Raw genomic sequence first — 116,514 nt, forward strand, 5'->3', positions numbered from 1 at the left:
TGGAAGTAGAAGCAAAAACTGCATTACAGAGGAAACTTTCCTATTCCTGATTATAATACCTGACAAAAGGCAGACTTTTCTATTAATCTTGGGTACCTTCCACCAGAGGGGCACTCATTCACTCGCCATACATGTGCAGGGCCCACATCTGCCAGCATCCCACAGAAACGGAATAGGTGGCTCTTGGGATCTATAACTTCAGCCTGAAGAAGCTGAGGTCATAATCACATCACTCCACTGATATGATGATAATCGTATCAATCCTTAATCGGCCTATTACAGGCATAAATTCAGAGTTTTACTGGAGAGAGCCTGTGTCCCAGAATTCCTGACTGTCAGGACCCAGGTGAGCTCTGCTGAATATCAAGTATCCCAAAATATTCTCGCTCTCTCATTGCAGCCTATTACAATCCAATTCATGCTTATTCAGAAATGCCCTGGATTTGTCAGTTATCTCTTTCCTCCTTTTCAGTTCTTAAAGTGATACTCAAAAGAGGGCATTCAGTTACACAAATTATATCTGAAGGATATTGGCCAAAGATTTATTGTTCAAAATGTATAATTGTAGGGATTTTTGTCATAATTAACAAAGAGGCTGAATAAGTGACAAGCCCATCAGAGCACCAAAAAAGCATCAATTTGGGTTACAAGACAGTCCATTACTGTAGTTGATCATGGTTTCTATTAAGTCTTAGAGCTACAAAGGTTGTGACTTTGCCATCTGCTACTTCATCAAATCATTTATAGGAAAGCTTCTGGCCTGGAGAAAAACTGTAATGCAGCTGCAGGATGCTTGCTTCTCTTCTTTTTAAATTAAGACTTTTCAAGAAAGTCTAGGATCCAATCCAAACTGCAGGGAAAAAGGTAAATGAATTTATGTAGTGTAGTACCCACAAACCCTGGCATTCATAATTGTAAAAGTTCAGCCCCGATTTATTTCAAATTTGCTGTATACTGGGCACTGTCCTAGCCACTGGGTATATCTAGATAAAGGAAATAGAGTGAGACCTGGCCCATTAGCCAATTGGGAAGTCTTTGCATTTGCCACATATCTGAGACTTAGCTGTCCCTCCAGACAGACACAGCAAACCTCCCTCCAGCTTGCCAACACTGGAAGCCACTACCCAACCTCTTATAGCTACAGAGACATTACGAGAGGAGGGTAAAGGCAGGGCCTTCGCCCCTCCATCTGCCCTGGCTCTCCTGGACCCCCCTTTTCTGAGTCCACAGCAGAACTGTCTCTAGTCCAAGACTGACTCTTAGAGCACAGTCAGATAGTAGAGAGTCAAGGGTCTGCTCCTAGACTATATATAGACTAGTGTCCCTAAACAGGCAACTCAAAGGTTTCTTTAAGTGACTTAAGTTTTACTAAGAGTCTTTGTAGCCCTAAGATTGAAGAGAAAACATAATCAACTACAGCTTCAATTGATCTATTTAAAAAAGAGAGTCAGCGTCATAGAGCAAACAGGGAATTACTTATCTGTAGTTGCAATTTTCTGACAACAGGCCCCCTTTTCTCAAGAGCTAAGGGTGGATCTGTGCCTTTGTTATCTGGGGCAAAATTGGCTATACCACCTCATGGTGGGGTTCAGGGAGAGGCAGGCAAAAAAGATCCCAGTTGGTGGAAATGGCCAAGGAACTTTGAACAGTGGCTTTCTATTCTATCCTGTGATCTCCTTCTTTATAAAAGCAATAGTGTGTGTGTGTGTGTGTGTGTATGTGTGTGTGTCTGTGTGTGTGTCTGTGTGTCTGTGTGTGTAGAGACAGACAGACAGGCAGAGGATCAAAGTTAAAGCAAGCTTTTAGAGAGTTCCTACTCTCACAAGCATCTCAGAGTCTAGTCAGAGAAATGCACAAGTAAACTGCAATAACTGCAAAGCAGCGTTACACTTCACAATGGAAGTGTCATGTTGGCACCAAGGAGGGAGTGGTAGTTGCTGTCAGGTGAAGGCAGAGAAGGCTTCATGGAAGAGGTGATGATAAATTGACTCTTGAAGGAGGGTAGGAATTTCCAGATACCTTAGGAGGTCAAGGCCAATCCTGCTTTGCTTAGGTGGGTGGTTCTCAAACTTCAGCATGTGTAGAGTCACCTGGAGAGTTTATTAAAGCACAGACTGCCAAGCCTAACCCCAGAGTTTCTGACTGAATAGGTCTGAAGTGGGCCCATGAATCTGTATCTCTAACAAGTTCACAACTGATGCTGATGCTGAGAACTGGAGGCAAAAGTGCAGGGTAAGGAGCAGATATGCTGGGAAACAGGCAGACACTGGATCATAAGGGACCCTGGGTTCCATGAAGAGACCATTTACAATCTGGACAGTAAGGACCCATTGACAGGTTTTAAGCCACAGAGTGCCATAATAGTGTTCTCAGAGGGCAACTCTGGTGGAAGTATAGAGGAAAAGGGTAGTTATAACACGGTTCCAGTCAGCCTCTCAGGAAATGATGAAGTTAGAACAAAAGTCCAGGGGAGTGATAGGAATGTCAAGGATGGATCTGAGGTTACTTATGTGAAAATGAGAACAAAAGCCTGGTCTCCTGAGCTATCCTCTCAAAAGGGGAAAATAAATCAACTGTCTCCTTTGCCTCTAGAAACTGTTATTTGTTCTCATCCCTTATTAAAATATGCATTATGTATCTTCTGGGAAAGGACACATAGATTTTAGTATCATTTCCTTAATGGCCATAGTTTGTTAATTCTCTTTTCCAAGAAAAAGGGAAATATCTTATTTAGTGAAGTCAGAGACAAAGCCCTGGGTTAAGGGTACCTGGTGGGGTTTGGAGGAAGTCTGTGTGTTCATAGTTTGGGCAGAAGCCAGCCCAAGAAGCCCAGAGTAGTGATGTAGAGAACACAAGAGGAGTTGCAGAAATAACAAAAGCTGGGGCACCTGAGGATTTCTAGGAAGTCTCAGAAATATTTGGTGGGTGACTGAATTTCCTGTAGAATATGCTACATGAGAGAAATATAAAATTATATTATTTTGCAATATTAAAAGATAACATTTACTGATGCTGACTGTCTTAGCCAGGGTTTCCCCAGAAGCAGAGCCTGAGACACAGGTTCACCTGCTGGTGGTGTATTTGGGAACGGGACCAGAGGAAGCAGGCGTATGGAAGAGGGGAGGGGCTTGGGAGCAGGGAAAGCCAATCCCAGGCTGTGGGACAGAACTGACCACCGCCTACTCACTAGATCCCACAGCACCGCCTGAGAAGCTTTATGAAACATTTCTCAGAACCATCCAACAGGGAAGAGAGGGGCCAGGGCTCCCCCAGTGGTCAAGGGCTGGCCTGCAGGACATTCAGTCTCACACTTCTGCACTGCATACACAAGAGTGCCCACTTCAGGTGTCAGAGAAGCCCTAGGCAGGAAGTGAGGAGCTATCAGTTTGCACCTGCACCAGGTGAGTGGGGCCTGGGTAGAAATGGTTACCGAGTGTCAGTATCAGAGGCAAGACCACGAGCATGTTTGGTCTGGGAAGTGTCCAGTACACTTGAGATGGGCCAGATCCTGGGCTAAGGGTTTTACATGCATTCTTTTATTTAAGCCACACAACAACCCTATAAGGCAGGCATTGCTATGCCCACATCACAGAACAAGGAATGAGGGTTAGAGGCCCAAGATGAGATAGCTGGGAAGTGGCAGGGTAAGAACTCAAATCTACTTCTTTCTGACTTGAGCCCATGCTTAACCACAATATTAGGCTGTACTCAACACATTAAACTAGATGGTAACTCAGGAAGTTAGTTCAGGAAGCCATATCAAAGACTTTAAAATACTTATCAATTTTATTTCTATTCTAGAAATCTAACTTAAAGAAATAATCAGAAATGTACACAAAGAATGATGCTTCTCCTAGTCTTATTTATAATGGAATAGATATAAAGATAGATAGGTAGACATGTATATGTATAAAGTTCATGCAATTATTTAAAATGATGACTATGAAAAATATAATAATACAGAGAAATACTTATGACATAAGGTTAAGAAAAAATCTAGCCTATAGAACATACAGTATGAGCTGAACAACATATAAAATACAAATACATAGGAAAAAAAGACTAAAAGGGAAAGTCAAAAATATTAAAGTGGTTGGCAAGGTAATATTAATTTAAAACTTTTTTCTTTATACCTCTCAATATTTTAAAAATTTTCCACAGAAACACATATTACTTTTATAATCAGTGACATTTTTATTTTATTTTAATAGGCAGCGGGTGAAGTGACTTTTACCCACCAGGGGTACCCTAGGTCACCTTCCAGCACCAGCTGGGTCAGGTGGTCTGTCCTTCCCTGCACCCCTCACAGCAGGTGTTGTCAGAGCTGTCACTGAGGAAGGGTCCTTTGTGGCTGAAAGAAGTCTTTGTGTCCTTCACAGAAAGTCTCCTTCAAACATTCTGCTTGGAACCTAGAGCTGCATCTCCACTCCTGGGCTCCACAGACACTTATGCACCCCAAGCTGGGCATCACCACAGCCTGGCCACTGCTCTCTGTGTCTGCAGCAGGGCTAGTGATCTCGCAATGCTTGTGTTTGAGAAGATCTTAACTGGGAGCAGACCTGCTGCAAGTCTGGCCTGTCAAGATGAGCTCTCTGTCCTGGGCAGGGCTAGAACTGTTTCACCTGTGTTCCCTGAAGTCCCAGGACTCTTCCTGGTGCCTGGAGAAGATTAGAATGTGGGAGGGAAAAGGGCATGGGATCTACACTTTCTCAACCTTTACTAATGCCTCTAGAGGTACAGTTGGCCCTCCATATCCGCAGGTTCTGCATCTCAGGATTCAACCAACCACGGGTCAAAAATATTTAAGGGGAAAAAACTCCAGAAAGCTCCAAAAACCAAAACTTGAATTTGTCACACACCAGCAATTATTTGCATAGCATGTACATTGTATCAATATTAGGTGTTATAAATAATCTAGAAATGATTTAAAGAATACAGAAGGATTACATAGGTTATATGCAAACTATTTACACATCATTTTACATAAGGGACTTGAGCATCCTCGGATTTTGGTATCTGAGGTGGGGCCTGGAACCAACCCCCTGCAGTTACCGAGGGATGACTATAGTTCTCCTTCCACACCCTTGTCAGCCCAATTTCCTTTATTCCCAATGGAGAGATTCTTCATCAATAGGATTTCCCGCTTCTCAGTCTGCCGATTAAGTCTCTCCATTTTTGGGGGACAGAGGTGCCCTCTGCTACTTCTCTCATAATTGCTGTGTGGCCATTTCCATCATCATTTTATCTGTGGAGTCTATTCTCTTTATGTTCCTCTTAGAAATAATTCCTGGAGACCCAAAACTAGAAGACTATCATACTAAGAATGGCCGTGGCCCAGGGCCTCACAGTAACGTTTCAAAAGGCCACATGGTTCCCTTTTGTCCTTTAATAAGCACTCTGAGCAATTTCAAGGAAACAGAGTTGCTTGGCAGGGTGAACAATGGAGGAGATGAACCTGAAAATTCTGCCTATAACCTGAAGCACATTTGCACTTCTATCTCACTCTACATTATCAGACACCAAAAGATACTTTGACAAGGGAGTAAAACCCTTGGAGTTTCCTTTTTGGAAAGGAAAGACGGTGAAACCATCTTTGGAAACCTCGAAACCAATAGTTCACTATTTTAGTGGCTGTATAGCACATTTTAAACAGCATTCCCGTCTGGAGAATTTCAGCCACTATGAGGTCCACCTTCCCAAAGGAACTGTGAGATCAAACTGCACAGCATCCTTTGCACTGACGTGATGGCAAATGTTTCTCAATTTCACCGCTTTGTATCACTTGCCAATTTCCATGGTAAAAATCCTCCTACTATGGCCTACTTCAAGTTGCCAATAGTTTAAAAACTGGCCTATAAAATCCCTGAAACTTAACCGTCACCTCTCAAAGCTAGCTTAAGCCAGCTTCAACCTCCCACTGGACAGGCATGTGACTCAGATTCCATAATCAGATACACCTGCATGAAACGTAAGCTTTGAAGAGAGAAGAGAGAAATATTAGGAAGCAGGCTCCATAAGGAATCTATCCTTTTGCAGTGTGGCAGAGGAAGCGTCCTGTTTTGGATTGTAGAAGACACAGTGGTTCTAGTGCCCCGTCCTAGCACCTGCAGTGTGGGTTGCTATGTCTGTCCCCACAGCAATGGCAGAAGGGTCATCTCTGGAGCAGACCTGAGGTGTGTTGGAGCACCGTTCCTGACTTCATGGCCTCCAAGCCCACCTGGAGTTTCTGCGAACTTCCTTATATTCTTTAATAAATCCCTTTTGTGTTTTGACTGAATAGAGTGCATTCTCTTATTGGCAAATAAGAGCACTCGTCGATTCTGTTTGAGGCAGAGATAGATAAATTGTAAGCAGAGTTAAATATTGCTTCTATTACATCTGTCTTTGGAGTTTAGGATTTTCCCCAGGGGGGTGAAAATGCAGGTTTCGTTCAATCCCACTGCTCCCCGTCCATAGGAGTCATGGACAGAAACAACCCCAAACTCCGATTACTCTGCAGCTCAAGATGTAGGAAGGGTGCAGCTTTACTGTGCAATGAAGCATCTAATGAGAGGCCCGAAAAGACCTGGGGGGCGTGAAGAGTAATTCCCTCCACCTCAGCAGTGCCAGGTCTCACTTTCACCAAAGAAACTGAAAAATTCCTCCAAAGAGCAACATAGGAACCATGCAGATTACCCATTAAGTACATTTTGATAACCTCTCGCAAATAATTAATTCCTCAAACTTTACCTTGGTTATTGTTCTAGCACTTTCTGGACCACCTGCCTCTAAGATACCTGAAACACTTGTTCCAAATTATTTATGCCTTGCCAGATCTCCTAAATTAGAATCTCTGGGGATAAAGACCAGGAATTTACATTTTTAACTTGTGCTTAAAATTTTTGAGTACCTAACTTTTTTTTGATTAACGTCATAGAAAAGGGCCTCTCCCTGAAAACATACAGTAAAAAGTTTAACAGAAAATTCCAGGTATATAACACAAAGTACATGTTTAGACATGCAGGCATACATTGTCATGAAGTGTTTAATAAAAAATTTAACTCACAGTTTTAGGCCCATAAAATTCTCCAAAATGCCTAGGGGAAGTTGAAGAGAAGGTGAGAGGAAGCCAGACCATTTTGCTGGAAGTCACCACCTTCCCCCGCTTTCTCTCCAAATCCAGAAACTTCCTGTGTCCCCAACAGGAAGTTCTCTAAAGAGTGTTCTGCCCGGGCAGTTTCCAAATGCTGCTGTTTCTTATCATGTCTGGAAGATATGGTGGAGTTTAAAATAGCTAAGCTTCCATGAACATTGGGGTACATGTGTCCTTTTGAATTATGGTTTTCTCAGGGTATATGCCCAGTATTGGGATTGCCGGGTCATATGGTAGTTCTATTTTTAGTTTTTTAAGGACACAGGTACCCCAATTGTTCATTGCAGCACTATTTACAATAGCCAGGACATGGAAACAACCTAAATGTCCAACGATAGATGAATGGATAAAAAAGATGTGGTACATATATACAATGGAATATTACTCAGCCATAAAAAGGAACGAAACTGGGTCATTTGCAGAGATGTGGATGGACCTAGAGTCTGTCATACAGAGTGAAGTAAACCAGAAAGAGAAAAACAAATATCGTACATTAACACATATATGTGGAATCTAAAAAAATGATACAGATGAACCTATTTGTAGGGCAGGAATAGAGACGTAGACATAGAGAATGGACATGTGGACACAGCGGGGAAGGGGAGGGTGGGACAAACTGGGAGGTCAGGTTTGACATAAATACACTACCATGTATAAAATAGCTAGCTAGTGGGAAACTGCTGTAGAGCACAGGGAGCTCAGCTCAGTGCTCTGTGACAACCTAGATGGGTGGGATGGGGGGGTGGGAGGTGAGGTCCAAGAGGGAGGGGATATAGCTATATACTTAGCTGATTCACTTCATTGTACAGCAGAAACTAACACAACATTGTAAAGCAATTATACTCCAACAAAAAAAGTAGTAAAAATAAAAAAATAAAATAGCTAAGCTTGAAAGAGGACTATTTACAAGATACCATGCTAAGCACTTTGAATGAATTATTTCATTTAACTCTTACAACTCTGTGATGCAGGCATAACCATTATTGTCATTTTATAGAAGAGGAAAGTAGATGTAAGCAAACTGTCCAAGTTCTCAGTGAGTTAGTGGCAGGGGTAGCACATGAATGGTGGGAGCCTGACTCCAGAGTCTATACTCTTCAGGACTGCACCACATTGATAGTACTTGACAATGGTCAGATCAAAGACAGAGGAGGGAAATGCGGGGTGCTGCAAGAAAGCTGCCTGCCATATGCATAAGGACCTATCCTCTCAGAGAATCTTGCAGAGAATCTTGGAGAGTTTTTACAGGGGCTGGGTTTCCTCATTAGCTAGTAAGGTCTAGTCTGTGATGCATGGATGGTAGTAGCAATGGGGACCCCATCCGCAGTCTGTGGCCTGAAGATTCACAAACCATATCTGTATAGTAAAGGGGCTACAGTTCTTATCACAGAGGATGGATTCTGTCATTGCCATCTGACCCTTTTGCATCTTCATTAAAAACCAGCAAAAAGAACACTTTCTGGGGTTTCTGCTGGAAAGAGTGGACCCAGGTTGCCTGCTGAAGCAGCCCCTGACTCAATTTCACCTCCTCCACTGCCTTGCTTTCTCAGGTTTCACAGGAACTGAAGCCCTTCCCTTGAGGCAGTACAGCATGCGTCTGGGCTCAAATCCTAACTCTACCACACAAGGTCCGAAACCTTAGGCAAGCTAGTTGACCTCTCTGAACCTCAGTTTTTCCATCTGTGAAAAGAAGATAAACATTCTTCACTCACAGGAATGATATGAGGATTAAATGAAAACAGTATTTAGCAAAGGTCCAGGCAAAGACTAAACACTCAATATATAGTAACTACTTAAATTGTTATAAAAGCCCACATCTCTTCCTAAATCATTTATGCATTCATTCCTTTATGCACAAGTCCCTTCAACAAACATTTCTGGTTCTGTGCTTTTGCTTTGTGTACACACATATCCAACAGGACACTGATAGTTGGAAGATGTAGGTGTGTATTATCAGGCCTGTGTTCACTTTCTCTGCAAAAGTGGTATCTGGAAGATGCAGCCCAGCTGCTGCAGTTTGCTTTTACAGAGACGTCTACTACAGAGCGAGGCCTAGGGATGCAGGGAATCAAGCTCTCTCTTCCTCCATGCTCTTTATCTTTTCTCTCAAAACAGCAAGAGCATGGTTTCTTTTCACACGGGAATCAATGGGATGCAGAAAGTTTCTCTTCCATTTACAGCTTCCCTCCCATCCCTCTGCCATCTGTGTATTGGCTGCCTGGCTCTCTGTGTCTCTCCGTATTGCGCTATCTTGAAACCGTCCATAACAAAGAGCAGTAAATCAAGTCCACATCCAAAAGCCACACTGAAGAGTAAAACAAACTCAGATAAAAGACCATGCCTATTCTGATGAGTGAGGACTGCCAGCCCCATCAGCTAAGGTAAGACTGACTGATGCCTTTCTAAAGAAATGTTATATGGATTTCATTTTCTGGCTTGCCCCCAGTGCCCCTCAGATTGGTGTTTTTCATGTATTTTTGATGTTTATTCATAGGAATAAATGGATTGTTTGATCTTTCTGGATTTCCCATTCAGTTACTAACCAAGAAAAGAAAAAAAATCAAATGCATAATTTCAAGCCCTCAAACCACTGGTTGCAACTGCAAAAAAATGATAAGAAACGAACAGACTCTGTTCTTTAACCAACTGTTATGTTTACCATTTATTATGTCTCATATACCTAGATACAAGTTCCCTGCCCTCAAATCTCATGGACGAGAGCAGGATTTCTCAAACTCAGCATTACTGACCTTCGGGGAAGGATAGTTCTTTGTCGTGGAGAGCTGTCCTGTGCATTGTAGGATTTGGAAATATCCATGGCCTTTACTCACTGGATGCCAGTGGCATCCCCCACCCCAGCTGTGCCAACCACAAGTATTTCCAAACATTGCCAAATGTCCCTTGGGGGACAAAATTTCCCCTGGTTGAGAACCACTGGACTAAACAGACATGTAAACAAATGCCAATAATGAAATGAAACACATACCAATAATGAAATGAGATGGTGATGGAAGGCAGAGACCTGTCAAGTGCTACAGAAGGAAAAACTCCACCAGGAAAAATGAGGAAAACAGAGAAGATGTGGAAAACAGAGGATCAAGCTAGCTTTAGAGCTTTTGTTGTCAGAAATAACTCCCTATTTTGAACTCAAATTAGCCTTCTTATACAACTACTATCCTTTGGTCTAGACCCTCTCATTTGATCCTTTGACGTTAATAAATGCAAAACCCAGTTGTCTATGCAAGTATTTCCCAGCTCATATGATATTGTGTAAATTCACTACTCTCCACTCTGTTCTTGAAGGAGAGAAGAATGGGGAAAAGATCATTGGTGGAGCCTCAGCCGCTGGGGGAAAACTTGAGGAAGCAAGTCTATCACTAAGCATAAGCATCCAAATTTACATTAAAGATGAAAGTCTGGAAAAGAACTTTACCTGTCTGATATATTTCTGTACTGTGAAATGAAACAAAAGTGAGCTGTAGCAATGGAGTTTTGGGAAATGTCATAAATTTAAGCTACCACATGCAATACTTATCCAGAAACTCTATGCACATGACCACAATGTTGGCTAGTGGTGTTCCCTTTGCTCTCCCTTCCACATTTTAACTGTTTGCTCCTCTCCAGGTTAAGAAAAGTTCCAGTTGAAATAGCAGATGCTCAGACACTCACTGCTGTAGGCCACTCATGCCAGGCACCCACCCAGGATCACTGTCACATGTGTGCAGAGTTGCGTGGGTACTCAGGAGCCCATTTAATCTCATTGACCTTTAATGCTGATAAATGTACAAAGTAAAAATGAAGGGACTGGAAAGAAGCACTTCCAGAATGGTGGAGTAAGAATTGAAACCGAGGACTTCCCTGGTCCAGTGGTTAAGGCTCCAGGCTTCCACTGCAGGGCGCATGGGTTCAATCCCTGGTCAGGGAAGTTCCACATGCTGTGCAGTGCAGCCAAAAAAAAAAAAAAAAAAAAATGAATTGAAACCGAGCAGGACATTGCAGGGCCTTCCTGGATACAAGCCTCTCCATGTCCCCTGCTTCTTGTTTGTAAAAAAAACTTTAGTCTCCTAGGCCCTCCTCGAGTTCCAAAGAGCAGACTAAAATAGTTAATGATTAGAGAGGTGAGAAAATGCAGAAACAAAGGAAAAGCAGTCAAGCAAGAAAAGTATTAATATTTTGAACAATAGTTCAGCAATAAAAGAGTCACAGGACTCCTAGTTCCTCCTCAAGGGATATAGACAACAATCTGATGCATACTTTTGAGTCATTTTGTAGAAACTAAAACCCAGTGGAGGATGTTTACTACTTGCTGGTCACAAACACATGGACCCCAGACTGGTGGGAGCCAGAGATTGATGATTAAAATTCCCAAAACGTCACCCTGTTACCTCACCACCAACCAATCAGAAGTGTTCATGAGCTGATCATGCACCCAAGGACCGACCCCTACTGTTGCCTTTAGAGCCCTTGCCTAAAATACATGAAGGAGTTTGAGTCTTTTGAACATTAGCTGTCCATTCTCCTTGCTTGGTGCCCTGCAAATAAATGCTGTATTTTCCTTCACCACACCCCCGTGTCAGTAGATTGGCTTTGCTGTGCACGTTGGGCGAGCAAACCTGAGTTTGGTTCGGTAAAGAACCTCTGAAACTCCATTCCTCCCTAAAAGCAACCAGAATACTGGCCAAAAAAAAAAAAAAAAAAAAAGTCAAAATTAACTTTTTCAGAACCCTATAAATTAACTGAAGGCATGCAATGATCCAAGGAGTATTTATTCAAGAAAAGTGGCTGAACCTCAGTAAAAAGGGCAAATTTTGTGATGTTTGGACTTGTCCCATTACCATCCAGTTTTGAATCAGAAAGTTTGCACCATTATTTGTTGAACAAATAGATGCAGTTTGCTCTGGTTGATTAAGCATCAACTGGTTTATAATATGCCTGAAAATATACATTAATGGCAAATCAACAATTTCACCATCCATAAACCCAGCTTTGGCAGCTAAGTTTTTTACCAGTAAGTGAACTGACACAGTAATTTTTCTCATGGCCTTCTGGAGTTCATGTAGATCCTAACAGATGACTTTAATGAGGAGAGAATCTGAGAGCTTAAGGTACACGGCACATACTGAGTTCTTTGTGAGTTGTTAATATGCTACCATTATCACTACCTTCACCATAAAACATGTCCATGAGCTTTTAACTGAGCCTCTGCCACTGAGCTTAGAATTATAAAATAGGAGTTGTAGAGGAAGCAACAAATAACCCTTAATTATAACTTCCACTCCTGCTGGGATGTAACTCCTCCATCAGAATGAAAAAAGAATAGTTAAATTGCCTAGAACTGTTAGTGAGTGTTTCAGGACTTTTCACACTTTTTTTCCTCCAATTCATTTTTGCCAAGAGTCTATGTCCTTTTCACATCACCTCTGACTACATTGGTTGCCATGGCTTCCTAGCTTTCACTGCTCCTAGAAATAAACAACCCATTAGATTTATGTCATTGTTAATTTGTCTCTTTGTATAAAACACATAGGTGATTTGTAGCTTGGAAATCAGCACTAGTTACCGCAAGTCTCCCTTAGCAAAAAGTTGGCACCAAAATGTTTTAACAGTATATCTAATAGCATGACTTCTATTTAGGAGACCTGTCTTCATGAAAAGGTAAGTATTATTTTTAATTAGTATGTCATATTTGTGTGCTTCTAGAGTTGCTAGAGACAGTTTATTTCATTTATCTTTTGTATATTTTCAGTATTATCTTGTGTCCAAGCCACTTTTTCTATAGAAAATGTGAAAATAAAAATTAGCCTAAATTGTTTCCAAAAAATCGCAAATTCCAAAGTGATAGACTCCAAATGAATGATATTTTTTAAAAACATATTTACTTGAAAATAATATTACAGCATCATGTGGGTGTTCTTTTTGGAGATTCTAAACTGGTCTTACTCACAAAACTTCTGACCCCTAATATGTAGGGGTTTTCCCCCACACCAACCAATTTTCTAACTCTCCAGAACCAACTGGGTGTCTACAATTCAGTTCTGACACTAACTATCCAGAGTCAGCACAGATCCCCCAGGTTAAGAGCTCAGTCCCACAAGACTAAGATGCCAGTCACAAGTCCTGGGCCTCCCATACTTTTGACTGACCACCTATAAATCCAGGTTCCCATGACCCCCTCCTCAGGTTTGATGATTTGCTAGAATGACTCACAAAACTCAGGAAAAGTTTACTTACTATCACTGATTTATTCTAAAAAAATACAACTGGGAAACAGCCAAATGAAGGAGATGCATGGGGCAAGGTATAGGGTGGGGAGCACAGAGCTTCCATGCCCTCTCCAGGTGTGCCACCCTCCAATCTCTGACCCAGAAGCTCTCCAATCTCTGTCTTTTAGGAGTTTTTATAGAGGGTTCATTAAGTAAGCATGATTAAATATTAGCCATTGATGATCAACTCAACCTCCAGCCCTTCTCAGAGGTCAAGGGATGAGGTTGAAAGTTCCAACCCTCTAATCATGAGCTAGTCTTTCTGGCAACCAGCCCCCATCCTGAAGCTACCTAGGTGCCCCCAGCCACTAGTAATTTCATTAGGGTACAAAAAGACATCTTATCACCTCAGAGATTACAAGCGTCTTAGAAGCTCTTGCGTCAGGAACTATGGACTAAGGCCAAACATTATAACAAAAGATGCTCCTATCATCTCTGTCATTCAGGAAATAAGTTTTAGGAGCTCTGTGTCAGGAACTGAGGACCTGAGAGACAATATCACAGAAGCACATCAATTCTTTCAAGCCACCAAGAGAACCAGTCTACAATCTGGTGGGTGTGACTCTCCCAAATGACCTCAGCCCCATCCAGTCCAAGACCCAAAGAGAACTCAGGCTGAAAGAATATAAATAGCTTCATACCCAGTAAAAAGAAAGGAAGCTGAGGAAAAGTTTATAATCTTCTAAGGGACCAGGTCCTATTTCCTACGGAAATTATCTTAGAAGCTCCTGAATCATATTCCCTTTCGATGTCATGGAGAACTGCTGCCTAAAATCTTGATGCTGGGACTTCCCATTCATTCACTCCACCCCACCCTCACCATCTCTAGCTCAGTTGAAACTTGGCATATAATACTTGCCAGTAACTTAGGGCAAAGGTCCTATCTTATTCACTCTTTTATTGTCAGCACATACTACAGAGCTCAGGGCATAGGAAGCTCTCAATTGTGTTGAAATATGTGGAACTAAAATATTTGTTGAATGAGCAATGTATGCACAGGCCTGCAATCATAACAAGTTGAATGTAGCTAAAGTGAGATATTTGAGGGAATCGGCCAACGTGCCCATCCTAGGCTAAGCCCAGTCAGTCTCACAGAAAGAAGGATAGCAAATCAGAGGAGAATGGCCAAGAACCAGAACCTTCAGGAAGGTCAGATACACCTAGGCCACTGGCCAATCCAGATAACGCCAAAGGGTCAATTGCCTTGCCTACTGGCTTTGAGACGTAGATTGGATTTCCAATGTGCCCTGAATCAGTTTATTCTTTTTTTTTTTTTTCATTTTATGATACGCTTTATCAGTTTATTCTTTGATTCAACATTCAACAAGCTCACTTACAAAACCTTTATCTGAGTGATACAAGGAAAATGAAGGCCTTCCAGAGCCTGCAGAGATCCTTTGGTGATGCACATAAGTAGCCATGACACCAACTCAAACAGGTATGGTCATAAGAAGGAGATAAATAAAGCTCCACCTGATAAGAGATCTGTTAATAATCACCTGATTATTACCCAAGAAGTTCCTTCTCACTTAAGACTTTTCTTTCTAAATAGATATACACCCAGCAGAAAGGGATTATGAAGTGGTGCTCAGACTCGCCCCTCTGCTTACAACACTGGTCTCTCCCCACCCCTTCTCTTTCTTAAGTCCTTTCATCTTCAGGTCTCAACCTAGAAGTCTGTTCCTCTAGAACAACTTCTTTGCTCCTTCTAAGGTCGCTGCCACATGCTTCACGACACATAGGACTTACATTATCAGAGCACTTACTACACTGTCTCCTAATTATTTGCTTAATTTTCTGTCCCTTTAATTAGATTAAATTCCATGAAGAAAGAACTACACTTGGCCAGGTCACCCTGTATCTCTGCTCAGGGTCTGGTGCACAGTAGGCCTGCAGCAAATATTTTATATGGATTTATCAATCAATCAACACAGAGCACATTTCACGAGCCTCAACAAAAATCAAAGTGGAATAACATTGAGTAGTCAAACTGCTCATCAATCTAACTGGACATGAAAAAAAATTAATGCAAATTTTCCCTACCAAATATGTAATTCAAGGCTAAAGGCTCCGGGACTTCCCTGGTGGTCCAGTGGGTAAGACTCCACACTCCCAATGCAGGGGGCCCGGATTTGATCCTTGGTCAGGGACCTAGATCCCGCATGCATGCCACAACTAAGAGTTCACGTGCCACAACTAAGAAGCCCGCATGCTGCAACTAAGAACTGGCGCAGCCTAAATAAGTAAATAAATAAATACTTTAAAAAAAAAAAAAAAGCTAAAGGCCCCGCCCTCATTATGGAAAGGAGTTCACTTGTACTAGCAATGAGTCATGGAGGAAATGGAAGCAGAGAGAGCATGTGAAACCCAAAATTATCCAACATTTGTTTATTCCTACCATTAGTTCCCTCACCACCACAATACCTTTTAATAGAACCGCTAATAAAGAAAGAGGAAAAACCATGCCCTAAATTTCCGCTCCTCCCGCTTCTGTCTTCTGGGAGCCTTGAGAGCTGGCAAGAGTCAGAAGAAGAATGAGGAATAAAGGGAGTGAATAATCCCTGCACTTCAACTTTCAGTTGTCATGCACTGTCAGTTCCTGACAAACGATCAGAATCATGCCCAAGGCTTGAACAACCTGGGGTGCCATTGTTCACGGTTCTGTATCCCCAGTCCTGGATCCCCTGCTCAGGAAGCTTCCCCATACAGCCTCTCCACCTAAGAACTAGGCTACCAGGGGAGGCTGGGTCCAACACCCATCAGCATCACTGAGTGTCATACACACCTGGACACCACTGAACCTGACCCTGAGCAGCCACATTACCAATGGGATGCAAAAAACAAGCCATGATGCACTTTCCAATGGAAATGCTCCCGTTTGATCTGTATCTGTACAGATTGCTTTTTCTACAAGGCTGTTACTGCATGTGATGCCTCTATTACATACACAGCCTCTGGAACCATGGACAAGGCTGATCCCTGTCCAAAATCAAAACGTGCCAAAGCAGATCAAACTATGAAGCAGTGCTTAAGTTGAGGTGGAGAGTAATTCACAGGCACAGACATCTAACTTAAACTCTTTCTTTGCTGTGGCAATTGGACTGTGGCAACCTAATTGGATGCCACGTCACGACTCTCCTCCCTGCTCCTCAAAGCCATTATCACCACCTAGAATCACCCAGATTCTACTATACCACACGATGCTATTCATTGGATTCTAGCAGAGAGGCAATGGAAACACCACAGGACATCTTCCATTTCCAAACAGAGCCCAGGGAAAGCATCGCTCCACTGAAGAATGCTTGCTTTCAGGCACTCCCAGCTATCCCCAAGTGGTTCATATGCACACCCAGTTGGAGAGTGGCACTTTCCATCTAGAGCAGCTGCTCCACTGAGCCACCCTCAGAAGGTTGCCTCAGCTAAAAGCCAATTTTTTTATGGCAATGCTCACAGATTAATAAAGCATGTGCAAAGAGACAGCCCTCCAAATAATTAGCCTTCTGATTGCAGATCTTGGGAAGTCATGCCTGATCCAAGCTTGCCTGCAAATCTGGCTCTTTATCCAGTACAGTTGTGAGCAAATAAGGTCTTCTGTTATAAATTTCAAGTGCTTTTCTTAAAGCACAGTTAAGAAACACAGTACAAAGTAGCTTCTCCCAGCTCTTACCAGAATGCAAACACACTTCTCCCTCTGACCCAGAAGGCACCAGGGGGGTAACCATAAAGCTCCCAATTAAAATGAATCCAGATTGGGGAGGGGTGAGAACAAGAGCTGATGTTAGAGCTTCTTGGATCCATATTTGAGGAGGTGTGAGAAAAAGGACTGATAACGGACCTTGTTGGGATTGATTCTTACAGCTGTTTAAAGAATAATGTGTTTCTTATTACAAAGTAATTAATGTTCACTGTAGAAATACCAACAAGCATGAGAAGAAAGATAAATTAGCAATAATCCACTTTCCAAAAGTAAGCACTGCTAAGATTTGAGTACAATTGCTCCCTTCCATGCTTGTGTGCGTATGTTTGTTGTGAGTATTATTTTGTAACTATTATTTTTACTTATAAAACTGCTATATAAATATTTTGTACAGTTTTTAAAGACCACATGTATGGGTACTAAAAATAGCTAACACTTATTGAGCCAGGAACCTTGCTGTATTATCTCTTGTTAAAAGGTAAACTGAGGCATAGTAAACATTTTAAGAGTTGAGCAAAAATCTATTCAAATCCAGCAATGCCAAACCTGAAAGAGGTTAGGAGCGCTCCACTGACAGGAGCTCTGGGAAAGACTTACATAGAGAAAGTGCAGAAGCAAATTAAGAAAATTGTTGATTGGCTATAGCTTAAAGCCTAGTTGGCTGTTTGTGATTGGTTGCCCTTAGCGTTTTGATTTTGTAACTTTGAGGCATTTACAGGCTTAGATTTTGGTTTGCTGACATAGGTGCAGGACGGTCTAACGGCCTCCTTGGTTAATTAATTTAGCATTCTCTTACTCTTCACAAGGACTCTCTGAGTTAGACACTGTCACATTTTACCCTTTTATAAATGAGAAAACAGAGATGTAGACATAAGCTGTGATGTCTCTTGTCTGCTCCTCCGCCTCCCCTTACACCGTCCTCATACCAAGAGCAAGAAGGCAGCTTCAGTCACCTCCTCATCTCTCTACACACCAGCTGGCCCAGCCCTGAGAGAACAGGTCACCAGGCAGGTCTTCCAGGACCACCTCTGCCAGGGCAGAGCAGGTGTGCCTGCCACACACACCTCGGGTTCCCAACGACCACACCAATGCTTTCCTGCCCTGTTTCTCCCCATGTTGGACCAGGACTCAGTTTTAATACTAATATGAAGGCACAGAGCACCATTTTCTGTGCAGCGTTCCCTCTGTACCATTTTGAAATCATAGTTCACAGCTTCTACTTCAGGCTTGCCAGGACCAGAAATCACATGCACCGTATTTTCTCTTGTTTGTACCACCTCTTATTAAACAAGGGGTTGAATCTTGTTCTCTCCTGCTTCTCATCTCTTGTTTTGAATTATTTTTCTTCCATTTCTCTTCTCTTTCACACTATTTCCATTACTGCTTATGTCTTTGCAAGACAAGATTTGTTCTCCTTTCTTCTCTTGTTCCCTTTGTTCACCGCACCTCTCCCTCACCTCACCCCGGTCTCCTCCACCAACTTATGAGCTCTCAGCTTCATTTTCTGGTAGAGAAGGTCCCCTTCCTATTGCCCTTGGTCTAGCATGCTCATTCAAGGCTGCTCCTGGCATATAAAGGAGCCAGTGGCACCAAAGTTGACAAATCCCCGTTCCATATAATAAAGAGATGGTAGGAAGTTATCCCATCCAGAAGAACCCACTAGCTGCTGTCACATACAAGCACACATTCCCGACTTGCCATTCGTCTGCACTCTTCCTCGGTGATCTCCAGCTCCCACTAGTTCCTCATACAACCAAAACCAACGTGATGTTGTACATGCTAAAGGGTCTTTCCTAGAGCCTCTCAGTCGGCATTTGGCTTTGCAATGGTTATAGCTCACAAATGCAAATACAGGTAATGAGTGCAGAAAGATTACAATGCACCCTCCAGCTAACATCTGGAGGCAGCTCTGCTTAGCTTTCTGACAAAGGCTGAGGTGTTCCGGAGACATTTCACTGCAATCCAACCTGCTACCTAGAAACCAGGCTGCCTAATTTCACTTGTCACCAATAACTCAGGTTTAGGAGTCAGAACATGGCTGGCAGTTTAGGGTGAGGTGGGAGAAGTGGGGCGTCTGAAATGCAATTCATTTTGCTTCCGGGCTGGCTCTCCAGCAAGACTGTAGGAAGCACTTGTTTTTCAGCTTAATTATATTCCTTTACCACCCCAGTGTCTCCAGCGCCTCCTGTCTCTTCTCTGTGCCCTGGTGCCCCCCAGTTTTCACATGCACTCACACACGCTCTCACACATACACACACACACAAAAATATACACCCAAGATTCCAAGGCTTTCAAAATGTACTCACTAATAGGAACCAAGCGTTGTCTATAACGGGTCTTTTTGTGCGTGTTTTTAATTTTTACCGTAATAGAAAATAGAGAAGAAAATTAAAGATATCACTATCAGGAGGACAAATCCCTACTTATCCGCTGAGACCTGACCACCAAACATCTCCCCAGAGGACTGCACAGCCTCTCTGGGACTAGTCCCCACAGGCTTGCTGCTGTAGCGTCCCAAGTTGTTGGCAGCATCATCTGAAAATAATAAACGACCCAAGACTGCATGCTGTGGATCTTCCTTCTAGAAGTATATTCAATCCTGACCTGTCCTCTAACGGCAACACTGGGGACCTATTTCACAAACATCAGTGTTGCACTGAAGAGTAAAGAGGCTCCTATTTGGCTACTGTAAGATCAAAATCATGGGGCTGCTTTCCCTCAACACAGCCTCTCACTTGAGGCTAAATAACAGTGGTGCATTTCTGCTTTGCACTGAGCTGGGAAAGAGTTTGCGTGATTTTCTCAAGGATGATGGAAACATGCAAAAATATGTCAGGATACAAATATCTTACTTAAGACTGAGTGCACAGGGCTTCCCTGGTGGCGCAGTGGTTAAGAATCCGCCAGCCAATGCAGAGGACACGGGTTCGAGCCCTGGTCCAGGAAGATCCTACATGCCGCAGAGCAACTAAGCCCGTGTGCCACAACTACTGAGACTGTGCTCTAGAGCCCATGAGCCACAACTACTGAGCCCGCGAGCCACAACTACTGAAGCCCGCATGCCTAGAGCCCGTGCTCTGCAACAAGAGAAGCCACCGCAATGAGAAGCCCGTGTACTGCAACAAAAAGTAGCCCTCGCTCACTGCAACTAGAGAAAGCCCGCACGCAGCCACGAAGACCCAACGCAGCCAAAAATAAATAAATTTTTAAAAAAAAGACTGAGTGCACAGGATTCAGACAAAGTCTGTGGAGACATTCAAAGAATCATTGATTTGGGACGATCTCAAGAAGGTAAGAGTGAGAGGCAAGGTTTTAACTAGCTGTTGCCAGCTATAACAATAAGTGAACTGTAAATTTTTCTGACTGGAGGTTTCCTAAAACAGCGGAGATAGAAATATTCCTGAAATCCTAATGCAGGGAAAGTCACTCAAATAAATACTTCTTAAGGTAATCGATGCATTAAAAGGAAGCATTTGTGGACTAAAAGCCACATAACACACAGAGGTTGCATCCTGACAGGAGAGTTGTTAAAAGAATCCATTTGTGGATTCCAATACTCAGGGTCAATAATTGCTCAGAAGAAGGTTAATGGAAACAAAACAGAATTCAGGGCACATTCTCCCAAACAGTATGCAGAAATATAAGCAAAAATATACCCTTAGCATATCCTCCAGCTATAGAATGCAAAATCATTGCAACATTCTGTTTAGTAGAATTTGCAATCAATACAATGGAGAACTGAGGGAGACTAGATGTAGGGGGACATTTGCGTGATTGGGCAGAGGGACTAAATGACCTCTGGTCACTTCCAACCTAAGGCTGCAATGATTCCATGTTTGAAGACAGAGGGTCTGGATGTGAATAAACCAAGTGGTGACTGGATGGAGCTGAAGGACTTTTCTCAAATTAGCTTCTAGCCCCAGAAGCTGCTCTGAAAATTTTATAAATATGTCACAGACTCACACAAATTACAGTAAATTGACCAAGAATGAAGCCATAAAACCTAAAGGCTGTGGTCTAATCTTCCTTCCTAGAAAAAAAGGGAAACCTGATCTGGGCAGCAGTATTTTAGAAAGGTTGGGACAGTGGGAGTCTGGCGTGGGTTTCAGGATCTAGAGTAGCAATGTCCTTGGAACATCACGAAAAGAGCAAGAGAAGGATCGAGTTAGAGCAGGTGTCAAGAGAGAGTCTAGAAACATGAATAGGACCCAGGAGCCTCGTACAAGAGGTTTGGAACTGGGATGAATGGGTGAATATGAGGCTGGAGGGAATCCTTCCGGACAGGGATGCCAAAGTTATCCCAGTTCAAACGACTTTTGAAAACTACACCACTGCGTTTAACAGGCCACACAGATAACCACACGAGTCAGCCACAGCAAGTACTGTGTGCCCTTTGGCTGGGGGTTGTGCATAGTCCAGGCTGGTAGTGGATAGCTTTTAGCGAGGCCTCACTCCCTCCAGACTCAGAGCTAAGTGTTCTGTGTGCAACATGTTATTTAGTCTTCATAGCAACCCTCCAGCCTTATCAAACCCCTCAGTTAGAGAAATAATATTTATGAAGGATTCGTGGATTCGAAATTGTATCCTTCAGTTAAACTAAATCAGAAAGCTACACAACAAGGAATGCTTGGGGGTATGTGGTGCTTACCCTCCCTCCTCCACCTCCAACTCCTTTAACTGAACAGCACTGTGGTGCTACCCACCAGCTGACACATGTGAAGAGTATCACTGTGCATAAGGTAAGAATAGTATCTATTACATTACGTAGTATCCTCTTCATGAATCCCCAAGTGACATAATTCCTGATCTTAATACATTATACCTAAGAATTATTATAGCTCTCCTAGCACTTGGCATGTTTTTATGTTATAGACACTAGAGTATGCAACTGATCCTGTTTTCCTACTAGCATTAGCTGCTAGGAAGCTCCAGGTCAGATTTGTGAATCAAGTCAAGACATGCTATTACCCTAACTACATTCCATTCTTTCTTGCTCCAGTTTAACATTTAGTTATGTTTTTTCTTTTTTAAAATTTATTTATTTATTTTATTTTTGGCTGCGTTGGGTCTTCGTTGCTGCGCGCGGGCTTTCTCTAGTTGCAGCGAGCAGGGGCTACTCTTCGTTGCGGTGCGCAGGCTTCTCACTGCAGTGGCTTCTCTTGTTGTGGAGCACGGGCTCTAGGCGCGCGGGCTTCAGTAGTTGAGCATGAGGGCTCGGTAGTTGTGGCTCGTGGGCTCTAACGCATAGGCTCAGTAGTTGTGGCGTACGGGCTTAGTTGCTCCGTGGCATGTGGGATCTTCCCGGACCAGGGCTCGAACCTGTGTCTCCTGCATTGGCAGGCGGATTCTTATCCACTGCACCACCAAGGAAGTCCTAGTTATGTTTTATCTTATTTATTTATTTATTTATTTATTTATTTATTTATTTACTTTTGGCTGTGTTGGGTCTTCGTTTCTGTGCGAGGGCTTTCTCTAGTTGCGGCAAGTGGGGGCCACTCTTCATCGCGGTGCGTGGGCCTCCCACTATCGCGGCCTTTCTTGTTACGAAGCACAGGCTCCAGACGCGCAGGCTCAGTAGCTGTGGCTCACCGGCCTAGTTGCTCCGCAGCATGTGGGATCTTCCCAGACCAGGGCTCGAACCCGTGTCCCATGCATTGGCAGGCAGATTCTCAACCACTGTGCCACCAGGGAAGCCCCATGTTTTATCTTTTTTATCCTATAAAATTGTGTACATTGCTAAAAATCCTTTACGTACGAGAGCATTTTGTACAAAATAAACATAGACATACACATATTCATATGTACAGATCTAAAAGTGCTATGGCCAAGTTGTAAAAACAGTGCAGGTACTAAGGGTTTCATGTAGCTATAATTGAAATTAGTGAAATTCCTGTCCCCTGTTAAAATTATTTATTATTAATATTATTGAAATTCCTGTCCCCTGTTAAAATTATTTATTATTAATATTTATAAGTAACCCACTTTTCCTGTTTCACATTTTTATTGAGGAAATCTATTTTCCACTTGCCAGAAACCTGGATTTCTTTAGTCTTCATGGAGAAACCAAGCATTCTGTTTTGTATGGAACAACTTCTCCATCTATTGGTACAATTTAATATTGCAAATAATACCTTGAAATCAGATGCTCCCTTGTTATGTTATGGAAAGTTTTCCCCCACTAAGAATCTCAAGAAGTTTCCACTGTCAGTAATTAAATACATCTCCCCTGCTTTAAGCTTTTTGCTTTTAGGTGCTAATAAACCTATAGAAATTAAATTCATGGCACTATCGTTGGGCTGAGAGGCTTCCTGGATCACAATCCCCACCTCCTAAAGGAAGTCAAGCCAAATTTTCCAAAATAAGATGAAGAAGTATTATGCATAGACTTAGTCTAAACCAACATAGGATGTGACAATTATTTTTATATTTTTATTTTTTTTTTTAATAAATTTATTTATTTCATTTATTTATTATTTTTGGCTGCGTTGGGTCTTTGTTGCTGCGTGCAGGATTTCCCTATTTGTGGCGAGCAGGGACTACTCTTCGTTGTGGTGCGCAGGCTTCTCATTGCAGTGGCTTCTCTTGTTGTGGAGCACGGGCTCTAGGTGCACGGGCTTCAGTAGTTGTGGCTCGCGGGCTTCAGTAGTTGTGGCTTGTGGGTTTAGTTGCTCTGTGCCATGTGGGATCTTCCCAGACCAGGGCTCGAACCCATGTTCCCTGCATTGGCAGGTGGATTCTTAACCACTGAGCCACGAGGGAAGTCCAACAATTATTTTTAAATCACGTTTAAAGGCTGAGTGAAATCTGGACATGACAACATTTCAATCCTCATTTGTTACACCTTATAAGTGACAAAACACATGGGCATCCAAAAGGGCCAATCAATTTTGTAAGCATGTATCATAAACTAATACTAAAAATTGAGACAGAACCAGTCTTACCATTCCTCACCCACCAACAGATCTCTACCTTTGAATAAGTCATTCCCTTCATCTGACAAAGCAATGCCACTTTCTCATAAACAAAAGTTTCCCTTAAAAATTTTTAAAGCATAAGATGTTTTCAAAATCCCTGTGATGTTGCAACATCTATATGACTATATATCTGCAGTGAATTTATTTATGTACAGCTATTATATTATTATTCTACAGATCTGAGTTTAAAATCCAACTCTTCCACTTATACAAAGTGTGCAGCCTTGAGTAAGTTATTTTACCTCTGGAACCTTCTTTCCTCATGTATACATGAAACTAATACTAATTACCTTGTAGGACTGTTTTGAAGATTAAATAAGATATCTTTTTAAATACCTAGCACTTAGTAAATACTCAATAAATGGTAGATTTTAGTAATAGTTGCAGTTGTTGTAGGAAGAAGAAAAGGCTTTGTTAGATTTTTCCCACAAGTCCCTTGACCTCTCAATCCTTCACAAATTGAATCTCTGACCTGAAGAAACAACTTAAGAGGACCTAAAATCAGGGAGGTTCATAAACAGCAAGAATTAAGAGCCTTAAGGAAAACTATGAAGTTTCAGACAGGAAGAAGCAAATGGGAACAGAAGAAAAAATAAGAATTAGAACAGAAATCAATGAAATTGAAAATAGGAAATCAATAGAGAAAATCAACAAAAAGCAAAGTTAGCTCTTTGAAAAAAAATCAGTAATATTGATAAGCCTCTAGCCAGGGTAACTAAGCAAAAAAGAGAGAAGACACAAATTGCTAATATTATAAGTGGAAGAGGGAACATTACTATAGATCTCACGGACATCAAAATGATAATAAAGGAATACTATGAACCTCTATGCCCACAAATATGATAACCTAGATGACATCAACCAATTCCTTGAATGACACAATATGCCAAAACTCACACAAAAAGAAGTGGAAAATCTGAATAGGCCTATAGCTATTAAGGAAAGTAAATCAGTAATTAATAACCTTCCAAAACAGAAAGCATAAAGCTCAGATGGGTTCACTGGTGAATTTTACTAAACATTTAAGGAAGAAATATTACCAGTTGTTCACAGTCTCTTTCAGAAGATAAAAGCAGAAGAAATACATCCTAACTCATTCTATGAAGCCAGCATTACCCTAATACCAAAACTAGACAAAGACATTCGAGAAAACCACAGATGAATATCTCTGATGAACATAGATGAAAAAATCCTTGAGAAAATATCAGCAAATCAAGCCTGACAATGTATTAAAAAAAATGTGGTAGGGACTTCCCTGGTGGTCCAGTGGGCAAGACTCCATGCTCCCAATGCAGGGGGCCCGGGTTTGATCCCTGATCGGGGAACTAGATCACGCATGCTGCAACTAAGAGTCCACATGCCTCAACTAAGAAGCCAGAAAGCCACAACTAAGACCCGGCATAGCCTTAATTAATTAATTAATTAATTAATTAATTAATTAATTTAAAAAATCTTTACTCACACTGCAACTAGAGAGCCCATGCACTGCAACTACTGAGCCTGCACGCCACAACTACAGAGAAGCCTGCGTGCTGCAACGGAAGATCCCACATGCTGCGATGAAGATCCTGCATGCTGCAACTAAGACCCGATGCAGCCAAATAAATAAATAAATATTTTTAAAATAAATAAATTTTTATAAATAAAAAATTTAAAAAAAAATTTTTTAATGTGGTACACCGCAACCAAAAGGGATTTATCCCAGGTATGCACAACTGGTTCAACATTTGAAAATCATTTCATATGATCCATCACATCAACAGGCTAAAGAAGAAAAATCACATGATCATATCAATAGATGGAGACAAAGCATTTCACAAAATCCAACACCGATTTATGATTAAAAAAAAAAAAACCTCTCAGCAAATGAGGAATAGAGGGGAACTTCCTCAATTTGATAAAGAACATCTACAGAAAAACCTACTGCTAACATCAAACTTAATAACAAAAAGCTTGAAGCCTTCCCCCTAAGATTAGGAACAGGTAAGAATGTCCCCTCTCACCACTGCTTTTAACATATTATTGGAATTTTTTTTTCATTGAAGTATAGCTGATTTACAATGTTGTGTTAGTTTCAGGTGTACCACAAACTGATTCAGATATATATTTTATATATATATATGTTCTTTTTCAAATTCTTTTCCCATATATAGGTTATTACAAAATACTGATTATAGTTCCCTGTGCTATATAGTAGGTCCTTGTTGTTTGTCTATTTTATATATAGTAGTGTGTATATGTTACTCCCAAATTCCTAACTGGAAGCTTTAAATAATTCAATAAGACAAGAGAAGTAAATAAAAGGTATACAGATTGGGAAGGAGGAAGTAAAACTTTGTTTACAGATGACAGGATGGTCTATGCGAAAATTCAAAAGAATCAACAAAAAAACTCCTGAAACTAATAAGCTATTATAGCAAGGTTGCAGGATACAAAAATAAAATATGAAAGTCAATCACTTTCCTACATACCAGCAATGAACAAGTGGAATGTGAAATTAAAAACACATTACCATTTATACTAACACCCCCCCCATGAAAATGAAATGTCTAGGTATAAATCTAACAAAATATGTACAATGATGAGAGAAATCAAAGAAGAACTGAATAAAATGGAGAGATATAAATGGAGAGATTCAATATTGTCAAGGTGTCAATTCTTCCCAACTTGATCTATAGAATCAACACAATCCCAATCAAAATCTCAGCAAGTTATTTTATGGATATCAACAAGCTGATTTTAAAGTTTATATAGAAAGGTAAAAGACTCAAAATAGCCAACTCAATATTAAAGGACAGACTACCTGAATGCCTGACTTCAAGACTTACTATGAAGCTACAGTAATCAAGACCGTGATATTAGTGAAAGAATAGTCAAATAGATCAATGGAACAGAATAGAGAGCCCAGAAATAGACCCATATAAATATAGTCAACTGATCTCTGACAAAGGAGCAAAGGCAATACAATGGAGCAAAGAGAGTCTTTTCAACAAATGGTGCTGAAACAGCTAGACAGCCACATGCAAAAAAAAAAAAAAAAATCGAAACACAGACTTTACACCCTTCAGAAAAATTAACTCAAAATGGATCACAGACCTAAATGCAAAATCAAAACTAGACAACTAGAAGATAATGTAGGAGAAAATCTAGATGACCTTAGGTATGGCAGTGACTTTTTAAAAAATTTTTTTTTATATTTATTTACTTATATTTTTTATTTTTGGCTGCGTTAGGTCTTCGTTGCTGCACGCGGGCTCTCTCTAGTTGTGGTGAGTGGGGGCTACTTTTCATTGCAGTGCACAGGCTTCTCATTGCAGTGGTTTCTCTTGTTGGGAGCGCAGGCTCTAGGCATGCGGGCTTCAGTAGTTGTGGCATGGGAGATCAGTAGTTGTGGCTCGCAGGCTCTAGAGTGCAGGCTCAGTAGTTGCGGCGCACAGGCTTAGTTGCTCTGCGGCATGTGGGATCTTCCCAGACCAGGGCTTGAACCCGTGTCCCCTGCATTGGCAGGTGGATTCTTAACCACTGCATCACCAGGGATGCCCTCCTCTAGAACTTTTATAGTTTTAGATTTTAGATTTAAGAATATGCTCTATTTTGAGTAATTCTTGAATATAATATGAGGTATGGGTTGAAACAGATTTTCTTACATATGGATATATAATTGTTCCTGCCTTTTATTCCATTGACTTACATTTGCACCTTTGTTGATAATCAATTTTCTTTGAAAAAGATACATATATATATGCATGTCTATTTCCAGACTCTGTATTCTCCTGCATTGATCTACATGTCTATTCTTTTGCCAATACTACACTATCTTAATTAAAATAGTTTTACAATAAATCTTGAAATCAGGTACAGTGAATGCTTCAGCTTGATTCTTCTTTTTCAAAATTGTTATGCATATTCTATTTCATTTGCCTTTCCATCATAGGAAATTTTAGAATTAGCTTATCAACTTCTACAAAAACAATCCTGCTGGATTTGATTGGTATTGCATTGAATCTACAGTTCAACTTGGAAAGAACTGATATCCCAACAATATTATGGCTTGAAATCCATGAACACTGTATGGCTCTCTATTTACTTAGCTCTTCTTTGATTTCATTCATCAGTGTTTTGTAGTTCCACATACAGATCCCTCACATATTTTTTGAGATTTATACCTAAGTACTGTATAATTTTCATACTATTATAAATAGTACTGGTCTTTAATTTTAATTTCCAACTGTTTATTGCTAATTTATAAAAACACAATTGAACTTTATATATTGACCTTGTACCCTAAAATCCTGCTAAACTTAATATTAGTTTTAGTAATCTTTTTGTAAATTATTTGGGATTTTCCTCATAGTCATTCATGTCAGCTACGAATAGAATACAGCTCTTTCTTTCCAGATTGTATACCTTTTATCCTTTTTCCTGGCTTATTTCACTGGCTTGTATCTGGAACAAAATCGAATAGAAGTGATAACAGTAGACATCCTTGCCTTGTTTCTGATCTTACAGAGAAAGCAGTCAGTCCTTTGCCATTAAGTATGACATTAGCTGTAAGTTTATCATAGATGCCCTTTATCAGGTTGAGGAAGTTCCCTTCTATTCCTAGTTTGCTGAAGTTTTTATTATGAATGGATGCTGAATTTTGTCAGATGATTTTTCTCCATCTATTGAGGTAGTTATAGTTTTTCTTAGTCTGTTGATACCGTGAATTACAGTGGTTAATTTTTGAATATTGTACCACTCCTGCTTTCCTGAGATAAATCTCTTTTTCATAATATACTATCCTATTTATTTAGTTGATAAACTTGATTGGTTAATATTTTGTTGAGGATTTGTCTGTTCTGGACATTTCATACAAATGTAATCATACAATATGTGGTCTTTTATGACTGACTTCTTTCATTTAGCATGATGTTTTCAACATTCATCCATGGTGTAGCATGTATCAATACTTCATTCCTTTTTATTGCCAAATAATATTCCATTATATGGATATACCACTTTTGTTTATACATTCTTTAGTTGACAGACGTTTGGGTTGTTTCTACTTTTGGCCATCATAAATAATGCTTCCATAAACATTCATGTATAAATTTTTATATGGACATATGTTTTCATATCTCTTGGGTTTATACCTAGAAGCAGAATTGCTGGGACATATGGTAAATATGTCTAAACTTTGAAAAATTTCCAAACTGTTTTCAAAGTGGCTGCACTGTTTTATATTCTCACCAGTAATGTATGAAGGTTCCAGTTTCTCCACATCCTCATCAATACTTGTTATTGTAATTTTCTAACTGTGTTTGGTTTTTAAATGTTTCTGCTTTAAATGCCATATATTTCTACCATATAGCCCATGTATTTCCAAGAGAATCTTTTATATTGTTTGTTTAATTATAACAAGGTCAATAAAGCCATAATCAGTGAGCGAAACAGTATAAAATCCAAATATAAATGTCTATAACCTGTGTTAAATAAATAAAATATTCTACTCAAAAATAGTTTTTTAAAATAGTCTCAAAGTTAAAGATCAGTGTGTCACTGGAGAACATCTTGCTGATAAACTAGCCAGATCCAAATTCATGATGACAAAAATATATTTATACATATATATATATAAAAAATTTGACTAGAACTTTATGCTCCAACCTAATCAATATTTATACTTCTTTTTCCCAAAGGGCTAAACCATTTTTTCCGGATGTACTGAGGTATAATTAACAAATAAAAATTGTATATATTTAAGGTATACAACGTGATAATTTGATATATGTATATACTGAGAAACTATTACCACAATCAAGCTAATGAGTACATCCAACACCTCACATTGTTGCCCTTCTTTTGTGTGTGGTGAAACACTTAAGATCTACTCAGTTAATCAATAAAACTATATGACATTAATGAAAGAAATTGAAGAAGACACAAATAAATGGAAAGATAGCCCATGTTTATGAACTGGAAGAATTAACATTGTTAAAATGTCCATACTACTAAAAGCAATCTAGAGATTCAATGCAATCCCTACCAAAATTCCAATGGCATTTTTCACAGAAATGGAAAAAGCAATCCTAAAATTCATATGGAACCACAAAAGACTCCAAATAGCCAAAGCAATCTTGAAAATAACAATGCTGAAGGTATCACACGTCCTGGTTTCAAACTATATTACAAAGCTATAGTAACCAAAACAGTGTGGTTCTGGCTAATATTACACTTTAAAAACATCAAGTTTTCAGCTTTTGCCCTCGTCTCCTTAATAGCATAAAATGACTGTCTCAGTGCTTTACACCTTCAAACCATCCTTGTCAACAATTATTTTTCTTCTCAAGATTCCTGCTACTGAAATATGTGTCCTCTGGTTTCAACTATAATTTTGATCAAAGCTAAATCAGGAATATTTTGATCTTATAATTTTATTTATAAATTAATATTCAAGAAATAGAAATTTTTAACAAGTACAAATTATCAATTTCTCTCATCAAATTAAAAAAAAAATTAATATCCAGCATTATGAAGGATCCCAAAAGACAGTTATTCTGCCTCAGAAGGTGGAAATTTAAACTAATACAAGTTTTCTGGAGGATAATTTATAAACATAATTTAAAAGTTTTAAGAATGTACAAACCTTTGACCCAGCAATTCTTCTAGGAATTTTTTTTCCTATTTTTTGGCCATGCTGTGCGGCATGCAGGATCTTAGTTCCCCAACCAGGAATCGAACCTGTGCCCCCTGAAGTAGAAAGCATGGTGTCTTAACCAGTGGACTGCCAGGGAAGACCCTCTTCTTCTAGGAATTTGTGCAAAGGAAATAATTAGAAATGTGGTCAGAATTTTATGCATAAAAATGTTCATCTTTATAATGGAAAAATAAGGAAATTTTTACATAGATAAAAATGTAGAATGGTCAATGGTTAAATATTGGGTTGGCCAAAAAGTTCGTTCGGGGTTTTCTGTAGCATCTTAATGGAAAAACACGAACTAACTTTTTGGCCAACCCAATGAAATACAGTCTATTTGTGTGATGCAATATTATGCAGCAATACAAAAATCATGGTTTCAATTAACTTTCAATGGCCTGAGAAAAGTTTTTGATGTTATGTTTTGACAAAAATGCAACATACAAAACTACCTGTTGTGTGTTCCCCACTACTGAGATAAGACAGAGACCAATAGAACTAAACATACTGCCAGTGATAAGTCATTCATGGTTGGTAGGATTATGGGCAGTTTTTAATGGAGAGTGTGTGTGTGTGTGTGTGTGTGTGTGTGTGTGTGTGCATGTGCACGTGGGTATATTTTCAAAGTTTTCTGAAGTGTACGTGTTTTACTTTTACAATGATAATGAAAGTGATGTACAGAACTGTTCTTAATTTCACCTCTATTTAAAACCAGTTTTTTATTTCACTGCACAGCCATAAATGTCTCCTTCATGAATACCTCATTTTGCTTTCTCCAAAAGTTGCAAAAACAGCTTAGATAATGACCAGTTTATTTGCAGTAATAATGTATTGGCTCCACTTAGGGAACAAGCTCACAGAACTTTTCCCTATGGCAAAACAAAAATGTCACACACAGAGGCATTACAATGTTTATGCTAACTCTGGCATTTTACATGCTTGAGCTCATTATTATTCTCATTAATTTTGTGATTATTAATAGCACTGCTATTTATATGATGACTTAACCTTTACAGATTTCAATCAAAGATTTCAAAACTTAATGGAGAATGTGTCTAGAATGTAAGAGGATGTATCTCTGAGTGATTTTCCCCAGCAGGAGGCATATTTTGATCCTCAGTATACTTAAAAGACTGTGATGCCTAGCTAGGGAGAAGTCAAGAAACAATTATTTTATCAGTAAAGGTATAAAAATTGTAGATGAGAAATTGGCCTTCATAAAAATATGTATGAATGTCAAAATATACATGAAATGAAAACAAACTACCGGGGTAGTTTCTAAATGGTCCCTTTTATGTAGATAATCTTAAAATAAGCAAGGAGTAAAAACGTTTTTTAACAAAAAGCCTTCATTTATAGCAAAAGCTGTTCTAGGCTTAAATCTGAGCAGGATAAACTAACATTTCCAAGGGATAAAAATACAGAAGAGGGCTTCCCTGGTGGCACAGTGGTTGAGAATCTGCCTGCCAATGCAGGCGACACGGGTTCGAGCCCTGGTCTGGGAGGATCCCACATGCCGCGGAGCAACTAGGCCCGTGAGCCGCAACTGCTGAGCCTGCGCGTCTGGAGCCTGTGCTCCGCAAAAAGAGAGGCCGCGATAGTGAGAGGCCCATGCACCGTGATGAAGAGTGGCCCCCGCTCGCCGCAACTAGAGAAAGCCCTCGCACAGAAACGAAGACCCAACACAGCCAAAAATAAAAATTAATTAATTAAAAAAAAATTTAAAAGCTTAAAAAAAAAATACAGAAGATTCCACTGTTTGCTTTTGCCAACAGATGGTTTAGGCCATCTTGCACAATCATTTTATCCTTGGTCACAGACTTGTCCATTAGTCTGTGTCAGCTGTGTTTCTGTAAGTTGTGTAGTGTTTTACAAGCATTGTTAAATCCATTATACATGATAAACATAAAAGCAGTAAGAACTATTATATCTTCCATCTTTTTCTCTACTTTAAAACAGTTTATATGGCAGATAATTACCTGTTGTTTAAAAGAACCATCTGACGGCAAAAATCTGCAAGTCTGACGAAATATTCTGTTGCTAAGGCTGTGGTGAAAAGGCACTGGTTAATTGAAATGCTTAACAGTTCTACCACACCTGTGGAGATTATGAAATTGCTGCCTCTCAGCTCCAAATCTAACCTTTCGTATTCTGCTTTTTGATCCTGGGGCCAGGACTCTCCAACCACCTTTCTGCTTGGTCAGGTGGCTCTAAGTTAGGATGTGTCAGTGGGAGCCTGAGAGGCTACAGGAGGACAAAGGGATTTGCCTCTTCCTGTCTGCTTCCTGGGAGCTTCCTGTTTGTTTGCTGTTCCCAGGAGCCGGCCCTGCAGTGCCTTCACTCTGCAGCAGCAGGTACCTTTGCAGAGCAGCAGCCAAATTCAGTTTTCAGTTTTCCCCATACTTGCAAACCCCTGTCTCCCACAGAGGCATCAGAATCAGCTGGCCCTCTCCTCCTGCAAGGTCTGGGTCCCAGGCCCATAAGGCTCCCCGTATCAGACTCAGAACCTCCCACCAGTCCAGCAGTACCATCTCCTCGGAGTTCTGAGTTGCAGCTCCATAGGACCTCTCCTCTAAGTTTCCTCAGCTGAGGGTTGGGAGCAGCTGCCTACAGTTGCTGCCTTTTGTTACCTTAAAGTTCTCTTTTTACCTTCAGCTATTAATAACATTATACCTAGTGAACAAGCCTTTATATTAAATTCTTTTGGTTCACATAACTGGTGTGGTCTCTGTTTCCAAATGTGACCTTGTCTTAGTCAGTTTGGGCTGCTATTACAAGTTACCATAGATTGAGTGGCTAAAACAGCAAATATTTATTTCTCATGGTTCTGAAAGCTAAAGTCCAAGATGAAGGTGCTGGCCTGGTCGGGTCCTGGTGAGAGTCCTCTTCTGGGTTGCAGAAGAAGTTACAACTGCTAACATTGTATGTTCACATGGCAGAAAGAGACCTAGCTAGCTCTCTAGACTCTTTCTAAGGGCACTAACCCCATTCATGAGGGCTGCACCCTCATGATCTAATCATTTCCCAAAGGGCCCACTTTCAAATACCATCACATTAGGGGAGTCAGGATGTCAACATATAAATTTTGGAAGGACACAAACATTCAGTCCATTGTAGAACCTAACTAATACAGAAAAGAATTTGGCAATATCTAGCAAAAATGACATGGATTTACCCTTTGACCCATCAATACCACTGCTAGTACTCTATGCAGAAAGATATATGGTTTTTCTTTGAAATGCTATTCATAATAGCAAAGATTGGAGACAAAAATGTCTACCAATGGTACATGCACATAATAGGATATTATAAAGTCATAAAAAGGAAAGGGAAAAGGCACTATATACAGCCATGGAGTGATCTCCATGATACGTGGTTAGGCAAAAAAAAAAAAAAAAAAGGCAAGAGGGAGAAAATGTGTGTAGGATGCTGCTGTTTGTCTAAGAAAGGAAAGAATAAGAACACAGTCACATATTTATTTTTATTAAATTAAGTTGAAGGATAAACCAAAAAAAAAAAACAAGATACCCATTGGAGGTAGGAAAGAATAGGGTGAAGAAGATTGGGACTGAAGCTAGACTTCTCTACATTTACCTTGTTTTACAGATTTGACTTTAAGAGGTTCTGGTGAACAATTCCACCATGTAGGTGTGTATGTGGAGTGGGGGTCCCCACACCAACAAGCAATTCTTCAACACCAGCTAGGTGTCCTACAAATCAACTGAACACTGATAGTACCTGGAGATGGCATCAGATCCCACAGGTTAAGGGCTCCATGCTATAAGACTGTCCCCCTGACACCCCCAACTTTAGACACCAATCACAAGCCCAGGTTATCACCTGTGCTTCTGACCAACCAACAGTAGATTGGAGGCTCCAATGACCTTCAAATTCAATTAACTTGCTAGAATGACTCACAGAACTCAGAGGAACATTTTACTTATGAGACCCATCAGTTTATTATAAAAGGATAAAACTCAGGAACAGCCAGATGGAATAGACACACAGGGCAAAGTATGGGGAAAGGGCATGGAGCTTCTATGCCCTCTCCAGGCACACCAGTCTTCCCAAATCTCCACAGGTTCACCAGTTTGGAACCCTCCAAACCCTGTCCTTTTGGGGTTTATGGAGGCTTCATTACATATACTGGGTTGATTAAATCATTGGCTATGACTGATTCAACCTCCAGCCCCTCTCCCCTCCCTAGAGGCCAGGGGGTTGGACTAAAAGTTGCAGCCCTAATCACAGGTTAGCTCCTCTGGCAAAGAGGTCCCATCCTTAGGTGCTTCCCAAAAGCCACTTCATTAACATAACAAAAGACACCTTTATGCTCTTATCACTCAGGAAATCCCAAGGGTTTTAGGAGCTCTGTGCCCGAATCAGGGACAAAGACCAAACATATATTTCTTACTACAAATCACAATATCATAACTGTGCAACCATAAATATCATTTAAATAATCATAAATAATATTAAATTTTTTAAAATGATGTATTATATAAACAAATAAAAACTCTATCCACTGAAAAGACAGTGTTTCTACAAAGACCAATCCAACAGCAATGAGGACCCCTAGCGCCCAGGTTATGACTCTAAATACCATTTCCCACTAAGAGGAACCAGGGTTCCTTTGAGAAATGGCAGATTCTAGGTCAGGAGCAGAAAATGTACAAAGCAAGTAAGGAAGCTCTTGTTATACCAGAAAGCAAGAACAGTATCAAGGGACTTCCCTGGTGGTGCAGTGGTTAAGAATCCACCTGCCAATGCAGGGGACACGGGTTCGATCCCTGGTCAGGGAAGATCCCACACACCGTGGAGCTACTGAGCTCACGTGCCACAACTACTGAAGCCCAAGCACTCTAGGGCCCACGTGCCGCAACTGCTGAGCCCATGTGCCACAACTACTGAAGCCCACATGCCTAGAGCCCGTGCTCCACAACAAGAGAAGCCACCGCAATGAGAAGCCTGCGCACCGCAACAAAGAGTAGGCTCCGCTCGCCGCAACTAGAGAATGCCTGTGCGTAGCAACAAAGACCCAACACAGCCAAAAATAAATTTAAAAAAAAATTTTTAATAATATGTTTAAAAAAAAAAAAGAACAGTATCAAGTATGACTGGGTTCTGTCAAAAGGACTCAGGAGTCAACTTGAAGAGATTCTATTAGAATATCTTCATTTGCAACCCCTAATGATTAATGAGTCTAAGCATTGATCATCAATGCCTACTCACATTCACAAAAAAAGAGAGACAGTCAGATACAGTAAGTCCTCTACATACGAACATTTTCTGTTCTGAGAGCAAGTTTGTAAGTCCAATTTGTTCCTAGGTCCAACAAAGTTAGCCTAGGTACCCAACTAACACAATCGGCTATATAGTGCTGTACTGTAATAGGTTTATAACACTTTTCACACAAATAATACATAAAAAACAAACACAAAAAATAGAGAAAACATTTTTAATCTTACAGTACAGTACTTTGAAAAGTATAGTGGTACAGTACAATAGCTGGCATACAGGAGCTGGCATCGCGTGAACAGGCAAGAAGAGTTACTGACTGGAGGAGGGAGAGGAGGTGGGAGAGGGTAAAGCTGAAGGATGGTCGGCAATAGGAGATGGAGGGCAAGCTGCAATTTCACTCACGCCTGACTTTGATGGAATGCATCTTTGAAATTTTGCAACTTGAAATTTCACAACTTGAAGGTTCGTATGTAGTGGATTTACTGTATTACATACCTCCTGATAAAAGTACACAATATCATCTTGAAGTATTGTGCAAAACATGGGAACCATAATCTAATCAAGCTTCAAGATACATGTATCTATTTGCAGGGGACAGAAGAACATATTAATGACATCATGGAGATGCAATTAGCAAAATCCAGGTGGTAGAACACAATTATTTCTTCAACAAATAAGCTACAAGAAAAAAAATAGAGTGTAAATCTGTAAATTAACAGAGAAAAGATATGGGCCTGATTTAAACAAACAAATTGTTTCAAAAACTTTATAAGACAGGGAAATTTGAACATGGGATATTTTGATTTTTGGAATTATTTTTAACTTTGTTATGTGATGATACTATAGTTACATTTTTAAAACAAAATATATAATACATGAAATTGCATAAAGACAGGTATTTACTTCAAAACTGTCAGGTTGGGCTTCCCTGGTGGCGCAGTGGTTAAGAATCTGCCTGCTAATGCAGGGGACACGGGTTCGAGCCCTGGTCCAGGAAGATCCCACATGTCGCCGTGCAATTAGGCCCATGCGTCACAACTACTGAGCCTGTGCTCTAGAGCCCGCAAGCCACAAGTACTGAGCCCACGCACCACAAGTACTGAAGCCCGTGTGCCTAGAGACCATGTATAGCAATGAGAGAAGCCACCGCAATGAGAAGCCCGCATACAGCAACAAAGAGTAGCCCCTCTCGCCGCTGCAACTAGAGAAAGCCTGTGCGGAGCAGCAAAGACCCAATGCAGCCAAAAATAAAAAATAAATTTAAAAAATAAAAATTTAAAAATTAAAAAGAAAAACTAAAACTGTCAGGTGTGAGGAAGAATTGAGTGAGGATATAGAAGAAACAAAATTGTCCAAGAATTTATAATTGTAGAGTCTGAGTCATGGGTATGTTGACCGAAAAAAAACATATGATGTAAAAGTAGTAAGTTTCAGTTTTATTTGGAGACCTAACTGAGGACAATAGCCCAGAAGACAGCCTCTCAGGTAGCTCTGAGGAGCTGCTCTGAAGAGGTAGGGGAGGAGTTAGTTTATATATGAATTTTTTGGCTGGAAAATACATGTAGTCAAGCATACATCTTGGCGAAAGGTTACTGCTAATTACAAAAAAGATATCTCAAGCTAATGACTTCAGTGTTTTTCTATGAATGGGAAGATGCAAGAATCTGGGGTCGTTGAAATTCTTCCTTAGATATGCATCTTAACTATCCAGTGGCCCTATACCCAAAACACAGAATGTCATTTTCCCATTTTTCTCCATCTTGAATTCCCCTCAGGTGTGCTGTTGGTGGGAGACTGCAGTGGGTTTCCATTTGACCATTTGTATCAGGGTGACACTCTGTTCTTTTTGCCTACAGGTACATGGGGGTTCATTATAAAGTTTTTTATGCTTTTTTTATACATTTATATTTTCCATAATAAAAAGTCCATTTAAAAGGCAAAATCATCTCACTTAAGAACATTTTTTTTTTTTTTAATTTTTACACTTCATTTATTTATTTATTTATTTTTGGCTGTGTTGAGTCTTAGTTTCTGTGCGTGGGCTTTCTCAGGTTGCGGCGAGTGGGGGCCACTCTTCATCGCAGTGCGTGGGCCTCTCACTGTCGCGGCCTCTCTTGTTGCGGAGCACAGGCTCCAAATGCACAGGCTCAGTACTTGTGGCTCACGGGCCCAGCCGCTCTGCGGCATGTGGGATCTTCCCAGACCAGGGCTCGAACCCGTGTCCCCTGCATTGGCAGGCAGATTCTCAACCACTGCGCCACCAGGGAAGCCCAAGAACATTTTTGAATGTATCTCTTTGATAACTTTTCCTATTACTTGAGTGATTATTGTACTAGCCAAGTTTTTCATTTCTTCTAGAGTCAACTTTTGGTAATACAATAATGTCAACTTCATGTGTATTTATGTAGATTTATTAAAATAACTAAAAAGCTTAAGCTGATACACTTACCACTATGTACAGCTTTGGTTACCTCCAAAATATTTCAAGTGTCAGGGAGAAGGAGAATTGTGATGCTTTTCTTATAATTATTATTAGTGGAGCAATATATCCTATGTTCACAAAATAGCTCTTGAGAAATTCAAAGAATACAGATACTTTAAAACAAAGCAAATTCCAGTCAATGATTTTAAAATAAAATATATTACAAATGAAATTATATGATTTTATAAACATGCTTCAAAATTATCAGGGATGGGAAGCAGATATACAAGTAAGAAGACTGGCTATGAGCTGAAAATTGTTGAACTGAGTCATGTCCATATGGGTGCTCATAATACTAATATCTCTACTTTTGTAAATGGCTGAGATTTTTCATTATTTTAAATCTTTTAAATAAAGCTGAAAAAGTGACGAAATTAAAAAGTTCCAAATTTCCAGCTTTGCAGCATTTGGCACAGCTGCAAGACAAGTTTAATAAACTGAATTTTTTTCCCTCAATGTAAAAACAAAATTACACAACTAAATTTGTGCCTGGTGATTTCAAGCAAACACCAGAGCATCCCTTCACCCTCCCAAAAAACACAGATACCTGTCAGGGTTTGGGATTTTACCCTACTTACAAGCTAATAAGAGCCTGTTACTATTTTATGAATATTGGCAGGAGACAGGAGATTCCTAAGTCAAAGAAAAATGTTATTACTCAAGGCACAGCGAGCAGCATGAGCGTCAAGTCCTTGCCTTGGGTCCCATGGGAGAGATGTGGAGGGTCCAGAAGGATGTAATACATACAATGGGTTCGTGCTGCAGAAGAGGAGCACTGAGCTTGGGAATTCACTGCTTTTATGGTGATAACAAAGTCTGCACTTTGAACCCACATGTAACCATGACCCAGACTCAACAATCATAAATTCTTAGACAATATTGTTTCATCTATACCCTCATTCAATTCTTCCCCCCACCTAGTAATTTTGAAGCAAATGCCTGACTTTATATAATTTCAGTGCTCAAAGCTGCTCTCTGTAATCACCACCCTAAGGAACGGCCTAGGTAAAGAGTAGTCAGGGGAGAGAGGAGAAGATGGCGGAAGAGTAAGACGCGGAGATCACCTTCCTCCCCACAGATACATCAGAAATACATCTACATGTGGAACTGCTCCTATAGAACACCCACTGAACGCTGGCAGAAGACCTCAGACCTCCCAAAAGGCAAGAAACTCCCCACGTACCTGGGTAGGGCAAAAGAAAAAAGAAACAACAGACAAAAGAATAGGGACGGCACCTGCACCAGTGGGAGGGAGCTGTGAAGGAGGAAAGGTTTCCACACACTAGGAAGCCCCTTCGCGGGCGGAGACTGCGTGTGGCGGAGGGGGGAAGCTTCGGAGCCACGGAGGAGAGCGCAGCCACAGGGGTGCGGAGGGCAAAGCGCAGAGATTCCCGCACGGAGGCTCGGCGCCGAGCAGCACTCACCAGCCCGAGAGGCTTGTCTGCTCAGCCGCCGGGGCGGGCGGGGGCTGGGAGCTGAGGCTCGGGCTTCGGCCGGATCGCAGGGAGAGGACTGGGGTTGGCGGAGTGAACACAGCCTGAAGGGGTTAGTGCGCCACAGCTAGCCGGGAGGGAGTCCAGGGGAAAAAGTCTGCAGCTGCCGAAGAGGCAAGAGACTTTTTCTTGCCTCTTTGTTTCCTGGTGCGCGAGGAGAGGGGATTCAGAGCGCTGCTTAAAGGAGCTCCAGAGATGGGCGCGAGCCACGGCTATCAGCGCGGACCCCAGAGACATGCATGAGACGCTAAGGCTGCTGCTGCCGCCACCAAGAAGCCTGTGTGCAAGCACAGGGCACTATCCACACCTCCCCTCCCGGGAGCCTGTGCAGCCCGCCACTGCCAGGGTCCCGTGATCCAGGGACAACTTCCCCGGGAGAACGCACGGCGGTCCTCAGGCTGGTGCAACGTCACGCCGGCCTCTGCTGCTGCAGGCTCGCCCCGCATCCGTACCCCTCCCTCCCCCCGGCCTGAGTGAGCCAGAGCCCCCGAAGCAGCTACTCCTTTAACCCCGTCCTGTCTGAGTGAAGAACAGACGCCCTCAGGCGACCTACACGCAGAGGCGGGGCCAAATCCAAAGCTGAACCCGGGGAGCTGTGCGAACAAAGAAGAGAAAGGGAAATTTCTCCCAGCAGCCTCAGAAGCAGCGGATTAAAGCTCCACAATCAACTTGAGGTACCTGCATCTGTGGAATACCTGAATAGACAACGAATCATCCCAAATTGAGGAGGTGGACTTTGGGAGCAAGATATATTATTTTTTCCCCTTTTCCTCTTTTTGTGAGTGTGTATGTGTATGCTTCTGTGTGAGATTTTGTCTGTATAGCTTTGCTTTCACCATTTGTCCTAAGGTTCTGTCCGTCCATTTTTTTTTGTTTTTTTTTTTACTTAAAAAATATTTTTTTCTTAATAATTATTTTTTATTTTAATAACTTTACTTTATTTTATCTTACTTTATTTTATTTTATTTTATCCTCTTTCTTTCTTTCTATTTTTTCTCCCTTTTATTCTGATCCGTGTGGATGAAAGGCTCTTGGTACTCCAGCCAGGCGTCAGGGCTGTGCCGCTGAGGTGGGAGAGCCAACTTCAGGACACTGGTCCACAAGAGACCTCCCAGCTCCACGTAATACCAAATGGTGAAAATCTCCCAGAGATCTCCATCTCAACACCAAGACCCAGCTTCACTCAACCACCAGCAAGCTACACTGCTGGACACCCTATGCCAAACAACTAGCGAGACAGGAACACAGCCCCATCCATTAGCAGAGAGGCTGCCTAAAATCATAATAAGGCCACAGACACCCCAAGACACACCACCAGACGTGGACGTGCCCACCAGAAAAACAACATCCAGCCTCATCCACCAGAACACAGGAACCAGTTCCCTCCACCAGGAAGCCTACACAACCCACTGAACCAACCTTAGCCACTGGTGACAGACACCAAAAACAATGGGAACTACAAACCTGCAGCCTGCGAAAAGGAGACCCAAACACAGTAAGATAAGCAAAATGAGAAGACAGAAAAAACACACAGCAGGTGAAGGAGCAAGGTAAAAACACACCAGACCTAACAAATGGAGAGGAAATAGGCAGTCTACATGAAAAAGAATTCAGAATAATGATAGTAAAGATGATCCAAAATCTTGGAAATAGAATAGACAAAATGCAAGAAACATTTAACAAGAACCTAGAAGAACTAAAGAGGAAACAAGCAATGATGAACAACACAATAAATTAAATTAAAAATACTCTAGAAGGGATCAATAGCAGAATAACTGAGGCAGAAGAACGGATAAGTGACCTGGAAGATAAAATAGTGGAAATAACTACTGCAGAGCAGAATAAAGAAAAAAGAATGAAAAGAACTGAGGACAGTCTCAGAGACCTCTGGGACAACATTAAACGCACCAACATTCGAATTATAGGGGTCCCAGAAGAAGAAGAGAAAAAGAAAGGGACTGAGAAAATATTTGAAGAGATTATAGTTGAAAACTTCCCTAATGTGGGAAAGGAAATAGTTAATCAAGTCCAGGAAGCACAGAGAGTCCCATACAGGATAAATCCAAGGAGAAACACGCCAAGACACATATTATTCAAACTATCAAAAATTAAATATAAAGAAAACATATTAAAAGCAGCAAGGGAAGAACAACAAATAACACACAAGGGAATCCCCATAAGGTTAACAGCTGACCTTTCAGCAGAAACTCTGCAAGCCAGAAGGGAGTGGCAGGACATATTTAAAGTGATGAAGGAGAAAAACCTACAACCAAGATTTCTCTACCCAGCAAGGATCTCATTCAGATTTGATGGAGAAATTAAAACCTGTACAGACAAGCTAAAGCTGAGAGAGTTCAGCACCACCAAACCAGCTTTACAACAAATGCTAAAGGAACTTCTCTAGGCAAGAAACACAAGAGAAGGAAAACACCTACAATAACAAACCCAAAACATTTAAGAAAATGGGAATAGGAACATACATATCAATAATTACCTTAAATGTAAATGGATTAAATGCTCCACCAAAAGACACAGACTGGCTGAATGGATACAAAAACAAGACCCATATATATGCTGTCTACAAGAGACCCACTTCAGACCTAGGGACACATACAGACTGAAAGTGAGGGGATGGAAAAAGATATTCCATGCAAATGGAAATCAAAAGAAAGCTGGAGTAGCAATTCTCATATCAGACAAAATAGACTTTAAAATAAAGACTATTACAAGAGACAAAGAAGAATACTACATAATGATCAAGGGATCAATCCAAGAAGAAGATATAACAATTGTAAATATTTATGCACCCAACATAGGAGCACCTCAATACATAAGGCAAACACTAACAGCCATAAAAGGGGAAATTGACAGTAACACAATCATAGTAGGGGACTTTAACACCCTACTTTCACCAATGGACAGATCATCCAAAATGAAAATAAATAAGGAAATACAAGCTTTAAATGATACATTAAACAAGATGGACTTAATTGATATTTATAGGATATTCCACCCAAAAACAACAGAATACACATTTTTCTCAAGTGCTCATGGAACATTCTCCAGGATAGATCATATCTTGGGTCACAAATCAAGCCTTGGTAAATTTAAGAAAATTGAAATCGTATCAAGTATCTTTTCCGACCACAATGCTATGAGACTAGATATCAATTACAGGAAAAGATCTGTAAAAAATACAAACACACGGAGACTACACAATACACTACTTAATAACGAAGTGATCACTGAAGAAATCAAAGGGGAAATCAAAAAATACCTAGAAACAAATGACAATGGAGACACGACGACCCAAAACCTATGGGATGCAGCAAAAGCAGTTCTAAGAGGGAAGTTTATAGCAATACAATCCTACCTTAAGAAACAGGAAACATCTCAAATAAAAAACCTAACTTTGCACCTAAAGCAATTGGAGAAAGAAGAACAAAAAAAACCCCAAAGCTAGCAGAAGGAAAGAAATCATAAAGATCAGATCAGAAATAAATGAAAAAGAAATGAAGGAAATGATAGCAAAGATCAATAAAACTAAAAGCTGGTTCTTTGAGAAGATAAACAAAATTAATAAACCATGAGCCAGACTCATCAAGAAATAAAGGGAGAAGACTCAAATCAATAGAATTAGAAATGAAAAAGGAGAAGTAACAACTGACACTGCAAAAATATAAACGATCATGAGAGATTACTACAAGCAACTCTATGCCAATAAAATGGACAACCTGGAAGAAATGGACAGATTCTTAGAAATGCACAACCTGCCGAGACTGAACCAGGAAGAAATAGAAAATATGAACAGACCAATCACAAGCACTGAAATTGAAACTGTGATTAAACATCTTCCAACAAAGAAAAGCCCAGGACCAGATGGCTTCACAGGCAAATTCTATCAAACATTTAGGGAAGAGCTAACACCTATCCTTCTCAAACTCTTCCAAAATATAGCAGAGGGAGGAACACTCCCCAACTCATTCTACGAGGCCACCATCACCCTGATACCAAAACCAGGCAAAGATGTCACAAAGAAGGAAAACTACAGGCCAATATCCCTGATGAACACAGATGCAAAAATCCTCAACAAAATACTAGCAAACAGAATCCAACAGCACATTAAAAGGATCATACACCATGATCAAGTGGGGTTTATTCCAGGAATGCAAGGATTCTTCAATATATGCAAATCAATCAACATGATACACCATATTAACAAATTGAAAGAGAAAAACCATATGATCATCTCAATAGATGCAGAGAAAGCTTTTGACAAAATTCAACACCCATTTATGATAAAAGCCCTCCAGAAAGTAGGCATAGAGGGAACTTTCCTCAACATAATAAATGTCATATATGACAAACACACAGCCAACATCGTCCTCAATGGTGAAAAACTAAAACCATTTCCACTAAGATCAGGAACAAGACAAGGTTGCCCACTCTCACCACTATTATTCAACATAGTTCTGGAAGTGTTAGCCACAGCAATCAGAGAAGAAAAAGAAATAAAAGGAATCCAAATCAGAAAAGAAGAATTAAAGCTGTCACTGTTTGCAGATGACATGATAGTATACATAGAGAATCCTAAAGATGCTACCAGAAAGCTACTAGAGCTAATCAATGAATTTGGTAAAGTAGCAGGATACAAAATTAATGCACAGAAATCTCTTGCATTCCTATACACTAATGATGAAAAATCTGAAAGTGAAATTAAGAAAACACTCCCATTTACCATTGCAACAAAAAGAATAAAATATCTAGGAATAAACCTACCTAAGGAGACAAAAGACCTGTATGCAGAAAATTATAAGACACTGATGAAAGAAATTAAAGATGATACATATAGATGGAGAGATATACCATGTTCTTGGATTGGAAGAATCAACATTGTGAAAATGACTCTACTACCCAAAGCAATCTACAGATTCAATGCATTCCCTATCAAACTACCACTGGCATTTTTCACTGAACTAGAACAAAAAATTTCACAATTTGTATGGAAACACAAAAGACCCCGAATAGCCAAGCAATCTTGAGAACGAAAAATGGAGCTGGAGGAATCAGGCTCCCAGACTTCAGACTATACTACAAAGCTACAGTAATCAAGACACTATGGTACTGGCACAAAAACAGAAATATAGATCAATGGAACAGGATAGAAAGCCCAGAGATAAACCCATGCACATATGGTCACCTTATCTTTGATAAAGGAGGCAAGCATATACAGTGGAGAAAAGACAGCCTCTTCAATAAGTGGTGCTGGGAAAACTGGACAGATACATGTAAAAGTATGAAATTAGAACACATCCTAACACCATACACAAAAATAAACTCAAAATGGATTAAAGACCTAAATGTAAAGCCAGACACTATCAAACTCTTAGCGGAAAACATACGCAGAACACTCTATGACATAAATCACAGCGAGATCCTTTTTGACCCAGCTCCTAGAGAAATGGAAATAAAAACAAAAATAAACAAATGGAACCTAATGAAACTTAAAATCTTTTGCACAGCAAAGGAAACCATAAACAAGACCAAAAGACAACCCTCAGAATGGGAGAAAATATTTGCAAATGAAGCATCTGACAAAGGATTAATCTCCAAAATTTACAAGCAGCTCATGCAGCTCAATAACAAAAATATAAACAACCCAATCCAAAAATGGGCAGAAGACCTAAATAGACATTTCTCCAAAGAAGATATACAGATTGCCAACAAACACGTGAAAGAATGCTCAACCATCTTAATCATTAGAGAAATGCAAATCAAAACTACAATGAGATATCATCTCACACCGGTCAGAATGGCCATCATCAAAAAATCTAGAAACAATAAATGCTGGAGAGGGTGTGGAGAAAAGAGAACACTCTTGCACTGTTGGTGGGAATGTAAATTGATACAGCCACTGTAGAGAACAGTATGGAGGTTCCTTAAAAAACTAAAAATAGAACTACCATACAACCCAGCAATCCCACTACTGGGCATATACCCTGAGAAAACCATAATTCAAAAAGAGTCACGTACCAAAATGTTCATTGCAGCTCTATTTACAATAGCCAGGACATGGAAGCAACCTAAGTGTCCATCATCGGATGAATGGATAAAGAAGATGTGGCACATATATACAATGGAATATTACTCAGCCATAAAAAGAAATGAAATGGAGGTATTTGTAGTGAGGTGGATGGAGTTAGAGTCTGTCATACAGAGTGAAGTAAGTCAGAAAGAGAAAAACAAATACAGTATGCTAACACATATATATGGAATCTAAGGAAAAAAAAAAAAGGCCATGAAGAACCTAGTGGTAAGACGGGAATAAAGACACAGACCTACTAGAGAATGGACTTGAGGATATGGGGAGGGGGAATGGTAAGTTGGGACGAAGTGAGAGAGTGGCATGGACATATATACACTACCAAATGTAAAATAGATAGCTAATGGGAAGCAACCGCATAGCACAGGGAGATCAGCTTGGTGCTTTGTGACCACCTAGAGAGGTGGGATAGGGAGGGTGAGAGAGAGGGAGACGCAAGAGGGAAGAGATATGGGAACATATGTATATGTATAACTGATTCACTTTGTTATAAAGCAGAAACTAACACACCTTTGTAAAGCAATTATACTCCAATAAAGATGTTTATAAAAAAAATGAAAGAGTCAAATTGCAAAAAAAAAAAAAAAAAGAGTAGTCAGGACCTTGCATACTTGGCATACCCAGCAAAAATGCGCAGGGCTGCTCAGGGCCCATGAAAGTTTGCCTTCCCCATCAATCTACCTGTTGTCCCTCCACGTCTTGGCTTCTGGCAAAATTCACAAACGTATGCCACTCTGTTGACCACTCTGATTAATTTAACCAACAGAGGCTAGAACTAAATCTGTTCAAATGGCTTCATACAGCATTTAATTAAGGTTACTATCAATAGGACTCCAAACAAGCAAGACAAAGTTAGCCTGCAGTATTGACCTCAAATATGCCTTTGGGGGTCCTGGAGTCAGACAACTGTCCCAGGAAGACCAGAGGATTTTATTTCAGACAGTCAGGATGTAGTCTAGTGTAAGGCCAGTCCATTATCCATTATAAGCCATGAAACAGAGTTTACACGGACCTGCTGATCTTTGGTGTCATTGCCAATAATTACAAAAGGCAACAGATAATCCAAAAAAAAAAAAAAAACCCAAAACAAAACAAACAAAAAAAACATCCATCCCCAATGGACAGATATTCTATGGCCCATTTCCAGCCATATGCAAACCCAAACAGGCACAGGTAATTCTGATCAGGTTTTTCATTAAACTTGATTTGGATCAGCCTTAACATTGGTTAAGTCAGATGGGCAGTGTCACTGAGTGGTTGTAGCTGGCATAACCTAAAACCTCTCAAGCATCCGAAAAGCATGTGAATTTATAACAGTCAGAATGAAACAAGGTTGTGCCAGCCCGTGTGTTTGTACCTGCTTAAAGGGGGTCCATGTTGAGAGCTGCTATTGATGGCATCAGGCACAGCAGAAGAATTAAGAATCAGCCATGTCCACAGAATGTCAGCTGCAGCTGCTATTTGACTCAAGTGGCAGTGGTGGATCTAGGGGACAAAGAGATTATTAATTGCCCCCACCCTTACACATTTTGGGTCTAAAGTGTTCCCATCAGAGGTGCCAGGGCTGTTTAATCTATGAGTCTATAGTATTCCAATTGGCAGACCAGATAGCAGACCAGGCAGCTAACTCACTGGCAATATCCCAAGAGTCAATTAAAAAATATCTTTCATCAAAAGGAGTATTGGCCAGAGTTATGAGAATGGCCTTGAGTTCTGCCCACTATGTGGACAAGCACACCAGTTTTCAAGATGGCATATACTGAGCAGCACTTGAACAGCTGAAGCAGCCCGGTGGACACTAACAGGCTCCAACTTAGCCAAACCATCAGTGAACAAGGGTTAGGATTTAAGGAGAACCTCTGTGAATCAAGGGCCCCACTGAACCAATGGATTTATTTCAGGTTGTATACGTAATGGAGAAGAAAGTTTCTCCAAAACAATAGCTGCCACTTTTTCGTATGAACTGAGATGCTGTTGGGGCCAGGTCACTGTGTCCTTAAATATACAATCTCCAGTTGACAAGTAAGTAGACTGGACCTTTTCCTTATGAGTTGTCAAGTCTGAATTGACCCACCCAAAAATGGGGACAGCAGGCTGCAGAGTCCTAAGCCCTCTATGCATGGATCAGGCGTTCAGCTTGGCAACACATCAATAGCCAACCCCCTTTTTAAAAGGGGTGTACTTAGTGCCTGCATCAGGCAGGTGGCGATGTTGTACTGGGAAATTGTCTCTCTGAGCTGCCACCATTTAAGTCTTTAAAGCTGTGATTTCCATTTCTTCTCAGATTTTATATTCTTTTGGGAGACCGCCGGGAAGAGGACAGAGATTACCTCTCTACATGCCACAGAGCAGATCCTGAATGAAAGAATCCCTTCTGGACTTCATGAGCATTTACAATACAAGCATGTACAACATAAATATCAAGTAGATGTTCAGCAGTGAAAGACTCATTACCAAATCATTTTCCGGAAAAAAATATTAAATAAGTCAGTAGGCGCAGCCTCAGAACCGTAAAATTACTGCTCCTGATTTCCAACACCTCCATCCCCAGGATGGGGAGTTTCTTTACCTGTGTGCACCTAAATCACAGGGCGGCAGCAGGGATCTCCATACTACCATAAAGGAGAAGCAGCCCTGCAAATTTGTGAATAAGAAATTCTAGACCATATGGGAACAGACCAAAGTTCCCTCCTAGAACATTTAAGCTCCTCTTCCTTTCTGCAAAGAATTAATAACTTATAATCTCACGGTATCCAACGATTTCATTTAAATAAAATTATATTTGCTTGCGCAGGGTTTCAAGCACAAGCTCTGGAATTAGACCAGGCTTTGTTCAAATCCCAGCATCACCATTTACAAGTTATGTGACCTGAAGCAAATTACATAATCATTCTGAATCTCAGTTTCCTCCATCTGTGAAATGGTAACATGCCACCAGATACAAAGTGTTCTTGTAAAGATTCAATGGGACATTTAATCACATTTGGTTTTTATTATTAGCTTTGTTGAGGGGAATGTGCTTAATTGTAAAGCCGATGGCCAGAGGACCCTGGTTCCCCGGGAAGGCAGCTCAGGAATTCAGGCATTTAGGCAGTAAGAAAGCACAAAAATTAAGACTATGAGAGGCATGGAAGGGGATAGCAGTTGGATATCTGTGGGGGGCCAAGATAAGCCTAAGAACTGCCTTTCCTTTTTATGAATGTAGCATTTTTTTAATAGAAGAACAGAAAACATTTATCTCAAATTTCCTCTGGTATGAGGAAGAAATACATTCAGTGATGAACTTAGGCATTCTTGAGTCATATCAAACAGGAATTTCAGAAGGGACCACTTTATACTTCATTCATTGCCATACAGATATCTCCCCTCTACTATGCTAGAGAACACTGAGTGTTTCTACTATGCTAGAGAACACTGAACACCAATGGAGAGCACAGAATAGAAGGCAGTAATTAGTCAGCAAACTTGTACCGAGCACCTTCTATGTGCCAGGCTCTGTGTTAGGGGTGATGAGCAAACTGACATTACCCCACCTTCATGGAGGGTACATTTCCGGCTTGCAGCTCCCTGGGGGCAATCAATCTGCGGAACATGCGAGAGAAGAATCATCTGTAGTATTTAGAGTGCTCAGACTCTGAGCACAGATCCTACTCCTGAACTAATTCTAGGAGGTCGGGGCACAGGAGGCTGTATTTTTAGTAAATTCTAACACCCAGTTTGGGAACCACCACTGGTGTTACTCAAAGGGGGGTCAGACCCTCACACTCAGTCTGTCTAAGAGTGCAGTATAGGAATGTGTTTTTTCAATGAACCTCAAGGTTTGAGAACTGCCATGCTAGACTGCCTTTCTCTCTCTCTCTCTCTTTTTTTTTTCCTTTTCGGCCACGCATGGCATGTGGGATCTTAGTTCCCCTGACCAGGGATCGAACCCATGCCCCCTGCAGTGGAAGAGCAGAGTCTTAAGCACTGGACCACCAGGGAAATCCCTAGACTGCCTTTCTCTTACACCACTTCCTTTCTATTAGATAGTATGTGTGAAAATGCATTACGAACAGCAAAGCATGATGCCAAGTTAGTGGGGTCCAGTTTATACAAGCAACTGAAGTCAATGTGGAGTATAATGAGGCATTCCTCAGAGCTTAACAGGTCTCTGACCAAAACCTAATGATTCTCTCCCTTTTTTTTTTTTTTAATTAATTAATTTTATTTATTTATTATATTTGGCTGCCTTGGGTCTTTGTTGCTGTGCGCGGGCTTTCTCTAGTTGCAGCGAGTAGGGGCTACTCTTCGTTGCAGTGCGCAGGCTTCTCATTGTGGTGGCTTCTTTTGTTGCGGAGCATGGGCTCTAGGCGTGCGGGCTTCAGTAGTTGTGGCACGTGGGCTCAGTAGTTGTGGCTCGCAGGCTCAGTAGTTGTGGCACATGGGCTTAGTTGCTCCACAGCATGTGGGATCTTCCCAGGCCAGGGCTTGAACCCGTGTCTCCTGGATTGGCAGGTGGATCCTTAACCACTGTGCCACCAGAGAAGTCCTCATGATTCTCTTTGTAAGGCTGATAGAACAGTGCTGTTACCTCACTGAAGGCCCTTCTGCCACTGGCCCCTGGAGCAGATCCATGGTACCTGAGCAGTTACACCACACCTGGATGGCTTCCTCTCAGAAGGCCCTTAAAGTCTACACATTCCTCTGGGCCACTTGCAGAATCTTTTGTATCATGACAGAAATATTTATTAGGCGAAACTTGTATGAGCATAGTGATATGGTTCTAACCCCCTTAAATGCTTTCTCAATACACCATGAAATCCAAACTCAGGATGTGGGATTCAGGATGAGGAAGAAACTGGATGGGTTGGAGGGGACAGGCAGATGGCTAGAGAAGACACTGAACTGCCACTTTAGATGTGAAGAATGGCAAGTGCCTTGGGAAAACCCAGGTGGTGATGCCCCACAAATGGCTGCTGACAAAGAGCATGGAGATCTGAAGAGGGTTAAGGTCAATGACAGAGGCACAGGGGACTTCAGATGGAAGTTTGCATAGAGAGAAAGTAAATAAAGGAGAATTCATCAGTGTATGGAGTCACATGTGAAGTGACAGGAGAAAGGGCAGTGAAAGAGCCTAAGAAAGAGGGACCAAATTAAGAAGAAGTGAATCATGAGAGCAGAAGTTTCTAAAGCCAAAAGGAGGTTAACATTTCAAGGAAAGACCTGTCACCAGTGTCAGATACCACAGAGCAGTCAGCAAGGGCAAGGACAGAAGAGAGGTCACTGGATTTGCAATCCGCATATCACTGGTGATGTTCCCCAGAGCAAAAGAGCAGAGTGATGTGGGAACTATTTCCTTCATGGTTTTGGCCAGAGTGTTTACTAATAAATCTCAATTCCTTTTATAGTTCTGATTTAATTATTTCCTGTCAAGGATGACCAGTTCTCATATTATATGTATGTTATCACTGAACACTAAGAAACTTTGCTTTTTGAAGGGCTGCCTCAGGAAGAACCAAAATGTAGCTGGATGTCTTTTCTCCCTACCCCTCAGCTTTCCCTACACTCTAATTTCCAAGGAGACCCCAGTATTATTTTTCGGGGTTTGTGGTAAGCCTCTGGTATATGGTGGCCACTCAAGGAAAGTTTGCTCAATGAATGTGAATGCAAGGACTTTACGAAGTGGGTGGGAAGAAGGTCTTCTCCCATACAGTAAATACGTAATATTTACTGTAGTAATATGAAATATAGTAAATATGTTCTCTTTCAAAATTAAATATAACCCTTTATATTTAAATATTAAATATAACCAGGGAATAGCTGTACCCTGCAGTGCAACATGATGAAGTGTGGGCTTAGGAGTCAGACAGAGCTGAGGACTGAATCCCAGCTATGGATGTCTGTAAGACGGGGTCACATTCCTCACTTCATGGGGCAACTGGAGGAACTGAACTAAATAACATATGTAAAGACCCCATCATCGAACCCTGCAAAGAGTGGGAGTGTGGTAACTAGTAGGGGTCAGTATCAGTATCAGCTATTAGTTAGTCATCTTATAAGCTGTTTATTCAGATAAGATAGAAAACGACAATAACTCTCTATATAAGTTGGGCAGGAAAACCTCACCTTTCATCTAGAAAGATCTAATCACCCACATTTACCTGAGCGGGCGCAACTCCAACCAACCTATGGAAAGTAGGTGCGGTGAAGAAGGCCCTCTCAGTGTCTGCTGAGCCATTTCTCTGACTTCTGACAGGTGAACAGCCTGCATTAGGAAGAGTTGTTACACGTCAAAAATAAGTAAGCTGATTAAACATTGAAACTTTGCACTCCTAGCCACGGAAACGTTGAAGTCCCGCCAGGTCACTCGGCACGCTTTGCAAGGCATTAAGGTGGGGATGGGGTGAGGGCAAAAGGGAGAGAGCGGAGGTGACCACACGTACCGGGGTGCCAGATGCGGAAGCCTCCACCTTGACGGCCAAATCATTTTAAAAAGCGGCATTTTCCCCTCGCCCCTTCGGCTCCCCTCCTAGAGAGCTGGACAGTCACACTCCACGCCCCAGAGTGAGCGAGTCCCAGGCCTGGGCCCGCAGGGGAGGAGCCGGGTCCCGAGCGGCTTCCTGCCGCTGGCGCCTAGCAACCCTGCCTCCCGCGGGGGGCGAGGTCTCCTCCGCCCGCAGACCCCGCCCCGCCCCGGCTCCGCCCCTCGGCCGGTGGCCCCGGGGCGACAAGGGGTGGAGCTCGGCGGCTGGAATCGCGCCGCACGGGATCGCGCCCCGCAGCCTGGTGCCCGGCAGCCGGTCGGAGCCTGCCGTGAAGTTCGCGGTGAGTGAGTACGTCGTGGCCCGACCGACGTCCGGCCCCGGGCGGGAGCGCCGGCCGCCCTGGCCCCGGCAGGGTGGGCGCGAGTCCGCGGCGCCCCGGGCACCTTCCCCGAGCCCGGACTGCCCGCACTGCAGCGCGCCGGGCGGCCCGGGGCAGGGATCCGGGGAAGGCCGAGGGGAGAATCGGGCACTAGTTCCTGGGGACTGACCCCTTCGCCCTGTCCCCAGCCTGTGCTGCGCCGAGGACAGGTCTCGGGGACTGGAAATGGCTCTCCTAGGCCTTCTTTGTCTGGGCTGTGCGGGCCGCCCAGAGTCCACGCTGAGACTGTTCCGGCCGACTGAACTGGGGAGTCCTAACCTCAGGGAGGGAGTGCGGGCCTCACCGGGGAGTCCTCGCCGAGCTGGGGGTGGCGGGATAGGGAAATCCTCAGAGGTTCTGACAGATCGGGGAAAACACACCAAGTGGTAAGGGGAAAACGGAGTGTGGGGGAAGAGACCCTCGGTGGAAGGGGTGGGGATAGAGCCCATCCTCATAGATTCAGAGATCCAGGAAGGAGCACGGGCTGCTTTTCCTAATTCAGCCAGCACACCAGAATGGCACATCTTCCTTCCTGCCACATACATAACCCTCCTTACAGCGGTGTGTGTGTGCGCTTGTGTGTGTGTTTGTCTTGCGGGGATGGGGGTAGGGAGTTGGGGACAGCCTCTAGGATAGCAGTTCTCAAACTTTTCTGAGGGGGGTGCTCAAAAACCCCTTTACACTCTTAAAAATTAGTATACTAAGGAGCTTTTATGTGGGTTATATATTTCAATATTTGCCAAATATAACTAAAACTGAGAATTTTTTACTATATTTAGTAATGCATTTAGACATAATAGTGGACCTATTATATGTTGACATAACATATCTTTATGAAAATAACCATACTTTTCAAAACAGAACGTTACTGAGAAGAGTGGCATTGTATTAATTATATTTTTGCAAATCTCTTTAATGTCAGGTTTAATAGACAGCAGCTAGATTTTATTTTGTTTTTCATTTGCTTTTTCATCAGCTAGATTCTTATATCTACTTCTGCATTCAGTCTGTTGCAGTATTACATGTCATATAGCCTCTGGAAAACTCCACTGTGTACTCGGGAAAATGTGAGAGTGAAAATGTCAAATAGCATCTTGGCATTGTTAACGAAAGTGGTTTTGACCTTGTGGATCCCTAGAGTCCCCTGCACCACACTTTGAGAGCCACCGGTGTAGGAAATGCTTCAGAGGCTTAAATCATTGGGCCTGCTTCTTGTCTGTGATCCTTCCTCTGAATGGGAACACACTCCACACCATGCATGGATGGTTAACCTCTGGTAGTTGCAACCTAGCTTGACCTCACTCTGGAAACCAAGAACTAGGTCCCCACATAAGGGATGATGAGCCCTGCTGGCCTCCTGAAAACTGGCAAGGCTCTCAGATGCCTTTGGTTATTTCTGTCCCTGCAGAGGTGACCTGTGCATGAGTCCAGACTGTAGCAGTGATGTGGCACACAGGACCCACATGTTCGGAGACGTGCCCATGGGGACCCCGTGCCAAGTGTGGAGGGGTTTGTGCGAGAGTTTGCAAGCGTTTGAGAAGTGATTTGCAAAAGAACAGGGAGGCGTGTTGTTGCCTTCCTGTCCTCCATGATCATTTCTGTTTGTGGTTGAGCAGCCTTGAGTTTATTGGAATATGACTGGTGAATAAGAGCACCCAGTCTTGGTGCTCTTTTACTTTCCACTTTCAGAGGGGTGTCCCTGTGAGTGGCCCTTCCTCAGCCTCTGCCAGAGCCCAGTGTCCTGCACGCTGCTGTGTGGTAGGTGGGATCACTCACTGGATTACTTCCGTGGCTCCTTGTTCTGTCAGCACAAATTCCAGATAGAAATTACATACATATTTAGCCTTATAAATGTTTGGAAGACAGACATACCAAACTATCAACAGTAGCCAGTTCTGGACAGTGGAGTCAGAAGGAAGGCAGGGAACTTATCTTTGTTACTCTTTGTGGTAACATATGTCGGCCTGCCTTGCAGCATTCATGTATTGCTTTTACAACCTGAAAACAAAACAAAAAACTAAAATCCCAACAACCTATACATTTTCAAGGACGATAGGATTATTTCTGTTAGAATGTTACCATCACTCCCTCTCTCCTGATAAAGCAAATTACTGCATCCCATTTCTAAACTAGTATATATGATACTCGTATATATGATACTAGTATATATTAACTCAAAATAATATTGAGAGAGAGAGCCCTCTCAGATCAAAGCATTTTACTGCACAATATTTGTTTGACGTAAGCCCCTGTCCAAGGTTAGAAGCACCAGATCAGACTGTTTTTTTTTTTTTGAATTTTTGAATTTTATTTTATTTTTTTATACAGCAGGTTCTTATTAGTCATCCATTTCATACACATTAGTGTATACATGTCAATCCCAATCGCCCAATTCATCACACCACCACCACCCCGCCACTTTTCCCCCTTGGTGTCCATACGTTTGTTCTCTACATCTGTGTCTCTATTTCTGCCCTGCAAACCGGTTCATCTGTACCATTTTTCTAGGTTCCACATATATGCGTTAATATACGATATTTGTTTTTATTTTTCTGACTTACTTCACTCTGTATGACAGTCTCTAGGTCCATCCACGCAGATCAGACTGTTTTTTAATGGACTATTGTGCAGCCCTTAAACTGATGTTGTAAAAACGCTGTTTCATGAAATGTCATGAAGTACAGTTTTAAAATTGAAAAACTTGTTACCCAAGACTGTTTCTCTGTGATCCTACCATGACGAGGAGAGAAAGCATGTGTGTGTATGTACAGATGTGCACACGCATGGACAGAGGCAAAGGATGTGCCAAATGCTGGGTGGTTTTTCTCTTGGTGGCGGGGTACAGTGGGTTTTTAATTCTCTTCACTTTGCTTATTAATATTTTCTAGCAAGTACTAAACAAGTATTAAAATTGACTTGACTGGACTTCCCTGGTGATGCAGTGGTTAAGAATCCACCTGCCAATGCAGGGGACACGGGTTCGAGCCCTGGTCTGGGAAGATCCCACATGCCGCAGAGCAACTAAGCCTGGAGTAACTAAGCCTGCGCACCACAACTACTGAGCCTGTGCTCTAGAGCCCGCGCGCCACAACTACTGAAGCCCTCGCACTTAGAGCCTGTGCTCCACAACAAGAGAAGCCACCATAATGAGAAGCCCGCGCACAGCAACGAAGACCCAACGCAGCCAAATATAAATAAATAAAATAAATAAATTTTTTAAAAAATTGACTTGACCAAAAATAACCCCTACAGTTATTTGTACATTGAGGGCAACATAGTTGGCTTCGTTTTTCTTAGACTGACTTAACCACCGACTCGGCCAGTAGCAGACCCCTGCTACTCCCTTCCTCCCAGTGGGAAATGGAGAAAGAAGTATGGAGCGAGAGGCATGGGGAACCGAAAACAGCCCTTAGTTATGTTGTGCAGTGTCTACTTCCGCCTGTGGAGTCAGCTCCAGCCTCAGCCCTGCCCGCTCCCTCCAACTGACCTAGAGCTTAGAATGTTCTTATCTGATCAGCCCCATCACCTGAGAAGCCATCAGCTGACCATCTCCACAGACTGAATGGCCTTCATTTCTTTTTTAGCCATTTTTAATGGAAAATTGCAGACATCCAAAGAAGTGGAGAGTGTAAACCCCCCGCTTCAACAATTATGAACATTAGCATTTGACCAATCTTGTTTCATCTGGACCTTTCCTCAAACTCACTTCTTTTTTTCCCTCTTCCAGGAGTTAGCATCTTCATTTTCAACTGTATAAACTAACAAAGTATCTTTGTTGTGTCTTTTAGTAACAAGCATGTACTAACTGCTGTAACAAAATCTTAAAACTCTTCTGTCCTAATGTCAGCACAACGGAACCCCGGGGCGGACTTTGAACACTTGCTGTGTGGTCCCCCTTCTCTGCTTCTGCATTTGCTCTCCTCTCTGCCTTCTGGGCTAAATCAGTCTTCCCTCTTTCCTTTTCCCAATTCTCCTCTGTTAAGCCTTTCTCAACTCCCTTAGTTATAGCTGTCACTTTCCTCTGACCTCTCTTATGACCCTTAGCATATTATAGTTCTTTGCGAGCTTATCTCAGTCTCCTTAGATCATAATCTTCATGTAAAACAAGATTTTCCTTATCTCCCTTTCTCCTATGCTACTTAAAAATGCTTAATGCAAAGAAGATGCTCAAGAAATAGATGCTAAATTAATTTAAATTGATTAAGTTCATTGGAGAAAAATTTTGATTACAAAAGAAATGCATTATGTTCAAAGAAAAAATTTCAGATATTGCCTAGGACCACGAACATTTTATCTCACCTGCAAGATTTTTAAAGATTTTAAAGTACTGCAACAAAAAGAATCTTCAATTTGAGCCAGTATAAAGAAGACATCTTTTTTTTTTTTCTTTTTTTGAGGAAAATGGTCTTTCTTTATGGTCTGTTGTCATTTTTTTCACATATATCTGGAGCGTTTAGGTCTTCTCTTATTCTAGAATGCTTTTTTTCCCTTGGTAGGGAAGAGTGACTCTGACAACATTTTAGAATATCTATTATGTTTTAAGATGTAGGTTTAAATCTTCAGTAGAAGAAATTGGCTGCATTTAGGGTCCGCACGCCCCATGAAGTAAGTTGCTATCAATCTCATGAATAACGGCAGCTCACAGGTATAGAGTTGCTCCCAGTGTACACCATCTCTTCATCTATTGCCTCCTTTAATTATCACAGTGGCCCTTGTGAGCTGGGCAGGGCAGTGCAGGGCAGCTCTTGTTGCCTTAAATCTGCAAAGAAGTAAACTGAGGCTTAGGCAGATAGAGTGAATCTTGTCTACGGCAGAAAGTGGCAGAGTCTGATTTTAAGCGTAGATTGGAAACCAAAGGGCTTTGGGATTGGATGTTGGGAACACGCAAAGACGGGAAACTCTCTCTCTCTAAGCACTACATATATTTGGGAGCCAGACCAGGTTCTTGAAGTAAGTATGTATATCCTACTGCGTAGAACTATCAAAGTGATATCACACTCTCTGAACCAATCACTTCCCAGATTCCTCAGGTTCTGCTTTAGTCTTTGTCGTGGAAGTTAATCCACTTTCTGATGAACTGGCAAGGCTGCTGTGCGTGTGTGCTGCTGGGGTTCTCTCTCATTCTCTTTTCATGACTTAAGGAGAACTCTGGGGAAGCCCATCTTTGAACAGTGTGAATTGCCTGAGCTGTTGCTCAGACTGACGTGTATGGAACGCTTAATTATTCCTTAACCTCGTCATCCTTTCATGGCCATTACTGTAAAATTACAAAGCAAATTATACACATTGTGGCCTAGTTCATGAAGAAGGCGTGTCGGTTGAAGAAAGTGTCCTCCTACAGGATTGCCAGGTTTGAATTTTTGGTTGAGAAGCGGAGAAGTGAACGAATCATTGTGGACAGTCGGTTACATGCAAGAGCTATGCAGACATGCGCAGGACAGTTCTATAATAGTGGTGGGATCAAGACCAGCCTCCAGACTGGTCTTAAGAATTGCTGTGTTTCATAAAAGTATTTGCTTAGATAAGGAATCAGTTACATTTTAAGGGTTGGTGAAGCCTGGTGATGGGTTTTTGACATCAACCCATACTTTAAAAGTTATCTGTCATACAAATTTTGCCAAAATCAAGGATATTTTAGGGAAAATTAGAGGTTGACTATCTAGTCCTCGCATATGTACCTTAGAGTTTGAAGATTGTTTTAAAGTGAGACTTAACTTTTTTAATCCATTTGGTTAATGTGGGTTTTTGGATGAGGAGTGGCTATAAAATGCTATGCCTATTTGGAAGCAGCAGGGTGTGAGGAAGTTGGCCCTGACATCAGGGGCCCTGGGTTTCACTCCCAATCTGGCCACTGACCACAGGGCATTGGCAAGTTACCCTCTCTGATCCTCAGTCTTCTCATCTGTATAATGGGATGGTAGTCCCTATCTCACAGTTGCTGAGGGACCATATTAGACAATGTGGATAAGGTACCTGGCCCTCCACGGGCACTCGGCACATGTCAGCAGGCTGCAGTGCCCATGGAGTGATATAGCGCTCATGGCAGAATGCCTGTCCAAACTTCTCTCAGCCCAGACCTCCTGAGCTCCTGGCACATATATGCTGCTGCTTGCTGTTCCTCTTCATCCCAGATTCCCCATGTCTAAAACCGACATCCCGGTTCCCATTGTGGTCATTGGCTCTGCCAGTTTGCCCAAATGAGGAACACAGGAGCTATCCCAGATCTCTCTTTCTTCCTCACCCACCCTCAGTCCATTCTCCTTTCTTAACTCTCCCTGGAATCTATTGCCCCTGCCCCCTTCTTCCGACTTGATGACTGTAGTAGCACCATAACCTGCCTCCCTGACACCAATCTAGCATCCTTCCCCCAAGTCAGCTCTTACCACTACCAGAATGATCTCTGAAAATCAAATCAGGTCTTGAAGATTCCAGCTTAGAATCTTTTAATGTGCCTCCTTGTCTTCAGGATAAATCCGAGCCTTTCCGCGAGGTCCCTCATGATGTGGGCTCCGCCCCTCCCTTTCCCTCTCCTCTTAGCCCTGCCTGTCGTGAACCCTGTCCTTCGTCCACACGGAACTGCTTTATGCCTCCCACAGGGTCACACTTCCGCACCTTTACATGTGCTGTTTTCTCTGCCTGGAATATTTTTTCCCTGACTCCCTCCCTCACTGTAGTTCTGGAAGGCTCGTGCATGGCGTGCCTGTCCCTGGAGGTCTTCCTGACCCCCTCCCATGCTGGATTAGGTGCTATCCCTAGATGCTTCTTTTTTTTTTTTTTTTTTTTTGGCTGCACCGTGCAACGTGCAGGCTCTTAGTTTCCCAACCAGGGATCAAACCCGTGCCCCCTGCAGTGGAAGCTCGGAGCCCTAACCACTGGACCGCCAAGGAATTCCAGCACCCCTAGGTGCTTCTTTATTGCTCTCCATCCACTGCTGCAGTAGCATGGACTGCTTGATAGTCTAATAAACTCCTGACCAGTCTGTGTGTGTGACTGAAGAGCAAGGGGACTCATCCCTTTATCCCATCAATGTCAAATCAGTGTCTATCAATGTCAAATGTATGAATGAATCTGGGTCAGTCCCTTTTCTTAGACAAGCCAGCGAGGCCCAGGTAGTGGATGTGTCATAGTCGAATGCTGCTCTATTACTTGTCACATCTTTGACCCAATGAAATGGCCATTGCGTGTAGATGCCATGCTGCTCTGTGGGCCACTGAGATGGGACTAGAGCATCATTGCTTAAGAGCTGGGCTTAAGGCCAGATGGACGTTCCCTCCATCTGGGTTGAGTTCCCTCTCAGCACGCCTGCAGCCTGGCTGCAGCTTCCCAGCTCCTAACCACATGGCTATACCACTGCGGGCAAAGAACGTGCTGGTCAGAAAACAGGAGCTTCAGGTCCTCCCGGCAGCTGCCTTTCTTCTCGAAAACCAAGAAACATAGGCTTATACCTCAAGCTTCTGGGAACTTTATTAGTACGAGTCATCATTCTTGGGTCTGAGCAGTGCTGAAGTGGGTTGGGGCAGATGACCTCAGAAACATGGTGAATTCATGGAGAGAAATGCTGCCCTGTGAGACCTCCGGCAACCTGACACCCAGCCTTTCGTGGTGACACTCTTTCTAATTCCTAAAATTTGAGTTAGAAAAGTGTGTTATCAAGGATCTACGAAATGAGTTCGGAGCTTGAGGAAATCACGCCACTCTTAAAGGATGGCTATCGACCAGGCCTGCTCTGTAATGCTAGTAACAACTACAGTTGCTGCCCCCTCGCGCCCCCTACTCTCAGGACTTAGATGCAGTAGGACTTCGGGTCTCTGCAGGCATCATTTTTGAAGCCCTGCTGGCGATGGTGGGTTGCTGCAGGGTAGGGGACCCACAGTCTGAGAAGGGGCTGAGGACTGGCCTTAACGAGGAGAGGATGAGGTCAGGAACTGAGAACTGGCCAGGACACCTGCTTCTGAGGGGGTCCTGCCCTGCTTCTTCCTTTACTTTCTGGACAAATGTTTCATGACCCCACAATGACTTTCCTTTCTCAGTGCATCTCCGGAATAATAAATCTGAAGTTCACCAAGACTTTTTGTGAAACTCTGTTTATATTAGCCCATAGTGATACCAGAAAATAAAGGTAACTATTTCTGTTCTTTGGAGTTTGTGCTACTGCAGTTAATTTAAAATGAGCTTAAAGGATGTGTCAGGCAAGTTTTCTCTTTTGGGAATTTCATATGATGTTGTGCTGTCTTGGCCACTGAGCCTGGAATAGGGGAGCCCCAAAGGGGCAGGGGCTGCTTGATCAGTGCCGTGGTCACGGCTCTGGTCCCCCAAATCCTGACCATTACCTTTGGCAGTGGTTATGCACATCTGCTGAGTGAGTCATGATCATTTTTATGATACATCCTGAAAATTTCCAGTGTTACTTAATGAAGTTCAGAGAAACAGAAGGGTTAGATTTCAGGAAGTAGCTACTTTTTAAATGACAACCTAATGTTTTCATATTATGAGTTAATATCTTACCAAATCTAAATTCTGATGTTGGAAATGTACAATTTAAACCAAGTGTAAAGTTAGGAGAGTACTTTGTAGTTTGTCCTTAGTCAGAGTTCCTACAGTGGCTGACTCTGCTACTCCCCACCTCAATCTTTTCCTTTTCTGCCCTCGCTCACCCTGCTCTGGCCTCCTTGCCTTCCCTCAGACCCACCTCAGGACCTTTGCACATGATCTGACCCCTCCTCAAGATTGCACTGAGCTTGCCCCCTCACTTCCTTCAAGCTTGTTCTCAAGTAGCTCCATATCAGTGAGGCCTTCTTTGATCTCCTGATACCCTTCATGGCCGACACTCTCTAGTGCCCTGTCCTGCTTTATCCACAGAACTGGTCGCAGTCTGACGTTCTGCTTCTATGTTTGTTTATTGTTTAGTCTATCTCCCTCCAATGAAATGGAAGCACCGTGAGGGGGCTTTGTCAATTTTGTTCCCGGGTGCATCCCTGGTGCCTAAAACAGTTCCCGGCACATATTATGCAGTTAACATAAATATGTGTTGAACAAATGAATGAATGAAACATAGAATTTTTTCACCCAGAAGGGACTTTTTAGATCATCAAGTAACCTTATGTTACAGACTGGGAAACTGAGGCACAGAAAGGTTATGTGGCTTATTCAGAGTGAAACTGAATCATTTAGGTTATAGCTCTTTTTAGAACTCTAGGAATATATGTGGAGCATTCTGGTCAGTGGTCCAGGATGAGACAAAAGAGTTAGTGAAAACAGACTGATAACTTAAAATTTTAGCAAAAAGTGACAAATTATTGTGTGATGGCAAAGCTTTTTGAAAGCAGAGTCTTGTTGACTTTTGTGGTGTAAAATGCACTTTGCATTAATTAGTGCCCAAGAAAAATGTGTTGATGGATTTGGTTATACTGTTATAAAGTCATTCTTTCTCTAAGACCCTCCTTCTGCACTGAGACAGGAGGGACAGAGGCAAGGCACAACCTTTAAAAGAATGACATATCCTGAGGATACGACAACAACTGGTTAGAACCAACTAGGTCCTAGATGGCAGAAGATTTAACTTCCCGTAGACCTTGAGCCTCATTGTACACTCACTGTAATATATTAGCATATGCTAAACAACACACTGCCAGGCGCCATGACAGTTCTGAGGCCAACCATGAAAGGCCAAAAAGTGGGTGGTGCCCCAATTCCTGGAAATCCCCGCCCCCTCTCCAAGATAGAATATTCCACTCGTTAGCGTATGGAATTGCCCAGCGCATAGAAACTAACCAGCCCCACACTTCAGGGGCTGCTCTCACTTTCCAAGAGGACCCCATCCCCTGGGGCTGCTTCTTTCTGTGGAGTGTGTACCTCTGTAAATAAACCCACTTTCACTTTTCTATGGTTCACTCACTTGGCCAGCCATCCCAAGGACTCTAGGCCTGGGACATGACCGTTCTTCTCTCATGCCCCATTTTTCCTACAACAGTACTACTCTTTTTCCTTTTTTTTTTTTTCTTTTTTTTCTTTTTCATTCTCTCCCAAAATAGACAATTGCACTTGTGGCTTTAAAATTCTTTTGGTTACAAGTATCACATTTAAGAGATTTTTGTGTGTTTTTGGTGTGTGTGTATTTTTTTTTTTTCAATACTTTTATGAACAGCTAAGAAGATCAAAGAAGTGACTTGGTCTCTGGGCTATTCAGAGCTATTCAGAGCTATTCAGCTATTCCATTTTTCCAGATGCGTCTGCATCAAATAAAGCAAAGAACTAATATTTCTAGCTCTCCGCTTCGTAAAAGAACCGAGTTGACAAGCCATGGTGGTTTGCTGGCCTGAATGGTTCTGACCTCAATCTTGTTTATAGACATCCTTGGAATCTCACTTTTGACAAGAAGTTGTTTATAAGTAGCATGATGTTTAGATACACAACAGTCAGTTTGGGGGTGCGACCAATTAATTTCTCTTTAAACAGAAAAAAATGAAGCACAGCTAATCTTTTTAGTGAACTGAAGTAAACCCTAAAAGATGCAGTGATACTGCTTTAACTTTGGAGTTGGAAGCCATGAAAATTCAGGGAAGGTATATTTAGGAAAATGTGAGAAGAGAGGAAGAGAGGTGGGTAAACCACATGAATACAGAAGAAACCTCTTTCTGCTGTTAGCATAGATTTAAAAATCTACTCTTGTGTGTCTTTAGATATCCTAAATAAACAATTCTGAGGGTGTGTCGTCTGTACATTAGACCACAGAGCAGTGATTCTCAACTAATCACCTGAAGGCTCTTTCAAACTATCCTAACTCTCCAGGAAACTGATTGCACACAATCTCCACCCCACCCCCTTAACTTTATTCTCCCCATCCCATTACTGACGGGAATTCTGCTGCCCACAATTACGCCTCTCCTCTGCTCTTTCCCACTGATGCGTGGAAATCCTGTGGTTGGTGGCAGGGCCCATTCATATGCATGCCTCTTTCTCTATCATAAGACAACCTAAGAGGATTCAACTCCGACAGCATAAGCAGCTAAATCTTAGATTTATATACTCCAAAGGCTGGAAAAAGACCCGAAAACGTGACTCTTATTTTATCTGATCGTTGGCATTTAGCTAAAATCAGTCGACTCTTCCAAACATCTCTACAAATCTGGCTGTACCAAACAGGCATCATGACTGTCAGCTGGGGTATAGTCCCAGGCGATCCTCTAGCAAGAGCAGTGGTTTAGCATTGTACTATCCATATGCTGTACTCGGGCTCCCTCACAAAACCCATTTGCAAGACTGCTGCCTGGGCTTGGAAATGGTCTGGGTTACAGGTAGCAAAGCTCACTGACCCCAGTGGGGATTTTGCCTGTGAGGTAAGCTAATTGGTCACTTACTTTGCTATAACCAACTAGGTTCACAGTGCACCTGAGCATGGGGTCAAACTGTGCGTTAGATTTTAGCGCTCCCTTCAGGTAAAGGGGAATCTTACAGACTGCAAGTCTCAAGATCAGGTAGAGGCCACAGGCAGTCCTTGCCTCTCCAGGACTACAGAGCTGAGTCTCATCCACAGGAATAGTTCAGTGAAAGATGAGAACATTTGGTCACCAGAGGCCATCTTAGTGACCCTCGGTTTGCCCTTTCTGGCAGACAGGGAGTTTACCAAAGAAGAAATTCAGATTCTAACAGAGGGATGGAAAGGTATTCACTTTCACTAGCAATTAGAGAAATGCCCAAGGTTAGCTTTTTAATCTCTCAATTTGGCAAAAGGTAAAAACCAATTATATTGCCTGGTTTAGGCACCTTCATTTACTCAGTGCTTCAGAGAAGGGTCATAAAATTGGTACAGCCTTTCCCTGGCAACCTGGTGATGTGCAACCCAATGGAGATATCAAATCCTTTCACCCAGCTGTCCTACTTCTAGGAACTGAAAGGTACGAGTTTATTTTAGGGAAATGGATTAAGGACCTATTTGAAGAGATGTATACGAAAGTTGCAAGCGTTATTTGAATGTTAATACTTGGAAACAACCTACCTATTTTAATAATAAGAGATTTAAATAAACTATATATCTGAATGATAGATTTTTATGGTGTAGTTAAATGTGATATAAAATATCACATGATGGCTCTATAAAGATGTTTGTGGTCTACTGCTGAGTGGAAAAAAAAGCAACTTACAAAACAATGTGAGGTCTAATCATTTTTTTAAAATCCAAGTACATTTAAAAGTCATGTTAAATGAAACTCCAAACCATGGTATTACAGATGACTTTCATTTTCTTCTTTTTGTTCACTTGCATTTTCTTTTTTTCTTTTTTTTTGTGAGTTGTGTGTTTTTTTTTTAAATTAGGTTCTACTTCTATACATAAGTGTGATCTGATCATACAGTATTTGTCTTTCTCTGACTCATTTCACTTAGCATAATGTCTTCAAAGTCCATGTTGTCACAAATGGTAGGATTACCTCATTTTTTTTTTAAAGTTTTTTTTCTTTTAATTAATTAATTATTTTATTTTTGGCTGCATTGGGTCTTCGTTTCTGTGCGAGGGCTTTTTCTACTTGCGGCGTGCGGGGGCCACTCTTCATCGTGGTGCGCGGGCCTCTCAGTGTCGCGGCCTCTCTTGTTGCGGAGCACAAGCTCCAGACTCACAGGCTCAGTAGTTGTGGCTCACGGGCCTAGTTGCTCCGCGGCATGTGGGATCTTCCCAGACCAGGGCTCGAACCCGTGTCCCCTGCATTGGCAGGCAGACTCTCAACCACTGCACCACCAGGGAAGCCCCTTACCTCATTTTTTATAGCTGATTAATAGTGTTTCCACAATGAGCATCTATTTTTAAAATTTTCTTTTAGGGACCTCCCTGATGGTCCAGTGGCTAAGACCCCGTGCTCCCAATGCAGGGGGCCCGGGTTTGATCCCTAGTCAGGGAACTAGATCCCACATGCATGCTGCAACTAAGAGTTTGCATGACACAACTAAAGATCACACATGCCACAACGGAGATCCCAGGTGCCCCAACTAAGACCCAGTGCAGCCTAAATAAATAAATAAATACATAAAAATTTTGTTTTTAAAATTTTCTTTTAATGTATTTCTCTGATCTTTTTTCTAAGTATTTTTTTAAATTGAAATGTAGATGATTTATAACATTATATAAGTTTCAGGTGTACAGTATAGTGATTCACAATTTCTAAAGATTATACTCCATTTATAGTTATTATAAAATATTGGCTATATTCCCTGCGCTGTACAATATATCCTTGTAGCTTGTTTATTTTATACATAGTAGTTTATACCTCAAAGTCCCCTACCCCTGTCTTGCCCTCCTCCCCTCCCTCTCCCCACTGGTAACCACTAGTTTGTACTCTATATCTGTGAGTCTTTTTTTATACTCAATAATTTGTTTTATTTTTTAGATTCCACATAGGTTATAACAGGTCTCAGTTTTTAATTGAGTTGTTCATTTTTTTGGTATTGAATTGTATGAACTGTTTATATATTTTGGACATTAACTAACCCCTTATTGGTCATATCATCTGCAAATATTTTCTTCCATTCTATAGGTTGTCATTTTGTTTTGTTCATGTTTTCCTTTGCTGTGCAAAAGCTTTTAAGATTAATTAGGTCCCATTTGTTTATTTTTGCTTTTGTTCCCTTTGCTTTAGGAGATAGGTCCAAAAATATATTGCTATGACTTATGTCAAAGAGTGTTCCATCTACGTTTTCTTCTAGGAGTTTTTTGGTTTCTGGTCTTACATTTAGGTCTTTAATCCATTTTGAGTTTATTTTTGTATATGGTGTTAGAAAATGTTCTAATGTCATTCTTTTACATGTAGCGGTCCAGTTTTCCCAGCGCCACTTTTTGAAGAGACGGTCTTTTCTCCATTGCATATTCTTGCCTCCTTTGTTGTAGATTAATTGAACATAAGTATGTTAGTTTATTTCTGGGCTCTATAGTCTGTCCCATTGATCTATGTGTCTGTTCTGTGCTGTTTCTGTTTTGTTATATTCATTCATTTGTTTTATTCTTTAGATTCCACAGGTAAGTGATAACCTTTCTCTGTCTGATTTATTTCACTAAGCATAATACCCCCCAAGTCCAGTTGTTACAAATGGCAAAATTTCATTCTTTCTTATGGCTGAGTACTATTTCATTGTATATATATACACCACATCTTCTTTATCCATTCATCTGCTGATGGACATTTAGGTTGCTTCCATATCTTGGCTACTGTAAAGAATGCTGCTTTGAACAGCGGGATGCATGTATCTCTTCAGATAAGTGTTTTCGTTTTCTTCGGATATATACACAGCAGTGGAATTGCTGGATCATGTGGTAGTTCTGTTTATAGTTTTCTGAGAACCTCCGTACTGTTTTCCACAGTCGTTACATCAATTGACATTCCCACCAATAGCGTACGAGGGTTCCCTTTTCTCCACATCCTTGCCAACATTTGTTTTTTGTGGTCTTTTTCATGGTAGCCATTCTGACAGGTGTGAGACTGTGGTTTTGATTTGCAAAACTACTGACATTGTGGTTTGCATTTCTCTGACGATTAGCGATGTTGAACATCTTTTCATGTGCCTGTTGGCAATCTATATATCTTAACTTTACTCTGTATCTTTCTTTTTGTATTCATTTGCATATGAATGGTATGTGGGTCTGATATTTATATCAACAGAATTGATTTGTCATTCCTCTGCCTCTCTTGGAATAAACTAGTCATCAAGAGCAGACAGTTAAAAACTTAACCACAAGTTGTTTTCCCAAAGTTTAGCTGTCAGTTCTCTGGAATTTTGAACCACGGAAGGTTCAGTGAATGATTATAGAACTCACAAAAGTGCCAGAAGACTGTGATATGCCTAAGTAGTACTTTTTTCAACTCTACTTACGAAGGATTTTAAGGTGTTTTTGTTTGTTTGTTTTCCCTGCCAGAAATTTGCTTTTTTACTGGAGGGAAAATCAGCTATATTTTCTCCTGGTTCTACCACTTATAATCCTGTGACCCCAGGCCGTCAACTTCTTTTTAGGGCCTCTATTTCCTCATCAGGGGAATGTTGGTCCCCTGATGTAGTCCTAGGTAAGGTTCTTTAAGGTAGGTTCACCATTCTCTGATTTATCTCATTACCTCCTTAACATCTAAGATCAAAGTGTCCCTAGCCTGTGGTGATGGATCAATGCCAAGCCACACATGTACAAGTGAAGGTGCCTCTCCAAGTCACGTGCCAGTGTCCTAAATTGAGGCCAAAGGTCGGTTGGCAGCAACACTGTCTGTGGCTGGAGAGGATCCCCAGCACTGAACTCCCTCAACTTTTTTTACTGGGAGCGTAGTTCATGTGTTAAGTGTCTCAGATCTGCCTGCCTGTGCCTACTATTTAGTATTTTTAGTAATTTACTTTAAAAATCTGGTGTCCAGCACTCCCTTCCCCACCCCTACTCTTTGATGCACAAAATGTATCTGTAAGGATCATGCCAAGTCACCCAGCTGGTATTTCAGGATGGGTTAGCTTTGAGAGACACCGTTTCTCTACCAAATAATTATCTTTTCTTTCCGAATGTGAACAGATGTAGTGAAGGGTTTCAGAGATGGTGCAAGTGTCTCTTTTTGGATTCCTTTTCTTTGAGAACTGTCCATGGGTCCCACTTGATTCAGAGGCCAGGCAGATATCAGCAGTCCTAGCCTTCTCAACACAAGTGTTCAGGAAGGGCAAGTTCTGAATGAGCTGTAAACTCGCTGCTTAAAAGATATCGTTTCCCCTTCTTTCCTTTTCTTTTTTCTCTTTCTCTTTTTTATTTCCTTTGCCTCCATGCAGTACCACCTTATTCTGTGGAACACAAGAGGCAGCAACCCGAACATATTTCCATGCCTACTAATTCTTCCCTCTTCCAAAAGAGAAAAAACCTAGGATGACACTCCACCCTCTCCCCACAGATCCTCTCTGTTTGCTCATTCCTCTCTTTTATTAGTATTGAATGGGGATTAGACAAAACAGAAAAAAAGGCAGGAACAATGCAGATAAGAAAGGAATTGAAACAGTGGGGTCTGTGCTTTCTGTGGTTGTGGAAGTAGACAGGATTCCCTGACCAGTTGGTGGCGTTTCTAGCAAAGTCACAGATCTTGGGATAATTTGGGGTAATACTCAAGGTTTGGGGATGGGCTAGGATTCTGGCCAGGGTAAGGCAGACCTAGGTACATTCACAATGCCTAGATTCTACTTTGGATCTGGATTGTTTCCAAACCAGAGATCCTTCCCCTCACACCCTCCTTGGCATGTGGTTGTTTTGGCTCCCTCTTGGGATTACTAAAGCACTGGGAACTCCTATAAGGTCATTTGAAACAAGAGTGATAGAATGAGTGAAACTGTGGAGTGGCTCTGATTTCCAGAACCCTCCAGGCTTATAAGGGGGTGGTGGTGCGGGGGAGGGGGGGAAGGTCCATTTCCCAACTTCCAAGCAAAACCAATTTGGGGTTGCAAAAACACAGCTGCTGTTGCTTTCCACTGACCTGTGGCTCAGAGTGGCAAGGGACATGTGACAATCAATGCCTGGCTCAGGCCATTGTGCTGGGTGACCCCTAGAAAGAAGGAAAGGCAACTCTAGTATTCAAAACTGCCTCTTGTAGGAGGATTTCTCAGGCCCATGCGTCTCCTGGCTTTTTTCAGCTCTGGGGGTTGGTTGGTGACCTCCAGCCAGCACCATCTTCAAACCAGGAGTTGCCACACCTGGAGAGGCAGCCCCAAGGGGCTGGTGGAAAAAGCCAGAGTTCAAAACCTAGCTCTGCCTCTTACTGGATGTATGCCCCGAGGCGAGTTTTTCCATCTCTCTGAGCTGCACTTTTCTCAGCTGTAAAATGGGAGTAATGATAGGCTGGAATTTACAGAGATGTTGCCAGAGTTATAGAAGATGGTATGAAGCACTTGGCACGTGCTGACACTTAGTAATTAGTCATTGGCTCTTGTCTCTCCTAACTTCTGCAAGTAAAATTTCCTTCATTTATATAGTGAAACTACACAATTATCTAGTCTCTAAGGAAAAAAGGAGGCAGATGGAGAGTGCGTTATACGACACATTTTCTACAAGAGCCATACTGGTCACTATATCCATCCTGAAATACCAGCTGGCTTTGTAGGGTGGTAGGAACAGCAGGAATCGTGTAAGGCTTCCAAAGTTCTGCCAGGGCATTTATAAGCTACGGGGAAGCAAACTGACACGTTGTGTCCTGTGTCCTCACTGCACCATGGCAAATATGGGTACAATTTGGCAACTGGTTTAACCACAGAATTTTGGCAAACTGAGCCCCTTTAGGGATGATTCAGTGACTTCAGGCTTTTGAAAGATATGAACAGCCCACCGTGCCCAGTTCAGCGAGGGGTTCCCACCACTTCCAGAGTTCCCTGCCTGAGTTTTCTCTCTGTGGTTACCTCCCATTCCTCCAAAACATCTGCCAGGCTAAGTTAGAACACAGGTCAGGTAGTGCCCTCAGGCGTGTTTGGTTTGGCCATTGTGCTGCAGGCCCACTCAGCAGTTTAGAAAAATCTAGTTACCAACATTTATAAATCAAGAATGTTCGTGTAGAAATCCAGATTGCCAGCCTCGCTTGAAAACTTGGCTCTGTCCACACTGGGCTGGCATATTCCTGCATGCAGCCTGCGGCTGGAGCCAAGTGGCTGCCACTCCCTTAGCCGGGCAAACGTTGCCCTGGCTGCCAGGCCCCTGCGCTGCCTGCTTCACTTGTTCAGGCCCCCTTCCTGAACCGTGTGGTATTTTGGTTGCGATTCACTCCCCCTCTCAAACATATACTTTCCACGGTACCTCCCTGCTTTCTGAATCAAGTGTACCTTCCTCACCTGGCCCTCCACGGTGTCCAGCAATGATTCTCAAACTGGACACGTGCTAGAGACACCTGGGAGACTGTCGAATTCCTGCCGCCTCCCTCAGCCCCTTCTGATTCAGTAGCTCAGCGGCGGGACTCGGGAGCCTATTTTTAACAAGAAAGAGCCCCAGGTAATTCCACTGCAGATGATCTAGGGCACGCCCCAGCATCCCGTGCTAGGCTTTCTTTAATTTCAGTTCCGGAATTCCTAGAGAAGTCAGTTGGCCTTCCCTCTCCCCCACCAAATGGCAGCTCCTGCAAAAACCACGTGGGACTAGGGGAAAGAGGCGATTCCTAGTAAAAAGGCGCTCGGCAGACCACCGCACCCTTCCTTCTCATTCTCTCATGCCTGTTGCCAGTCCGTGCCCGGCTCATCCCATTGTCTCTTCACTCGCAACTCCAGGAAGGCAGGGGTTGCTTCTCACTCAGCTGCCTCTCCCCGGAACTGCCTGGCACTGGACTTTAGACACGGTGGGTGTGCTCATCGTCTATCTCTTTTAAGTTTTTAACTAGTTTTCAAACAGTTATATTTGTACAGTTAAAAATGCAAATAATACCAAAGGATATACAATGAAGCTGAGTCTTTCTCCCAATCCTGACTTCTAGGCCTCTGTCCCTCTTAAAGGAACCAGTCTCTTTTGTGTCTGAACGAAGACATGGGCCTGTCTATGGAGACAAGGCCCACTTGTCACTTTTTATCCCCACAAACAGTTGTTTTCTGTACAAACGGTCCTCGACTTACAATGGTTTGACTTACAATTTTTTGACCACTTTGGTGCAAAAGCGATAGGCATTCAGTAGAAACACACTTTGAATTTTGATCTTTCCCCGGGCTGGTGGTATGCGGTACAATACTCTCTTGTGATGAGTCCCAGTCAGCCACACGATCAGGAGGATGAACAACCGATACCCTTTACAACCATTCTGTACCCAGACAACCACCCTGTTTTTTATTTTCAGTACATTAGTCAATAAATTACATGAGATATTCAGCACCTCGTTATACAAGAGGCTCTTTGTTAGATGATTTTGCCCAACTGTAAGCTAACGTAAGTGTTCTGAGAATATTTGAGGTAGGCTAGGCTAAGCTGTGATGTTCAGTAGCTTAGTATATTAAATACATTTCAACTTACGATATTTTCAGTTTACAACGGGTTTATCAGGGTGTTACCCAATCATAAGTTGAATAAGATATTGTACTTGTTTTTATTTCATAGTAATATGTTGATCATTCCATATCAGTCATCCCAAAAATAGGTTTTATGAATATTTATTCATAAAAACCTTGGATTAGATAGGGGAATGTTACTATTATTATCTTAAAATTAAGACTGTTGGAGAATGGATCGATTAAAGGATTTTTGCCCAAGGGGTAGGACTAGAAAGCAAGTCTTCCGACTCCCACCCCGGAGTGTTTTGCTCTAAGTTATATAGTTATTTGAAATCGCTGTTTATCTGTGTGGTGGAGGCCAGGAACAGTGTCCTTTCTTGTTCACCACTTATAATTTATAAAAAGATAAGGAGAAATTCTGCCCAGAGCTGGGGTAGAGGGTCCTCTCCAAACATATCTCGGGAGTTTGCGCCTTTATGCCACCACAGTGTATCTTAAAGATTACCTGATGTGAACTCACTCTTGCTACCAACTCAAAAGTGAGTGGGGAAGACTTCCAACTAACAGGTTTATTTAAAACGCTGCAGAGACAGTTACAACAGAAGACAGCTGCTTTCAAGTCCGCTCTTCCAGAGCTCAAGTTTTATACAGTTGCACTATGTTACCTGCTCCGGACCTCTTAACCTCCTATCAAGCAAAACATGAGTCCAGCTCAGAGGTCTGTTCATATATTCGAGATTTACCATGCAACACATCCTTCATTTCCCTTTTTCCTCATGACTTATCAGTGCAAGAAATTTGGAAAGTTGTATACAGATAAGGCAAAAGAAGTTTGGAATTGTATGTACTCTTGAGAGGTGAATCCTAGCTTTCACAAATAGCTTCACAGAGCCCACTTTCTTTGCTAAGGATATCATTTTTCTATTCATTTTTGTCCCACCTTTCCCCTACTCTGAGAAGATAATAAGTGATTTCTTGAAGTCAACGTGTATCAAAATTGTTAAAGAGGGCAAACACTCATTGAATAAATAAGGTCCAGCCTTGAGAGTAGAAATTAAATGTTCTCTGTCCTTTTCAGGGACACGTGGCCATCAGGAATCATGAGCAACCCATTTGCACACCTCGCTGAGCCTTTGGATCCTGCACAACCAGGAAAGAAATTCTTCAATTTGAATAAATTGGAGGATTCAAGATATGGTAGGTACATGGCTCTATGATGTAAGTGCTCTGATAGTAATTGGAATATCATTTGCATAATAAGTTAGCTACTTAATAAATTAGCCTTTAGGAGAGTTGGAAGAGGGAGTAGCAGAGATGGCTGAATGGTCTTGGGTTAACCACACAAATACACACCTTTCTTACATTGCTCGTTTTCAAGTAGATAGTAATGATTATATATATGTAACATGTACATAACATTTAGTATAGAGAGTGTTTGTACATATATATTGTTTAATCTGAATAACAACCCTATCATGTTATGTTTAAAAACATAAGAAGTCCTGAGGAAGCTGAGGCCCAGAAAGAGTAAATGATATGATTAAATAACAACTATGTAGGTAGCAGAAGAGGATGAAAACACAAGCCTTTTTTATTCCAACTCCTGTGCTTCTCTACCTTTGTAGTCTTGCCTTTTCTGGATAATACTGGTAAATAATTCTCATGTATCCGGATGGACCATTTCTTTTATAAACAAAATAACTTTTCTTATGAATTACCATTGTTTTATTCTAGAAAACACAGTTACCAATGACCATACTATGTGGTGTTTAGGGGTTTATTTTCTTTGAAAGATGTATCTGACTATTCTTTAGTCTTATTATAATAATTGTAAAGGGGTTATTTTCTCATTTCTTAAACACTAGGTTTCATAAGAAATACTATTGTGTGTATGTGTGTGTTACTTGCTAACAGTAATACAGTAAATTATCTAGACTGATGTCTTTCGTGATGACTTAAGGGAAATTCTGTTACTGGATTCCAAGGCTAGGCAACCATTTATTATGAAAGATTTAACTGTAATATTTTCTTTTTGCCTAGGCTGTTGGTATTTTCTAGTACTGAATGTCTCCTAAATCCATTCAATAGTCTTGTATTTTAAACTGTTGAGATCAGTTTAAATTTACTCTCTTCCCCTGCTGCAAGAATAGTGTGATGCCTTGTATCAAGTTTGTATGGAGTTCGGCTTTCGAGAGCTCTTATAATAAGATGTCTCATGGGTTTTGTTTTGTTATACTTTCTCTTTTACTCCTAGGACGACTACCATTTTCTATCAGAGTTCTCCTGGAGGCAGCCATTCGGAACTGTGATCAATTTTTGGTGAAGAAAAATGATGTTGAAAATATCCTAAATTGGAATGTCATGCAGCATAAGAACATAGAAGTGCCATTTAAGCCTGCCCGCGTCATCCTGCAGGACTTCACGTGAGCCTCATGTCACTTCACTCTTTCTCTGCATCCCTTGTCAGCCTTTAAAGAAAGCTTCTTAAAAGCAAAAATAAAAAACACAGTGACTGTATAATTTTTCACTCAACATTCAGAGACGGTTGGAAGCAAAAGGGGGCAGTCATCCCAGACGGGAAGAGATAATCTCAGGCAAATCAGGATGCATACTCACTCCACCTTTTCCAGTGGCAAAGGTCTTTGTCCTTGGTCTTCAATATCCTAGTCCTAAGTGTACTAGCAAAAGCTGAAAGAAACAGCATGGAGTGGAGCTATCTCAGAATCTTTTCGCCCCTGTGTCCTATCACCCAAGGAGCCAGGTTTCAAACAGCTGTCCTTGGAATGTTGATATGTTTCGCCTGAGGGGAGATACGTAGTTCACAAGGCCTGTTGTGTTGCTGTTAAGCCTCTGCTCACATCCTGCTATTCCCAGGAATTGCTCCCCATCACAGCTTCATTTTGAGACATTACCGTTTCATTTTGAAATGATGTTATTTTATTCCTTCTGGAGAGCAAATTTCATTTTTTTTAGAGGAAGGTCACCCAAATTTTATTCTCTAATAAAAAGGAAGCATTCACTTAGTATAAATTTGATTCACAGCCTACTTTTCTGAATTATATCCATTCCTTTAAATTTGGTCTGAAGTTGAAGGGCGTGATCCGTATATCTTGTCCAGGTCTTTGTCAGCCCACCATGTGAACAGGGAACAGTGATGGCAGAAAAAGTTCCAGAGTTTTTAATTGCCAGCTTTCCCACAGTTTCTCTGTTTAGACCATATTGGCTGTGAACTTCAATGCAGGGATAAAATTGCATATAGAGGTACCACTCAGTCGTGGCGCTTATTACTGATGTGATTTCTGCTGAAGGGAATGTGTTTAGACACTTTCACTTTTCTAACGCATCCATTGTTAGCACCACTGATGAGACAGCCCCACTGCCAATATTATCAGCAGAGGCAAAAGCTGAAAAATCCCATGGCACTTGTTTAACAGATTTGTTTTCTGCTTAATCTCCCTTTTCTTAGGGGTGTGCCAGCTGTGGTTGACTTTGCTGCCATGCGTGATGCTGTGAAAAAGTTAGGAGGAAACCCAGAGAAAATAAACCCTATCTGTCCCGCTGACCTTGTCATTGATCATTCCATCCAGGTTGATTTCAACAGAAGGTGAGAGACTAGGATGAATACTTGGGTTTTCTGCTTTGTGCAAAATCTCAGAGTGTGAGTCTTTTTTGTGTGTAAAAGGAACCCTCCTGCACTGTTGGTGGGAATGTAAATTGATACAACCACTATGGAAAACAGTATAGAGTTTCCTTAGAAAACTAAAAATAGAGCTATCATATGACCGAGCAATCCCACTACTGGGCATATACCCTGAGAAAACCGTAATTCAAAAAGAGTCATGTACCAAAATGTTCATTGCAGCTCTATTTACAATAGCCAGGACATGGAACCAACCTAAATGTCCATCGACAGATGAATGGATAAAGAAGATGTGGCACATATATACGATGGAATATTACTCAGCCATAAAAAGAAACGAAATTGAGTTATCTGTAGTGAGGTGGATGGACCTAGAGTCTGTCATACAGAGTGAAGTAAGTCAGAAAGAGAAAAACAAATACCGTATGCTAACGCATATATATGGAATCTAAAAAGAAAAAAAAATGGTACTGATGAACCTAGTTGCAGGGCAGGAATAAAGAGGTAGACATAGAAAATGGACTTGAGGACACGGGGTGGGAGGGCAAAGCTGGGGCGAAGTGAGAGTAGCATCGACATATATACGCTACCGAATGTAAAATAGTTGGCTGGTGGGAAGCAGCAGCATAGCACAAGGAGATCTGCTCGGTGCTTTGCGATGACCTTAGAGGGGTGGGATAGGGAGGATGGGAGGGAGGCTCAAGAGGGAGGGGATATGGGGACATGTGTATGCATATGGCTGATTTGCTTTGTTGTACAACAGAAACTAACACAGTATTGTGAAGCAATTATACTCCAATAAAGATCTATTAAAAAATAAAAAAAATTTTAAAAAAGAAGAAAAATCTTTAAAAAGTATATTCAGGAAAACTCAAACAATAAATATTTTCCCCTGAAGTTTTTTTTTTTTCAGGGTTGGGGCAGGGGGGATTAAATCTTTTTTTTTTTTTTTTTCTATTTACTTCTTGGGTGGGAACAGCCTGTGTTTAAGCTTGAAGTCTGGGTGAAAAACACATACAAATTCTGCCATGAGAGCTTGTCAATACAAGTATGTGTCTGACTTTAAAAGAGTTTGGCTTTTTTTTTTTTCAACCACTGGAGTCTTATTCCTTTTTGATTCCAAGTAACTATTTCATATCTGGCCATCTCTGCCTCTCCACGTGGGTGTCCATAAAGTCTATCCCTTTCTTTTCCTTTTTTCCTTCTATTGTTCAGGATATCCACTTCTCTCTTCCTGCTAAAATCCTATCAACAACCTACCAATCCTACCAATAAAATCTCAGTAGCAGAAGACAATAAGAATTTATTTCTTACACATCTACAAGTTGGGTGGGAGCTCAGCTGATCTCAGCTGAGTGCAGTTCGGCAGCTGTGCCTCACCCAGCCTTGGCACATAGGTAGGGCAGCTGGGACAGCTCCATTCTATGTGTGCTTCTTTGGGGACCCAGGCTAAAGGAGAAAGCAGCTATGTGGTGATCACAGAGGCTCAAGAAGGCAAGCGGGAACCTGCGGCATCTCTTGAGGCCTAGATGAGGACTGACATAGGATCACTTCTATTCACAATCACATGAATCAAAGCAAGTTGCACAGTTGAGCCCAAAGTCAGGGGTGAAGGAGTACACTCCAGTAACTGCAAGATTATACAACGAGGATCTGGATACAAGGAGGGCAGCCAGGTACTACTAGAAGGCTGATATCTTAACCTAGAAGTATAACTAAATAAAATTATTTCCAACTTTAGATAGAACATTAGTTAGAAAGAAATAACTGTTCTGCATACAATGCTGGGAAAATTAATTATTTGGTAGAGAGAACAGTTCATATGATTTAAAGCATTAATATTTTAAAAATTAAATCATCAAAGATTTTGAAGAAAATTTAATTATATAGTGTCAAATGTCTTGATGAGAAAGACCTTTCTAAATTTAGAAGCAATGAATGAAACAAAGGAAAAAAAAATCTATAGATTTAATGACTTCAAAGTTACCAGGAGATAACTTGAAAAATATTTTCAATAAAGAGTTAATATCCCTAATATATAAAGAATATGTATAATCTATTAAAAAATAGTAAAACCCAGCAAATAAATGGGCAAAGGAAAGTGGACATTTCACAATAAAAGGAAATACAAATGGTAAACAGTATATAAAGCCTTTTCAACTTTACAAGTAATAAAAAAGTAAATTAAATCCTTGAGATACCATTTTCTCTTATCAACATAGTTTAGAAAATAAATGTTATTAATTATAAATGTGTCAGGAGGGAGACACTTTTATACACTGCTGATAGCACTACAAATCAGAAATGATGAAAGCAATGTGCCATATCCTTTGTCCTGGAATTTCCACTTCTAAACATACACTTTATAGATATCTGAAATTCAGCAAAAGCTTAATGACTAAATAGTGCTTATTAAAGTATTATTTATAATAGTGAAAACTTAAAAGCATTCTAGGTGTCCAACAAAGGAGAGTGATTTAATAAATTATGGTACATCCTTAAAGTGAATTATTAAGTAACCTTTACGGTTATATTTTAATCCTTAATAACATTTGGAACATGCTCATGTCTTGGCTCAATGAGCTAGATAAAAATTGTATGTATAGAGTGATCTCAGCTTGATGAAACTCTAGGCAAAGATTAAAAAATTGGAAAGAGAAGTGCCAAACTGCTAAACGATTGTAACTGTTCTTTATTTTTACAATAAAAAGCTATTGTTTTTATAACAGAAAGTCATTTAAGAATATGAAACCAACCACTCAAAGGAAAAAAAAAGCAAAAACGTTTATTTGCTTCCTTGGGGATTTAAGTGGGTTCCATACAGCCTCAAGAGAAATGTAGAAACTGGTCATTCTCAAATTAGTATTGCCAATATCCAAACCAGAGAAATTCAGGAATAGAGAGAAAACTGCTTTGTCCCCTGAATTGATGGTTCTTGGAACAAACAGACTGGATACTTGCTAGCTCTTCCCTTTTCTTTGGACTCTAAACCCATCCTTGGGCAACATGTCTTTTTTTTTTTTTTTTTTCCTTAAATCACATGAGCTCAATTTAATGTTTTGATTTCAAAGGGAAGAGTGAAAAATACACAAACTATTATCCTATTGGAGAGTAAGTATGTTTCCTAAAGTCCCACTTCAGAAATTATTAAAAGTAGCCTCACAAAATCATGGGCAACTTTTTCTTGAAGTCTCATTGGTGTTGATAGATTTATCTTCATTTCCCTGGCCTGGAAGGTGAAAGTACTGGTGGAGACAGAATTGTAATTGTTTTAATGTCTAAAGTTATTTGACTCAAAACTCAAGAGCTCCTGACAATTAAGCAGGTAAAGAATCTGAGTCAGCACCAACTTCATTGTGACTTGGTTTCCTCCTTAAACCTTGACATCCATCAACTCTGGTTTCAATTTTTTATGGACCTTTTTCATTTATATTGTAATACTGAAAACATTGTGATGAAAATAGCAAAGTCTAGGGGTGAACTTTGATCCAAAATGATATCCAAATCTAGCAAACACTTTTTTTTAATTAAAGAGAAACACTTCTATGAGAAGTATTTTCTTTTTTTTATAAATTTATTTATTTATTTATTTTTGGCTGTATTGGGTCTTCGTTGCTGTGCACAGCTTTCTCTACTTGCGGTGAGCGGGGGCTACTCCTCATTGCGGTGTGCGGGCTTCTCATTGCGGTGGCTTCTCGTTGCGGAGCACAGGCTCTAGGCGTGCAGACTTCAGTAGTTGTGGCACACGGGCTCAGTAGTTGTGGCTCGCGGGCTCTAGAGTGCAAGCTCAGTAGTTGTGGTGCATGGGCTTAGTTGCTCCGTGGCATGTGGGATCTTCCCGGACCAAGGCTCGAACCCGTATCCCCTGCATGGGCAGGTGAATTCTTAACCACTGCACCACCAGAGAAGCCCGAGAAGTATTTTCATTGCTAGTGTTTTGTTTTTATTTCTTGAGTTTGGTTTTGCAATTTGACCTCCCAGTCTCTTTCCTCGTTTTTGTAAGGAATTAAGTGTGATGTCTCAGCTTTTGTGGAACTGTGTGCTGTGGGCTTATTTCCAGCTACTTCCAGAATGAAGTAAGGAGTGGTGGGATGGTGAATTTTCTCAGTTAAGTATTTCTAAGCTCTTTCCCTGCTGTGAATAATAGTAATTGGCTTCACACCATCTTTAGGAATTGAGGATCTAACTAATGCATTATTGTAATGTTTTACAAAGTTATCTCAGAAATAACCTTTTTTAAAATCCCAAGAAGAATATCATAGCAATTTCTGACCAGATTTCATGAGTGTCAAAACTATCTTCTCTATAAATACTGTCTGTGAATTTCTGGAGTACCATTAAATGTAATACTCAGAAACTTTGAACTACATCCAAATCTGATTTCAACTTATGTAAATAAGGAGAAATTTCCTCTTTAGTGTGTGAGGCCATTCACATTCAGAGATCTTATTGAAAGCTCGCCAGATTGGGTAAATCTAGGAAAGTTCTGAGTGGTGGAAAAATCTGAATTCTAGGTCTGTTTATTCATTCGAATAACTAGAACTAAGTTAAAGAGCCAAGGTTAGCATGAAAGATTTTTTGTTTTAGTGAGTAAATAGGGTTGTTTTTTTAATTTTATTTTTAATTTTTTTTAAATTTTAACTTTTTTTTACCTAGAATTTAACATATCTTAAAGCAGCCTAAGCATTTCTGGCTTCTGCTTGTCCTATGACTATGTCATGTATATCGAACTGACGGTCCCAGCATTCTCTGGGGTAAATGGTCCTCTTCCAACCTTGCTTCTGTTGTGAGAAACTCTGAAATCCTTCTGGAGACAAGAGGACAAGGCATAATGACTGGGAGTCCACATGTGCTCAGAGCTCAGCAGAAGAGATGGCGCAGGGCCATACATGATTAAGAATAATATTCCAAGATGCCTTCCCTTTTTTTTATAAAATTAAATCCATTTAACAGACCTATTGTGTGCCAGTATTTATTCAAGAAGCAGGTTAGTCTAGAATAGTAGAGAGATTAGAGAATGCACAGCTTGAATGCAGTTAGTAAGTGTAGGAACCAAAGCACTAACTTGGAGAGTCGGGGGGCTCTTCCAGGAGTGTCACTTAATCTGGGTCTCCAGGCATGTTTACCAAAGAGCGAAGAGCTGGAAAGGCATTCTACACAGAGAGAACAGAGCATGCAAAGGCATGAGGAAAGTGAGGTTTGAGAGAGTATGAGGGCCACAGTGCAGCTGAAACTGAAAGTTTGGACTGGAGGATGGGAGAGGGCTCTTAAAGGAAGTCTGAGGTCAGACTGAAGGACCTTGTTTTTTAAGGCAAGGGATTTGTACTTTATTTAGAAAATGGGATCCATTGACAGATTCAAGATGGGTTGTGATGATCTGTAGTTTGGAAAACTGATTCTGGTGACAGTACAAAAGATAGGTTGACTAGACTGACAGAGAAACTAGAGAGGAAGCTGTCTCTGAATTAATACTCTGATATCTGTAGGTACTAAGTGGGAGAAGAGGAGGTCATTAGATGAGAGATGGACAGGCAGAGATGAGGAAGAAATGTAGGAAAGAAGGTCACACATTAGGGTTTGACCTGCTGTGTTTGTGGTGCCCGAGGTGTTCCTGATGCAGGTGCCCAGGATACATTGGGACTGTGGATCTGGACCTGAAGAGACAGGTGGGGACCGGAGGGATGGAGCCCTTAGTGTACTAGTGCGAAGGTGGAGATGCGTACCTTCAAGAATAGCTGCATCGGATCCAGAGGGTCCACAGGGGCTGCTGATCAGGGGTCAGGGCGGGGATCAGAACAACTGCCTTGTTCCACTACACTAGGATCTCTCCTTCTCCATTTCTTTTACTTTTCTCTAACACGTACACACATTCACAGACATTCATTCTTCATGTCAGAGATCAGCAAACTTTTACTGTAAAGGGCCAATAGTAAATACTTTAGGTTTTGCTGGCCACATACTGTCTCCGTTTATTTTTTTTCCAGTCTTTAAAAATATAAAAATTATTCGTTGCTTGACAGCCAAACATATACAGGTATTGGGCCAGATTTGACTCATGAACCGTAGTTTGTGGACCAACCCCTGCTCTAAGATACTCTCAGAAATTGATTCCATCAAAGCAACTGACACTTATCTGGAAGAATATTCACATCAAGAGAAAAAGAAAAAAATCCGCATGGTAACTGAATGTGTATTTGTAGAGTAAATAATAAGTGCCTCCAGTCTTTTTCTTCTCAAGGAGTGCCTGCCTACCCATGTTCATCTGGCAGACTCCCCCTCTCCCTCCAGACTACATCGATGTCACTGCCTTCTGGAAGGCATCGCTGGCTCCCTGGTCTGAGTTCATGGCCCTTTCTGGGCGCTCCCCTGGCACCCTGTACTTCCCGTATCATGACACTGATAATCACACTCTCATGGTTGCCTGGTTGCTTCTCCGTGTCTCTCGCTAGGCTCTGAGCTCCAGCTGGGCAGCACACGTGCCCCTTCTGCACCTTTGCACGCCCAGCATGTGGCACCAGGTAGGCTCTGTAGATCATTAATAAGTGACACAAGAAAGTGGGTATAGTGGTTCAGGTAGAGGCTCCGGGACCGGTCAGACCTGGGTTCAGGTGACCACTCTTGTAATTTACAAGCATCTGACCTTGGAGAAGTTAACTAATCTTTCTGTGCCTCAGCTTCCTCTTCCATACATTGGGGTAATGGTAGTACCTACGTGAGGGGTTGTTATGATGACTGAATGAGTTCATGTGTGTAAAGCACTTGGAGCCTATGACGCATCGTGCAGTCTTGCACTTTGGCTCCTGCTGTTATTATTATTATGGTAGTTGTTGCTATTACCACTACCACCATTGCGGCTACAGTTTCTGCAACTACTACTACAGGGAGGCGGCGTAGGGATTCAGAGCATCATTCCTGAGTCAGACTGCCTGGGCTTCAATACCAATTCCATCATTTACTAGCTGTGAGGTCCTGAACAAGTTTCTTACCCTCTCTGTGTCTGTTTCCTCTTTTGAAAAATGTGGATATTAGTTGCCCCTAGCTCAAAGGGCTATTTTGAAGACTAAATTAGAAAATAAATGTAAAGCACTTTAGTGCCTAGTTCCTAGTAATGTCAATAAGTGTTGACTATCAATTAGTGAAGTCTGACTTGGGTCTTAGCTATTAATTTCACTATCCTTTCCTATGTTCACTCAACCCATGACAGTTTGTAAGCGCTTCCTGCGTGCTAACCATGCCGAGTTGTCACTATGACGTACTCTACCTTGACTCAAAACAATGTAGTTTGATTATAAAAATTCTGGAAAAGCTTCCTGATGCCCTGAATTGTCCATGTCAGTCCTGATGAACTGAATGACTTTGAGCAAACCTCGGTATATAATCTGGGCTTTACAGATGTTCTTGAGCGGCACCATCCTCCTCATAAACCTCCTTTTGAAAGATAGGAGATTGTGATTCTATAAATTCCTGTGCCTCCTGGCATCACTGGTTCCCTACCTCCCAACATAAAACAGATGAAAATGCCAGCCCAGATATGGCTCAGCTCAGAGAGGTGTTGTAACAAGGTCATAGGTAAGAAAGGAGTACAGAAAGAAAGCTTCTTTAAATATCTAAGCTGCTGTTGTCATCATAAATGTCTTGAGTCTGTTCCTAAGAGTCAGACTTTATGATTAGAATCGTTTTAACTTAAATTCACTTAATGTTTTCTACCCACCATGTTTAAAGGCATTATAAAAATCACCTGAACCAAAAAATAATTATTCTTTTTACTTTCTTTAATTACCTCTTTCCCATGTGAATGAATGCATAATACCACCCAGCAAGCCTGCAGATGAAACTGCCATTTTCTTTCTTATCACCTATAAATTTGACCAGTAACATTTTACGCCTTAAAATTTATACATTTAGTTTTTCTCTTTGACAGGGCAGACAGTTTACAGAAGAATCAAGACTTGGAATTTGAAAGAAATAGAGAACGATTTGAATTTTTAAAGGTATGGGCAGAGTTTGGCTCCATTGGTTGATTCTTTATGTGTGTGGGGTATGAGGAAGAGGTGCCAAGGAGGTGAGCTGCATAAAGGTGTGTCTGGCATTCATAGTGTTCTCCCCATTTTTCAATCCTAGTGGGGCTCTCAGGCCTTTCGTAACATGCGGATTATTCCTCCTGGCTCAGGAATCATCCACCAGGTGAATCTGGAGTATTTGGCAAGAGTGGTATTTGATCAGGATGGATATTATTACCCAGACAGTCTTGTGGGCACGGATTCGCACACTACCATGATTGATGGTTTGGGCGTTCTCGGTTGGGGTGAGTGTTCTTCCAGGTTCCTATTCCACTTATGCTGTTCTATGTAAATACCTTGATTTACTTTGATGCCCTTACATCCCAGCAGCATGAATTTGAGTGACCACAAACATCAGAGAGGTTTTTTTGTCTGTTTTCCAGTAATTTCCAGTACCCGGAAAAGTGTCTCATGCCTTTTAGGCACTCAGTATAATGTTTGGAAGAATGAATTAGAATAAGCGAAAATCAGCTGGGGTGTTTGTTAAAAACAGCGACTCCTGAAGCCCACTCTCCTTTTTAGGGTGGAATCAAGGGGATTTTGACACAGGTGTTTGGGGGACCACACTTTGAGAAACACTTGTTAAAAATTCTACAGAGGGAAATAGAGAAAAGATAACTGATCTTCATGGAAATATAACTCTATACTAGTAAAACACTACAAGTGGGTTGACTGCTTGTTAATGACACTGAACTATGCCTGAGGGATATCGTGAGGACTAAGGAAAGCATTATTCTGTCATGCCTTTCCACACAGGTGTGGGTGGTATCGAAGCAGAGGCTGTCATGCTGGGCCAGCCAATCAGCATGGTGCTTCCCCAGGTGATTGGCTACAGGCTGATGGGAAATCCCCACCCCCTGGTAACATCCACTGACATCGTGCTCACCATCACCAAGGTAACAATGTGCTGCCTCTTCTGTGGTCTGAGTTGCAGTGACAAATAGGAAGGAAGTCCATGATGGAGTCTCTCTTGGTTTCCATGTGCTCTAGAAATGCTAGGAAACAGTACGTTTATGACTTTAAAAGAGATGACATAAGGAGAGAACTCTGCGGTTAGGTTTCAGATCATTATGTTCATTTTACTCTTCTGTTGCTGCATGGATCTTTTTCTTTAAAAATTTTTTTTGAAACTGTGAAATAGTTTAAATACACAGAAGTTAAAATGACATTTATATGCCCACCATGTAGACTTAACAGATGGTAACATTTTGCTGTATTTGCTTCAGAGCTCTCTCTGTATGTATATTTTTTAAGAAGTGAAATGTAATATTTATGGCTAAAGCCACCCTCTTCATTTCTAGAGATAATCACTATCTTGAGGTTATAAGAAATCATTTCCATGTGTATGTTTATACTTCTACATTTTTTCCACATGGTTCTTCTTTATATGAAAATAACAAACTCTATGAATAATTTTTGACTATTTAAAATTCCATTCTCTGTATTATAAGTTACATTATTGTAACAGATGTTTCTCCAAGCCGGAAAATATTAGTTTTGTTTTGTTTTGTTTTTTTTCATTTGCCCTTGTCGGAAATAATCTTTTTTGGTGATTTGCTTGCTTTGCAAAAAGAAGGCAGTTTCATTTTGAAAGACTATTAGAAAAGTAATTTTTTTTTTTTATTATCACACAATTTTTTGTGGTTGTATAGTTTGGAGGCTTGGGGTATGTAGGATGGATACTATACTTTTGATTTAATAGTCATGGACATCGGAATTGGATTATTTATTTGAACACTATAGCTCATCAGAGATGTCCGCATCATTCAAGTGTGGAATAATATAGGCTCTGCCCACAAAATTTGGCAGAATTCCACGTAACCAAAAGAGCCTGTCCGTGTGGTTGTCCACACTTCATACAGCTGATTTCATGCAGAGCCAAGCCAGTCACTGAGGCTCCAGCCCTGGCTGATGGCTTGTATGGAAAAGGTGTGAGAGTCAGACTGCCTGGATCTTTTGGTTACATTTGACTTATACCTGTGTTCAGGATCTTTGTTCATTATACCCTTGAAAACAAGGCATTTGCTTATTCAACAAGTGCAAATCATAATTTATTCAAGTTGAAAGAATTTATTTAATTTTTAGAAAGAAGTTTTCTCATTTGGCAAAACTTTTCTTATTATTTGTGTTTTTATATTACTTTTTCTTTCTTTTTGAAGAAATGTTTCGACATAATTTTAGATTTACAGGGGAGTTGATGTAAAGGTAATACAGAGTTCCTGTTACCTTTCTCCCAGCTTCCCCAGATGTTAACATCTTACATAACCATGGTATATTTATGAGAAACAGAAGTAGTTAACATCGGTATGACATTTTTAACTAAACTAGAAACTTCACCAGTTTTTTCAGTAATCCCTTTTCTGTTCGAGGATCTACTCCAAGATACCATGTTGTATTTAGTTGGCTTTACTTTTTAAGTTTTATTTTTAAAAGTAATCAAACATATGTTGGGCTAATTCATTTTTTGTGTTTATTCACAAGGCTACTTTATGAGAATTGCAAGGGGATAGTTCTGCATTTTAAATACAGGTTATCAAGTCTCAAACTCTGCTATTGTTCTGTTGCTCAGCACCTCCGCCAGGTTGGGGTAGTGGGCAAATTTGTCGAGTTCTTCGGGCCAGGGGTAGTCCAGTTGTCCATTGCCGACCGAGCTACAATTGCCAACATGTGTCCAGAGTATGGCGCCACTGCTGCCTTTTTCCCGGTTGATGAAGTCAGTATCAAGTACCTGGTGCAGACAGGTAAGTGCAGAACCCTGAAAACAGAAGGCTGTTTCTAAAGTTCATAGAACGCTGAGAATTGGAGCACTACCTTCTGCCTCTGTCCCTCGATTAAACAGCTGAGGCACTCAACCTAAAGAAGAGAAGAGAAGGGATGGTGGGGAGGGGAAAGCTGCAAAATACATCCAGAGATGAGATTAGTTTCTATGGCTCTAGAGGTGGCCACTGAACCTCTTACTGATCTGGTACCGAATTTGTAACATCTACTGAATTGAAACCAATGGTTTCAGAGAAGTTGAACACTTTCTTAAACTGAAACCTAAAAGAAATTTCTCCAGCATGTCTTCGTGGAGAGGATGACAGGGATGTAATGAACACTGGGGCCCAACAACAGGTCATGATAAATATGTTAACGAAGATCAGACAGTCGTCTGTTATAAGGTCCGTGCTGAAAGCTGATGACCTTTACAATTCAGTTAAAATGAAGAGGCAAAAAAAAAAAAAAAATGCTGATATGTTGTGGATCCAAGAATCAAGCTCTCAAACAGTCTTAGAGAACTGGGAGAACTGTGTGTCCCAGTTTGTCCAACTGGGCAAACCGTGCATATTATCTCCTGCAACCAGGGTCTTGATCAGAATGAAACAGCAGAGCTTTCAGGGTCATATTCCTGGTGATACAGCATCACAAGTTAGGACTTTGAACTCTGGAGTTAAACTCAGCTTCGGATCCTGGTTCTGCCATTTACGGCCTGTGTTCCATGGCAAAGTTATTTAATCTTCTTGAGCCACTATTTCCCCATCCATAAATGAGGATAATAACAGTACTTGTCTCATAAGGTCATGATAAAGGATTAGAGAGTGAAATAATGCATTTAAAATGTGTAGCACACGGTGCTGGGCACACAGCTGGTGATCTGTGGTGGGAGACTGCGGGGATTACTACTTTAACAAGAATAATGTGGAATGCTGAGGGTCTGTGGCCAGCTGAAGGCAGATGCGTCGGAGGTATGCTTTGACAATTCGCTGAGGCTTAGGATCCTCTTAATTAAGACCCATAACCAAAGAGAGAGGAGTGCTTATAAGTAAGAATCTTCTACAGAAAATGGTCACTTCGGTAGAACAGCAGATCAGTGAATGGCCCCTAGTAAACGGCAGCATCGGCTAGAGAGTCAGACTGTTCGCCTGAAAGCTGCAATATCAGCAGAGCTCTTGGTGTGTGTTTAAGTGAAATGCCCATTACTTGTATAGTTTCTGGTAGAGGCATTAGTTTAATCAGGAAATGTTAACATCTGTTACTTGTTACTTCTTAAAATGCCCATTAGGTCGTGATGAAGAAAAAGTAAAGCATATTAAAAAGTATCTTCAGGCTGTAGGAATGTTTCGGAATTTCAGTGACCCCTTTCAAGACCCAGACTTTGCCCAGGTATGAGAGTGCCTTTCACTGAACATGTGTTTCCTCTTTTTCAAGCCTGTGGTTTTAGTTGTGAATGTTTTTTCTTGGGGAGTGTATTCGTAGGAAATTAGTCATTGCCAAGTTATCGCAGAAGAACAGGGTGTTAAAAGGCTGAAAAATCAAAAAGATAAGGAATTGTAGACATAAAATAACATAACTTGTCCCAACTTGTCCCATTCTTCCCGGCCATTAGGTTGAGTGTGCTCCCCCCCAACTTTTTTTTTAATAAATTTATTTATTTATTTATTTTTTGGCTGCGTTGGGTCTTCGTTGTTGCGCGCGGGCTTTCTCTAGTTGCGGCAAGTGGGGGCTTCCTCTTCATTGCGGTGCGCGAGCTTCTCATTGCGGTGGCTTCTCTTGTTGCGGAGCACGGTCTCTAGGCGTGAGGGCTTCAGTAGTTGCAGCACGCGGGTCCTAGAGCATGCGGGCTTCAGAAGTTGCGGCGCGTGGGCTCATTAGTTGCGGCTCGTGGGTTCTAGAGCGCAGGCTCAGTAGTTGTGGCTCACAGGCTTATTTGCTCTGCGGCATGTGGGATCTTCCCAGACCAGGGCTTGAACCCATGTCCCCTGTGTTGGCAGGCGGATTCTTAACCACTGTGCCACCAGGGAAGCCCTGCTCCCCTTTTTTTGATTTACTCCTCTTATGTGGAAGATCTTTGGAAAAGGAGTTTAGAAGGACTGGAGCTATTTAAAGGCTGATAAGCACATCATTATTATAGATGGGGAAAGAAATGGAGGTGCAAGTGAATCAATTTGTTCTGATTTACCCATCGACGTACTTATCTTCATTCATTTTCTAGGGTGCAAACTGAATCCACATTTTTCTCAGCAGCCAAGATCGGAGGGTAAACCAGATGTGGGATCCTTGTTTTGTTTCATATTACACTGAGGGAAGGAAATATTCAATTAGACTAGGGCCCGTTTCTTGGCATTGATGAGTTAATGGCTGCATTCCCCCAGTCATCTTAGAAAAATTACAATGGTTTATCTATCATTTCAGTAGAAAATCCATCTCAGACTAACTTAAGCAATAAAAAGGATGATGAGCTGCTTTGCAAAGATGGCCAAGTGAAAGACCCTGGCGGCAGCCACAATGCCCACCTGGTCTTTCTGAGAGGTGGCAAGGCTTCTGCCTGTCCCACGCTATCGAAGTGCTCATCTGGAACTTTGGAAATTCATCCTTTCAGTGTAAAATGGACATTGACTTCCTTGGTTTTGAATGTGGTAGTTTAGTTTATTTTTATTGTTGTGGTGTTTTAAATTCTCTGGCATGGCTGTGTTTTTTTCTTTGTGAGTATAATGTCAATTCCACGGTTCCTTTTCTTTTGGGTGCTCAGGTTGTGGAGTTAGACTTGAAAACAGTAGTGCCTTGCTGCAGTGGACCCAAAAGGCCTCAGGACAAAGTTGCCGTATCTGACATGAAAAAGGACTTTGAGAGCTGCCTTGGAGCCAAGGTAGGGACCTGGGAGAGGTGGGTGGAAATCCTCCCCAACCCTGCCCCATGCCCGTCTTCTTTGTGCACAGGCTTCACCCGCCTCGATGATGAGTCTTCCTGAAGCCTGGTGCTGCGGGCGTTTCCTCTCCATCCTATAGTCCTCGATGCCTCCCTCTGCATTAGCTAAGAGCCAGGCAGCTTCCTTAGAGCACTTGATTGCCTGTAAACACAACTCAACCCTCCTTTTCAAAAGCATACCTCCTTTTCACATGACTCACCACAGTATTCACTCGACTTGCCCAAACTTTTCTGGCCACTGTACTTTTGTTCATGCCATCCCCTGCCTGCATGTCCCTTCCCCATCTGCATGCCCTAATCTCTCAGCTCTTCCACAACGTGGCCTCAGATCTCATAGCACAAAGTCATCTCTCCCTCATTTGAACCTTCATGGCATCAGTCGGAAACCCTGTGATGGTGTTTCATAGCCTTTAATTTCATTGTTGGTACTGTATACTATTTGCATGTCTGATTTCCTTTACTAGACTGTAGATTTGAGGATAGGATTTATGCACAGTCACCTTTGTATCCCACAAAGTGCCCAGCATAGTATCTTGTACACAGTAGATTTTCAATGAACATTTTTCAAATGAATAAGATTTGTGATGGATTTTATCCACGGGATGCCACCAGCATTTTACCAAATGTTCAGCTGCACTGTGTTAGCCTTATTGCTTATGATTGGTTGAATGTGGCCAAAATGGCACCTTTTTCTAAATTTCCATAAAGGTTAGTATCAGCGCCCTCAGTGCAGCCATTACATCTGTACTAATTAGCTCTAATTAGACTAAGCTAAATTTGTAGTTTTAGCGTTTCGGTATTTGAGGTGGGGAATAATTGTTAATAATTTCAAAGCAAAATCAGATTCAGAAATCATGACTCCCTTTTATAAAGATTTAAAAAGAGTAAAGGGAACTTTAATTTTTCTGTAGCACTTCAGAGTTTACCAGCTAAGATGTTTACGTTTTGTTAAGAATTGGCCTTTAAAACTATAGTTACCAAAGTATTTCTTTTTCTTCCAAAGTGAGAACTTTTGACCATATATATTTTTTTCTTTTTTTCTTCCTATAGCAAGGATTTAAAGGATTCCAGGTTGCTCTGGACCATCATAATGACCATAAGACATTTATCTATAATAATAGCGAGTTCACCCTTGCTCACGGTTCTGTGGTAATCGCTGCCATTACCAGCTGCACTAACACCAGTAATCCATCTGTGATGTTAGGAGCAGGTAAGTGCCTTTGATGGTCATGTGGACGTGTGGGTGAAAATTTCCCAAGACATGACCCAGGGGCTTAACTGAGTTCTACATATAGTTCCCTAAGCCTTATCCTTTCCAGATGCAGAGATTAATTGGCCCAGAAATGTTTACACAATAAATAATGCTGAATGCAAAGCATTTAAAGTAGTATAGTCTTTAGAATCAACACAGAAAATAAGGAGAAGAGAGGAAAGAAAGATGAATTTCGGGTAAAGCCTAGAATCTTATGTCAGACTTTAGAGGGAAAAAACTGTTTTCATTTCACAGACTGTTTTCTCCATAAAACCCCCGATAGGCCTTTTTGTACAGCAGAATTTAGTCTGTCTTAGATGCATTGTCAAGTGCATCTGAATTAGGGCACAGGGCACTGGTTGATAAAACTTATCTACCTATTATGCAATTCTGTCTATTTAATATTTACATGCAGAGTTTCATTACTCTAATGTCCCTTTAGTTTCCAAATTTTAAAATATCCCTAAGAGTTCCTCTTGTGTCCACAAACAGTGCTTTCTTTATGAATTGGACAAGTGCGTAAGGAAAACCTTCTTTGTCCAGGAATTCATCTATTGCCACCTAAGCTTTGGACAAACCAATTTCCTTAAGATAAGACACCAGCTTGTCTGTAGCTTTTTGTCTCTTTATACCCCTCACTCCTTATTTCTTTCCTACTTCCCTGATATGTCCTAAGTCAGAGCACCCAGTGTCCCTGTAATAAATAGTCTCTGTATTTGCCCAGAGTCAAGTGGCCCAAGAGCCCTTGATCTTCCACTTCAAGAAATATCTGAGGACTAGATTTTTATCTTCTAGGCAGACTGTATTCCTCACCAACAAGTACACAATTCACATACTTTAAGAAGGGGTCCTTCCTATTATTTTTCATCTAAATAAAATATAATTAGAAAGATTGCTTTCCCTCCAAAAATTAAATACTCATTTTATAATATAATCATGAATGGTTCAGGTTTATCTCTTTAAAAAAAAAAAAAAAAAAAGGCACAGCTCTTTTTATCTTTCTCTTCATGTCCATGGCTAATTTTGAGTTTACTGAATACATGTAAATGACTTTGGGCCAGCGAGCTTTTGACTTCTGTCAGGCAACAAAAATGGCAGAAAGCACCAACATGAATGGGGCTCTGTCAAGCAGTGCAGGAAGTGCAGACTGAAGCCAGTCTCTTTCCTGAAATGTCCGTGGCACCTAGAGTGGGCAGCCCCACACACCGTGTCTGTGTTTACCATTTCACAGGCTTGTTAGCAAAGAAGGCTGTGGATGCTGGCCTGAACGTGAAGCCTTACATCAAAACTAGCCTATCTCCTGGAAGTGGTGTGGTCACCTACTACCTGCGAGAAAGCGGAGTCATGCCTTACCTGTCTCAGCTTGGGTGAGGGAGAAATCTCTTACACCATTGCTTTTGTTTTATTGTATTCCACAGGTATTTTGCTAAGTCACCTTGTAACGGATGTAAGCTTATCTGATGGTGTCTAATTGCGTAGTCTTCTGTCAGATGGTAAACAGACAAACCCTCACATTCCGACAGAGCAGGGCCCTCCTGTACAGTTGCACTGGTTGTTCATCAGACAAGGGTGTCTGTGAAGAGAGCAGGGGCTGATATCAAGCCCGTGCTCTGCTGTAGCGCTGCACTCCTGGGGCAGGGGGCGTCTTTTCTCAGTTGCGTGAAGGTGTGCTATGGGCTAGTGTTGGCTCTGCAACTGAATCTGCCCTTTGGTATGAAAATAATTATTTCCCATGCCTAAAAATGTTCTGATTCCTTGAAGTCAATTAGTTATTTGTTGCCAAATACAGTTTCTCCAATTAATCCACTATTCCTAATTTGGATGACAAAGATTTTTGTCATGTGCCTCATAAAAGTCAGAAGTCCTTGGGATTATATAATAAGAGTAGTGAATAAAGACATCAAATGGCATATCTGATTTCAACTTTTAAAAATTCCAGATCATTCGGATAGACTCCTTATAATTTTCTTATAAATTTAAAAAGTAAGTTACTTATAAAAGTAAATTATATGGAACAGAATAGAGAGACCAAAAATAACCCATACAGCTAGGGTCATTAATCTTCAACAAAGAAGGTGAGACAATGCAATGCAGAAAAGACAGTCTCTTCAGCAAGTGATGTTGGGAAAGCTGGACAGCCTCATGTAAATCAATAAAATTAGAATACTGTCTCACACCATATACAAAAATAAACTCAAAATGGTTTAAAGATCTAAATGTAAGACATGACACCATAAAACTCTTAGAAGAGAACATAGGCAAAACATTCTCTGACATAAATTGTAGCAATATCCCAAGGCAAAAGAAAAGCAAAAATAAACAAATAGGACCTAATCGAACTTAAAAGTTTTTGCACAGCAAAGGAAACCATAAACAAAACGAAAAGACAAGTTACAGAATGGGAAAAAATATTTGCAAATGATGCAACCGACAAGGGATTAATTTCCAAAATATACAAACAGCTCATACATCTCAATATCAAAAACAAACAAACAAACCAACAACCCAATCAAAAGATGGGCAGAAGACCTGAATAGACATTTTTCCAAAGAAGACTTACAGATGGCCAACAGGCACAGGAAAAGATGCTCAACATCACTAACTTTTAGAGGAATGCAAATCAAAACCCAATGAGGTACCACCTCACACCAGTCAGAGCGGCTATCATCAAAAAGTCTACAAATAATAAATGCTGGAGTGGGTGTGGAGAAAAGGGAACCCTCCTACACTGTTGGTGGGAATGTAAATTGGTGTAACCACTATGGAAAACAGTATGGAGGTTCCTTAAAAAACTAAAAATAGAGCTACCAGTGGAATATATCCAGAAAAGACAGAAACTCTAATTTGAAAAGATACATGCACTCCCATGTTCATACCAGCACTATTTATAATAGCTGAGACATTGAAGCAGCCTAAGTGTCCATCAACAGATGAATGGATAAAGAAGATATATATATACAATAAAATACTATTCAGCCATAAAAAAGAATGAAATATTGCCATTTGCAGCAACATGGATAGACCTAGAGAGTATCATACTAACTGAAGTGAGTCAGACAGAGAAAGACAAATATTATATATTACCACTTGTATGTGGACTCTAAAAAAAATAATACAAATGAATCTATTTACAAAACAGAAACAGACTCACAGACATAGAAAACAGACTTATGGTTACCAAAGGGGAAAGCAGGGATTGGGGGGAGAGGTGGGATTAAGAGTATGGGGTTAACAGATACACACTACTATATATAAAATAGCTATGGGACTTCCCTGGTGGTCCAGTGCTTAAGACTTCGGGCTTCCACTGCAGGGGGTGCGGGTTTGATCCCTGGTCGGGGAACTAAGATCCCGTATGCTGCGTGGCGTGGCCAAAAAAAAAAAGTATATATAGATAAACAACAAGGATTTACTGTATAACATAGGGAACACTATTCAATATCTTGTAATAACCTATAGTGCAAAATAATCTGAAAAAATATGTGTGTGTGTATGTGTTTGTATATGACAATCACCTTGTTGTACACCTTAACATAATATTATAAATCAACTATACTTCAGTTTTTTAAAAAAGTAAATTATAAAAAGGACTCTTAATTGAATGATTTAGAATGGATGAGTAGTAGATCAAAATGTTCCCAAGAATGAAAGCTGTATAGAAACAGCCCTGTACTAAACTTACTTAGGTCAGTGGTCTCCAGGAAGTGTAACCAGCAGGTGAGCCCACTGAGAGCCGTTCTCCATCCTGTGCTTCTCTCTCGCACCTAGGTTTGATGTGGTGGGCTACGGCTGCATGACCTGCATTGGCAACAGTGGGCCCTTACCTGACGCTGTGGTAGAAGCCATCACGCAGGTGATTACAGAGGAACTTGTGGGTCTTCAGAGCTGTTGTCATGTTTCATATGATGTGTCATCAAAAGGCTGCTAATTTTAAGAAGGTCCAGGGAAGCATGGGATGTGGTTAAGAGTACGGTCTTTGGAGTTGAGCAAAACTTCTTAACTGTATATGTTTGAGCAAGTTAATTAACCTCTGTGTGCCTCAGTTTTCACAACTCTAACTGGAGACAGTAATAGCACCTGTTTCATAGAGCTGTGAGCATTAAGGTGATAGTGGACACGAAGGACTTAGTGCAGCGCCTGGCACACGCGTGCTCCATAAACGTGGTTTTGACTGCAGAAGGCGCCAGAATCGTTTGTTCCTGTTGTCTGAAAACTGGTTCCAAGTCAGACAAATGAATGTAAACTAAATTGCATTGGCTTAACTTTTGTCCCATAAATTCTATAGCGTTGAGAAATACTATTTGGTTTGCTTTGCATTAATTATAGAATCCTTGTCAGTCACTGTGGCTTCCTTTAGCTTTCAACTTGCAGTCTTCCCCGCCTGTTCTCAGGCCCCAGCAGCAAAATAACCAGGATGCTGCCTCCTGACCAACCTGCTATTTTCTCATGAGCAGAAACCACTGAATGTGTCTCTCAGCTGCTTTTGACCCAGAGTGTCTCCCACAGGGTCACCCTGTGTGCTCTTCTTCCCAGGGAGAGGACCAGTGAAGGGGAAGCTTAGAGGGAAAACTTTGACAAACGGAGCCTAGGCATTCTCTTCTCTTTGCGACCTGCTTTTCCCCTTGCCTCACACAGGGGGACCTTGTTGCTGTTGGAGTACTGTCTGGGAACAGGAATTTTGAAGGGCGAGTCCACCCCAATACCCGGGCCAACTATTTAGCCTCTCCGCCTTTAGTAATAGCGTATGCAATTGCCGGGACCATCAGGATCGACTTTGAGAAAGAGCCACTGGGTAAGATCTTATTTGGGGGGTTACAGTTTTTCCAATGTATTTGAAAACATTACTGGGAGAAAGTTATTGCTTTCCTTAATAAATAATGAAGGCTAGACCCTCCAGAGATCAGAGGAGGGGTCTTTTCTTTATGCCCCAGTACACAGCTAAGACATAACTGAAATAGTTAAACAAGAATTTACTAAAGGGGGAGGGACAACAAAAGGGAAAGAAATACCCAAAGTAATGGAGATCTTGCCATTCTGGCTTCTTCTCCAGTCCCTTCCTTTCCAGCTCCCGCTTTAATCTAATGATAGGCACTGTTTTAATATCTCCTCTGTAAGAACACGTCCACATAGGTGCAGCTTCTCAAAATTCTGGGGACAGGATGCTTTGTTTCCTTTCCTCTGGTCTCTTTGCTGTACCCTCCTCAACCCATGCTAATAAGCAGATTAGATAATATGAAAATGGTGCCCTGGAATTTACTTTTAGGAAATCATAGCTTTAGACATACAGTTGGTCCTCATTATTATAGGGATTACATATTTGCAAATTTGATTACTCATTAAAATGGATTTTAACCCCAAAATCAATGCTCATCACTCTCCCATGGTCACTCACAGATGTGCACGGGGCGGGGGCGGGGAAGGGTGCAGGTGTGAAAACCTTGAGTCCCTCACCGTGCCTGCTCTCAGCTGAGGTCGAACAAGGCAACACTCTGCCTTTTTATTGCAGGTCTTATACTGCAAACAAGTGTCCTGTTCGTGCTCTGTTTCGCACCATGTTTTTCACATTTTTGTGCTTTTTGCTGGTGATTTCACTGTTTAAAATGACCCCCAAGAGTAGTGCTAAAGTGCTGTGTAGCATTCCTAAGCCCAAGAAGGCTGTGACGGGCCTCGTGTTAGACAGGCTCGCGAGTTCAGTGTGAATGCATCAACAGTATGTATGAAGTAAGGTGTCATGAAACAGAAACACACATAAAACAGGGTTATGTCTTGATCAGTGGACGACAGTGTTGTGGATGGAGGCTCTTGGGAGCCTAACCCGTGTGTCCCCTGGGGGCAGTGACTGAGTATTCTCGTAAGTGTGCACGTAGGATTTACAGAACATAACTACCCTGAACGAGACTTGACTGACTGTATGTGGCGATGAAAACGGGGTATGAGATGAAGTTTTTCTCACTAATAAACATTTTTTTCCCCAGGGGTAAATGCAAAGGGACAACAGGTATTTCTGAGAGATATCTGGCCAACCAGAGACGAGATCCAGGCAGTGGAGCGTCAGTATGTCATCCCTGGGATGTTTAAGGAGGTCTATCAGAAAATAGAGGTGAGGTCCCAGCCCACCTGTGAGGGAAAGCTGCTCTTGTGCATCATCTCTGCCAACCTTGAGGCCAGTGGCGGTGTCAGCTATACAAAGTAACATTTCTTCAGATGATCGGGGAAGTGGTTATCCATCATTTTTCTCCTAAGACTCACGTTTTTCCGGACCCCACACTCCCCAGACGTTCCCAGAGTTGGACAAGTGAGCGGCAGCCTCAGGAGGAAAGGCCTCAGCTGTGTGTGGTTCCTGGCCAGCTCTCCACAGCTGCCCCCTTCCTCAGGCAGCCTGGGGCATTCATCAGCTATGGTCGAGGACCCCCTGATGTCACTGTAGTGTGTCACTGAGGCATCAAATGGTTGAATGCACCTCTCAGATGTATTTGCATGCTCAAAAAACATAATAAAAATAAAAGCCACTCAGTAGGAAACACCACCCTAACAAACTACCAAAATAAAAAAAAAACTTGCTGTGCATTTTACAAATACAGGGAAAATGTATGGGGCTCAGCGTCATTTTCTGAGCCCCTTGAATGTTACGCCTTTCCCTAGTCTCTGATAGGCTGACCCAAGGTCTTCAGCCTGGGGCTGGTGGTTTGAAACAAGAGGGCAGACTGGGGAGCAGAGTCACACGGGGGTCATATTCATGCACTGTGAATCCCACAAGCTGCTCATTGGGAAATGGTACAAGGGAGTCTGGTAGATATTGGGTTAAATGTATTTCTCCAAAGGCTGAGTCAATGGACATGTAGAGCTAATTCAAGCCCATTTGAATGCACAGCAGCTGTCTTTCACTAGCTAATGTCCTTATGACCTGGAGGTCTACTTCCCAGAATCTTCAGAGCATACATAATTTCCCTTGGGGTACAATCTGGATTATTATTTCATAAATTATAAGTATATGTATTAGTTATCTATTGCTCTGCAACAAATTATCCCCAAACTTAGTGAGTTAAAACAGCAAGCATTTTTTTTTATCTCACAGTTTCCATGGGTCAGAAACGGAGGTGCGGCTTAACAGGGTGTGTGTGCCTTCACAAGGCCCCAGTCAAGGTGTCATCTGGGGCTGCAGTCTCACCTGAAGACTCAGCTGGGGGAGGATCCATTCCTAAGACCACTCATGTGGTTGTTGGCAGGATAAAGGACCTCACATGCTGTGGGTGAAGGTCTCAGCTCCTCACTGACTGTCAGCTAGAGGCTGCCCTCAGTGCCTTACTAGTGGGTCTCTTCACAGAATGGTAGCTGGCCTCCATCAGAGCAAGTAAGCAAGCAAGCAGGAGAGGGTAAGAGGGTGAAAGTGACAGAAGGCCGAGTCTCTTGATAACCTAATCCTGGAGGTGAGTCACTAGGCTCAGCCCTTACTCAGCAGGAGGGGATCACTTAGGGGTGTGAATCCTAGAAGGCAGGTCCGTGGGGGCCATTCCAGAGGCTGCCTATCACAGAGCACATGTATTTTTAAATTACTTAGCATGGTGTTGTCTTAGTATAGAGGAACTCTGTTGTGTGACCATTTAGAATAAGAATGGATTTTCCTGTGCTCTTGGCTTGAATATGTGTTTGTGTCTGCATGTTAAATTTTCCTTAGGATGGGCTGTGATTACATCTGCCTTTCCTTGTTTTCTTTTTTTCCCCAAGACTGTGAATGACAGCTGGAATGCCTTAGCAGCCCCGTCAGATGAGCTATATTACTGGAATCCCAAATCTACATACATCAAGTCACCACCATTCTTTGAAGACCTGGTAGGACTTTTTATTTCTTAACAAAATGAGTTCTTCAAAAAGTTTCTTGCCTTGTAAAATCTACTTGACTACCCAATACCCCTGCTTTGACTACCCATTTCATTAAAACCTTTACAAACCCGAGCAGATAATACTGGGGAGAGTTTGGGGAAGCTGAGTTACTTGGCTGGAGTGGGCCTACAGCTTCTCTGTCCAAGGCTTCTGTGTGGCTGTGTAGAGACCCCCTGGTGATCAAGTACCGCCTGGACAAAGACTCAGTAAAGTCTGAGGGACTGTCCAGGAGAACATCCCCTGGGACCTGCCGTATTCAAACCTTATACCCATAAAAACAAGGGAAATCTTCTCTGAAACTGATGATCAAGGAGTCTGCACTGCCCTGGGTGGGACGGGGAGGACTCCTGCTGTCCTCAGCCTCTGAGGCTTCTCAGCATTCTCTGGATGTGGAGAAAGAGAATGTCATTTGCAGCAGCACCCCTGTTGCTTTTGAGGGGAGAGTGCCAACACTTCACCTCCCTTCAAGAGTGAGATAGGAATATTTTGCATAAATTCACCTCAATTTTCTAAACACCGCTGATAAAACCAATAAAACTAGAATTTTCTATGCGCTGATATAGGGCTGTCATCTGGTTCAGGTCCATGGACCGCTACTGTTGGGGTTCCCCCTGGTGACATGTTGGAGAAAACCTGGGCAAACACTGACTTACTGTGTTCTTTGGTAGACTTTGGATCCTCAGCCCCCTAAATCTATAGTGGATGCCTACGTGCTGTTAAATTTGGGAGATTCAGTAACAACCGACCACATCTCTCCGGCCGGAAATATTGCAAGAAATAGCCCTGCTGCTCGCTACTTAACTAACAGAGGGTAAGTAATGAAGAAGGGGAGGGAGACCTGAAGGCAGAAATGGAGAGAGTGAGGCCAGTAGTGCTCTTTTCATGAGGTCTCCTTGGAGTCAGTCTTTGGTTTTTCACTGAACCCTGGGGCTTGAAAACCTATTGCTCTTTCTGTTTGCTGCTTCGAAGCTTCCCTGGGAGAATCCATCAGCACATGAACCCCAGCAGGGATGAGGGCCTTCTTTTTGAGTAGGTGTACTCATTAGACTCAGCTGTCATCCCTACCCGGCCCCCCCCACCCCCCCAGCTTGGCTGATTGTTAAAGTACAAGGCTCTGCTCTCCACCTGTGGCAGAGCCTGGTTACCCTTGAAGCACTGGACAGGGATAGAACTGGAAATGCATTGATATTTCCTGGTTGAGAGACATATTCTTTACAGAGATCCACTTCAAGGATTTGCAGTTTACGCATCCATTCAGCAATCCTTCAGTCACATACCGATTTTAACAGGCATTACACCAGTATTATCCACTGTTATTTAATATACCACTATCAATCAATGTCGGTCCCAAATGGGACTTTCCATGAGAGTCGTCTGGGGAGATCAAAGTTCCTGGTTCCCGTCCCCACCTCCTGAATCAGCTTCTTCAGGGATGGGGCCCAGAGCCAATTTGAGGAACAAAATTCAACACCTTTTTTTCCCCCAGTGGGAGAGGACAACTGCCTTGCCCCTCATCTCACTTGCCTGGTGGCTAACCCATTTTGTTCATGAATTTCCCTTTCTATCCTGCTCACTCACCTCTGCCTTCTCCTAGTGCACCCTATGGGACAGTCTATTCATTCAGACCAAGAATATTTCATATTCCCCAGAAATGTGAGTGTTGTAAGTTTAAGAAGATAGCCCACATCTAGAGGAGGTGATGCACAGTGGTCTGTGTCCAGATTTTTCTTTAACGCAGGGCAACTACTTTTTTAAACGTATGGGAACTGCCTATACACAGATACATATTGTGAGATTTTAAAGGGATATGATTCTGCTTTGAGTGGGAGACACAAGTCCATCAGCGAGTAGAAAAGGGCAGGTGATACTCAAGATAGGTCAGTGAGTCCCTGCTTTTCCACTCACCCACACTGCTCGGGACACACTGCCCACCACCTTGTTCACTGAATGTTCCAAGCAAGGCCAAATACCCTTCTGCCTGAGAGCCTTTGGTTGAGCTGGCTGTTTTTTCCTCTTGGATGCCCTTCCCCAAGATACCCTCTTAGCTAACTCTCTCGCCAAGTTCAAGTCTTCCTCCATGAGTTCACTCCCACCATACTCCTGTTCTCCTTGCCCTGGTCTACCTTTTCTTTTTTCTAAGGTATTAACCACAATCTAGTAACACTTGCATAGGATGCTCTTTAAAAAAATTTCTTTGTCTCCAGCTCCTAGAATGTAAGCCCTGCAAAGGCAGAGATCTTAATTGGTTTTGTTCATTGTTCACCCAGAACAGCTCCTGGCACATAGTTGGTGCTCAATAAAAAGTTGTTGAGTGAATGAATGGGAGAAAAGTCTTCTAAGAACAAACAGAGAAACTAGAGAAACACAAGATTGAGGCTGGAGGAAGAAACTAGAAAATGAGCAGTGACCAACACCTTTTTAGATTGGTGATTATTGATGCTCTAGAGAATTGAATGAAAGGAGATATACCTTCCCATAAAAATGCACATCCACACTTTGGACATAATTTCAAGGGTTCATAGACACACTCACATACTCCTGAAGCCCATTCATAGACTCTCAATCTTCAAATTAGATCTAACTAATAAATCATTAACACACACGCTTCCTAGCATTATAAGAAACAGCCCAGTGAATTGGTCACCATGTTCATTTTAAGATGTTGTTACTCACTTTGCAAAGTGTCCTTTCATTGGGACCCACAGACAAGATTCTTCTTTGATTTTAGGACCACCGATAGCTATTCCTGCCTGCCTCTTTGGCACTGCCCTGATTTTGATCTTATGAAAATTCTAAGTCATGTCGCCAGTTATGTGTCTTTTCATTGCATTGAGCTCCTGGTAACTCGGGGACAAACTTGAACCTACTTCTGTTTAGTTTATAGAATGTATTTTATGTGTCCCCATTCTTGGCTCCACCTGACTGGCCTACCCTGAGTATTCCCTTTGTTTCCTTTGTCTTTTTACCCATTTTTAGTATTTTACCTTTTGTGAAGCTTTATAGGCTACCCTACTGAATCAATAAAATAAATACTCTTATTAAAGTCCCTCCTGATTGCTCTACTCAGATTTATAAGACTGTAGGTTGCTGCTGGGAGCATACTGATTCACCATCCCACCTGCCACCTCTCACTCTGCCCTCAGTTGAAGCTATGGGAACAGCTTTTCTGCCTTGGAGAATAATACTTAGCAGACTTAGGGTTTCCCTGGTGGTACAGTGGTTGAGAATCCGCCTGCCAATGCAGGGCACACGGGTTCGAGCCCTGGTCCAGGAAGGTCCCAAATGCCACGGAGCAACTAAGCCCGTGCACCACAACTACTGAGCCTGCGCTCTAGAGCCCGCGAGCCACAACTACTGAAGCCTGTGTGCCACAACTACTGAAGCCCGCGTGCCTAGAGCCCGTGCTCCGCAACAAGAGAACCCACCGCAGTGAGAAGCCCGCACACCGCAACGAAGAGTAGCCCCCGCTCGCCTAACTAGAGAAAAGCCCGCACACAGCAATGAAGACCCAATGCAGCCAAAAAAAAAAAAAAAAAAAAAAACTTAGCAGACTTAGAGAAACACCTAGGTTTGTGGGTTTTCTCTTTTCTTGGGGTAAGCCAAGTGTAATCGTCTCTCAGTTCACTAAACCAGCTCCTCTCCTGCTTTCGTTATCAGCTTGACTCCACGAGAATTCAACTCCTACGGCTCCCGCCGAGGTAATGACGCCATCATGGCACGGGGGACATTTGCCAATATCCGCTTATTAAACAAATTCTTGAACAAGCAGGCACCACAGACTATCTATCTGCCTACTGGCGAAATTGTGAGTATTGTGTCTTCTACTTCATTAAGAAGCCAGAGTTTCTCAGGCTCTGGGTGGTTGGATGTTTGCACCATCACTTTCCTTTTGGTCTTATTTTTATTTCACGGCTCATCCTACCTCTTGCTTTGTACAGTCCCTCTTGCCAGGTGTCCATGTATATAGAGTTCATCCCTGATGGAGAGGCCCTTTAAACTGGGAAAACTTTTCCTCCTTAGAGATTCTGCTTCATGCTTTAACTAAGTCTAGTTTCCTGGGAGTTGAGCTTAAAAACCTCTGAGTGAAATTTCGTCAGTTCAGAGTACTCGAAGGGGAAATTCCAGGTTAAGGTGGAGGATATTTATTAAAGAAGTGCTATTTTATTGGGTTGGCCAAAAAGTTCGCTTGGGTTTTCGGTAGCCTCGTATGGAAAAACCCGAATGAACTTTTTGGCCAGCCCAATATAACTTTAATAGCATTTAATTAATTTACCACATCACTAGGAAAAGAAGGAATGTAGAGGATTCTGCAGGCCTGCTTGGGTCCTAACGGGAACCATTTGGAGTTGGCGTATTACAGCTGGAATTGTCTGTTCACAGATGGCAGGCATACGAGAGGTGGGGAAGCCTGCACTTTAAGTCAGACAAGCCTGGGTTCAAGTCCCAGCTCCACCTCATATCAGCTGTGGAGCCCTCAGCACATTAGCTCCCTCTCTGAGCCTCATTTTTCTTACTTGAGAAGTAGAAATAATATCTACTTTTTAAGGCTCTGAGGCTTAACCTTGAATGGAATGACACGTAAAACGCCTAGCCCAACATCTGGCACAGCAGCAGGTCCTCAGGGTCACTTCCCTTCCCAGTGAATGCTGTGAAACCGCATGAAAACTGGTTAAGCTACTTCAGAAATAACCCTCACAAATTATTTTAAAATGATAATGGCTAATACGTCTGTGGAACTTACTCCATCCCAGGTGCTGTTCTAAGCTCTTTGCATATACTGACTTGTTCAATCCTCATAACAACCCTTTGAGGAAGGTACCATAATTCTCCTTGTTTTAAGTTGGCAAGTGGAGCCGAGAGAGCTCATGTAACTCCCTAAGGTCACAAGTCTGAGGAGCTGAGACTAAAACCCACGGAGTCAGGCTCTGTCCGAAGTCAACGCTCTTTACCACCAAACACACTGCCTCACTTGTAACTGGTTCTATGTTTGTAAAGCAAATTCATCATAGATACTCTGATCACCAGGATCCAGCACAGAGTCAGTGCCCAGGAGATATCTGTCCAGAGAATAGCAGGAATGATAAACTATTAAGTGAAAAAGATACAGATAAATGGTAAAATCCCCAAGAGATGAAGGGGGAGGACTTGCAGTTACAGACTTTGGAGGCCTCCAGGGTACTGACTGTCACAGTGAATCTCCCTCATTTACAGCCCTGCCGTGGCACAGAACTCCTAGTCGGTTGCGTAGTGCCTCAGCGTAAATAAGGAGACAGAATGCGAGATGAAGAGACATTTGAGTCAGGCCTTGAACTTGGAAGACAGACCTAGACAAAGAACAGAGGAATATAAAGGACAACAGATAATGCAAAGAGTAGAAGAAAACTAAGGCAAACAACTGTCTCCTCAGAGTGATAAGAGATGATTTTCTGTTGCTGTAAAGTAATCAGAAGACAAGAAAGAGCTCCTTAAAGAAAAAAAAAAAAAAAGCCCCTAAAATTTCACAGGAAAAGTTGATTAGTTGAGAGTATCTTTCAGAATATAGAAAGACAAAGGGGAAATTAGAAAATGTAAGAAAATTAAAGACTGAACTGAGGAGGGCCAACATCTGACTGAATAGAGATGCTAAAAAGAACAGACAAGATCTGAGAGGAAATTATTAGAGAATTAACACAAGAAAATTCCTCAACTGCAAAATCTGAGATTCCAGATTGAAAGGTCCACTGAGTGCCCAGCCACATGATTAAAGAAGACCCACTCCAAGTGACATCATTGTGAAATGAAGACAGCAAAGTTGGGAATTCCCTGGCGGTCCTGTGGTTAGGACTCTGCGATTTCACTGCTTGAGGGCCTGGGCTCGATCCCTGGTTGGGGAACTAAGATCCCATAAGCCGCGTGGCACGAACAGCAGAGGTAAGGAGATCTAGAAACTTCAGAGAGGGAAAAACAGCTTATGTGCATTGTCCTGGGGATCAGATGCACTCAAAGCAACCCAGGAAACAGACTGAGGAAAGTTATTGGGACCCTAAAATCTGTGTCCCTCATACTTCCAGCCAAGTGAGATTAAAGTAATAACACAGTCAGATATTCAAAGGCTTTAAAAATACCCTCAGTCCCAGTCTCAAGAAGCTACTTAGTAAATGTATTACACCAAAACGAGGGAGTAAACCAAAAAAAGAGGAAGATGTAGGATCCAGGAAAAAGAAATACAGGAAATCGACAGGATGTTGGGGAAAGAACAGGAATGCACCATGTCCTCAGAGAGCCATCAGTCCACACAGGAACGCTGGGCTCCAGGAGTGACACCCCATGAAAAAGATTTTTAAATTCGATTGCCTGACAGATTTGAATGTCTTTAGAGAAGACTCGTATTGATACTTTAGGCAGTGCATTGGGGGATTAATTAACAGGTAGGGACACAGAAATAGGTGAGCACACACGCAAAAATTTTATTCCAGTGGAAAAAAAATTTTTTAATTGCCAAGAGAAGGAAACCAGAGTATATTATGTGACTCAGCTATAAATGGCATTTACATAATCAAAACGTATGACAATGATATTAGAAGGCCGCGGAGAGTAGGGGGTGGGGGAGGGGAAGGAGCACGGTGGTTAAAAGAACTAAATCATCAAAGTAGGAAATTAATAATAAAAAAGGAGAAATGAAGAACTGGCCGATTAAATATAATACTTAGGGATACAGAGGCACAGTAACAGAAGAAACCACTAAATTTTATGTTTTCTGCAGAAGAGCGGGAGAGTACAGGAGCTGATGCTTTATAAGCTGCTTGCTACTCTCAGTTTGGCTCACGTATGAGAAAAGCCAGGAGCTGGGAACTCTAGACCTGCTTAGTCCCACTCATCTTGGGTTCCAAGACCTGCTTTGCCATGGGATTGTCAGCTTTGCGGTAGTTTTGAAAGCACTTTAAAAAACACACACTCCCACGGTCTTAATATACAAAGCTACTAATAGATATCTCTGAAAATATCAGGTAGGTTGTTTCTTTCTGGTCTTTGAAAGGATCCAGGCTATTTGGTTAGGGCAGGCTTTCACTGGTTTTTTTTGTTTTTGTTTTTTTGTTTAACAGTTTCTATATTCATGAGCTCTATCCAGCTGAAGATATACAGAATCCTACCCAGATTTAGGCAATGCCGTGTGACATCAACCACAATCTCCATCCTTTCACCGCAATAGTAATTTGTGAAAGCCTACTTGAGAATTTGAATAGACACCTTTCTAGAGCTCCTTTCAAATCAAATACTCCTTTCGGACAGATCTTATTTTCTGACTTAAGTAACCAGGAGAAAACAATGTTTTATTACTCACCAGCAATGATATCATCTCTTTGTGAAGTCTCAGCTCAGCAGAATATTCAGAGTTCCTGTGAGAAACAAATGAATCTATTTGTGTAAGGTGTTTCTCATACATACTAAAAGATCCGTTAATCCTTTCCTGTCCTTTATTGATTGGTGCTTCCATCAGTGTTTCTACTGTCTCTACCTTGACCTCCATGTAGAAGGGTGACAAATAAGAGTTTGCATTTTATGTAATTTCCGAACACATGACCTTCTTTCTGTTTGGCTACCCTTGACAACTAGCCATCACTGAGTTTCTGGTACTCAGTCAAAACCCAGGTTTAGGTGGGATTCTCTGCTTTAGCTTTAAAATATTTTAATCAATGGAAGAGTTTAAAAAAAAAAAAAAACTGATCTAATTTCCTTTTTTCCCCCGATGCCCTAGGATTTGAATGTTTTTCTAAAACTAGGAGAATTAGGCATTTCACTTAAGAGTATAAAATTCAATTTGATAGAGGTACGTAGATGGAGTTAACTGGAAATTTGTAGACCAGGCAACTGACTGGTTGAGTGTTCCATTGACTTTACATTGGCTTGGCCGACTACAGACGCTTCTGCCCCTGCATGTCCCACCAGGACTCACTGCCCTGTGTCCACACTCTGTGCCTTTACTGTGTCGGTAAAACCTTCCTCTTCTCTTCCTCAGCTTGATGTGTTCGATGCCTCTGAGCGGTACCAGCAGGCGGGCCTTCCCCTGATAGTTCTGGCCGGCAAGGAGTACGGCTCAGGCAGCTCCCGAGACTGGGCGGCCAAGGGCCCTTTCCTACTGGTGAGTAGGATGCAGAGACATCCCAGCAGGCAGCTGCCCCTCTGAACTGGAAGGGAAGCTGGGAGGGAGGCCAGAAATAAAATGCTTTGCTTTACTTCCCAAGATGTTGTAGAAGAGCAAAGCAAGCTCGGGAAAGCATGGAATGTTTATTCATCTCCTGCTTCTTGGTAGATCGGGATTTACTTCACTGAGTGAAGGGTAATCTAGAGTTCACCGGGTTCCCTTAGATCAAACATTGCTATCCTGGGAGCTGTGGATCTTTGGGGGTGTCTACAGAACAGTTGGGGGGAGGGTCCTGAAGTCTATCCATCCAGAAGTGTGTAGTATGTGTCTTTTTTTTTTTTTTTTTAATGGGGAAAGCTTCATGGTTTTCATAACGTTCTCAGAGGTTAACACCTGAAGTTTATTCAAGGCTCTTGTCCCAGGTGAATGTGAGGAATAAGCTACTGCTACTGTATCGTCAGGTTCACAGAAGGGAAAAAGTAAGGAGCCTGAGCTTTGGATAAGCTCGGGGAATGCACTTTTTACAGTTGCTTATCACTGCCTGTGAAAAGTCTGCATACAGGCTCAATAGAAAAGGAAGCCCTCTCTGTATGTAGACAGTCAGCTCTTTAAACCTTCAGCCATTTCAGGGCTTGACCTGCGTCAGGTGTCCCTGTGGGACGGGCCACGCAGGAGCTTTTACCTCTCAAGCATTTGCTTGCTCTGAAAGCAGGGCACACTCCTGGTGACTGACTTTAATCCTCAGGATAGGGTAGAATAGCTTAGCTGATATCAATTTAAATAACGATGGCCCGAGCAAATCAACACACTTGGCAGACGCTAAGTAAGTTGATATCCACAAGTACAGTAAAAAAAAAAAAAAAAAAAAAGGCTGTCTGGCAGGCAGCCCTCCAGACGCCCAGGCTTCTGAAAAATGTCTTTGAACATCACACCTATTTTTTTTTTTAGGCAATCAGTTTGCAGTGGGTTGGGGGAGATGTTCTTATTAGTTGGTAATTTGTCAAAGGCCTGCCTTTTCTAGAAACTGCTGAAAAGAACCTAAGAAATTACAGAAGAAAGGATTTTAGGAAGGGAGCTGGGCGCTGCAGGGGGCAGTCAGGTGGGGACAGTGAGATCTGGGGAATAAGAAGAGACCTGGCACCGCGGGGCTCTCTAGAGTCTCGTTGGGCTGCACCAGCCAAGAGACCAAAGAAAGAGCCCGGATACAGCGACAGAGACATCAGTGGTTTAATAGAGGTGGGGGGGGGGGGGCTCTTACACATCTGAAGCAAGGTCCTGGGGCAACACCCCACCGTGTGCAGCAAGCAGGACACAGCAACACTCTTCCCCACCCAGGCGGGGAGGCTACCATTTATAGGGGGGATTGATGTCAGGTTGGCTCATCAGTTACCAGGGAAACCAGCAGCCGGCCGACCCTCACAGCCCCTCAGGTTAACCACCACCACTAGGGCAGATGTTTCCCTTTAATAAACTAGCAGGTGGGGCCGTTCTGGCCTAAGGGGCAGGGGGCAAGCACATTCATGTGAGTAGGGCGGAGGTGAAGCAGGGACTGGTCGAGCAGGGGATGTACAGAGAGCAAGAGAACAGCCATCTTGAGGGGCCTGACCATACACGTCTAGACTTCTCTACAGAACTGCTCCGAGTTCCGTCTGCCCAGACAGCCGTACACACTTCATTCTGTAGCTGTCCAGCCTCGGCCACTAGGCAACCCCGGGCTGTCCTCATGCAGAAAGGGACAGGCAGCTGTGATCTGCAGTGCTGCACGGCCCTTTACACAGAGATTGAGACGTGAATGACCTGTGTTTACAAAGATTGCCACTTCCCCCAAAATAAGTATACAGTACATATATACATAAATCCATACAAAATATCTACTGTCCTAAAGAATCTGCCCTTCCTCTATAAATGTGCTTTTAAATTTGGAAACACCTTGGGATTTTTAAAAAAACACCTGTGCCTGGATCTCATGCCCAGAGATTCTGGTTTAATTGGTAAGGGGAAAGGCCAGGACATCGGGATTTTAAAAGTCTCCCCAGTGATTCTAATATTCAGCAGAGTTTGAGAACTGCTGCTCTATAGCCATGGTCCTCCTAACTTAAAAGAATCACTATCTTCTCCCACCCATGCTCCCTGTTAGAGACTCTGATACAGTAGACCTGGGGTAGTACCCATGAATCTACCTTTTTTTAAATTAATTTTTATTGGAATATAGTAGATTTACAATGTTGTGTCAGTTTCGGCTGTACAGCAAAATTAATCAGTTATACATATACATACGTATAACTCTTTTAAGATTCTGTTCCCATGTAGGTCATTACAGGGTATTGAGCCGAGTTCCCTGTGCTATACAGTAGGTTCTTATTAGTTATCTATTTTATATATAGTAGTGTGTATATGTCAATCCCAATCTCCCAGTTTATCCCCCCCCCTTCCCCCTTGGTAACCATAAGTTTGTTTTCTACATCTGTGACTCAAGAATCTACATTTTTAACAAGCTTCCTGGGTAACCCTGATTCAGGGGATCTTAAAAGTGTACCCTAGATATTGAGACCTTTTAGGGGTATCTTACTATTATATTACAGTTAACTAATATTTGAGGATGGGGTATTTTAGTTAATCAAGTATCCTTGTTTATTGATCATTGCTGTACATTGCCAGTTATAGATTACCAGTAAAATGTACTTTATAGGAAGCTTTATATCAAGATTATATTCAACGTAATTTGATCCCTGAAACAGCAAGTATAAAAGCAGCACACAGTAGGTAATCATTTACTTTCTCTGTAGTATGTTCTGAAAGTCGCGTTTTTATTAAATCTTCGGTGTCTGCTGATGTACCTACAATAATAGCAAAATTCAAGGGGAAAAATGAATTTTCTTTATGTTTCTTTGTGCTGAGGTTTCCAGATACAGCGGAAGTTTGCTGAGAAATGTATCACAAAGTGGCTAAGTGTGTGGTTAGACTGCATGGGTTCAGATATTGGATAAACCACTGACTACTAGGGTACAGGGGCACAATAATAGCGTCTACATCGAGGGTTGTGGGAGGGTGGGAGGAGAGTCCATTTCAGTGCCTACATGCTGCCTACACGGTGCAGGCAATCAGTTAAGCCTGGCTACTGTGTTAGTTATAACTAGGGGGCAACATTTTACGTAAACGATTAATTGGTACTTATGAAGAATTTAGGTGTGAGAAGAGTTTTGACTTAAGAAGCCTTTGTAAAGTGTCTGTGTAACTAAAGGAAAACTGTCCAAACTACTCTGTTGGCTCATCAGGGAATCAGAGCTGTCCTGGCTGAGAGTTACGAGCGAATTCACCGAAGTAACTTGGTCGGGATGGGGGTGATCCCCCTCGAGTATCTCCCCGGGGAGAATGCAGACACCCTAGGACTCACAGGGCGGGAACGATACACTATCAGCATTCCAGAAACCCTCAAACCACGAATGAAAGTCCAGGTCAAGGTAAGTCGGCGCCTTTCCATGCCAGGCCCAGCTCAGAGGCCCTGTGTTCGTCATCAATCTTGTTAGAAGGAAATCAATGGGATTTGGAAGGAAAAAAAAATCCCTCAGTAGACGTGCTTTAGACTTAGGAGTTCTACTAGCACCTTTCTGACCTGCCAGCACAGTGATGCCACACTATGTCGGTTTATTATTTATTCTGTTTACTCATAGAGTTATCAGTTCCATCCTTCCTCCCAAACCCGCCAGCCCCACTGTCTCCTGTTCCTCCCACTCTCAGCCCAGAGAGCAGTGATGAAAGCTCAGGGATAGGGCATTGTCACATTACCTTAAAAACACCTTTTTATTATAAACCTGTGAACAGACACACTCACCCCATCCCTGAGCCTCACCCCAGGCGGCCGACTTTGATTAGCCCAAAGGTGAAAACGACAGTGCCCTGGATGAGGTAAGGGTGAAAAACCAGCACCAAGGTCCCAGGGTGACCTAGCTGCCCAGGCAGACTAAGCTGCTGAGCTGTGTCCCAGGGTGAGCAGCTGGGCCAGTGCCTAAGGGACAACCTTAACGAAACGTCTGCTGACTGCCGACACTTCCATCCTCGGGCAGTCCCTGGAGGAAGTTTAGAAAATATCCCAAACGTCACTACTAGCTACTGCCCTGAGAGGCTATTTCTAATTCTCAGGTGTCTCTCACTTCCATCATTTATTCTCTGCAGTGCTTGCTTTACCGTGTAGATCAGTACACTGGGGATCTTGTTAAATAAAATGCAACTTACTGCTCAGAAGGTCTGGGCTGGGGCCAGCGTGCGCCTGTTCCTGGCACTGCCGGGGTGTGGACCACACTTGGAGGGGCAGCCTGAGGGCAGGCCGGGCAGGATGCCTCTGGAAAGGGCTGGCTCGCCTCCTCCCTCAGCGATTCTTCTCTGCTTCTTCGTCCTCCCAGCTGCATACCGGCAAGACCTTCCAGGCTGTCATGAGGTTTGATACCGACGTGGAGCTCACTTATTTCCACAACGGGGGCATCCTCAACTACATGATTCGCAAGATGGCCAAGTAGGCCCTAGTTTCCTCGGAGATGGGCATCCTGGCCGCAGTGGGGAGGAAGCGCAGTGCCTGCAGCCCGCGGGCCCTGGCGTGGTAGTCTCTCCACCCCAGCCTTTCCCCTCCCCTCCCCTCCCCTCCCCTCCACGCAGGGGCGCTTCCTGCCCAGGGCGCCCTAAGGTTCTGGTGCCGATCCTCTGCACACAAAATCAGCAGTTTCTACATGCTCTATTTTTGTTAATCTTTTTATCTTTTTCTAGAATTTGGAAGCTTAGAATGGTGGGATTGTCAGTTGTGCCAGGAAGAGAGAGCTGAGCCCTTTACAGTTACTGATCACAGAATATGTTGATTTTTCACTCTTAGCCTCTACTGTTCAGCTGAACACAAATGTCTCCTGCCCGATTTTGGGTTCCTCTGTTACCCTCTGCTCGATGAAACCTTTCCCTTGAGAGTCCTTTGCCTCTGCATACCGTCCCAATGTTAACTGACAAGGCAGAGAAGAACTTTTTCACACTTCAAATCCTAGCCGTGACTGTGATCCCCTCGCCCCGCCTTTTCCTCCAGAGTGACTGATTCAGACACCTCGTGGATGGCTCAGAGGTTGAAATTTTTTGATTATGTACCTTTTGATAGATCAACACTGAAGAAATATGGAGGTTTCTTTTACTATATTCAAACATTTTCCCCAGAAAATTTTTCATGTATCAAGAGAACTTTGGATGTGGTTTTGGAGAGAGACGCAGAACATTTCTAATTTGAATACGATTAAATCTATTTTCAAGGAAAACTTTTTGACTTTGATACTGAATTCTGCTGTGTGTGTGGCCCTCGTTTTGGGATATGTAGAGCAGAGCAATCTCAGACTGCAGGATCCTGAAGCCTGGATGACCTTCGAGTTCTCCTCTTTTTGTAACCACGTCAGTGATACGCAGGTTAAATGGCCGTGTTGAACCTCATTTGGGAGCAAACAAGAAGGTAGCAATAGCCTGGTAGCAGTAGCAATAATGTAGTCTGGTGAACGGATCATAATTTTTTTTATTTTCATCTAGGTTATCTGCTCATTTTCATCACTGAAGTCATTTCAGGGCACATGTCTTAGGCTACTCCAGCTGCCATAATGAAATATCAGAGACTGAGTGGCTCAAACATCAAAAATTTATTTTCTCACAGTTCTGGAGTCTAGAAGTCCAAGATCAAGGTTCCAGCAAATTCATTTTCTGGTGAGAGCTCTCTCTCTTCCTGGCTTACAGCCAGCTACCTTCTCACTGTGTCCTCACATGGCCTTCCCTTAGTGCGTGCGCACGGAGAGAAAGCACGAATGAATGAGCTCTCTGGTGTCTTCTTCTTACAAGGGCCCTACTCTCGTGACCTTTGTTAACCTTAATTACTTCCCTAGAGGTTCCATCTCCACAGAGTCACAGTGTCGGGGAGGACTTCGACCTATGAATTTTGGGGGGACAACAAACATTCAGTCCATAACAGGGCCCCTTACAGCTTACAAATTAATCTTCTTGTAATGAATTTTAAGTCTCAACTTTAGCACTCAGGGTTTGTGGGCTGGTCAGTAGAACACCTAGGATCAAAGCCTGTCTCCACCTCTTCCCAGATGACGGACAAGGCAGGTTATTGAGCATGCTTGCCTCTGACGTCCTGGGATCTAGCTTCTGTTCGTGAATAAAAATTACAAACAGAACCCTGTTGCACAAGAAAAGCCTGTGACCCTCAAGTTAAGATCAGTCCTAGGATAAAAACACTAAGAAGGGCTGAGAAAACAGACGTCCACCCCTTAGCCCTCCGTTGCGGAGCATGGGAGCAGCCTGGCCCCCTCCACAATCAGTGCTTATGAGGAAACAGATTCCTGCAGCTATGACTTCTGGAATGGGGTCCCTTCACTTCTGGACTCCCCTCCTGTACCTCCAAACACACTGTCTTGTTCATTAATAAAATGTCTCAGCCAGTGTCCCATCCTTGCTCTCCACAAGGCTGAACAAATAGACCCCTTTTACCTGGTTTCTCAAGAAGGCACCGGGCTGCTTACCCGCCAGATTAGAAGTGTGCTGCTCTTGCTAGACCCAGCCCCTCCTTCCTCTCCATGGGGTTCCCATCTCCTTTGTTCTTAGTTTTCTAAATCCATTCCTGCCTGATCCCTCCTAGGGAAACAAGCGCTCCTTGGTGTGCACAGTGAGTTCACTGACCAACTTTTTTAATGCAGCAAATAAGCACATGTGTCTTTGGCTATGGGACAGCCTTCGTGTTAAGTGGAGAATAATCTAGGGGAAGGATATATTAGTCATGACTCTTAGTTGTAGTATTAGAAGCACAATTCACACTGCCTAAAGCAAAAAAAAAAAAAAAAAAAAAAAATTGGCTCATAGAACTTGAAGAACACGGGTGGCCATGGCGGCAGGCTTGATTGGATCTATGACTCAAACTCAGGTTCCTTCCCTATCATTTCCCCTCTCGCCCTTCATTTGTGACGGCCTCTCTCTGGGGCGGTCCGTGTGCCGGGGGATGTGGCCACCAGCAGCTCTGGGGGTCACAGATAATAATTTGTGGTCGTAGAGAGTTGTCTCCCAGTATTCCCTAGGCTAAACATACTGGAAGTTTGCTAGTCACCTAAATGAAGAACCTTATTTTTGGCACAGTTGGCCTTTCAGGGTTGAGTTAGGACAGTGTGGCGTACCCTGCAGGGTTATGAGGAGCAATGGAGATTCTGAAAAATTGGAACCAAGGTTCCACTGGCTGCCTTCTTTGGAAGTTGTTAAATGTCATGACCACAAACAGAATTTAACATCCAAGTAGTTTTTGTTCACCCAGACAGCCTAATCACTGTGCACAAAGATTATATAATTACAGCTGATATTTTTAACAGGTTTAATAATTTGCATCCCCAAAACTGAGATCTACTATTTAACTACAGATTTGTTGAGTGGAATTTATAGTTTTATTACATAATATAATAAAACAGAGTTACCGGTATGATCCTGAAATTAATACTCCAATTTGGTTCTGGTTGTCTAGTCAGCATCAGGGCTGAGTATCTGCTACTGTGCTTCTACAGGATGTTAACAACGTCCCATGAATAAAAGGGGTCCAGGGTCGGGGTATCTGGGAACCACTGGGTTAAATGGGCCTTATTACCGCAGAATTGACACAAGGACACACAATAGCAGTGTGTACCGGAAATCGCTCATTTGAGGGGAGAGGGGGCAGCAGACAATATAGAATCCTATCTGCCCACAGAACTGCTTTCTTCAGAGCATCTCACAGCACCTGGGTTTCACAGGACACACTTGAGGGAACACTGACCTGATGGCTTGTTTTTAAATTCAAATAATTATGTCAGTTTTAAGGGTGGGAATCAGTTTACTGGCCTTGTGACACAATCAGGCATTTGACTGAAGGTGACTTTTCATTTCAGGGGAAAATATCGCAAGGTGAGCACTGGTGGGGACCACAGAGTTAACAAGATGGAGTGGTTGTTATCAGATTATATCAGAACCACCTGAGGAACTTCAAAACGTACACGTGGCTAGACACACCCTGGCAGGATGTTCTAAGGGGGCTGGGCATGTGCCCATGAAAAAGACTCCTCAGGTGGTTCTGAAATGCAGCCTTTGACCTAGAAATCCAACGACCAGCATTTGGACATCAGTTAAGAGTGCGCAGTTCTTAAAACCCTACCTACTGGTTTCTTTCATTCAATAAATATTAACCAAATGCCTACTCTGTTCCATGCTCTATGCCTGCAATGGCTTGACTCCAGGCTAAAGTCAAACAAGAATATTATTTTTCTTGTTTCAGCGTTAGACTGCATTCTTCTGTTGGCTGTACTATTCACCTTCATCCAAATTGAATTATTTAGATACTTGCAAGAACTTTTCTCAAATAGATTTCCAGTGGATGTTGTATACATCCTATTGGAGTCCTTAAATAGCAGCATCCAAAAAGGGCAATCACATATAAAAAGAGATACTTATTAGATTGGGATTTATAAGAAATATACATTTGGTCTTTGTCCCTAGTTTCTGGCACAGAGCTCCTAAAACCCTTGGAATTTCGTGATAAGAGCAACAAAGGTGTCTCTTGTTATGTTAATGAGTGACTTTTGGACCGCCCCTAAGGATGGGGGCTGGTTACCGGAAAACCAACCACGTGATTAGAGGGTTAGACCTTTCAGTCCCATCCCCTGACCTCAGGGGAGGGGAGAGGGGCTGGAGGTTGAATAAATTACCAATGGCCAATGATTTAATCAATCATGCTTACGTAATGAAACCTCCATGAAACCCAAAGGACAAGGTTCAAAGAGCTTCCAGGTTTGTGAACAAACCTGGAGAGAGATTCAGAGAAGACACAGAAACTCTGAGCCCCTTCGCCAAACCTTACCCTACGCATCTCTTTCATCTGGCTGCTCCTGAGTTACTTCCTTTTATAATAAACCGATGATGTAGTAAGTAAAAGGTTTCTCTGAGTTCTGTGAGCCTCTCTAGCAAATTAAGCCCACAGAGGAGGTTGCTGTAACCTCTCATCTGTGTTCAATTGGTCAGAGGCACAGGTAATAACAATTTGGCTTCTGAAGTAGGGAAGAGGCGGGGCAGTTTTGTAGGACTGAGCCCTTAACTTGTAGGGATCTGACGCCATCTCCAGGCAGATAGTGGCAGAACTGAGTTGAACGGTAGGACACCCCGTCGGTGAATTGCTTGGTGGTGCGGGAACAAAGCCCATATTAAAACTGGTGACCAGAACGTTAATACTCTAATAAAATATAAACGGAAAATGAATAAAAATCAGCAAGCAAGTTGGCTTAAATAACCCATTTTACTGTGTCTTACTAAGAATACTATTAATAACCATTATCAAACAACTACTATGTATATCAAGTACTTATATGTTATTTCAGTTAAAAACGCTCCACTAACCCTTACAGGTATGTATTATCCTTGTTTCACAGATGAAGAAAATTAAGCCTAGGAGAAGTTATGTAACTGGCAAGTTCTCTGACTCTTGTCAGATCAAAAGGAGGAAGAGGTGGCTGCAGCAGGTCACCGCACTGATCTCCAGGACTGATCTGGGGGTCTGGGTGGCCTCCTGGACGCCAATTAGCCTTCAGATATAAATAGGTGCTATCTGAAAAGAGTAATTCGACCCCTTATGTTGAGCATATTAACATTTTATGATGTTTGGAGGTTTGTTTAAGCCATTGATGGTCCTAGTGAATTACAAACAACTAATCTGAATCTGTTTTAGGAAGATGCTTAAATTACTATAGAGGCTATCCTGAGCAGAACATAAAATACCTTGGCCGGGATGGAGACAGTAAAGCTCAGGTAGTTGTCTCCATGTCTGGAAAACCCCAAACTAAGCTTTGGAGCATCAGCAAACCTTGTTAAATGACACAGGAATGCCATTGGGATATGTATTCTAAGTTTTTAAATAGAAAGGACGGCCAAATTAAACTGCCCCTTCAGTATCATCCAAGGGACCTACC

The 116,514-nt window shown here is 41.9% G+C and overlaps 1 protein-coding gene across 1 annotated transcript; it reads left to right on the top strand.

Moving 5' to 3' along the window:
- The first annotated feature begins 52,758 nt into the window (after positions 1-52,758).
- On the top strand, positions 52,759-111,813 carry ACO1 (aconitase 1). Its single transcript, XM_068553519.1, has 21 exons — positions 52,759-52,865; positions 72,967-73,085; positions 74,143-74,311; positions 75,355-75,492; positions 83,450-83,519; positions 83,650-83,833; positions 84,345-84,484; positions 86,158-86,329; positions 87,631-87,731; positions 89,098-89,214; positions 90,324-90,483; positions 91,757-91,892; positions 94,294-94,378; positions 95,161-95,317; positions 96,501-96,625; positions 98,251-98,355; positions 99,075-99,217; positions 102,064-102,211; positions 106,403-106,525; positions 109,804-109,989; positions 110,929-111,813. Exons 2-21 carry the CDS (start codon positions 72,989-72,991, stop codon positions 111,040-111,042), a joined length of 2,670 nt encoding a protein of 889 aa, XP_068409620.1. The 5' UTR covers positions 52,759-52,865; positions 72,967-72,988; the 3' UTR covers positions 111,043-111,813.
- Positions 111,814-116,514: the final 4,701 nt, after the last annotated feature.

Source organism: Eschrichtius robustus, chromosome 10, assembly GCF_028021215.1.
Source record: "Eschrichtius robustus isolate mEscRob2 chromosome 10, mEscRob2.pri, whole genome shotgun sequence".
NCBI classification, from domain to species: domain Eukaryota; kingdom Metazoa; phylum Chordata; class Mammalia; order Artiodactyla; family Eschrichtiidae; genus Eschrichtius; species Eschrichtius robustus.

Bases quoted from the DNA above. Each gene is read 5' to 3' on its own strand.
- ACO1 (XM_068553519.1), top strand. From the start codon at position 72,989: ATGAGCAACCCATTTGCACACCTCGCTGAGCCTTTGGATCCTGCACAA. The intron at 98,356-99,074 runs GTAGGACTTTTT...GTTCTTTGGTAG, and splicing joins CACCATTCTTTGAAGACCTG to ACTTTGGATCCTCAGCCCCC. The intron at 106,526-109,803 runs GTGAGTAGGATG...TTGGCTCATCAG, and splicing joins CCAAGGGCCCTTTCCTACTG to GGAATCAGAGCTGTCCTGGC.